The 105640-nt window shown below is 39.8% G+C and overlaps 6 protein-coding genes across 13 annotated transcripts; 3 read left to right on the top strand and 3 right to left on the bottom strand.

Annotated features, from left to right (window-relative positions):
- Window positions 1-10121: 10121 nt before the first annotated feature.
- LOC308400875 (sodium- and chloride-dependent GABA transporter 2-like) lies at window positions 10122-22020 on the bottom strand. The gene is made up of 14 exons (XM_080888902.1): window positions 21586-22020; window positions 19392-19526; window positions 17825-17965; window positions 17637-17724; window positions 17332-17464; window positions 15382-15516; window positions 15207-15310; window positions 14965-15089; window positions 13354-13466; window positions 13140-13277; window positions 11323-11431; window positions 10976-11070; window positions 10729-10899; window positions 10122-10560 (listed from the first exon to the last, which is right to left on the bottom strand). Exons 1-14 carry the CDS (start codon window positions 21743-21745, stop codon window positions 10468-10470), a joined length of 1740 nt encoding a protein of 579 aa, XP_080745028.1. The 5' UTR covers window positions 21746-22020; the 3' UTR covers window positions 10122-10467.
- A 12420-nt stretch (window positions 22021-34440) lies between these two features.
- On the bottom strand, window positions 34441-51428 carry vwa7 (von Willebrand factor A domain containing 7). Of its 5 annotated transcripts, XM_080888108.1 has the most exons (18): window positions 51145-51428; window positions 50201-50460; window positions 49775-50008; window positions 49559-49655; window positions 45838-45972; window positions 45508-45703; window positions 42595-42764; window positions 42050-42162; window positions 41731-41847; window positions 39809-39857; window positions 39642-39721; window positions 38978-39110; window positions 38465-38617; window positions 38232-38324; window positions 37868-38148; window positions 36567-36703; window positions 35260-35419; window positions 34441-35172 (listed from the first exon to the last, which is right to left on the bottom strand). In XM_080888108.1, the coding sequence occupies exons 2-18, from the start codon at window positions 50432-50434 to the stop codon at window positions 34609-34611; spliced, it is 2946 nt and encodes a 981-aa protein (XP_080744234.1). In that variant the 5' UTR covers window positions 50435-50460; window positions 51145-51428; the 3' UTR covers window positions 34441-34608. The 5 variants fall into 5 exon arrangements, with proteins under 5 accessions (XP_080744234.1, XP_080744233.1, XP_080744236.1 ...); XM_080888107.1 differs by having other exon boundaries at window positions 39642-39857; XM_080888110.1 differs by lacking the exons at window positions 49559-49655; window positions 51145-51428 and having other exon boundaries at window positions 39642-39857; window positions 49926-50008; window positions 50201-50342.
- Window positions 42798-44882, bottom strand: LOC308400997 (uncharacterized protein; the record flags this gene model as incomplete). Its single annotated transcript, XM_080889064.1, has 4 exons — window positions 44638-44882; window positions 44257-44539; window positions 43744-44124; window positions 42798-42806 (listed from the first exon to the last, which is right to left on the bottom strand). The coding sequence occupies exons 1-4, from the start codon at window positions 44817-44819 to the stop codon at window positions 42798-42800; spliced, it is 855 nt and encodes a 284-aa protein (XP_080745190.1). The 5' UTR covers window positions 44820-44882.
- Window positions 51429-56847: 5419 nt separating the features above from the next.
- Window positions 56848-73833, top strand: LOC308400839 (von Willebrand factor A domain-containing protein 5A-like). Of its 4 annotated transcripts, none has more exons than XM_080888841.1 (19): window positions 56848-56967; window positions 60329-60376; window positions 60533-60735; window positions 62033-62255; window positions 63845-64029; window positions 64113-64227; window positions 64354-64461; window positions 64555-64675; window positions 64761-64837; window positions 65140-65207; window positions 66896-66975; window positions 67060-67174; window positions 67317-67475; window positions 67546-67649; window positions 68489-68709; window positions 70567-70710; window positions 71010-71155; window positions 72877-73000; window positions 73106-73833. In XM_080888841.1, the coding sequence occupies exons 2-19, from the start codon at window positions 60334-60336 to the stop codon at window positions 73183-73185; spliced, it is 2316 nt and encodes a 771-aa protein (XP_080744967.1). In that variant the 5' UTR covers window positions 56848-56967; window positions 60329-60333; the 3' UTR covers window positions 73186-73833. The 4 variants fall into 4 exon arrangements, with proteins under 4 accessions (XP_080744967.1, XP_080744968.1, XP_080744966.1 ...); XM_080888842.1 differs by having other exon boundaries at window positions 64354-64493; window positions 64587-64675; window positions 70570-70710; XM_080888840.1 differs by having other exon boundaries at window positions 64354-64493; window positions 64587-64675.
- A 531-nt stretch (window positions 73834-74364) lies between these two features.
- LOC308401578 (von Willebrand factor A domain-containing protein 5A-like) lies at window positions 74365-92219 on the top strand. The gene is made up of 23 exons (XM_080889852.1): window positions 74365-74454; window positions 76490-76537; window positions 76634-76836; window positions 76932-77154; window positions 77465-77625; window positions 77700-77814; window positions 77957-78105; window positions 78196-78284; window positions 78370-78514; window positions 79845-79924; window positions 80014-80128; window positions 80271-80429; window positions 80515-80618; window positions 81911-82125; window positions 84549-84590; window positions 84806-84865; window positions 85215-85256; window positions 86986-87036; window positions 87399-87440; window positions 88447-88578; window positions 88880-89025; window positions 91351-91474; window positions 91561-92219. The coding sequence occupies exons 2-23, from the start codon at window positions 76495-76497 to the stop codon at window positions 91638-91640; spliced, it is 2520 nt and encodes an 839-aa protein (XP_080745978.1). The 5' UTR covers window positions 74365-74454; window positions 76490-76494; the 3' UTR covers window positions 91641-92219.
- A 2479-nt stretch (window positions 92220-94698) lies between these two features.
- Window positions 94699-105282, top strand: LOC308401577 (von Willebrand factor A domain-containing protein 5A-like; the record flags this gene model as incomplete). The annotated part of the gene is made up of 13 exons (XM_080889851.1): window positions 94699-94741; window positions 96369-96535; window positions 96619-96733; window positions 96828-96968; window positions 97045-97141; window positions 97238-97382; window positions 99000-99079; window positions 99170-99284; window positions 99424-99573; window positions 99659-99762; window positions 102490-102695; window positions 104636-104838; window positions 105235-105282. 13 exons carry the CDS (start codon window positions 94699-94701, stop codon window positions 105280-105282), a joined length of 1614 nt encoding a protein of 537 aa, XP_080745977.1.
- Window positions 105283-105640: the final 358 nt, after the last annotated feature.

Genomic DNA, 105640 nt, shown 5'->3' with positions numbered 1-105640 from the left:
AACAGAAAAAAAAAAACAAAAAAACCCCACCTCTGCACATAGGACATGAAAAAACTCTTAATACACCAAAGAAACACATGACAAGCAACAGGGGTGGGTAAAGGGTGCAGCATCAGAAGGGAATAAGTGTAGAAAGGGGTTTGGAAAGGGAGGGGGGGATGAGTGTGTGCGTGTCCAGAGTTCAGCTGAGACAGTGTCCTTCGCCCTGCTAGGCTAAGTAAACAGTCTTCCAGCCAACCCAGGTGGCCTTGCATGGAATGGGAAGGAACAGACTAAACACAGTCGTTATCAGGGTGTTGTTGTTCAGCTCCAGCCTTGAGACCGCAGCTGGCGCCAAAGGGGCTATCCGCATGAAGTGATGGTGCTTTTTACTTTAGTGCGAACAGCTCATATGAATTTCAAAGCAGTGGCTTTTTTCAGTGTTTTATGTGTTATTAACCATGTTATTAAATTAATGCAAGTAAGGTGAACTAGCAAACACCGTCGTAGTTACATGCGGCTGCCTTCTTGTTTGATGGCAGATACTCCCTTCACCCTGGCCAAAAAGGCTAAAATGACCAAAGAAAAAGTGGAAAACAGCTAAACATGAGAGGTTTTTGGACAAAGTTGGTGTTTTTTTTTCCATTGATTAAGCACTGCTTCCAGCCAAGAGTGATGCCATGCCCTATAGCTGCAGAAAAGGCTAACATTGTTATCTTTTTACAAAAAACAGCTGAACATGAGAGGTTTTTGGACAAAGTTTGTGTTCTTGATTCTTTAAGCACCGGTTTGAGCACCGTTTAAGCACCGGCACCGTTTCAAAAGTACCGGTTTGGTACTGGTATCGGATAAAACCTAAACGATACCCATCCCTAGTGATAAGTCACCCTCTGTTTTACATTCATCAACCCTTGGATCAGATACACAATTAAAGTCACTTCCCAATACCATATATGGAGAGGCTATGGCTGAAACAAGGGTTAAGAGATTTTTTTTGGGGGGGGGAAGAGATATCTTCTGAATTTGGACCATAAATGCATCCTATAGAAATAGATTCTCCAAATAGATATCCAGAGAAAAGAATGTAGCATCCTTCATTTTCTTTTACAACTTTTTCTATAGTTAAAGGCAGATTACGATGGATGGGGATGGCCATCCTCTACTTTTTGTATTATAAGATGAGTAAAGAACTTAGCCAACCCAACTTCTCTTTAATTTTGAGTGTTCCAAATCATTTAGATTGGTTTCTGATAGTAAAGCAATTTAGGTTTTTTCCTCTTTCCGGATTGAAAGAGGGTTTTTAGTTTGTTTTTTTGTTTTTTTGCCTTTTTACAACATTATTCATGTTGTGATATTTTGATACCACGGTAGCATTTACAGGATATTGCTTTGTAGTGAAAACTGTTACTCAATAAGGCCCATTTACTAGTTGTTTTTCTCTTTCTCTCTGACCCAAGAATTGATGTGTAAGACTCACAGGCTGGTACCCCAAGGTCGAAAACACCACAGAGACGAGACCACTTCCTTACTCCCATCCTCCCTTTTTCTTTATCTCTTAGAAAAAGGCTCGTTAAAGGCCAGGTGGTTTGTTTCAGAATTCACTAATGAAAGAACTCTGTATTCTATGTCTAGGAGTGTATTTTGCTGGGATGATCATAAATTGTAACTGAAGAGATAAACTACACACAGGATACTTCTTTGCTCACAAGGCAGGAAGACGTTTCCTTATTTGGTCTGTACCGGAACCTGCTGACACACGAACCTTTTTTTCCTCTATATAAGCTGTTATGTACTAAATAAACCTTTGAGTCGATTGGGAAGGCAACCTAAAGCAGTCTCTGTTTTCTTGTTCTCCCAAGCTGCTCCCGAGCTCGTACTAACACGCTGAATGGCATACCTGAGTGTTACTTTAAATAATTAGGAATCTTAGAAGGAAAGGACAGAACTCTGCTTATCGCTCGTGCCTTGGAGGGAAAACCGGGATGGACATTTTTTTCCTTCAATTTGGTGTCAGAAGTGGGATTGACTGACAGAAGGTAAATATGCGTCTTTCATATTTATATAAAGACCGTATTATACCTCTCTCAGTGATCGATCCATAAAAAAACGGGATATGCTGACGAAGTTTCACTTAGTGATCCAGAGAGATACACTGACGACTTCCTCAGTCCCCAAATAAAGTAAATTAACCCTTGTGTGGTGTTGGTGGACCCGCTAGAGTTGTGGCTTTCCAAATTAACACTATCAAACAATTTTATGTTAAATTACTATGAATTAATGTGCTTCTCGTTTTTCTTTTATATAAAATGTTATAAATAAATCAGTTATAATCAAGTGGAGTGAGTGGAAAGACACAACACATTTATACGTAAAAAAAAAAAAATAATAATAATTAATTGTTTAATTTTTCTTTTGAAAAAAAAACAAACAAAAAAAAAACACGGGTCTCAAGGGTTAAAAGCAGTAAATTAAAAGCAGAAAGACACAGGAAGTTGCCTGTTGTTTTGCGAGAAGTTGCTCGTTAAGCGAGAAGTTGCTCGTTAAGTGAGAGTTGCTCACCCAAACAAAAATTGCTAGCAATAAATTTAAAGTGACCTCAGCTGTGCCGCAGCGAAAATACTAACCTAAATCCTCCTAGCGTGTAAACCCCTCTGGAAATCACTGAACATGGGTCAGAATTATTCAAAGACCACAGACAGGTCCGATAAAAAATCTAAAGTACCTGTAAAACCAAAAATTAATAAAATACAAAATAAAGTCTCAAATAACGGCTCAGTACGACTCCCATTTCCGGTTACGTGTAACCTACGTCCGCGAATCGGCGAAGACTTCCATGATTACGTATCCAGAACATGCGGAAGTGCTTATGTGACTGACTTTGTTTACAACTTACGGACTGTAAGTTCAATGCATTCTAATTTATTTCCGGAGCCCTATCCCGAACGATTATCGCCAGAAAACAGGTCAGTAAAACTGAAGGCCAGTGCAGATACTACCACGAAAGCTAAAAGTGTTAAGATAAAGTTGAATTTTGATGTAGAAGGCTCAGAGGAAAGTGAGAAACTAATGTATGCAGGATTACCCGCTCCAGCACAGCAAGGAAGTTTCAGAGGACGGAAGGATAAAAGTAGAGATATGTGTTTTTATTGTGGCTCAGTTTTCCAGCAGCCGCAGACACCCAGAGCAAAAATGAATTTGTGTATTTCATTTAACATAAAGGGTGAAATGTTTGCTGACACTGATAACAGCTTATGTTTTCTCTGCCCTATGTACCGACATGATGGAGAAGGAACATCCTCTGTGTCAGCTGGACCCTCAGCAGAGAATGAACTCAACATCCTTTTTGTCCGGTACTCTATGTCACACACTGTGCCAAAAAAACGTGTACAGACGCCACTACCAGGTAATCCCATGACTGGGAGCCACACTTTTGTTTCTCTAAGGTCAAACAGTGATTTTGTTACATAACTCAGACATAGGTTACGAAATATGTCGACACATAGATGTAACCTACCTTATATTGACTTTATACCTTAAATACAACAAGCCAGTATATGTCAAGCAGTGTCCCATTTCCACGGAAAAAGCTGCAGCTCTAGATGTCATGATAGGAGATTTATTGACTACAGGAGTAATAAAGCCCACACTCCTGTCAATCCTGTGCCAAAGCCTAACAAACCTGGCGTATGGCGTTTCATACAAGACTTAAGGCAAATTAATGCAGTCAACATTCCTCTGCCACCTCTCGTTTCAGATGTTCACAGCATATTGACATGCATTGCATACACATTTTACCGTGGTGGATTTATGCTCCGCTCCTTTTTCTCAGTACCTGTGCATGAAGACACACAGCCGTTATTTGCATTCACACATAGAAATAAGCAGTACACTTGGACTCGTTTGCCCCAAGGCATGGTAGACAGCCCTGCTGCTTTCTCAATGGTGGTCCGTGCTACCCTGGACAGCTTCACTCCTCCAGGGCTGTACTGGATGACCTCCTCCTCTGTGCTGAAAGTGAAAAACTATGTCAAACTGCTACACACATGCTTCTCCAGCACCTCCAAAAGACTGGCCACAAAGCATCAGCAAAGAAAATGCAGTACTGTCAGACTTCTGTTCAATATTTGGGATTCACACTGTCTCACGGAAAACGTTCCATGACTGCAGACAGGGTCAAAGCTGTGACCTCCGTCCCTCGTCCCACTACACAGAAGGAAATGTTGTCCTTCCTGGGCATGGTGAACTATTGCAGACAGTGGATACCAGACTGTTCTTTTCATGACCACATTCTGCGTGACTGTTGTAAAAAAGAGAAGCCTCCTCGAATACTGTGATCCACAGAAATGACTGCCTCTTTCAATGCATTAAAGGGAGTGCTGACCTCCGCCACTCAAAGGTGCTGCCTGAATTGTTCAGGGAATGCCGGCCTGCCTGAGGGCAGTAGCAGCTTGCTCTATCATGATAAGGGACTGCGAGAAGCTTACACTCTCACATGACACTATTCTACACACCAATCACCAGGTCACGACCATTCTAGCAAACATAACTACACAACATATGCAAATCTCACTATAAAAGCGAGCAGCACACCCAATTCGCCAGCACATTTATTGATCCTATGCTGTGTTCTTCTGACCGACAGGATGGCTCAGACAGGCTTGACGATCATGACTGCATGACACGTATACAGGAATCCACAGCATCACGTCCAGATTTAGAGCAAACACCTATCCCAGACTCAGCCACGGTTTATGTGGACGGGTCCTGTTCAAGGCCGAGTGACAACTCATTTCTTTGTGGCTATTCAGTGGTGACATTGCCTGACATCATACTAGAGGCTCACTCATTACCATTTCACTCAGCACAAAAAGCAGAGCTCATGGCTTTAATACGCACCTGTGAGCTCCATTTGGATAAGCGTGTGACAATTTACGCAGACAGCCGCTATGCATTTGGCGTTGTGCATGACTTTGGCACATTGTGGAGACAAAGAGGATTTAGATCTGCTGATGGAAAACCGATTGCTAATTCTGATCTTGTGCAAAGACTTTTGCAGGCTATACAGCTGCCATCGGCCGTTGCAGTTGTAAAAACGAAAGGACACAGTACAGCTGACACAGACGAAGCAACAGGTAATGCCTTAGCAGACGTGACAGCCAAGGCTGCAGCTCCCACCTCCGCAGGAAGTATTATCTGTGCCCCTACAGCTGCCACTTGTTACACTCCCAGACTATTTAGAAACAAATGTTGATTTAAAATTCATACAAGAGCAAGCCTCTGCATGTGATTACACCTATTGGGAGAATAATGACTGTACCTTAGATGACAGAGATGGCTTATACAAAATCTTAAGGGTTTGATTGCCCTCCCATATTCCCTGATGCCAGTCCTTGCCCGACATTTTCACTGTGTGAGTCATGTCAGACAAAGAGGGGTAATAGGGGCAATAAAATCAAGATTTGTAATTGAGAAAACATCACATGCAGTAAAAAGCATATTAGCAACCTGTCTAACATGTGCGCGAACTAATGTAGGTAGCTCAAAAGCAAAACATCAGCATTTACCACAACCAGATTTTCCATTTCATACATTATGACTCCATCTGCAGTAACCAAATTATTTCCATTTGAAATAAGACTATTTCCAACACCATGGTCAGCTTCCAGAGGGGCACCGCTAGTAGAAGGTGATGTATATTGCATTGTCCACTGATGTTCACAACCTGGTAGAAAAACTGAATAATAACTATCAGAAAGTTTGTCTCTCTCAGCCTTTCCCCTCCACAGTTCCACCAGTGGAGACAAGGAGATGCGTGTTGGTGAAGTCGCTAAAACCAAGGACACTTTGGGAGGCCGCGCGTGTTCCAGCCCCAGACTGTACTGGCAGTGACGAAGAACCAGCATCCTCACAGACGGACAACCTCAGTGGATTCATGCCAGCAGGGTTAAGACCAGCCCAATCGGACCATCTCAGGCGTCGATCAAGCAGATGACATCTCCGGCGGGCCAGCGCCAGGATCCAATTCAATCCACATACACACACAATCACTGATTAACACACAACGCCTGAAAGAGCCAAGACTCAGAGAGCTCTTTGATGCTTCACCTGAACAACAACAAGGTGCACGCTGTAATGAGACATGGCTAGCTGTCTCTGTGGCTGAAGTTGTATCATATCTGGAGGAACACACACACAGTTCAAGTTCGAGCGGAGAATCGATCATTGTTCCCCCAGAGGGTGTATTAAATGACACTGACTGGGGGGAGTTAGTTAAATCACACATGGTCACGCGCCTAACTAGAGCAATCCCTAACGCTTATTGGATGTGCAATAATACCCTTAGATTAGCTTTACCTGTTAATTGGACCGGTACCTGTGGTCTAGTAACCGTTGATGTATGCTGTACTTTCATTCCCAATAATACCGCTCCTAACGGTTCATTCACACAAGCTATGAATAGACTTGAAGCATTGAAGATAGAACTAATTGCCAATGCAGGTCACGGTCAGTGGCTACATAAGTGGCTACAGGACACGTTTGGAAGATGGAAGGAACTAATTGTAGCCTTTGTAACCGTTGCAGCATGTTTTCGATGATTATTGTCTGTTGTGTGATACCATGTATACGCTCTCGGAATTTTTGATATTAAGCTTGCTCGAAGGACCAGTTACATTTATGATTTGTTTTATGTTTATGATTTGTCTTTATATTATGTTATTACATTCTGTCTTTATACTATGTTATCATTTCATGATAAAAGGAGGGAACTGTTGTGATATTTTGATACCACGGTAGCATTTACAGGATATTGCTTTGTAGTGAAAACTGTTACTCAATAAGGCCCATTTACTAGTTGTTTTTCTCTTTCTCTCTGACCCAAGAATTAATGTGTAAGACTCACAGGCTGGTACCCCAAGGTCGAAAACACCACAGAGACGAGACCACTTCCTTACTCCCATCCTCCCTTTTTCTTTATCTCTTAGAAAAAGGCTCGTTAAAGGCCAGGTGGTTTGTTTCAGAATTCACTAATGAAAGAACTCTGTATTCTATGTCTAGGAGTGTATTTTGCTGGGATGATCATAAATTGTAACTGAAGAGATAAACTACACACAGGATACTTCTTTGCTCACAAGGCAGGAAGACGTTTCCTTATTTGGTCTGTACCGGAACCTGCTGACACACGAACCTTTTTTTCCTCTATATAAGCTGTTATGTACTAAATAAACCTTTGAGTCGATTGGGAAGGCAACCTAAAGCAGTCTCTGTTTTCTTGTTCTCCCAAGCTGCTCCCGAGCTCGTACTAACACGCTGAATGGCATACCTGAGTGTTACTTTAAATAATTAGGAATCTTAGAAGGAAAGGACAGAACTCTGCTTATCGCTCGTGCCTTGGAGGGAAAACCGGGATGGACATTTTTTTCCTTCAATTCAGTCCTTTAACCAGGGGTGATTTTAGCCCATTTCGGAATCAAATGAATGAATCAAAGCACCCCTCAAAGATCTCTTACTTTTTTTTGAGAATATTTGTTGTTTGTGTGACACACTACTAAAAATATAAAAAGCATTCAGTACTTGTTTGGGACTTAACATTTTAACAACAAAAGTATAGATACCCCTCCCCCCAAAATGGTTTGTTCCAGTTCGCCTCTCCCCTGCTCTGGCTCTAGCGCCGTTGCTGCCAGAACAATGGTGGCTGACATGCAGCGGAGAGGATGTGTAAGTGCCTGGCTTAAAACAGGACATATTAGCTGCATTTAACCTTCAGTTACTCTTTATATAGTTAGGTAAGAGTCAGACCATGTTTCTTTTTAACTGAAAAACATTACACCCAGGTAACCGGCTGTGTTGAAAACGTGTTTCTCAACTATGTTTGCTACCCTACAATCCGTCCTGCTCTGTAGTAAAATCAGCGATATTTGATCGTCCTGTTGCTCCCATTGAAATTTATACAGCCTATTTAAAATCTAAAACTTAACATTGTCCGTAGCCTACTGTTGTTACCACTGTCCTGTTTGAAATGTAATGAGAGAAGCTGGTTATTTTGTCATATGTGCATGTGCTGATATTGAACCCAAGGTACTAACTAGCTAACTGACTGGATGCCCATTAACCTTATAACTTCTGTTGTGTGTGTGTGTACAGAGAGACACACACACATCTCATAATGGATATGAGGAAGTTTTTTCAAAAACAAGAGCCACATTCAGGTAAAAGTGTAAAATCAAATGATCCGTCAATAACGAATAATGTTGGATCAGTGTTTCAATATTTATATCTTTTATTAGATGTACATGTGGTTTGGTTATTTGCCTTTTGGTTGAAAGTACACTGAAAGAGGACTTTTTTATTAGTGTTCTTAATAGTATTTTTTTAATCTAATTGAATACAATCTATTTGTGTATGATTGTCAGTCCAAAGATGGAGAGAGGAAAGAGACAGGAAATACTAACAGGCAAAACAGAAACTGGCAAAGAAAAAACAACAACTAATTTTACTCATACAATCTGGAAGTTGTGTCCTCCCTATATTAAAGCTGCTATACAGTGTCAGGGGTTGCTGAGTGGATGTGGAGAAAAGGACTCAAACGCAGGACTCACGGTGAAGATGCAGGGTGTTTATTGTGAGGGACGAATGACGAAAACAGGAGATGGCTGGCTGACTGACTGAATGAACGGCTGACTGATCTGAACTTGGGAGGCAAACATGGGGCATAGACAGCAGTGACAACATTAAGGACGCGACGCTGACCAGGAGAGAACTGAGGACTTAAATACACTGTCTGAACAATGACTGATAGGTGACAGGTGAGTGAGTAGCTGAACACAATTGAACTAATGATGCATGGAATAAGAACTAGAACATAATGCACACAGAGTAACGTAACACAAAACAGGAAGTGGAACGTACAGAGGATAAACAGTGAACATGAACTGAAAATACTGGGTCAATGACCCAGAAACCCTGACATACAGAATCTGCAAAACCAACTGGGTTGTCAGCCCTGGCACTGCATTACCATATTGAACTTCAGTCAGAGGAAGTCACGGTTGCCAAAAACTTTTTGAAGCTCAAGAGTGAGGCTGGTGCCATCCCAGATATGTTAACATTGTACAATCTTCTGGATAATCAGATCTTCCCCACACTGAAAACTGTTATTCAGGTTGCCCTAACAAACCCAGTTACCAGCTGTAGCTGTGAAAGGTCTTTTAGTGTCTTGAGTCAGCTCCATACCTGGCTGAGAAGGACCATGGGTCAAAGCAGACTCCAGCACCTGGCTGTGATGTCAGTTGAGAAAGAGATGCTTGAGAGACTTGACCACCAAAATGTGATAGACGGATTTGCCAACCTCAAGGTGAGGCGACATAGGTTAAAAGAAAAGAAAAAATCTGCAGAGCTATATTAGTATCTGCAGTAAAGATCTTTTCATACATTGTATACATTGTACCATAGGCCAAGGTGTCCATTTTCTAATTTTTTAATAATATTTTGTACATTTCAAGGACTCTTCTATTTTTGGAGTGTATTTTTTATATTATACATACACATTAAAAGTGAATCTCTGTCCAAAATATGCACTCAGTTTACTTCTTACTCACTGTGAGCATCATTCACTTCTCCCACAGTAATTAAGGTTGGGATATGTTTTTTATTTTTATTTTATTCCAATACATTCTTCTTTAGCAGCATTTAAATAACCTTTATCAGATTTGATGGTTTTGTTACAGACTTTTCAAAAAAGTGTTTTGCTTTTCTTTCACAAATGTGGGGATTAAATTGTGTTAAAATGTACAAAACAGTGATGTAATGTTTTGTGATGAGGACCCAGGCACAGAGAGACTTGATGAATTTAAGAATCTTATGATTTAATAAAGAAATTTGCAGACTTGCACAGAGATGGTAAAATTATGATGAGTGATAATGGAGATGAAGACAACAGACGATGAGGACAGGGAGGAACAGGGGTTTAAATGCACCAAGGAGACAGTCAGAGAGAACTCGTGACAACTGGAGACATTTAAGGATGCAGGGACTGACAGAGACGGGGAAGACGTCTCATTATGACGAGTAAAGGCCTGGATGCCTGGATGGGCAGCTCTCTGGCTGCTCAGCACCCCCAAAGCTCTGATCCTAGAATCGCCCCTGCCTTTAACGTTTAAGGACATTTTTTTGAGGTCAGTCATATCAACACAAAAGCATTTTTTCTTTTTGTAACATGTGGTGTAAAACATCATTTTTGGGAGTGCACTACACAAACACAGCAACCATATCTTTCCATTAAAGAAAATGTGTGTGGATTTAGATACATTGATATATTGTATAAACAAAAAAAAGAAAAAAATGACTATGATGCAGCTCAAATGGGTACAGAAGTGGAAAAAAAGAGAATTTTTTTTTTAATGGAAAACAGAGAAAGTGACATCACGTTCAACTCCAAATCGTAGGTGTTACAAAGGGATCAGATGACCTTTTGTATCAGTTGAGTGTGAACTACTGCAGAAGTTCTCTGATGGTCTCTAGCTGAGTTTCCCTCTTTTGGTTCTCTAAATTTTCAAGATTAGGCTGGCACAGATGATGGAAACGCTACAAAATGGAGAAAAATGGAGAAAAACTTAATTTAAAAGTTTTATAATAATTCTAAAAAGGCTATTATTACCATGATTTCTATTACGTTAAAAATCACCCAGTAAACATGAAAGTCTTACATTTTTGTTTAACTATATATTTAAAATAATAACACAGTCATCCCACCTGACTTAGAGTCCCAGTCTCAGTGCCCAGCTTATACAGGGCCCATCCTGGAACAAGCAGGATGGAGGAGAGGGCCAGTATCCACCCCAGCACATATGCCCAGGATGGATAGATGTACCACCGATTAAAGGTCAGAGGCTGGTACTCAATTAAAGAACATATAAAAGAGCCCTGAGAAATCAAAAGGAGATGGTTTAGTTGGTGGAGAATTGAGTGTTGGTATCCTAATACTTAAAGCCCAACTCACCAGTGAGACCAGTGGTGTGAGGTAGAGCCAGCAGAGTTTAAAGAAGTAGTTGGCTCGTGTTCCTGTCATGTCCTTTATTATGTCATATAACTTATCTACCCCTTAATAGAAGAAGAAACAAGATAAACAACGTATAAAGATCACACTTGGTGTCAATGGAATGCCATGGATGTATTTTTTTCACATAAAGGTTAAATGACAGCCAAAGGAGTCATAATCACCCATGTAAAGACTCCATTATAATGTCCTCACAAGTGTCTGCAAGATTTGCCCCTATATATGAGAAAACTTTCCTGATCATGTCATCATTACGACATCATTAGTGTGAGATGTAAAAAGAAGAGCACACCTACCAAATATCCAACCCAGTGCCAGAGTTTCAAACACACATAGAAAGAGGATGCAAGCTCCATTACAAGCATAGTAGTCGAACAACTGAAACACAAACATCCCTCCCTAGAGACAATGACACAGATATTGATTTTGCATGCATTTATTTTCCTCACTAAAATCAGGGGCCCGTTCTTCGTACCTCGCTTACTACATCCTAGATCAAATGACACATCCAAGATCAAATCATCTCGCTAACTTTGAGCTCGCTATTCCGGTTCTTCGAACACACCTGTTGTTGACGATTAGTATAGCTGGATGAAGTAATGTGAGATCACTGGGTGGCTTAACAGGGGCTACGCATCGATAGTAGAAACATTGATCGGCAACCCTTTGATTGGTCGGCGAAATGTCGAAGGAGCGCGCTCAGTATTTTTCGGCAGCAGAGCAAGAACTCTTGATTGAGGGATTTCAGGAGTTTCAGAGTTTAATTAAAACGCAAGGGAACACTGCAAAGGCTGCAAAAGCAAGGAGAGAGGGCTGGCAGGAAGTTGCTGACAAATTAAACTCGTAAGTAATTTAATAATAATAATAATAATGGATTGGATTTATATAGCGCTTTTCAAGGCACCCAAAGCGCTTTACAATGCCACTATTCAGTCACTCTCACATTCACACACTGGTGGAAGCAGCTACAGGTGTAGCCACAGCTGCCCTGGGGCAGACTGACAGAAGCCAGGCTGCCATATCACGCCATCGGCCCCTCTGGCCAATACCAGTAGGCGGTAGGGTAAATTTATTATATTATATTATATTATATTATATTATATTATATTATATTATATTATATTATATTATATTATATTATATTATATTATATTATATTATATCCTCTTTCACATCAGAGCCACAACAGGACCCACGAGAACATGTGAACAAGTAAAAGTGAAATAAGAATATTCTACAGAATGGTAATATTTATCACTTATATTGCTTTTAGTCTCTTGAAAAGAGACCCTGAAATAATCTGTTTGTTTGTTTATAAAGGCAACCAAGAAAAGGGCAGAGCAAAAAAAGACAGGTGGTGGTCCTGCACCCCCTCGTCAACAAGTTGGTTAAGTGAATAATACCCTCACGGGAAAATCGATATCTCTCTATGAGCACACTGTCGCGCTGAGCTAAAGGATCCTGTCTGTCCCGCAATATACGCTGAATTCTGAAAACTCTCCTTATCAATCTTGCACCTGCTGCGACAGGCTTCCCAAATCCACCTTCGCTTTTATAGCCGTGGTCTCTCATCTTGATTACACGAAGTAATTTACAATTACTACTCTAAAATATGAATTACATCTGAAATAATCAAATACATGAAATAGAATGATTAATAGTACATTTCCCTTTTTTTAGGAAATGACCTGTATGTATCTGTATGGAATCAATAAAAGGATCAAGTACTGCATTATCTTTAGTTACATTGATAATATTTATTTATGGAAAAACAGTGGTAAAATATCGCTGTTGCTTTCGTATACATGAAGCGGACATACCTGCGTGGCCGCGATCTAATCTTGTTTACATAAAGTAAACCTGCTTCCGAGCAGGTTTACGCTTACGGATCTGTTGCTATGACAGCAAGTCCCGGATGAGCTTCCGAGAACCGAACGATCCAAGATCACGCGAAATCGTCAACAATCAAATCCAGCTAACTTACTTAGCGAGGTACGAAGAACGGACCCCTGGATTACAATTAGGATATGTAATGTTTATTTTTTTCTTTTAGACCCCTACACACATTTCCAAAACATTTTCTGCCAGTGATACATTACATACAGACCTCAGTAACCATGACAAGCTGAGAGAAGAAGCATATTAAGCAGAAGAGAAGGAGAAAAATCTCCCTTCGGCCAGCTCTGCGCAACACTTTGGGAAACATATCGATGAAGGACGTCATCACTACTTCCATGGCAACAAACTGTGCAGAAAATGGACAAAACACACTGAGTAAATTTCAAAGCATAAATGCAATGTTCCAAAGTTGTGTGTCTTACTTGTGTATCCAGACCCAAGAGAATGAGCATAACAAAGAAACAGATGGACCACAGTTGAGGCAGGGGCATCATGGCTACAGCCTGAGGGTATGCAATGAACGCCAGGCCTGGACCTGAAACACAACAGCATGATGCCAGAACATATCAAACATGCCAGCCAGTGGTAAATGTTTGTGTTTTAGTTTGTACAGTTTTGTGGTGTGTAATGGCATAAATATGACAGCAGAAATGCAGAAAATTGAACAATCACCTGTGCCTGTTCATATTAAGAGGGAAAAATCAAATGACATCAGGTTTTCACCATTACTCACGTGTTTGACTGTGATGGCACAATGGCACTGACTGATTTAGCCCACATAATATAGTCTGACTATTGGAACTCAAAGGATGCTGAGACCTGATTAGTATGGTAGTTAGTTTCCACAGCTGTAAAAATTATTTTTTGCCAGTGAGACCTAAGTCTTAATTTCAAGTTAAGCATCACAAAATGTCAACTTCCTGACACAAACATTTAGCAAAGCATTCGGTTTTCCTATAGAAATGTGAATACCACAGAAAAACCAATCCTTCTGTTCCACATTCCTCCTCTTCCTATAATCAAGATAACAAGGAAACTTTCACACAATGTTTGGATGCCAACATTGTGTGAAAATGTTGCCAATTTTCTTATTAAGTTTTCTTAGATATCGTAAATTTTGAATTTTCAGTGGCAAAAGTACTTCGTTGTTTTTCTTCCAGTGCTGGAAACAAGTTCCCATAGATTAGGTATAAACTCACTACTGAGAAATTAAGCTTTTGTAAACAAAAATATCGAAATCTGTCACGGTTCTGGGTCACTTTGACCCAGTATTTTGAGTTGTTATTTTTTGGTGTGTTTTTGGATTATGGATTGTTTTCTTATTCTCTTGTAGTGATTGTGGTGGTGATGGTGGTGGTGATGATTATTAGAGTTTCATGTTTCTGTTTATCCGTGTTTAAGGATTTGTTGTTTCATGTATTGTTTGAGTTCCATGTGTTATATTCTGTCTGCCTCTCTGTCTGCCTCTTTGTTTAGTGGTTTCTTGTTTCCTGTTTTATTGTGAAGGTCTGTGTCTCATGTGAGTGTGTTCAGTTCTACTGCTCCCCTGTCTCGTTAGTCCAATTTCTCCCAGCTGTGTCTCCCTCCTGTTGCCCATTCCCTGATTACCACCCTGTGTATATTAGCCCTGTGTTTTCCTGTGCTCAGTGTCGCTTCGTACCCCCAGATCCTGCCTGTGTGTTCCAGTTTTATGGTTTGATTTCTGTTTTTGTTTGGTGCCAGCAATAAAGCTGTGTGTGGTCTTCAGTTACATTTCCATCTCAGAGTCCTTCATTTGGATCCACATCTCCACCTGCCTGCACAATGAGCCCTGACAGAAATCATTCCAAAAAATAATATTCCCCCAAATCAAGCTTAACAATTAAAACAGAGCACTGAAAATTTTAAAGTCTTTCTTGTTCTGTTACCAAGTCTGTGACCAGTTGAGACATGCGCCCATAATATTGTTATGTAAGATTGAGTCCATTTATGGATCACTGTTATGTCACATTTATGGGTCCAGGAGAATATGATCGCATGTTTGTGATATATACCTGACTCTGCCACTTCTGCAATGGGAACACCTTGCTCATGAGCCATGAATCCCAGCACCGAGAACACAGCAAAACCAGCTACAACACTGGTACCACTGTTCAGCAAACACAGCATCAGAGAGTCTCTGCAAATCACAAAAACAAAGTGCAAAGTGCAGTCACTGCATGTGACAAAATATGAGGTTGTTAATATTTAAATATCTATTTAAAATTAAGGTAAATAACTACTGATCATCATGTACTTATAGCAGTTGTTGTTGTATTTGTTGTAGCTTCCCAGCACAGTTAGGGAGCCCACACCGATACTGTAGGAGAAGAAGATCTGACTCACAGCCTCCATCCACACCTGTTCCAACAAAGCAACAGTATTACACTTGTCCACCTGTGTCAGACACTGTTAGAGATTTGAGCTCGTACCTGAGGGTCTATCAGTCGTGAGGGTTCAGGCAGAAGATAAAACATGATTCCTTCGAATGCTCCAGGAAGAGAGAGGCCACGAATCAAAAGTATTAACAACATCACGTAGGGGAAGGTAGCTGTGACATATACCACCTGTGGGAAAAAGTAACATTTCAGAGCATTTAAGTGTTTACTCAATATGTACTATGTATACATACTGTATATAGAGCTACAGTGAGGAAAAATAATTATTTGATCTCCAGCTGATTTTGTAAGTTTGATTGCTTATAAAGGAGTGAACAGTCTCTAATGTTTGTGGTAATTTAATTTTAATGGGGGGGGACAAGATATCCCCAAAAAGAACACATTAAATAAAAGTTATAAACTGATTTCCATGTCATTGAATGAAATAAGTATTTGAGCCCTTACAGCCTAGCCAGAACTCTGGTTCTCATAGATTTGCTGTTGTGGCCTATGTGGCACACAGATTGCAATCAATCAATGAATTAATCAGTTACAGATGCTCCTGTCACAGTTCTGGGTCTTAGGGCCAGCTTCTGAGTTTATTGTGGGGTTTTGTTTTGTTTTTTGAGTGTTTTGTGTTATCATTATGACTTAAGTTTCAACAGGCAGTCCTGAATTTATTCTTATTATTGCTTCAGAGTTTTCTTGTGATCTCACTTAATTTCCTTGTTCATTAGGTTTCCTTTGTTCCCCCCTTTGTCCTGTGTCCCTCGCTCCCTTGTTGCATTTGGTTGTGTGTGTGCGTCTCTGCGTCTTGTTTCCCTTTTCTTTTTACATGTTCCCCTCCTTGTTTTTCATTCCATATTTCTCCTGTCTCTCGTGTGCATTCATGTCTGTTCTCCACAGCCCAATTTTCCTCTTGTTTCAACAAAAACAAACAAAAACAAAATGTTTTACGTCTATTTGTCCTGTATGTTGCTCTGCATTTAGTTTCTCACATTTTTGATTAGTTATTGGCTTTTGGTTTTTCTTATTTTTGTACCTTTGTGTTTTTGCGCCTAAATAAAATGCTAGCCTTTTGTTATTGTTGGATTTGTATTTTTGATTATCATTTATGCTTAGAAATATCTACTTACATATGCTTAGAGTTTTATAATTAGTTGTAGACAATAGAGGTTTGATCCTTAGTAGTCTGCAGAGACGTTGTTTTCATTCCAGAGTGCTCTGGCATTCACACCCACATTCTGGGAGCATGGGAGAGGTCGTACCTTGTCTTATTGTTTTATGGTAGGATAAACGTATCTATATCTGTTTTAGGCTAAGTGCCTTCTGTTTAGACCAGCAGGTTTAGGGAAGTCATTTATGGGGTCACACTCTGACCCCACACACGCACACACAACGCACAGGCAAGGTACTCTTTGTTTGTATGTAGACATCATATGTTAATGAACCTATGTATATTCATGTAACCTCAATAAAAGAGCAGTGTTACGGGGGGGGGCGGACGAGAGCAACTGGGGTCGAGCGAAGGAACGGCGTTTGTCCAGTTCTCTCCCGTGCACTAGAAACATAAAGAACTTTGCCTACTCGTGTCTTGCTTTGCTGTGTAATTAAATTATCTTGAACGTTCCAGCAAATAGGTTTAAGTTACAAACCTATCAGCTCTTAAGTTCATTTTTCCTTCTGCCATCTGCGCAGGGGTCCGTTCATTGCCACACACAATCTGCATCCACAGATCGTTGTCAACAATTTTCTATTTTTTTGTCCACAAAATATGGGAAATCTGTGGAGGTAGCTAACACTTGAAGTTAAATACTTATCTCATTCAATGACATAAAAATCAATTAATTCCATAACTTTTATGTCACATTCTGCCTCATTCCATTGAAATTAATCTACCATTTAAATTAGAGAGTCATTAGAGAGTCATGTATTTGGACAAACTTATAATTTCTGCAGGGGATCAAATAATTATTCCCCCACTGTATTTACCAGCAAAACTACCTTTCCTGTAGATCTGACTCCTTTCCAGATACAAAAGTAGCAGACGATCCACATAGCAATGAGGCACAACAGCACCTCCCACTGGATGCTGCCTATTTCCTCAATGCCCCCAGAGATCATCAGCACTCGTCGTCTAGAAGTCAATTAAATGCAGAAGGTAAAAAAAACAATATATAGATTGATAGACAGACAGATCGATAGGTAGAAGGATATAGATATATATAGCTGGAAAAGGTACAAAATGTTTTATTGGGCTTTAAATAACTTGGTATGTAGGCTTTTTCAGTCCATCTACATAGACATACTCCCAAAATTCGGTGGCTGCAGAGGTCGAGTTTGTCTGGTTGGTCCAGTGGACGGTGTTATTTTTTGTTGAAAAGTCTACACAGCCCTCTGAGAAGAGAGTGTGAAAAGTATCAGAACAAAAGTTTAAATACCTAAACATACTTTGACAATTTTTTATTGGAAAATGGAAATAATCTTTGCATTTTACCTGTGTTCCAGTCGTTGTTGCAGGAGGCCCAGGGGAGCTGAGAGCTGAAGGAGAACACGAGGTAGAGCAAAGCCCAGGAAAGAATAATGATGTAGGTCATACAGCTATAGAAAAGGATTAGTTGTCCACCAAAGCCTATCCCTGAAAGGCATTTACAGATAATAATTACAAAAATCTCCATTTATCAATTACTCAGACTTCTTGTTGTTTTAGGGTTACTCAGCAGTTTTGGCTTGAGGTCTGTGACTGTGGTGGCCATTTGAATGAACTCATTGTTATATTCAAGAAACCAGTTTAAGATGATTTTGTGATATAACAGGATAATATGACATTATCCTGCTCAAAGTAGCCATCAGAAGATGGCTACACTCTGGTCATAAAGTGATGGACAAGGTCAGCAGCAATACTATAGGCTTTGGCATTTAAACGATGTGCAGCTGGTACTTAAGGGCACATGGTGTACCAAGAAAATATCCACCACATTATTACATCAGCACGACCACCACCAGCCTGAACCACTGATCCAAGGCAGTGTGGACTCATGCTTCTATGCCAAACCTACCATCAGAAAAAAAGTTTGCTCTCTTCTCTAGTTTTGGTGAGATTCTGTGAATTTCAGTTTCCTGGTCCTTATCTGAGTGGCACTTGATTACAGCTGAAGCCCATCTGCTTCAAGGTTGTTGTGCATTGAGAGATCCTATTTTTCCCAGGATATATTGGATGTGTGTGTGTGTGTGTGTGTGTGTGTTTCATTTTGAATGAGCATATTTGATTTGTGTGCGGGTATTGAAATACATGTGTGCGTATTCAGATTTTTGCTACAATAATATGTCAAGATACTGTAGCAGGTTACATGTGAAAAGGAAGCCTAGTGAAAAGTTGGGTGAGCTGTAATTGTTACTTGCCTGTATTTTCAATGCTTTCAGCAAAATGTTAAGACTTTTCAGGCCAAAATCCTAATAATAATAATACATCGTAATAATGTGCAACTTTAAAGTCAACTTTTATTTCAGGCTGCTTGCATTCTGTTGCTAATTGCTAACTTAAAATATAATGGGTCCAAAAACTTGCAGCTACAGTAGCTTTTATGTGTAGAATTCAGTTGTGGGATAGTCCAGTGCTATTCCTTTAAAAACATAAATAAAGAGTGCCACAAACACTGTTTTATACATTAGCTGGGTAGCAGTCTGCAGTAAACGGGACAAACACATTCCAATATTTAATAAAATTTAGTATTTCTAATTTGAACATCATGGAAAATATTTGAGATAATGTAGAAAAGTGAACCACACACATAATATTAGTCTTAACATATTAAATTTAAATGCATAGAAATTACATCTTGTTCCTTTAGAACTGCCTAGTAGCAAATCACTGAGAATGACTTGCAAAACACAATGTTACCAGTTCTCAGTTAAGGCTTGAACTTATAACTTGAAGATTGTGATAAGTACAGAATTGGCTTAACTTTAAATACTTATTAACTTGTTCACTACATTTTGAGACACAGTTGTGCAAGACTGTGAATAAATGGCCATTGAAGAGAAGGATAACATGAACAGCTTACCTTCTGCTAATGGGCACAGCTTCCTCCAGCAGGTAATGCCACCCTCCTGGGTGAATTGCCCTATAGTTGTCTCCAGCAGGAACACGGGTACACCACAGGTTACCACAAATACCAGATATGGCACCAGGAATGCACCTGAATTAAAAACATACACAGTAAACACACCTGTTGTGCAGCTTCTGAGTAACAAGCTTACTCAATTATGAATTGAAATTTTATTTCAGTCAACAACAACAACAACAGATTATAATTTTACATAAAAGTACTCAAACAGAAACCGAAAAAGGAATAGGCTGAAGCCTTATGGCTTATACTTATCCTATCCCTTACCCCCATAGAAATAATCAAATCCTTAACCAAGAAAATAAATAGCATTGATAAATAAGTTGTATAACAGTTTGAAAAGAAATCAATGATAAATCAAGAAATTAAATCAACACAAAAAATTTTTAACAAACCAAATTTCTATAACCTTGTATAATACTAATTTTTAAAATCTTCCTGAAGAATGACAAAGAAAAACACATCTTCAGTTCATCATTAAGTCCATTCCATAATTTCACTCCCAAAACTGACACACATCTATACTTAACATTGGTTCTCACTTTAGGCATTTCAAACTTATAAGACCCCCTCAAATCATATTTTCCATCTCTTAGTTGAAACATACTTAAAATACAAATTGGAACATTCTTTTTCATCACACGATATATCATTTCTAAAGTTTTAGAATATATAATGCCCATGAATTTTAACATAGATGATCCTACAAAAAACTGGTTGGTGGACTCCCTATATCCAACTTTATTTATTATTCTAATAGCTCTTTTTTGCAATTTAAATATTGAATCCAAATATGTTTTGTATGTGTTCCCCCAAATTTCTGCACAGTAGGTCATATAAGGCAAACAAAGGGAAGTATACAATAAATAAAGGCAGTTCTTATTCAAAAAATCTCTTGTTTTATAAAGAATAGAAATAGACTTGGATAATTTTCGTTTCACATGTTCTATGTGGGGCTTCCAACAAAGTTTATCATCAATAATTACTCCTAAAAATTTTTGTCTCATATACTCTTTCAATTTCAACATTATTTAAATTCAATTTTACTTTAATATTACTTTTACTACCTCCAAATAACATAAATTTTGTTTTACTTTCATTCAATGATAGTTTATTAAATACAAACCATCTATTTAACTTCATGAGTTCTGTTTCCACTGTTTTCAGTAATTTCTTTATGTCTTTTCCAGAGCAAAATAAGTTTGTATCATCAGCAAACATCACATATTTTAAAGTATCACTGGCTGTACAAATATCATTTATATAAAGTAAAAATAACTTAGGTCCCAAAACAGATCCTTGCGGAACTCCACAAGTTACTTTTCTAAGTTTAGATTTCATGTTATTAATACTCACATATTGGAACCTATTATTCAAGTAACTATTTAACCAAAATTGTACAACACCTCTTAAACCATACCTTTCACACTTCCGTAAAAGTAAAGAATGATCTATTGTATCAAAGGCTTTACGTAAATCAATGATATTAAACAAGGACCTGGTATATGCTTTTAAAAACAAAACATATATCAGTTGTTTAAACATACTACCAAAATTAAGATGACATATTGGGAAGTTATTAAAGGAAATTTTTACTAATGAATTGTTTGACTAGTACTTTTACTACTACTGCTGCTACAACTACTTTTTACTAGAACTTTGTTTGTGAAAGTTGAATTCACAAAAAAACTACAAGAGGCAGATTTTTATAAACTAATAATATTGTTTTCTTCTTTTTTAATTATAATGATTCTATTGCAAACAATCAAGCTGCCTGAGGACTGGATGCTATTGGATTCAGTGGAGCAGAGTCTTCACTTTGGATGCTGGCATCAGATTTGATGGAATCAACCTGCTGCCAAATCCAAAATGCTTCAAAAAGATAGAGAGCCCTGCTTGACTTCACCTACAGTTGTCATGTGAGCTACCTCAAGTGATAAAATTAACATTTCCTAGAGTACCAATGGAGTTTGAAGTCACACTTTCAGTCTCATTTCAGTGACTGTGAACTAGTAATAATAGACCTTGAACTAGTACTGTTTTGTAATTTATTTTGCTCATGCTTTGCACAATCAATATAATCCTACAAGATTAATACACCTTTAATGTAGTGAGTTCCTCATTTGCTTACCCCCTCCATTTTTGTAACAGAGGTAGGGAAACCTCCACACGTTCCCCAGGCCGACAACATTTCCCGCCACAGCAAGGAGAAATTCCACCTTATTTCCCCAGTGTCCTCGCTCCTCCACCTCTGGCTGTGTGTCTCTCTGCATAGATTTTCTTTTCATCATTTCTAAAGGTTCAGGGTGCGGACAATGATGGCACTGCGCTTGGTGCTCTAATTGTCACTGCCTTTAAATTCTCTGCCAATTCTGTGTTGAAGAATGAGTTAATAAGTTTTCAGTAGAAAAATTAATTAACTCCAGGAGAGTAACTGGATGAAAAAAAAAGGTTTCAAAGGTTTCACTTTTAACTTGTTGGGGTCTATGTTTTTCAAGATGCATCTCAGATATAGGAGGGGTTAAAATTTAGTTGTGCTGCATCACTATGTCACAACTGCCGATCGTTAAGCTATACTTGCCAGGCTTTTGTGTTGGTCAAAGTAAAAGTTTAAAGGAAACCATTTAAAGCCATGAGAAGATTGCGAGTTAAAAGATGGGAGAGGAAGAGGAGGTGCACTTAAAATTGGGGTCTCCTGTCTCTAATTTAACTGTGAGTTTGTGTTTGTGGTTGCAGTAGCTTCTGATTGGTTCTCTAAGGCTGGCCCAGAAGGTGGGGACAGCCGAATTTCAAATGAATAACTGAGTAACAGGTTTTAGCAAGGTTCGTAGGAAAGTAGTTAAATATTAAATTTTAGTTTAAATATTTAAGCTAAAGTCCTACAGCTGAAGCACAAAGGAAAGTTTCTCAGTACATTTGTGTGGGATGTGGGATTTTTCAGTTAAATATAAACAAGGTGCATGACTCTGCAAAATTCTTTGTTTCCAGCTTTGCCAGATTGTATTTAAGGTCTAAAGACACTAAGAGTTTTCAATACTTTCTTTTTGTAGATAAATGGACGTCAGAGAATAAAAGCGAAGACCCATCAGTCAATTCTTATCATGGGCCACTCTTTAATATTACCCTGACTAGTGGTATACAGATACTGCTTCGTAAATTTGTCAGATGTCTCCATGATATCATCTTAAAACAACTTCTTTTTTTCTTTTTTTTTAAATGTGTTAAGAAATGCATTATTTCATCTTGGCCATTAAGTGATGATGGTCTGTGAAAACAATCCAGTTATTTACCCACTGCTTTATTTGATTTCTACTTTTTTATTCCACATTGGGAAAATCCTGGATCCAAGTTCTAGGATTTTGAGTTTTTCTGTGAGTTATTAGTTCTTCTGGGTTTTTAGAAGTGATTTATGTTTTTGTTTTGTATCATTTCATGGTTTTCTATTGTAGTGTTATTTTGCAATTCCTAGTTCTGAGTTTTGTTATAAAAATTTTATAACATATTACCATATTACCATATGGCCAGAGGGTGCCTCTCAGCAGCTGCAGGACTGTTTTGACAGGACTAACTGGGATATCTTTGAACATCAGGACTTGGAAATGTTCACAGACGGTGTCCTCTGCTATATAAAACACTGCATAGACACTGTTACAGCAGTCAAACGGATCCGGGCTTATCCCAACCAAAAGCCCTGGATGACCCGGGAGGTCAGGCAGCTGCTGAAGGAGAGGAACATTGCGTTCAGGTCTGGCAACAGGGATTACTACACCACAGCCCGATCCAACCTGAAGAGAGGCATCAGAGAGGCAAAGGGGGACTATAGGAGGAGGATCGAGGACCATTTGAAGAGTAATACCAGCCGGCAGGTGTGGCAAGGCATCCAGCACCTAACCAACTATAAGATCAATCTCGGAGCTGCGGACGGTGACCTGGAGCTGGCAGAGGAGCTGAATATCTTCTTTGCCCGCTTTGAGACCAGGGTACCGGAGGTATTGGAGCCACAGCAGCAACACGCCACCCATAGCAGCACCACCCTCACCCTGGAAGAGCACGAGGTGAGGCGCATGCTGCAGGCTGTTAACCCGAGGAAGGCGGCGGGTCCTGATGGTGTGCCAGGTCGAATATTGAGGGATTGTGCAGGACAGCTGGCTGGGATCTTCACCAGGATTTTCAACAAATCCCTCGCACAGGCGACTGTCCCACTCTGCCTGAAGTCCTCCACCATAGTCCCCTTGCCTAAGAAGCCCCACATCACCGGCCTGAATGACTACAGACCGGTGGCACTCACCCCAGTGGTAATGAAATGCTTTGAGAAGCTGGTCCGCAGACACATCACAGCAGCCCTGCCCCGCAGCCTGGATCCACACCAGTTTGCCTACAGAGCAAACCGATCCACGGAAGACGCTGTAGCCACAGCACTCCATGCTGCATTAACTCACCTGGAAGAGCATGGTAGCTATGTGCGGATGCTCTTCGTGGATTACTGCTCAGCTTTTAACACCATCCTTCCACACAAACTGGTGGCCAAGCTACAAGACCTGGGGCTTCCATACAGCACCTGCATGTGGATCAATAGCTTCCTCTCGGGCCGTAGACAGAGAGTCAGAGTTGGCCATCACACATCCTCAGCCCTGAGTCTCAGCACTGGCTCACCCCAGGGCTGTGTGCTCAGTCCACTGCTCTACTCTCTCTACACACACGACTGCACTCCTCGCCACCACAGCAACATCTTTGTGAAATTTGCAGATGACACCACAGTGGTGGGGCTCATTTCCAAGGGAGACGAGTCTACGTACAGAGACGAGGTGGAGCAGCTGACGTCATGGTGTAAGGCCAATAACCTCCTCCTCAACACTTCAAAAACCAAAGAACTCATAATAGACTTCAGAAGGAAAAAGGCAGAGATCCAACCACTATTCATAAATGGGGACTGTGTAGAAAGGGTGGCAAGCTTCCGCTTCCTGGGAGTCAATATAGAGGAGAACCTTTCCTGGAGTGTGAACACCTCCGAGCTGCTGAAAAAGGCCCAACAGAGACTGTACTTCCTGAGAATTCTCAGGAGGAATAACATCACACAGAGACTGCTGGTGTCCTTCTACAGAGCCACCATTGAGAGTGTTCTAACTTACTGCATATGTATTTGGTACACTAGCTGCACAGGGGCTCAGAGGAAAGCACTCCAAGGGATCATTAACACCGCCCAAAAGATCACTGGCTGCCCTCTCCCCACACTGGAAGTTCTACACAACGCCCACTGTTTTAAAAAGGCCCAAAACATCATAAAAGACACCTCACATCCTGGCCACTCCCTGTTCGAACTGTTGCCCTCAGGCAGACGGTACAGGGCAATCAGAGCAAGGACTAATAGACTCAAACACAGCTGTTATCCAACTGCAATAACACATCTGAATACTACAAAAAAATGTCCATCACGCCACTCTTGTGTTAATCTATGCACGGTCTGAAGCATGTGTGTGGGAATGTATGTGAATGTTTTACTGTTATATCTTATTAGTATTTTAAGTATTCTATCTATTTTATTTATTGAATTTTATTGTTTTATTTATATTTTGATATTGCTAGGGATGATGCAATGATCGGGGACCATTCTTAATTTCGTTGTTCTCATGACAATGACAATAAAGTTTCTGATTCTGATTCTGATTTTAATTTTATTTATTTAATGGACAAGTCACAACAACAGTTGCCAGGTAATGTATATTGCAAGGTAAATACACAACAATAATATAAGAAAACAGAGAAAACCCCAACAATCATATGACCCCCTATAAGCAAGTGCTTTGGTGACAGTGGGAAGGAAAAACTCCCGTTTAACAGGAAAAAACCTCCAGCAGAACCTCAGAGAGGGGCAACAATCTGGCACGACCAGTTGGGGGGTGAGGGTAGAAGGACAGGACAAAGACATGCTGTGGAAGAGAACCAGAGATTCAAGGGTGTAGATTTGGTTGTGGCATTGGTGAGGACGGATGATTCAACCATCGAACCCTGCCCTGTTTCTTATTTTTTCTTTTTTGTTTTTGCTTCTTGATAAAAGGATATATATGTACATATATATATACAAAAAACGTGAATCTTACAGTGTTTATTTATCGGATAAAATACCGTTATTATTGTCCGGCCGGAAACAGGCCGGGAGTGTCCAAATTCAGAGGCTGCGTCCACCTGAGGACCCGGGTCCTCCGAAAGCCGGGTAGACCGGAAATGAGCGACTGTGAAATTGGACGGTCTAGCCTTCAGAATTACATCACCTGCCGTCTGCTCCTTGCTGTCTAAAATATAACCGGACGCTGGCGTAGATGGTCGAATAAACTGCTGTATTCACACAGCTGCTTTCACACACTGCTGTGTGACAGCAGTTTATTCAGCTGTGTGAGAACCCGGAGGAATCCTCCCGAGGGATTGATAAAGTTTTATTTAATCTAATTTAATCTAATAACTTTAATCTCAGCCAAACCGATTTACTCACCAACAAATAAAACACAACTAAAGCACTGAAAAAGGCCAAACAATAACATGTTTAAGTTATTTGATGTTTACACAGCTACATTCTCGCCTGAAAATGTGTTAAAAGTTTATTTTGCGACCCAGAAAGAATAATAAGAGTAAAACTAAGTAGCTGCAGTAATAGTAGCCATTGTTGGAAACTGAAATTGGCTGGGCCAGTCTGGGATATGGCTTTTCAGTTTTGTTGTCCGGGTGGAAAATCGGGAGAAATTGGGGAGAATGGTCGCCCCCAGAGATTTTTGGGAGGGGCACTGAAATTCGGGATTCCCCGGAAGAATCGGGAGTGCTGGCATGTATGGCCTAGCATAGCCTGTAACGTTATTGTGACGGACACATTATATGAGTGAACTTGACTTTAAGTGACTTACAGGTTTTGAAGGAAAAAATGTCCATCCCGGTTTTCCCTCCAAGGCACGAGCGATAAGCAGAGTTCTGTCCTTTCCTTCTAAGATTCCTAATTATTTAAAGTAACACTCAGGTATGCCATTCAGCTGGGTTAGTTACGACGTCGGGAGCAGCTTGGGAGAACAAGGAAACACAGACTGCTTCAGGTTGTCTCCCCAAATCGACTCAAAGGTTTATTAAGTATACAACAGCTTATATAGAGAAAAAAAGGTTCGTGTGTCAGCAAGTTCCCAGTTCAAACCAGTACAGACCAAATAAGGAAACGTCTTCCTGCCTTGTGAGCAAAGAAGTATCCTTTGTGTAGTTTATCAGTTCAGCTACAATTTATGATCATCCCAGCAAAATACACTCCTAGACATAGAATACAGAGTTCTTTCATTAGTGAATTCTGAAACAAACCACCTGGCCTTTAATGAGCCTTTTTCTAAGAGATAAAGAAAAAGGGAGGATGGGAGTGAGGAAGTGGTCTCGTCTCTGTGGTGTTTTCGACCTTGGGGTACCAGCCTGTGAGTCTTACACATCAATTCTTGGGTCAGAGAGAAAGAGAAAAACAACTATTAAATGGGCCTTATTGAGTAACTCTTTTCTGTATAATATCACAATAAAACAATATCCTGTAAATGCTACCATGGTATCAAAATATCACAACAGTTCCCTCCTTTTATCATGAAATGATAACATAGTATAAAGACAGAATGTAATAACATAATATAAAGACAAATCATAACTGTAACTGGTCCTTCGAGCAAGCTTAATATCAAAAATTCTGAGAGCGTATACATGGTATCACACAACAGACAATAATCATCGAAAACATGCTGCAACGGTTACAAAGGCTACAATTAGTTTCTACCATTTTCCAAACGTGTCCTGTAGCCACTTGTCTAGCCACTGACCGTGGCCTGTATTGGCAATTAGTTCTATCTGCAATGCTTCAAGTCTATTCATAGCTTGTGTGAATGAACCGTTAGGGGCGGTATTATTGGGAATGAAAGTACAACAAACATCAACGGTTACTAGACCACAGGTACCGGTCCAATTAACAGGTAGAGCTAATCTAAGAGTATTATTGCACATCCAATAAGCATGTGGGATTGCTCTAGTTAGGCGCGTGACCATGTGTGATTTAACTAACTCCCCCCAGTCAGTATCATTTAAGACACCCTCTGGGGGAACAATGATCGATTCTCTGCTCGAACTTGAACTGTGTGTGTGTTCCTCCAGATATGATACAACTTCAGCCACAGAGACAGCTAGCCATGTCTCATTACAGCGTGCACCTGGGGAGTCAGAGAAGAATGTGTAGTTATCCTTTGTATAATCTATGTGTGTGTCTGGGCCAGTTAACTTTAGTCTGCGCAGACATATCATACTAGTATTAAAATGGAGAGGGATCTGTCCTAAGGGCAGTGAGGGCTTTAACCTATTCTTGGGGCGTTTCATTGGGGCGCAGGTCCCTGCGGTGTCATTAGATAACTTCAATAATTCGCCTAATGGAGTCTCAGGGTTAGTTGGTGTGTGTGTGTGTGTCTAAGTAAGCAGTCGAGAGGGCTCAGAGTCAACTGTAAAGCGTCTTTAAAGAGAGCATTATCTCCGCCGATTTTCTCTAGTCCCTCAGTGAGGGGGAAACCGGATATGGGGTATCCTACTATTACCTGTTCTGGATTAGCCTTTGAACAGACATAACAGTTACTGTTTCCTAAATCACGAGCGGCTGTTCTGGCATTTTCGTACCAGGAGTTGACTCCTGCTCTAGAAGGCGCATAAAATGGTTTATTAGTGGCGTCTATGTTGTCATTTACTGATTTTAGGGAGCGTGAGGAGTGCATTAAGTAGGTGTCTTGCAAAATAGAGCATGAGGTATCGTCAGCAAAATATGACCTGCAGAAATGTGAACATGGTTGCAGTTTACAATACAAAATAGCAAAGAAAAATCCTAAGGTTAATGCGATAGATATGATAGATAACCTAAATATATAAGAAAAACAGTTCTTCAGTCGTCTTCTGGCCTGGTCCCAGGTTCGAGAGACACAGAATAAGCGTCGTATGATGACAATGGGCATTTCATTTTCTCCATTATCAGGATGGAATGAGTCTAGCTTTATCAGGTTAGACATCATGTGGTACTTCCGGCTTTCTGTTCCTGCTGGATGTTTGAGTACCTTGTTGTTGTTCTTTCAGGCGTTGTGTGTTAATCAGTGATTGTGTGTGTGTATGTACATTGGATCCTGGCGCTGGCTCGCCGGAGATGTCGTCTACCCGTGTGTTTTATTTGCTCTGGTTCCGGGCGTTGGCCCGCCGGAGATGTCATCTGCTTGATCCGACGCCTGAGATGGTCCGATTGGGCTGGTCTTAACCCTGCTGGCATGATTCCACTGAGGTTGTCCGTCTGTGAGGATGCTGGTTCTTCGTCACTGCCAGTACAGTCTGGGGCTGGAACACGCGCGGCCTCCCAGAGTGTCCTTGGTTTTAGCAACTTCTCCAACACGCATCTCCTTGTCTCCACTGGTGGAACTGTGGAGGGGAAAGGCTGAGAGAGACAAACTTTCTGATAGTTATTATTCAGTTTTTCTACCAGGTTGTGAACATCAGTGGACAATGCAATATACATCACCTTCTACTAGCGGTGCCCCTCTGGAAGCTGACCATGGTGTTGGAAATAGTCTTATTTCAAATGGAAATAATTTGGTTACTGCAGATGGAGTCATAATGTATGAAATGGAAAATCTGGTTGTGGTAAATGCTGATGTTTTGCTTTTGAGCTACCTACATTAGTTCGCGCACATGTTAGACAGGTTGCTAATATGCTTTTTACTGCATGTGATGTTTTCTCAATTACAAATCTTGATTTTATTGCCCCTATTACCCCTCTTTGTCCGACATGACTCACACAGTGAAAATGTCGGGCAAGGACTGGCATCAGGGAATATGGGAGGGCAATCAAACCCTTAAGATTTTGTATAAGCCATCTCTGTCATCTAAGGTACAGTCATTATTCTCCCAATAGGTGTAATCACATGCAGAGGCTTGCTCTTGTATGAATTTTAAATCAACATTTGTGTCTAAATAGTCTGGGAGTGTAACAAGTGGCAGCTGTAGGGGCACAGATAATACTTCCTGCGGAGGTGGGAGCTGTGATGCAGCTGCAGCCTTGGCTGTCACGTCTGCTAAGGCATTACCTGTTGCTTCGTCTGTGTCAGCTGTACTGTGTCCTTTCGTTTTTACAACTGCAACGGCCGATGGTAGCTGTATAGCCTGAAAAAGTCTTTGAACAAAATCAGAATTTAGCAATTTATTTTCCATCAGCAGATCTAAATCCTCTTTGTCTCCACAATGTGCCAAAGTCATGCACAACGCCAAATGCATAGCGGCTGTCTGCGTAAATTGTCACATGCTTATCCAAATGTAGCTCACAGGCGCATATTAAAGCCATGAGCTCTGCTTTTTGTGCTGAGTGAAATGGTAATGAGTGAGCCTCTAGTATGATGTCAGGCACTGTTACCACTGAATAGCCACAAAGAAATGAGTTGTCACTCGGCCTTGAACAGGACCCGTCCACATAAACCGTGGCTGAGTCTGGGATAGGTGTTTGCTCTAAATCTGGACGTGGTGCTGTGGATTCCTGTATACGTGTCATGCAGTCATGATCGTCAAGCCTGTCTGAGCCATCCTGTCGGTCAGAAGAACACAGCATAGGATCAATAAATGTGCTGGCGAATTGGGTGTGCTGCTCGCTTTTATGGTGAGATTTGCATATGTTGTGTAGTTATGTTTGCTAGAATGGTCGTGACCTGGTGATTGGTGTGTAGAATAGTGTCATGTGAGAGTGTGAGCTTCTCGCAGTCCCTTATCATGATAGAGCAAGCTGCTACTGCCCTCAGGCAGGCCGGCATTCCCTGAACAATTCAGGCAGCACCTTTGAGTGGCGGAGGTCAGCACTCCCTTTAATGCATTGAAAGAGGCAGTCATTTCTGTGGACCACAGTATTCGAGGAGGCTTGTCTTTTTTACAACAGTCACGCAGAATGTGGTCATGAAAAGAACAGTCTGGTATCCACTGTCTGCAATAGTTCACCATGCCCAGGAAGGACAACATTTCCTTCTGTGTAGTGGGACGAGGGACGGAGGTCACAGCTTTGACCCTGTCTGCAGTCATGGAACGTTTTCCGTGAGACAGTGTGAATCCCAAATATTGAACAGAAGTCTGACAGTACTGCATTTTCTTTGCTGATGCTTTGTGGCCAGTCTTTTGGAGGTGCTGGAGAAGCATGTGTGTAGCAGTTTGACATAGTTTTTCACTTTCAGCACAGAGGAGGAGGTCATCCACATGTGGATCAGGGTGCAGCCCTGGAGGAGTGAAGCTGTCCAGGGTAGCACAGACCACCACTGAGAAAGCAGCAGGGCTGTCTACCATGCCTTGGGGCAAACGAGTCCAAGTGTACTGCTTATTTCTATGTGTGAATGCAAATAACGGCTGTGTGTCTTCATGCACAGGTACTGAGAAAAAGGAGCGGAGCATAAATCCACCACGGTAAAATGTGTATGCAATGCATGTCAATATGCTGTGAACATCCGAAACGAGAGGTGGCAGAGGAATGTTGACTGCATTAATTTGCCTTAAGTCTTGTATGAAACGCCATACGCCAGGTTTGTTAGGCTTTGGCACAGGATTGACAGGAGTGTGGGCTTTATTACTCCTGTAGTCAATAAATCTCCTATCATGACATCTAGGGCTGCGGCTTTTTCGGCAGAAATGGGATGTTGCTTGACATATACTGGCTTGTTGTGTTTTAATAGGTGTACGTGATAAAGTGTACAGTCAATAAATCCTATATCATTCTCACTTTTAGACCACAATGTCATATTCTGGTATTCAGCTGGCAACGTAAGTGCAGAAATAGTACAGTCGATAGGGTAGGTTAGATCTATGTGACGACATGGTGTAGTTATGTCATAAACTATGTCTGAGTTATGTGACAAAATCACTGTTTGACCATCACTTGTGTGAGCAGTTATCATGTTGTTGAACAGTGTGAGAGAAACAAAAGTGTGGCTTGTTGTATTTGTACACGTTTTTTTGGCACAGTGTGTGACATAGAGTACCGGACAAAAAGGATGTTGAGTTCATTCTCTGCTGAGGGTCCAGCTGACACAGAGGATGTTCCTTCTCCATCATGTCGGTACATAGGGCAGAGAAAACATAAGCTGTTATCAGTGTCAGCAAACATTTCACACTTTGTGTTAAATTAAATACACAAATTCATTTTTGCTTTGGGTGTCTGCGGCTGCTGGAAAACTGAGCTAAATTTGCACCTGTGGGGCCATTATTGCATGCTTCCCTTTGTTGCCAGTTACCTTGTCTGGAAGAGCTCCGCTGACGCCTAGTGGCAGGAACTTGTACTGCGTTCTGTGGTCGAGGCGCGTGTGCCCTGTTGGTGGCTGCAAAGCGACATTCTCTGGACCAGTGTCCTACCATTCCACAGCAAAAACACACATCTCTACTTTTATCCTTCCGTCCTCTGAAACTTCCTTGCTGTGCTGGAGCGGGTAATCCTGCATACATTAGTTTCTCACTTTCCTCTGAGCCTTCTACATCAAAATTCAACTTTATCTTAACACTTTTAGCTTTCGTGGTAGTATCTGCACTGGCCTTCAGTTTTACTGACCTGTTTTCTGGCGATAATCGTTCGGGATAGGGCTCCGGAAATAAATTAGAATGCATTGAACTTACAGTCCGTAAGTTGTAAACAAAGTCAGTCACATAAGCACTTCCGCATGTTCTGGATACGTAATCATGGAAGTCTTCGCCGATTCGCGGACGTAGGTTACACGTAACCGGAAATGGGAGTCGTACTGAGCCGTTATTTGAGACTTTATTTTGTATTTTATTAATTTTTGGTTTTACAGGTACTTTAGATTTTTTATCGGACCTGTCTGTGGTCTTTGAATAATTCTGACCCATGTTCAGTGATTTCCAGAGGGGTTTACACGCTAGGAGGATTTAGGTTAGTATTTTCGCTGCGGCACAGCTGAGGTCACTTTAAATTTATTGCTAGCAATTTTTGTTTGGGTGAGCAACTCTCACTTAACGAGCAACTTCTCGCTTAACAACAGGCAACTTCCTGTGTCACTTTTTGGTGAGCAACTTCTCACTTAACGAGCAACTTCTCGCAAAACAACAGGCAACTTCCTGTGTCTTTCTGCTTTTAATTTACTGCTTTTAACCCTTGAGACCCGTTTTTTTTTTTTTTTTTTTAACAAAATTAAAATATTCAAGACAACAGGCAACTTCCTGTGTCACTTTTTGGTGAGCAACTTCTCACTTAACTCTGAGTGAGCAACTTCTCACTTTTTAACGTACGTTTCAAGACAACAGGCAACTTCCTGTGTCTTTCTGAGCGGGTCCACCAACACCACACAAGGGTTAATTTACTTTATTCGGGGACTGAGGAAGTCGTCAGTGTATCTCTCTGGATCACTAAGTGAAACTTCGTCAGCATATCCCGTTTTTTTTATGGATCGATCACTGAGAGAGGTATAATACGGTCTTTATATAAATATGAAAGACGCATATTTACCTTCTGTCAGTCCATCCCACTTCTGACGCCAAATTGAAGGAAAAAATGTCCATCCCGGTTTTCCCTCCAAGGCACGAGCGATAAGCAGAGTTCTGTCCTTTCCTTCTAAGATTCCTAATTATTTAAAGTAACACTCAGGTATGCCATTCAGCTGGGTTAGTTACGACGTCGGGAGCAGCTTGGGAGAACAAGGAAACACAGACTGCTTCAGGTTGTCTTCCCAAATCGACTCAAAGGTTTATTAAGTATACAACAGCTTATATAGAGAAAAAAAGGTTCGTGTGTCAGCAAGTTCCCAGTTCAAACCAGTACAGACCAAATAAGGAAACGTCTTCCTGCCTTGTGAGCAAAGAAGTATCCTTTGTGTAGTTTATCAGTTCAGCTACAATTTATGATCATCCCAGCAAAATACACTCCTAGACATAGAATACAGAGTTCTTTCATTAGTGAATTCTGAAACAAACCACCTGGCCTTTAACGAGCCTTTTTCTAAGAGATAAAGAAAAAGGGAGGATGGGAGTGAGGAAGTGGTCTCGTCTCTGTGGTGTTTTCGACCTTGGGGTACCAGCCTGTGAGTCTTACACATCAATTCTTGGGTCAGAGAGAAAGAGAAAAACAACTATTAAATGGGCCTTATTGAGTAACTCTTTTCTGTATAATATCACAATAAAACAATATCCTGTAAATGCTACCATGGTATCAAAATATCACAACAGGTTTCTTTGAAAAATACTTTCTTATATCCAGGTTCTTCCTTTTTGCTGCCATCCTCCTCTTCTCCTCGCAGCGCAGGCTACTAGGTTTTCTTTCTATCGGGTTGTTTTTCTTTACTCAAAGGGATCAAATTATTGGTGGGGACAATTCAATAATCGCTGGATATTGGTGGGGACACGTCCCTTCCGTTCATGCCAAATCTACGCCCTTGCAGAGATTAGTAATAACTAATAATGAAATGCATAGAGGTGATGGTTGGTGTGATGCTTGGTTTTGGTTGTTTATGGTTTGTAATTTGTGCCTTTATAGTTTGGTTATAGATAACTTCATGTTCCTTCAGCCTTGTCTCTTTTTTTGGACTTTTTTTTCGCATGTCAAGTTGATCTTGGGTGCACATTCAGTTGTGTCACTCTTCCCGTTTTCTTTTGGCAAGTGTTGTTCCTTCCATCTCATTTGTTTAGTTGTCTCCAGCTTGGTTTCCCACCAGTTCCAACTCCCCTCATTACCTTGTCTTTATATTGTCTGTGCATTCTGTGTTTTTGTGGAGTCCTGTATCCTAACTAATCTCTGATTTTTATGTCTTCTGTTTTTGTAATTATTTTCTTAGATTCTGGACTTTGTTTATGTTTTGATCTATCAGTATTAAAGCTTGCCTTGGTGTTATTGGTGCTGCTCCCCAAGTACAAACTACAAATGAATCGACCTCTCACACAGCCTTAAACGTGACAGGCATACAAATCTAGTTGTAGCAAAAATAAAAGGAAGTGCAATAAAAGATTTTTTATTCTTTGCAAATTTGCATCTTTTGAATATCAATATGAAAAAAAATTATTGGTGCTTCAGATTTTGCCTTTGAAAATACAGTAGAGCAAGCTCTGTATCAAGTCATCAACAGATAATTTTGACCAGCAAAACATTTGTAATCACACGGGGCTAAAGCAGAGGAAAGCACAGCAGGCCTAACAGCAAGAAAAAGAAGCCTGTGGGCATTTTCTGTCCAGTCCCACTGGTTTCTGTACTCTTGTTTTGTAGCTGCCTCTTCTGACCATTTGTTAGATGGCAGCGTTTCATGTTTCCAGCTTTGTCCCAAACCAGCATCTTTGCCTGAGTAGAGCAGCAGCTGGATGTGTAGCTCACAAACAGTGGCTGAGATACATCCAGCGACCATTCTGAAATATTCAAAGGGGGGCCCCCTGTCTCTAATCTGGCCTTGTGGTTGTGTTGCTCTTGGTGGTGGTGGTAGGCTCCATTTGTTGATTTATCCCTCTGTGTCTGTTGCAGCTCAATGCCAGGCTCTCCAAGGCTGTCCTCTGAGGTTGGGTTACTGTGAAACAAAATCAGAATACCTTCACCTTCCTGTAGCTGCAGAGCATCAAGGCCAGAGTGTCCGATATCTGATACAGACAGAGACACACTCCAGCTAGTCACGTTGCAAATTGCAGAACAGTTCGATTGGACTCGTGCTGCAGAGCAGGATGGTGGGGACGTGTCTGAATCCTGTAGGCAAGAGAAAATCATCATATACACAATAAACCAAAAAACAAGTTTTCAGCAGAATATCCTGCAGTTTCTCTTATTGCTCACCTGAGGGACCACAGTCAAGTAGGCCACTGCATAATTTGAGTCAGCAGAATGAAGATCATTTACAGTCAGTGTAAGGGTGACTGTCACCCCTGCCTGCGCTGTGGCTGGAGTCTGGAGGTACACCTGGTCACGAAAAGACCTTTGTTCTGCTACAAGAAAGCTGAAGGGCAAAAACATGAATTGTGAAATCATTTAACTTATACTTACAATACTGTGCCAGAGTTTTGAACTAGCCATCATTTAATTTATATTTTTCTTAAAATGCGAAATAGATGCAAGGTTTTATCTCCTTTCTTTTAGTAGTCTTCAGGAATAGGTCTCCAGGCTTCTTAAAAGACATTCAAAGGTCCTCTTTGAATGCCGGCTGCCTTTTGTTCCACCCTCTGTCAAGATCATCCCACACTGCTTCAATAAAGTTAAGGTCCAGGCTCTGGGGAGGCCAATCCATGAATAATAGTGTTCTACTTTGTGTTTTTCTATCCAGGTATGCTTTTAATGCACTGGCAGTGTGTTTGGGATCATTGTCATGAAAAATTAAGCCACTGCCAATCAGGCCCAAAATGGAATCATACCTTTCTGTGTTCTTAATTGCATCAATTTTAACAAGATTGCCAACACCAATGGGTGAAATGCAGGCCAAACCATGACTGTAGATACTGACTGTTGTCATTCCATAAGACCCGTTACCACAGATTTTCAGTCCATAATTTGGTATATCTAAGCTTTTTCCCGTTTCCCTTCCTTGGGGATGGCTTCATGACGGCCTTTATAGGCATCTTTATCTGCTATGGATAGTTAAGTGGGCATGCCACTTCTTATTTTGTCCGCAACTGGTCTAATTTCCTCACACTTTTTAATGACACACTACTCAGCTAATAGTTCTTTTGAATAATCTTGTTGGTACATTTTGTTACTGTTTCACAGTGTTATCTTTGAAATTTTCATTAAAAAGAAATGGGAACAAATTATGTGTTTTAATAACAAAGTGCATAAAGTTAAAATTTAAAATTGGTTCTTTTCCCCATCTAAAGCACAAGTGCAAACTGCAATAGGTGCACACCCTTAATATATCCACTAGCAAAAAAGAAAATTAGAAAGCCAATCTGATATGAAGAGCAGAATTGAGGGGTGACTCAAGACTTTTGTACATAACTGTATAATTTAAAAAATATTTTGGGTTACTAAGTTTACATAGTTTTCAAAGGTGAGAGAATGCCAGCGAAGGTGACAAAAGAAGCGGGATGGCAGTCTAAGTTCTTTGAAGTTTGCTTTGTACCTGAGCAAGATGTATTTTCATTTTGATCTACCTGTGGGGCTCTGTCATAAGAAGATATCCACAGTCATCATCGGCTGTCCAACTGAAGTTCCGTGCTGCACCGTGGTTTTGGATCTCAAAGTTCACCACAGCACTCTGACCAGGCACGAGGTCAGGAAGAGAAAGCACCTGAATAATGTGTGAAACAGACTGTGTCAAAAGTGCACGGACCACCGGTCAAAGAAAGGTCATCACCTGACACCTCTACATAGATACTGTAGGTAATCAATAACTTATAATTGTGCCATCTGGCCCTGCAGAATTTAAAGAAGCAAGAAAATAGAGTTTTACAGAGAAAACTGTAAATCCAGAAAGTATTCACAGGGCTATACTTGTTCTACAGTTTGCCATGTTGCAGCCTTTTCATCTCAGAATTCGACACAAAATATCCCATATTGACATTTTCGGGTTGTTTTCATTTTTCTCATTCTTCTTTGCAGAACCTCTCAACCTCCATTAGGATCGATGGGAAGCATCAATGCACAGCCATTTTCAAATCTCTCTAGACATGTTCAATCCGGTTCTAATCTGGTCTCTGGCTGGGACACTCCAGGATTTAACAAAGGAGTGGTCTTGGAGAGTCTTTATATGGGTTCATATGGCCCACAGCAAGAAGCTACCACCAGCATGCTTCACTGTAGGGATGGTATCGGTCTGGTAATATGCAGTGATGAGAAAAGTTAGATTCTTTTAACCAGAGGATTTTGTTTCTCATGGTCTAAAATGGTTGCCCTTCTAGAACGTCCTCATCTCTCCACAGAGCAATGCTGAAGCTCTGTCAGAGTAACCGTTGGGTTTTGATCACTCCCCTGACTAAGGCCCTTGTACCCTAATCTCTCTGGTTGGGCAGGCAGACAGCTCTAGGAAGAGGCCTGGTGGTTCAAAACTGGTACCATTTACGGATGATGGAGCACACTGTGCTCACTGGAAACTTCAATGCTGTAGAGGTTTTTCTGTAACTTTTCCCAGATCTGTGCCTCAGAGGTCTTGGACTTCATGGCTTGGTTTGTGCTCTGACATAGAGTCTCAACTACGAGACCATATATATATATATATATATGACAATGTTGTGTAATAAGTGAAGTGATGTGAATACTTTCTTGATACACTGTAAGAGTGCAAGAGTGCTTTACATTTATTGTGCACAGAAATAACCAAACCAAAACAATTTCCATTTAAAATATAAGAAAAATTGAAAAATAGATGTACATAACAGAGTAACGGAGATGAACTATAGTAAACTTGGAGTAGAAAGCAGCCTCTGTCCTCTTCAGCATTATTGCTAACAATTACCTGTATCTGAATGTGAGTGGGCTCCACCATCTCTGTGGAAACCCTCTCCAGTTTGTTTCCTCTGCTGTCCTCGCCTGAAAGTCTAATGCAGAAGGGAACTCTGGGAAAAGGGTCCACCAAGCCCACCAGCTCCTCCAAGGAATAGATAGATGAAGAGGAGGAGTTGAGCTTCACCTGCTGAAGACTTTCTCCTTCAGCCCCCAGCAGTGTTGCATGACTAAAAGATGCCTCTTCATCTGAACCCAGGCCTGTAACAGCCACCACTAGAAAGGCAGGAACACCTGAAAATTAGAAAGATATATTCTTAAACATATTGTTTACTTACAAATCCTCATTATCGTGTAAATTTATCAAAATCCCTCACCTGCTGTAGGATTACCATCAACTCTGGCCAGACCCGGGTGTGTCTCATTGGTTATAATTGCAAAATAATACAGGAAGTCTACACCGCTGTCACCTGGTGGTGTAGATCAAAAGACAAATCAATTTTAAAAAATGTTTTTTAAAAAATCTCATACCACAGTAAAGCTGCATTTGAATTGAAAATGAATATCTGCCAGGTGATCTGCTTGATGTACTCGATATTATTTCTTTTACCTATAACATTGAACGTAAGATGCCCATTGCTCTTGGCTTGCAGTTTCCACTGGCCAGGTTGTAAAGGAGGAAACAGGTTGACACGGTACAGTCCCTGAAATTGCTGTAGCACTGCTAGGGGACCTTCTTCATTCAACAGTGACTGACTCTGGTCTGAGAAGAGAAGCATAAACAGCTGAGCTTATTTTACCCTCAAATTACAAAGAAAAAAAAGTTAAAGAATGATCTTTGCAAGGTAACACTTTAAAGTATGTGTGATAAATCTAGCGCGTAATTCCCCTGTAACTAAACTGAATTTCAGTGTAGTGTAAATACCTTTCAATATTTACATGTAAATATAATTATACTGCTATTTAAAAGAAAATATGCTGAAATTCAATTTAATTACAGGGAAATTGCACCCTGTACATGATATTTCAAGCAAATGCAAAGTACAGTTCAAAGTGCAGTGTCGTGATGGAAAAAAAGCTAACCCTGACTTCAAAGCTGATGTTAATATGATGTGAGAATTACCTGATGGACTGGTAAGGATACACTCCGTCATAGTGCCAGAGACATGTAGGGTGACATTTTTTACCGAGCTGTCAACTCTAAATGTATGAACGGACATCAGGTCTTTGTGACTTTCCACATGGAGGAGGGTCACCTGAGGTAGGAGAAGAAAAATAAGTTGTGATAGGTAATGAAGGTAATGAAGAGTAATTATAAGTGATATCATTATGAAATTAAAGGTCTAAAAGAGAAATTAGTCGGCTTGCTGGAAAAGAAACTAATAAAAAAAAAATTAGAAATATACTTTGTGATATAACTTTTTATAAAATCTGACACATTTCTGCTCAGCAAAAAGTTGCAGCTAAGATAGACTACTTGATTAAAAAAGATTTACATGTGCTAACTGTCATGTAGAAAATGAAATTATATTGTTTTTTCAATGCTTTATAAGCAGCAGTTGCCATGTTTGTCTGAGAAAATTAGAGCATTAGGTCAATGGAAAATTTCATATTTAATTGAAATTTTCTAATATTAAATGGTTGATAAATTATGAAGGTGGGAAATTGAGACTGCTAGAATGAGGGAAGTTAACAGATACTGTGAGCTAGTGTACTACCTCAGTTCCTTAAATAACTTGTTAACTTTGTTTGGAGTGAATTTCCAGTAAAAAATCTTATTTTGGCACCTTGTCAGCTGCTGTGTTGTCCTCCACTATTGTGGAGACCCTGTGTATGTCAGAGTTGGTGGTGAATATTGTTAGTCCTCCTGACAGGGAGGACAGTGAAGAGTAGAGATTAAAACGATCAGGAGATAAAGGTTCTCTACTTCTCCTCTTCCTCCTCATTAACCTGCCTCGGCTCTCTTTGGTGTAGTTGGGATCTTCAGTAAGGAGAAAAGTCACCTGTAGGGAAAATAAGTGCTGTCAGCTGTAAGTACACTGACATACAGTTTGCTTTACTGCAGTCCCCCTGTCCAAAGTAATTTCACAGTGAGCAAGAGAAGGCAAACAAGAGGGGTTCTTTCAGTCTTTCAATCTGGCTGCATGTTATTTTTGCTCCTTATTAGTATAACTGCTGGATGAATTATTTTCTTTGTTACAGTTTTTTCTGATAGCTTAAGCACATTTTTTGTAACTATTGGCTAATTTTGCAAAACTCTTCACACAAATAAGAAAACCTGTCACCCAATCATCAAAACATTGTAGTTCTCTTGCAAAAGCAAACACAGCTAGATTAACTCTTCACACCTTCGTAAAAATGGTGTTTCCGTATCAAACAGTACACACAAGCCATCATCTACTAAGCACACAATGCGCCAACTGCACACTGATGGTATGAATACAAAACACATCTGGCTTTTGCTTTCTCTGTGCACAAGGTAGGCTATGTCAGTTTGGGCTCATACTTCTGTCATAGATCCATAAGCATAGAGGGATCCAAACTTCAAGTACATCAAAACAAACACAAGTGTTTATTTCCAAGTATAGGATTATTTGCAATCGCCATAGTGACTATATGGGTTACTTGGTCTGCAGTGAACATGCTTCCTCTGCCCCCAGCATCTGGTCATCTAGCAATTCTGTAAAGTAACAATTTCAGTATTTTTACATCAATGGTATTGGTGTGTTTCTCATTGGCATATGGCAGTGCTACAAATCTTTGTGCGAAGTGACTGTACTAACCGATTCTCATTTCAAGATGTCCTTATGGTGCTTGCTACAGTGTAGCGGCTCGAGTTAGGCTGGACCCGTTGGCCAGCTTCCCTCAGGGTCATTCCACGGTTGATGACATGGTCCACTATTGTAGCTCTGATGTCATCAGCAATTCTATTTCTTACTCTTCCTACCCTTCCTCTCCCCCTTCCTCGTCTTCCTCTTGCTCCTCCTTGTCCTTGTCGTCCTCTTCATCCTACTTCTTCACCTCCACGTCCTCTTCCTCGGCCTCCTCTACTTCTCACTCTTTCTGCTCCCTGCATTGTACTCCGCACACACAGCTTACCTGTATTATAGTGCTTAGGCTGATTGCAAAGTGAACTGATTATCTAAAAAAGTTTTCACATGTGAAAGTGTGCCAGACAGTTGGCAAATTAGTGTTAATGATAGCCATACATGTGTATACTTTTGCTAGGAGTGTGTTGGAAATTTGGTAATTGAGTGTTGTGCAGTGAATTGTGCCTACAGTTTTGCAAAGTGTGTGTTACAAAATTGCAAACTGAGTGCAAAGCAGTTTTTGTGCTTTTAGTTTTGCAAACTCAGTGAGTGGTTTTGCTATAAGTCTGAATAGTTTTAGAGATTGTGCTACAGGAATCACAGTTAGGGTTTAAGCATTCAGAAAAAACTGTAAAAGGTTTCATGATACAATAGCACCACTGTGTGGCCAGTGACAAAAACTACAATTCCATTAAACTTTTAATTTTCAACTAGTGTAGCTGCTGCCACCTGCCGGCCACATGAGGCAGGTGATCTCCACCAGCTTTCAGCAGGCACAGTTTCTCCAGGAAATTCTTATTTCCTTTAAAACCCATCTAAAAATGTAATTCACGCAGTGCTTTCTTTATAAATATACATACAAACAGAAGCTGTATAACCAGTAGCAATCACATCAGATGAAGGCTTTTATTTTAAAGTTTTGAAAATCTGAGAACAGGTTATTAAACAGCAGCTCCCGGTTGGTGTTTGTCTTCGCTGTCAACCTTAAAGCAGCTCTGATTTTTGTTAAACATAATGCTATGTGACAGATGAAAAAAAAAAGACTTCCCTTCAAAGGTGCATATACCTTGCTCTGTTTCTCGAGGGAGAGGGCCTTCACCACACCGAATAAATGGGCATCTTTAGGGGAAGCGTCAGTGAACACGAAGATCTCAGACAGAGGTGGACTGTGAGTGAGTGCCAGCTAATAACAAGAAGAGAGCAAGTTAGTGGTGACATGTCCAATCTATACAACTGCAGTGTTTGTGTTTTCTAACTCAGGTGTCTTAGCTGAAGAACTACAGGGTGATTTAAAGAAACCCCTTGTCACACACACACATGCACGCACACACACATACACACACAACATCACTTATTCTCTCTGAGTGTTTAGCGTCTAAATGTACCTGAATTGCGGAGAGGCACATCTCTGGTTCATCTCCGCCTCCAAGAGCCATCAGCCCCTCCATGTGCTGCATGAACTGGCCTGGATCATCAGTCTCAAATACCGGTCCTACTCCTGCACAGTACAGTAAATATAAATGCTTACAGACTGTGATAAGGAACAGCTTGTTTGCAGTCTTTATAGACCCTTATTGTCTATTTAAAACATATTTACAGTACCATAAGACTGAATCTTTAAGCTATCAAGAGGCTCTGTCTATAAGTTATTATATTAATATATTATTTCTCATTTCATTGCTTTCATGGAAGTCACAGAAGTTCATTCAGTCATTCTTTGAACTGAGGGAAACAGATGGCACAAATCTAGAGGCTCACTGTTGATAGAACATACAGTAGGCATGAAACATATAATCAGAACTATACCTTCTACAGAAGTATATAAAGGTATGTATATAATGGGAAACACAATCACACATTAACAGGGGGCAAAAGCCTCTACAGGTTTATCTGTTATGACCTGCAGGCACTTTTTACCACCAGCTGTCACCTGGATCGTGGAAGGGGACGAGCACAAAGGTGCCGAGTTGCCCCGGGCTGTTGGCTCTGCTCTGTATGATGGATTGAGCCCGAAGACGAGCAGCGTGGATCTCCTCAAACATGCTGCCTGTGGTGTCCATGACAAAAACCAGTGCAGGAACTTGCTTCACACTAAAGAGTCTTCAAAGAGAGTTCAGCAGCAATTACAGTTTTTTACAGTCGCTAACAAGCGCCTACCCATACTTCAGATACTTTTTCTAAACTCTTAACACAGACCCACACCTACAAAACACAATTGGCCAAATGGATAATATCCTTCCCAAAAATACACTTTGTTAAATATATACTAACTCCTCATTTCAAAATTAGAACACATCTTTCTCTGCACACACTAACTGTACAAAAACACTATAAATCTGACTCAAAATGAAATTAGTCTGTCAAAGAATAACACTTGTTTTCACTTCACAAGGTACATGCAGTCAATCAAAGTACACCAGGTTTCAAAATACTGGCTATTATTGACATTACAAAAACTGCATAGACTTTTATGTTTCAGTTTTACAGGTATTTGCATGCGAAACATGCAATCCACCATATTGACACCAGAAATGTCTTGGTTGGTAACTGTATGTCCACATGTACAGTAATGTTCACATTCAAAAGCATTCCAGTAAAAAGCAAATAAGTTTTTGTTTCTTTACTGTTTACCACAGGAGGTACAGTAGAAACACGGTATGATAGGACAGAGAAAGTTTTACAGTATTGCTTACAGTGAACAAAATATCCATGAAACACACAAGAGCATTCTGAACAAAAAAAACAACAGCAAAAAGCCAAGATAAAAAGGGGGGAGGGGGGCTAAAAAAAGGCAAAAAATTTGCATCTAATCTCTGCGATCTTCAGGGTTAGGCCACATGTTTTCATCAACATCACATCTGATGTTATCCAAGTCGATGCACCTGGGATAAAACCGCATGGTATGTCGGATCCACCCTTGGCAATCGTCAACTGTGATGTCCCTGGAGCCGGCATCCATGGCTTCAAGGAGGGACATCTGGTCATGTGGCTGATGGTCATAAACCTTCCACCTCCATGCAGAAAAGAACTCCTCTATGGGGTTGAGGAAAGGTGAATAGGGTGGAAGGAAGAGACTTACCAGTCTTGGGTGGACTTCAAACCATGTTGTTATTGCTTGCAAGTGATGGAAAGCCACATTGTCCCAGGTAATTACAAAGGTCCTCATGTTTTCACCCTCCTGACCCTGCTCTGGAACCAGGCGCTGGTGGAGATCATTGAGAAAGGCAAGCAAGCGCTCTGTATTATAGGGTCCAACCTGACATCTGTGAAGGAGTAATCCTGCATTTGCAATTGCTGCACACATGGTAATGTTTGCCCCTCTCTGTCCTGGCACATCAACTGTGGCCCTTTTTCCAATTACATTTCGTCCACGTCGACGCCTTTTGGCCAGATTGAATCCTGCCTCATCGATGTATATGAATTCATGAGGGGCCTGGTTGGCCTCCAATTCCATAACTCTCTGAAACAAAGTTTATGTAAGTCATGTTATTACTGTATACCATACTGTACTGTAACCTAGTATTGTGTAGGTTACCTACTTGCAAAGTGCAAAGCTTATAGAACTGGACATTGGATTGAATATACACTATACCTGGACATATTGTCGTCGTAGCTCCTTGACCCTCTCACTGTTCCTCTCAAAGGGAACAGTGTAGAGCTGCTTCATCCACACTCTGTGTTTGGACAATGTCCGCGTAATGGTTGTGAGGCTGATTCTATCGATATTGTCAAATATCTCATGGTCCGCCACAATTCTAGTTTGAATTTCACGCAGTTTTATTGCATTATTTGCAGTAACCATTTCTACAATGGCAAGCTCCTGATCATTACTGAGGAGCTTTCCTCTTCCCCCAGAGGGTGGAAGACGTTGCATTCTTTAGAAAGACAAAAAATTCAACATATGCATTACTGTATGACCATATTGACATGTCAAGTGAGAATAGAAACAATCCATGTAAAATGCAATACTTACCTGTTGGTTTGTTGAAAGATGCGTATAATGGAGGCAACCGTTGACCGCCTCAAATTGGGCTGCACTCTTTCACCAGCCTCTCTTAGTGAAAGACCATGGTTGATTACATGGTCAATGATAGTGGCACGAATTTCATCACTGACTACTGTTCTTGCAGCCCTTGGAATGCCACCACCACGCATTCTTACACCTCTACCTTGCCCTCTCCTTGGGCCTGCTCTTCTCCCTGGGCCCCTTGCTCTTACTCTTCCTCAACCAGACATTACAGTGTTTGTCTTTTTTTTGTTTCCAAAAACATCACTCCTCAAGGTCTTGCCTTATAAACCCCACTGAGTCTAAGCCAGAATGGAAGAAGCTGTGGTTGGCCCAATTTACCCAACATAAATAAGCTGTGTCTCAATTATTCAGTTGTTTGTTTATTATCAGCTGAGATATATTTTTGATATTGATATTGTTTTTGTACTGATATCATTGCAGAAGCAGAGGCTTTTATACTGTATCTAAGGTTTGGAATATTGTTTTTGCTATTGTGGGATGTTGTGTGTTAACATTCGTAGATACTACAAAAACAGTCCATAATTTTGTTGGGAGGTATAGCTTGTCTGTTAAGAAAATGTAAGCATTGTGGAAATGTGTTCACTGACTGCATATTGGGTGAACACGACATGAAATGTGTGAATGGTATGGCCACAACAGACCGATGCTGTGCTAATTGTGTTTAGAGTTTTGCAAATGTGACAACTGTTTGGACAAACGCTTGTTAGCGACTGTAAAAAACTGTAAAGACAGTCATTTCATGCAGCACAGGCATCACCTAAATCTTGTAACAAGTCTACAGTTCAGGGAGCTTTAGCAGTGGTTTAAACTTACTTGAGAAAGTTTCTGTGGCCCACAGAGTCTCTGAGGTCTCTCAGCACAGTCAGGGTGGCCTCAGTAGCCAAAGTGGCAGCTTTGAGATGGAGGTAATGATGAGGGGAGAAGAGAGGTGAGGTGCTGTCCTTGTTGATGCCCCCTTTGGCGCCCGAGAAGCGGCTGCTGTCTAGAATACCTCCATGACTGCATTTGCCTAGCAAAAAAAAACATCTTTACAGCTTTGTAGATGGAAACGTAGTTGAAAAAGTCTTTAAAATATTCTAAAAACCAAATGTGTTTATTTATTGTGTTTTTGTAACACTTTGCCTGCAGGTGGCCGAGGTTTACCCTGAGGTTTTGGAGGAAATGTACTGAAATATCCAGTGGTGAGCAGCTGAGAGTTTCCCTGTGTGGTTTTCAGTCTTGGCAGAAGGTTGTTTCGACAGGTGGTACTGAAGCACTCCATACAGGTAGGTGTGTCTTCTGAAAGCAGAAATGATGAAGGCTTTAGTTTTTACATTTAAACTTTTTTTTGGTAATGTAATAATGAATATATCAGATTGACATATGTACAGCCAGGTTTCCAAAACATTGGGAGTCTGTGTTAAATGCATGACCAATAGAAATGATAGCTGATTTCCACTGAACCATTTAAAGCCACATTTGAAAGAATGTTGAACATTTGGCTGGTCAAGTTAATTAGTAAAGATGGGGAGTGCTTTACTAGACGTGGTGGGTCAATAGTTAAATGACGTGGATAATTATATGTGTATGTGTGTATATACATATACACACTGAGTGACACATTGAGTTTTGAAAAAAACCAACACATTATATAAATATTATATTCTTTTAAATGAAACATTATGCACCCTGCCTTCCTGGGTGCAGCTACTACCTTATTTTTTACATCACTTCCATTTTCCTGCTAAACTAAACACTGACATAATTGCTCTGATCAAATCGTTTTCTTTATTTTGTTGAGTCAGTCAGCCTCTGTTCTGCCTAGTTTAAATCTCAGCACTCAGTCATTTTGCCTTTCAAATTCTCATTCATGAAACCCACTTCCTTTTCATCTCTGCCTCCCTCTTGTCACTAATAGCCCCACCCAGGCCTCCGTCTTCATCTTCACTCTCATTGTCCTAATTTCTATCATTGCTGGGACTCCATTCTGGTACAAGTCTGATTACAAAATAACATATTAATCGAACTGTTAAATAATAACTGAATGATCTCTACTTGATGAAATAAATACTATACAGTAGCATATTACAGTTTTTTCTGATTGCTTAAGCACATTTTTTGTAACTATTGGCTAATTTTGCAAAACTCTTCACACAAATAAGAAAACCTGTCACCCAATAATCAAAACATTGTAGTTCTCTTGCAAAAGCAAACACAGCTAGATTAACTCTTCACACCTTCGTAAAAATGGTGTTTCCGTATCAAACAGTACACACAAGCCATCATCTACTAAGCACACAATGCGCCAACTGCACACTGATGGTATGAATACAAAACACATCTGGCTTTTGCTTTCTCTGTGCACAAGGTAGGCTATGTCAGTTTGGGCTCATACTTCTGTCATAGATCCATAAGCATAGAGGGATCCAAACTTCAAGTACTGGTGTTTATTCAAACACATCAAAACAAACACAAGTGTTTATTTCCAAGTATAGGATTATTTGCAATCGCCATAGTGACTATATGGGTTACTTGGTCTGCAGTGAACATGCTTCCTCTGCCCCCAGCATCTGGTCATCTAGCAATTCTGTAAAGTAACAATTTCAGTATTTTTACATCAATGGTATTGGTGTGTTTCTCATTGGCATATGGCAGTGCTACAAATCTTTGTGCGAAGTGACTGTACTAACCGATTCTCATTTCAAGATGTCCTTATGGTACTTGCTACAGTGTAGCGGCTCGAGTTAGGCTGGACCCGTTGGCCAGCTACCCTCATGGTCATTCCACGGTTGATTACATGGTCCACTATTGTAGCTCTGATGTCATCAGCAATTCTATTTCTTACTCTTCCTACCCTTCCTCTCCCCCCTCCTCATCTTCCTCTCCCTCCTCCTCGTCTTCCTCTTGCTCCTCCTTGTCCTTGTCGTCCTCTTCATCCTACTTCTTCACCTCCACGTCCTCTTCCTCGGCCTCCTCTACTTCTCACTCTTTCTGCTCCCTCCATTGTACTCCGCACACACAGCTTACCTGTATTATAGTGCTTAGGCTGATTGCAAAGTGAACTAATTATCTAAAAAAGTTTTCACATGTGAAAGTGTGCCAGACAGTTGGCAAATTAGTGTTAATGATAGCCATACATGTGTATACTTTTGCTAGGAGTGTGTTGGAAATTTGGTAATTGAGTGTTGTGCAGTGAATTGTGCCTACAGTTGTGCAAAGTGTGTGTTACAAAATTGCAAACTGAGTGCAAAGCAGTTTTTGTGCTTTTAGTTTTGCAAACTCAGTGAGTGGTTTTGCTATAAGTCTGAATAGTTTTAGAGATTGTGCTACAGGAATCACAGTTAGGGTTTAAGCATTCAGAAAAAACTGTAAAACAGATTAGACCACAATAGAATGACATCTGAAGAAGCAGCAAAATCGGTAGTAGGAAAACTGTGGAAGAGCTGTAACTTTACAGTTTTTTCTGAATGCTTAAACCCTAACTGTGATTCCTGTAGCACAATCTCTAAAACTATTCAGACTTATAGCAAAACCACTCACTGAGTTTGCAAAACTAAAAGCACAAAAACTGCTTTGCACTCAGTTTGCAATTTTGTAACACACACTTTGCAAAACTGTAGGCACAATTCACTGCACAACACTCAATTACCAAATTTCCAACACACTCCTAGCAAAAGTATACACATGTATGGCTATCATTAACACTAATTTGCCAACTGTCTGGCACACTTTCACATGTGAAAACTTTTTTAGATAATCAGTTCACTTTGCAATCAGCCTAAGCACTATAATACAGGTAAGCTGTGTGTGCGGAGTACAATGGAGGGAGCAGAAAGAGTGAGAAGTAGAGGAGGCCGAGGAAGAGGACGTGGAGGTGAAGAAGTAGGATGAAGAGGACGACAAGGACAAGGAGGAGCAAGAGGAAGACGAGGAGGGGGGAGAGGAAGGGTAGGAAGAGTAAGAAATAGAATTGCTGATGACATCAGAGCTACAATAGTGGACCATGTCATCAACCGTGGAATGACCCTGAGGGTAGCTGGCCAACGGGTCCAGCCTAACTCGAGCCGCTACACTGTAGCAAGCACCATAAGGACATCTTGAAATGAGAATCGGTTAGTACAGTCACTTCCCACAAAGATTTGTAGCACTGCCATATGCCAATGAGAAACACACCAATACCATTGATGTAAAAATACTGAAATTGTTACTTTACAGAATTGCTAGATGACCAGATGCTGGGGGCAGAGGAAGCATGTTCACTGCAGACCAAGTAACCCATATAGTCATTATGGCGATTGCAAATAATCCTATACTTGGAAATAACCACTTGTGTTTGTTTTGATGTGTTTGAATAAACACCAGTACTTGAAGTTTGGATCCCTCTATGCTTATGGATCTATGACAGAAGTATGAGCTCAAACTGACATAGCCTACCTTGTGCACAGAGAAAGCAAAAGCCAGATGTGTTTTGTATTCATACCATCAGTGTGCAGTTGGCGCATTGTGTGCTTAGTAGATGATGGCTTGTGTGTACTGTTTGATACGGAAATACCATTTTTATGAAGGTGTGAAGAGTTAATCTAGCTGTGTTTGCTTTTGCAAGAGAACTACAATGTTTTGATGATTGGGTGACAGGTTTTCTTATTTGTGTGAAGAGTTTTGCAAAATTAGCCAATAGTTACAAAAAATGTGCTTACGCAATCAGAAAAAACTGTAACACGTGAAGCTATGCAGTATGATAAAATGATGCAAAATGAAAAAATTCTGTAAAGCTGTTACCTCAGTAACTAGTCTTTTCAAGAGGACCTTTACAATAATGTGTAGATACAACTAATTTTGTTTTTTTGTGATTAAATGGGACTATAATGTCACATTCATGAATCACCTTTAGCTACAGGCACGGCAGGCTCCTCTGGCTGAAGCAGATGGAGGTAAATAGAACGCTGGCCCATCTCCACCCAGTTACTGTGGCTGTAGAAGTCCTGACATAGCAGATGTTCAAAACAAAAACATAGCCAAAACATTTCACTTCATGAAATATCTCTAAGGTTAAGCTAACCCTCCCCCTATTATTAAAATTCAGTTCTGTGTGGCAGATTACCTGCAGTGAATGAAATAGCTGACCCAGGCTATGACGGGCACTTTGGTACTCTTTGGCCCGCACTGAGAGCACAGTGTGGGTCCAGAACCGTCGTAGCATGACCGTGGCACTTTCAATATGCTCTGAATCAAAGTGGTAAACTGGGTCAGACCTTGTGGAGCTCCGGAAGTCCATGGCTGCATTGGATTTCACCACATCTCCCACAGCTCTCCAAAATCCACGTCCCAGTCTGATCTGCAATCGTTAGACCAGGACTTTTATCATTATTTGAAAGAAATTCAATACGTCTGTGTTCAAATATCACCATAGGGAGAAAGAGCGATTCAGTTAAATTTGCATACTTACTTAAAGAGGTAATTCAAACACTTTATGAACCACTGATGCTGCATTACTCAGTAAATCTCCTGACTGCAAACATGACCTCACCTCCTCTTTATCATGGTTTCCATGGTGTTTTTTTAGTCCCCTCAGAGTCTCCAGGGTTACGTTTAGAATGGCCCGCTCTGTAATGTACTGGTGAGTGTGTGAGTCCCAGGACAGAGTCAGCACTCTAGACCACAAGTCAGGGAGGAAACCCTCGCACGGTGAAGCCAGGAGAAGAAGGTAAGGGAGGGTAAAAAGGTGCACCTGCCTCCTCCAGATTCCTCTGTGCTGTGACATTGTGCTCTGAGCAGGTCACGTCCTACCTGCATGAAATAAAAACGAAATGTCATTTGCCTGATATCAGTCTTGCTAAGACTCATTATTTTGTCTTTTAATTGAAAGGATTTGAACTGACCTGACTTCTATTGTTCAGTAAAGTTTTGTGCTAATTTGATCAAGCTGTGCCACTCAACCATGCGTACCATTCTGTCATCACCCGGTCCTTACCACCACCCCCGACAGCTCCTCTCAGATTTTTCTCAGCCTTGCCTGTACAGAGCCTCCTATTGTTCTTTTTCATCTTAATTCAGATACATTCTTTGGGATTGTTCTCACAGTCTGTGCTTTCACGAGGAGAGAGTGCAACAAAGCACAAGGCCTATAAAAAACAACCTGTTCCTTTTACTATGTCAGGGTCCCAATAAAAACTCTCCAGGATTGATTCAAAGACAGTCATTCACTTTAACATTTCACAAAGCAAAAACTTTGGTAGTGTTGGTCAGTTTAAGCAATCACTTGCCATTTACCAACACAACTAATCAATTTTTAACACTTTAGCCTAATACGTTAACTGACTCCAGTGCAAAAATGAGCACTAGATGAGCATGAAGTATGAGTTATTTTATGCCATAATGGTTATTTTTATTAGCTTCCAAATTAGCAGACAAATGCAAATATTTCTTTAGAGCTGTAGTCAGACCCAAAGAACTTGATAAAAACAGTCTCACCTCAGTTCATCCTGTATGTCTAGCCCTGTAGATCTGTTTGATCACGTAGCACAGCATCAAGAGTACAGAGTATCAAGAAACGCCACAACACATGCTTGTCAGTGGTTAAGCAAATCACAACATTTCCATCTTTGAAACAAAATAGCAAAGTCTTCACATTTGTGCGTCCTTGAGCTCTTGTCTCTTATTTGCTCCTCATGGATATAGAAACCCTCCCACCCCCCACAAAAAAAACAGGACCTGAATGTTAGAGGCACTTTCTTCAGATGAGAGTTTAGGTGATACTGCACAGTCTTGGGTGTGCCTCTTAGCTTTAGGGGTGCACTGTGGGGCAAAAGATATCTCGTCATAGCTCCCCATTGCCCCTCCTTATCTCCCCATTAAAGCACGGTGCATTGATTCACCACAATAGGGCTGAATATATTACCAGTCAGGGTGTTCAACTAAGGCCTACCCCAACCCCCTCTTTGCAATGTATCACACTCTGTGTTCCTCACAAAACCAAAAAAAGCACTTTGCAAAGGCGTTGAAAAGAGGGGAATCAGTTGCTAGACAACTCCAAAGAGGGTGTTGAGCTTGCAGGACTGAAATGTGGTTAAGGTTATAAAGAATACAGGATGTCTCTGCTTTGTGTTTTTGTTGTTGTTTTCTTATGCTGTTTTGTTTTGCCTTTTTTTTGGCATTTTAATTATTAAAATTAATTATTACAATTGAAAGTGAAACACGAGATGCAACGGTTGTTTTGTTGCTGTGTCTCACTCTCCTGCCCTGACAAACCAAAACACACCCAAGAGGAAATTCTAATGTGTTATAGAAAGTGATCAGTGGGAGACTTTGCTATGGAGCTGCAGTTCTAATGAAGGACAAGTGCATTGCACATGGTTCCATGCAGGCACTCATAGCAAGAAAGAGGCTAAACAAGTCTGCTAACTTTTGCAATTTACCAGAAGAGTGCTGAGGTTGTTGAGGGTAAGGTTACTGTTTCCTGTTTACCTGCAGTAACGTAAGCTAGTTCACCACACTGACATTTCTGTCTGTCACCTCAACCAAGTACTTGTTACAAAAGCTTCTTTCTGTACTGAACAGTACAATTTGTGTCTTATTATTTTTTATAATTCATGTAACTGGAGAGTCCTCTTCACAGACAAAGTTTAATATTGGAGTTCTACAGGGTTCAGTACCAGGACCAGTTCTGTTTACAATATACATGCTTCCTTAGGCAGTATCATCAGAAGGCATAGCATACATTTCCATTGCATTGCCAACTTTATCTATCCATTAAGCCAGATTACACACACCAATTAGTTAAACTGCAGGAATATCTTAAAGACATTTTTCAAATGACCTTGGCCTCCAGTAACACTGTGAGGAATCTTGGAGTCATTCTTCACAATGATATGTCCTTCAATGCACATATTAAACAAATGTCTAGGATTGCTTTCTTCCATTTGCGCATTATATCCCAAATTAGAAACATCTTGTCTCAGAACTAGTTCATGCTAGTTCTAGTTTATGTATTACTTCTAAGCTGGACTACTGTAATTCATTATCGTCAGGATGTCCTAAAAACTCCCTGAAAAGCCTTTGGTTAATCCTGCAGCAAGAGTACTGACAGGGACTAGAAAGAGAGAGCATACTTCTCCTATACTGACTTCCCTTCATTGGCTCCCTGTTAAATGCAGAATTCAAAATCCTGCTCCTCACATACAAGGTCTTGAATAATCAGGTCTCATCTTGTCTTAATGATCTTATAGTACCATATCACCCGATTAGAGCACTTTGCTCTCAGACCGCGGCTTACTTGTAGTTCCCAGAGTATTTAAAAGCAGAATAGGAGGCAGAGGCCATCCGTGCCCTAAACACACACACCCGCCCTCTCACATCATCTATAATTGACTGAGACAGGACTCTCTTCCAGACACTAAACCAAGGAACAATGTACATTTCAATTCCTTTAATTTTAAATATGTTCATATTGTCTCTCTCTCTCTCTCTCTCTCTCTCTCTCTCTCTCTCTCTCTCTCTCTCTCTCTCTCTCTATATATATATATATATATATATATATATATATATATATATATATATATATATATATATATATATAATGTTCTTCCTCTACACCCCCCCCCCCAATTTTTGCACATGTCGAGGAGCGTGTCAGGCTACATTTCACTGTGTGTTATACTTGTATAACTATGCATGTGACAAATAATAAAGAACCTTGAACCTTGAACCTTGGGTCTTCTGTGGAACCAGGTTCCAGTTTGGATTCAGGAGATAGACATTATTTAGTCAAATTTGTGAAAAATCAAAGACTTTCAGAATTTTTCTGAATGCTTCTTTAGCTTAATTCTAATTGTTTTACTTGTATGTATCTTTCTGTTGGCAGCAATTGAAAAATAAACCCAGTGCTTTGGATGAAATGACCTCCATTCCTTTAATTATTGACTTTGCATGTTTTCTGTTCAGTGTTGTGCAAACTATGTAACACATTTATGAACACTCTCTTCTAAATTTAAGAACTGACTACTGTAAAAAAAAAAGAAGTTCATATCTCTAACCTAAAGTTTAACAATTTACTCTTTGCTTAGGTCTTGGTATGCTGATTTCAAGAAAATGAACGATAGCTGTCTACTTTTTTTCAATAATACTTACATATATTACAACAAACTTGCAATGTCAGCATAGATTTAATATCTACAGCATCTACCTATACACTCCACTTCAGTACACTTCAGAACTTCTTTCAGTAACTACGAGCTGTGCTATTGATATGGCTTAAGCCAATCACCTTGGACATGTGAATGGTTGTATTCACAAGATACAAGTGAACAAAACAAAATAAATTCTATCGTAGAAACTGAGATCCCTACCTCTGAGCATAAAAAGAAGGTTTCTGGAGAGCTTAAACCCCTACATCCTGAGAGATTTGCCTGGGGTGCCAAACTACATGTATAACGTTGTGGTCTATGGAGACTCCAAGAAGGCTCATGATCCACACATGTAGGCAGACCTCAAACGCCTCCAGATAAATGCAACAAAAAAAAGTTTGTTCAGCCATCCCAGCATTCCATTTCTGATAGATGTGATTTCCAGAGATGGCCTGTGCTCTAAGTTTTTGCCTGACTATACAACAGTGATGAGGCATTCTGGGAAGTAATACACAGACTGAAATGCAGTGGAATTTGATGGCAGAAGAAAGCTTCAGGGAAACTAAAACCTATCACAAGTATATATATAATATAGAAATAGAACAGATAAAATACAAATAGTACAAATAAATAAATGAAGACAGAAAAGGAGAGAAAATATTGACGTGTGAAACAGAGATGTGTGCAAAAGAGCTATAGCTTAATATGCTGCCTTAATATGCTGGATGACCTGATGTGCAAAAAATTATTATTTCTGTTCAATAATAGGTCAGCTGTTCAAGAGTCTGATGGCAGTGTGGAAGAAGGAGTTGTTGAGTCTGGATGTTCTGGATTTCACACTTCTGAACCTCTGTCCCAAGGGCAGAAGTGTGAACAGTCTGTGTTGTGGGTGTGTGAGTTCTTTGAGGATGGAGGCAGCTCTCCTCTGGACTCTGCGATGGTAGATGCTCTGAAGAGAGGGCAGCGGAGTCCTGATGATCTTCTCCACAGTTGTTATCACTCTCTGCAGGCGTTTGCGGTCCATGACAGTAGTGCTGCCGTACCATGCTGTGATGCAGCTAGTCAGTTCTAGGTTACTGGAAAACCTAGCACTTGTGATTTATGACCCTGGATTCCATACCTTCGTTACCACAGATTTCTGAGACTGAGACACTTTCCTAGCTCAGCTTCACAAAAACAACATTGAATGCAGAGATGGGCAGTAATGCGTTACTTGTAACTTCTTTTTACAGCGAAAAAAAACCCTAAACGTCCAAGCAAGCACCGAGTGCGCTACGACGTAATGAGAAATTCACAGAGAAACTCGCGGATTCTTCCACTGACCGCTGCAGCACACCTGCACCGGGGTAAACCTCCGCCTACCCTACTTCTGCTTTGCAGGTGACAATAGAGCAACAGAACTGCTAGTCTTTGATTTTATTTATTTTCTGCTGTGATTTACTTGCATCTATTTGAAAGAGTGAGTGTAAACACAAAAAAAAATTTTTATTTTATGTGCTGGAATGTGCAGAAAATAGGTTTAAATGTTAAACAAATTTCTTCCAATCAGAGAATGTTGCATATAATTAAATGTTTGATGCATAAAGTTAAAAGATTAAAACTAATAAGACAAGTTTTTAAAACAGACTTTTCCATTTGATTACACATTGTATGATGGATTATGTAGAAAAAGTAGAATTGGGCTGAAAGATCTATTGCTTTATTACCTGTTCAGGTTGTAAATCGTGTTTTTAAAAAGTAACTAAGTAATCAGTAAAGTAACGGGATTACTTTTGGGGGGGAAGTAATCAGTAATTAGTTACTGATTACTTTTTCAAGTAACTTGACCAACACTGATTGAATGTGTAATTGCACTTGTATCCTGCATCCTGTCACCAACTGACAGAAAATTCTCCATAATCGAAAAGTACAGATTGGCTTGTGTCTGGTGCGTGAAGCAGTGGAGAACCTGTGTATGGGGACTCAGATTTACAGAGATAAAGTTCAGGTAGGCAAACACATGGGAAAGGGAGGGCCAAGGTTCTCGACCACCATTTTGGTCCATCAGCAGACAGGGCCCAAGCACATTCATCCTCAGTGACACAAAACACTGGAAGATAGAAAGACTTTCTCCCTGTTCACAGTGGTCTAAAGGGTCACCGCAGAATGACTTTTAAGAGTAAGCAGGCAAGGTTCGCCTAGCAGGTAACAGAAAGAGAGACACCTTCCTGTTTGGTGTAAACATTGTGTAATAAAGTATCCCTCACATGGAGGATTAAAAAAATGTAAATGGTGTAGGTGGATCTCTTCACTTAAAAATGAAAATAAATGAATAAAAAAATGTATCAAGAAAAATAAGGCTAAAGTAAAGTTTTACCTTCAGAACTTCAGCTGACTGCATTATATTTTGTTTTTAAACTTTCTATTATTTCGACATAGGCTTAATAAACCTGAGGTGTATTGCGTGAAAGAGATTTTTATCCAGAGTTTGTTGATTCCAAGTGCTTTGCAGAAACATAGACATGCTATTTGGCTGGTAGATGCTTGTACCATCTACCAGCCAAATAGCATGTCTATGTTTCTTACATGTGTTAGGCTAAACCATTATGTGAGGCAGGCAAGAGTTGGCTTTTGTCGCTGCTGCAGCTTTTTCACAAGCAGAAAATGTCTTGGGTAATGGAGATGTTGGCCACCAGGCGGCAGGCAAAACGTATTTTGGAGAATTCATATTTAATGCGATCTGATAAGGGAGATATATGAGACACACAGAGAATTGGCAGGTATGATTACTCTCTCTCTCTCCCTGTATATATATATATATATGAAAAAAATAGCACTGGGTGTTTACAAACTGCGTTTGAAGATGTATTAAGAACCCTGTATAAAAAACTCTTTAAGAATTTAGTCTTAAATGCAGATGTTTGTATTTCAATACTTGTCTTGTATGATGTTCTTTGGTCTTCAAATACCAGACTATTTTAACAACGGTGATGGGTAAGTTTTGTATAATAATAATAAAAACAAATTTAAGGTCCACCCACTCGACTCTGACGCGATCTCACTGAAGGGTTCCCACGGATACAGGAAAGTGTTTCAGTTCGGTATAGAAAACTGGCGTAGGGGCATTTAAGCCACATTTCACACACTGAAGAACGAAAGTACTTTGAGGAGACAAAAATCTTTCTTTTCAAAGGTAGGCATTTCTCTGAAACCCATTCCCGCACACTTGTTGCGTGTGTTTTGTGGAGAATTCTGTTATTTTTCTTTTCACAAGAAGCGGGCTGTAAAAAACAAAAACAAAAAACAAATACAAACTGAAAAACAGCTTCGATCTGTGATCACCCCGCCTTCACATGACTTATTATTAAATATTCATCCGCTCTGCTGTTTTGATCAGTTTGAGAGTGTGTTTTGATCACGTGGAGAAACTATGTAATGGCATGAAGACATCATCTTGCCCAAATGATGTTTTTCCAACACATTTAAAAAATATATTTTTAAGGTTATCGGTACTGACATCTTAAGGATTTTTAACAGCAGTCTTAGTTCAGGTGTTGTGCCAGCCCGTTTCAAACATGCTGTTGTACAGCTTTAAAAAATCATCTGGATTCCTCTGTCCTCTCAGATTTCTGGCCTATTTCAAAGCTTCCTTTCCTGTCAAATTTTTTTTGAAAAGATTTTATTCGTTCAGCAGCAATCTTTTTTTAAATTGACACGGTGTCCTTGAGAGGTTTCGGTCTGGTTTTAAAGCTCTTGGCAGCGCTGAAACCGCAAAGTTTTTAACGGTCTTTATTTAGCCACTAACTCAGGAGACTCGGCTGTGCCTTTGCTTTTGGATCTGACAGCTGCCTTTAATACTGTTGACCACAGCATCTTGATCTCACATTGGGGCATTGCAGCATCAGATTGGTTCAGTGGCATTAGAGTGGTTCAGGTCTGAGAGGACTTTCTCTGTGAGCTTTGGAGATTTTATCTCTTCCTCAGCTCCCTGTAACCCACACAATTTCCTCAGGGATTAATAAACTATGCTGATTCTCATTCTGATTACTTGTGGTGTTGCCCAGGGATCTATATTGGGGCCAATTTTATTCTCTATTTATATGCTACCTCGAGGTCTATTTTTTTTTTTTTTTTAGAAAATATAACATTTGTTTCCATTCATACACCGATGACACTCAGATCTATCTAGGACTGAAGACGAGCTGCCCTGCCCCACTGCTATGGATAGTTACCCCACCATTACTTCAGTGTCTCGGTGAAATTAAAGCCTGGATGGCCTCTAACTTCTCTTTAATGAGAATAAAACCAAAGTGATAATTTTTGGACCAAGTGGCAATCCCAGCACAGCTGATTTTAACCGGCACAGTCTTACTGCTTATATGTTGGAGTTATCCAGATCTGCCTTGTAAGACTGCAGTTGGTCCAAAATGTCGCAGCTCGTCTTCTGACACGAACCAAAAGACGCGAACATATTTCCCTGGTGCTTGCCTCTCTTCACTGGCTCCCTGTTCACTTTGGAGTTGATTTTAAATTTTTTATTGTTGACTTATAAAGCCCTGAATGGAAAGGCTCCTGGGTATTTGTCTGACCTCCTATGGGCCCTCTAGATCTATTAGATCAAATGATCTTCTGCTTTTATGGATACCAAGGTTGAGGCTGGTTCAAAGAGGCGATCGAGCGTTTGGGGTTGTAGCGCCTTAACTGTGGAATAATCTACCCCTACACATCAGACAGGCTCCTTCTGTGAAACCTTTTAAATCTCATCTTAAAACACATCTGTATTCACTGGCTTTTAATGCAGTATGAAAGTTATTTGTTATTTATTTGTTGTTTGGTACCATCATAAATTATTTGGAATTAGTTGTTTTGTATTTTTGTACAGCACTTTAGTCAACGTTGTTGTTGTAATTAAACGTGCAGTATATATAAATAAACGATAACGAAACTATTATGGTTTGATCGAGGAGGTGATCAGGGTGTCAATGGGACAGTTTGAGCACATGGGCGAGGTTCTCTCTTAAACGCTACACGGGTATTTTTGAAAACGTAGATTTTCCGATTTCCTTTAAAAAAAATCTCGTCCACACAAAATATCTCCGTTGTCATGTAAATGCAAAAAACCGGAGTCAAAAAGTCAAACTAGAACCCCTAACCCACTAAGAAATGTTGGCCAATCAGAAGTCTAGAAACCTGGGAGAGAAAGAGTATACAGGGTTTTGTGTCCTCACAAAACCTTAAGTACTGAAAAGTTTTATTTTTATTTTTGGAAAGGCAACTTATTTTGTGTTACTTTTCAAGTGCGTTCATCATTTTAAATGTTAAGAAATGTTAAGAAAAACATTAGGAATGAACAAAATGTATACAGCATACATAAGTTTAATATATATATATATTTTTTTAATTCAAAACCGACGTCGGGATTTGGGTTATGAGAGCGTCTGTGTTGAAGAAGCCACGTCCGAAGTTCACTCTGACCTCTCTGTCTTTCTAAATGGAGGGCCAGTAACTGCGTGTGTATATGTAAGCGTGTAAAAACTGCAGATAGTAAGATTAAGAGCAACAATATCTTGTCTCTATCCACCATTGTACAAATTCATCTCATGTAAACAATAACGTGGCGCACAGCGTGACGTCAAAAACGGCGCACACCTTTTACATTGGGTGACAAATAAAAACCTAAACGCAGAAACGGAGGTTTTGAAAATCTCCACACTGGTAGGCATTTTTAAAAATCTCAGTTTTCAGTGATGGAAATTTGGACGAAACGCATAGTAAAATGCGTTTGCACCTCCTTGGGCACAACGCCACAGGTGGCCTGTCTTTAGGCGTATTAATTTTTTGTTAAGCTGCTAGAGCAACATAGTGTCACTGAATCTTGTTCTTTTAATTAGTGTCTGAAAAGTGTTTTAATTTCAGGTCTGGTAGTATTCTAAGTCCTGCCACGTAGTTTGCTGTTTTTTCCCCTGCTGCTCCTTATTAGTTTCAGTTATTTTATTAATAAAAATCCTTTAATTAGTTTTTCTACGCCTTTGTCTTGTCAACAACCATATTTCCTGGGGTGTATCTCCACGCCAAGGTAGCGTTGTCAGTTCCATGTTTACAGACAGCTGTCTTTATTAAATTTTATTTCATTTTTGAGATGCTAAATCTATTTTGGCCTAGCTGAAAAAGACTTTATAGCATTCACCTTATCCCTGACTGTGGTTGCTGTCCATGGTGCTGATCAAAAGCTGTAATGATGCTACTGATATTATTATTATTATTATTATTATTATTATTATTATTATTATTAAAAATATACATGTAAAATATATTATTTTTGCACTCAAACACTGTGTGCGTGTGTGTGTGGTGGGGGGACTCATTTCTCTCGAACAAACCATTTTCTGAGCTGCTAGAATAAATGTTTTTGAGTCTGGTGATGTGAAAATTCGCTTTGAGTATGTGCAGAAGAGACAGACTCCAAAAAAAGCTGATAAGTGTAGTATAATATACTATGTAAACTGAAATGTTTTATTGAGGAAAACTGTCTGTGGTGTTTGTCTCTTATACAGGTACAATGATGAGATGCTGTGGTCTGCTAACTGCCCAGAACAAACCAGGTAAAAATCTGATAAACATTAAAATGAATTTTCAATTTGTCATAAAAAAATTAATAGAGTTGCATGGACAGATGGCTCAGCAGAAAATCTAATTTTGACTTTAAAAAATAAATGCTACTATGAAGTGTGACTGTTAGAATTCTGTTTGTCTGTCAGTTCCCCTGAAGAGCATTGAGGTGGAGCTGGAGGTGAGGGACCATGTGGCTACAGTGGTCTCCACTCTGAATTATGAGAACAAGGAGAACAAACCATTAGAGGCTGTTTTTGTCTTCCCTCTGCCTGGAGACGCTGCTGTCTGTCATTTCAGTGCTAAGATCGGACAGACACAGATTGTAGCTGAGGTGATGGAAAAACAGAAGGTGAGCTGGACAGTAAATATAACCTCATTATAAGTAAGATTATCTATTCCATGGACAAAAAGCAATGTGTGGTAGGTTATCCATAGGCTTGAGAAAAGCATTTGACACTATAGATCACAATATATTAACAAGAAAACTGGAACGTTATGGTGTCAAAGCGGTAGTTTTAAATTTGTTTCCTGAGTAATTTAAGTGACAGGAAGCAGTTTGTGAAATGAAATGGTTGTTGCTCCTTATGTATGGACATTGCTTGTGGTCTACCCTAAGGGTCAGTTTGGGGCCCAAAATTCTTCAACTTATACATCAATGACATTTTTAAAGTCTCCAAAGTATTAAAATGGTACTATTTGCTCATGATACAAACATTTTCTGCTCTGGTGCTGATCTGCAGAAATTATTGGATGAGATGACTAATGAAATAAGTAAAGTGAAGTTCTGGCCTGATAAAAACAAATTGTCATTAAATTTGAATAAAACACACAAGACACTTCACCTGCCGCCTACTGGTGTTGGCCAGAGGGGCCGATGGCGCGATATGGCAGCCTCGCTTCTGTCAGTCTGCCCCAGGGCAGCTGTGGCTACACCTGTAGCTGCTTCCACCAGTGTGTGAATGTGAGAGTGACTGAATAGTGGCATTGTAAAGCGCTTTGAGGCCCCGAAAAGTGCTATATAAATGCAATCCATTATTATTATTATTATTATTATTATTATTATTATTATTATTATTATTATTATTATTATTATTATTATTATTACCAGCAAAAGCTTTTGCATTTCTGTCCATGGAGTGAAGCTGTGGAACAGTTTGAATATGGAGTTGCAGCAGTGTCCAAACATAAAGCAGTTCAAAAAGAGTTATAAAGATATAGTTATAATGATTTTCATGAAAGAAAAGGAAAATGTTGAAATTCAGTGAATGTCTCTATTTAGAAAGTGTCATGATGTGATGTATATACAGTATTATATCAGATATCTGTTCGCTATTTTTACTGCAGATTTTATCAGTAAGGAAGCTGACTAAATATTGATAACCTAAGGCAAAGGGATGGGATTAAATAAGTGTGTAGGCTACTACTTCCCACTCCTTTTTGATATGTAACTGAATCGGAACAGTTGAAGCAATATTGAAATGTATTAGCTTTATTTTGTATAGCATTATTTTCTCTTCGTTTCTTTGCTAAATGTACTTGTATATTGTTCACATGATTGAAATAAATTAACAAACAAACAGACAAACAAGATTCAAATTAATAATAAACACAGTGAATGTCACTGACATGTGCCACCTGTCCTTCAGGCTCGTGAGGAGTATGATGATGCTCTGAGCTCGGGTCAGCAGGCCTTCCTATTGGAGGAGAGTGATCAGAGTCCAGATATATTCTCTCTGAGTGTGGGCAGTCTGCCTCCAGGAGAGCACGCCTCCATCAGGTTGGAGTACGTGACTGAGCTGGCTGTGCAGGCTGATGATGGTCTGAGGTTCTGTCTGCCTGCTGTGCTCAACCCTCGATACCAGCCTCAGGGTAGGAAAAAACGTTGACACTAACAGAAAGCCTCAAACTCGCACCTCTGCATAGAAAAAGGTTTCATAACTGCAACTATGGTGGTGGAGGAATTTCCAACCTCTTTCTCTCTCTCCGTCTCTCTTCCTCCATAAATAAAATATTTTTGAATTTGTTATGTAGACATAAAAGATAAACTTGAAAAGAATTAAGCGTAACATGGAAACATAAACATTGAAAGCAACTGTCTTTCTCAACACTTTATTTTCAAGTCCAGAATCTATAACATGATTAGGGGATGGACTTTGGGGTTATGGAGTATCTGTGCTGTGTTAGGCTATGTCATTCTTTCTTTCTCATTCTGCATTTATTCTGTCTTTCAAACATACAAAATTATTTGATTGCCCTTCCACCATTACTATAACTGCAGTTTCTTTGCTCTTTGTGTCATTTCTAGCCACAATTTAAACACAGGGTTTACTGTGGCTCCTCTGAAAGAGAACACCTCAAATCAGAAGTACTTGACTCCCTGGTATAACTCGCAAATGTGCACCTTAAAGCAGATAAAGTAAGCTAGAAACAGTGTCTCACTAATTTAGAAGATCATCATTTAGCTTAAAAATAGTTTTTTGCTTTATAAAAAAGCCTTCAGTAAAGCTAGAAGGTTACTATTCATCACTGATTGAAGGAAATAAGAGCAACCCTAGGTTTCTCTGCAGCATTTTATTCTATTACATTGTCTACAATTGTGTACAGTATCTTATTCTTATCCTTTTCCAGTGTTTTTCTAAATTTTACGATGTAACTTTGCACTGTCCACTTTCTGCTGTAACAAAACAAATTTCCTACAGGTTGGACTAATAAAGGTTATCTTATTGTATCTTATCTTAGCACTGTAGTCAAGCTGACAAAAAGTCAGAGCTCTGCTGAGCCAACCATTCCTTTAACGTTAAATAGTAATGAATTCATGAATGTCTTCACAAATACAATTTTAACTACTAGAGGAAAAACATACTCATAATCATCTCACTGACTTAACAATGTGTAGAGTTACTTTCAGTACCAGTGGTATTTATTTAATCTTTTTCTTCAATTGATCTTTCTGAGTTAACTTCAGTAATTACTTCATTACTTCCTCCAAATGATCAACATGTCTCATAGACCCCATTCCTACAAGACTGTTCAAAGAAACTCTGCCAATAGTTAATATTTCATTCTTAAATATGATCAACCTATTTCTATTAAGCGGCTATGTACCACAGGTCTTCAGACTGGCAGTAGTTCAACTGTTACTTTAAAAGCCACCTCTAGACCCAGCAGTCTTAACTAATTACAGGACAGCCTTCCCCTAATTAGGACTGGATCAGGTGGCCCAGAAACTTCCCTTAGTTACACTGCAATAGGTCAAGGTTCCAATGAAGCATTAAGTGTATTTCTTCACTGAGTGTTTTTTCACTCACTATACGTTTACACATACCTCTGCATTTAATTCAAGTTCTCTTCCATGGCATGTCTTTGTCCTGTTTTCCTCCTCTCACCCTCAACCGGTCTTGGCAAATGGCTGGCCCTCCCTCAACCTGGTTCTGCTGGACGTTTCTTCCTGTAAATAGGGAGCTTTTCCCTCTCATTGTTGCCAAGGAACTTGCTCATAGGGGGTCTTTCGAGTGTGGGGTTAGTGCCCTACAGTCTGTCTTTCTCTGCCCGAGTGTCCTCTCCTCGTCCAATCTCTAAAGTAGAGTCCAACTGTTCCCTGGACCCTCTCCAGGACCTCAACACTGATCAAACCCAGGCCACGGTAGGTAGAGTGCTGCTGTTTCTGCTGTGTGTGGTTGTTACTTATAACTGAGAATTAAATATGAATGTGTTTGTGGTGTGCAGGTTAAGCTGGCTGCAGGACACAAGTTTGACAGAGATGTTGAACTGCTGATTTATTACAAAGATGCTCACCAGCCCACTGCTGTGGTGGAGGCAGGACAGGCCTCTGCTGAGCCGGGTGAGTGGAAATGATAGGAGTAGTTGGTTTGAAAATGTAAAAAAAAAATTGCTTATCTACTGCTGCTTGGAAGTTCAATTTGTTGGCATAAACAAAAAACAATTTCTCCCATTTTTTATTTTTCAGGCTCTCTGATGGGTGATCCAGTGGTGATGGTGAGTCTGTACCCTGAGTTCCCCCAGTCTGCGATGTCTTCATGTGGAGAGTTTGTGTTCTTAATGGATCGATCTGGAAGTATGAGTAATACTCGCATCCGCAGTGCCAAGGTATTCATAATATATTTAGTCATAAACTCATAAAAAGTTTCATGTTGTTCCTCTCACACAGTGGCTTCACCATCTTATCCATGTTCCCTTAAGGATACTCTGCTGCTCCTGTTGAAGAGCTTACCAAAGGGCTGCTGTTTCAACATTTACAGTTTTGGGTCCAGATATGAACACATCTTCCCGTGAGTCTCTCCCAGCCCAACAAAGGTCCTTTTGTCCTTGACATGAAATACATGCATGTTTGTATTGGTGTCTGTGTGATGGCAGTAAGAGTGTGGAGTACAGCCAGCAGACCATGGAGGAGGCTCTAAATACAGTTGAGCAGATGGAGGCTAATCTTGGAGTGTGGAATACACCAGGCACAGACACACGCACACACAGGTAGGTACAGCCAACTTCCACATTTATTCAAGTGTTGTTGTTTTGACAGCTGACTCAGTCACACAGTCTGACAGCTCACGAGCCCAGCTGATCTCTCTCCTGGCCGCTCCTCCTCGTCTCACTATAAACACAGCGGAGGGAGACCATCATCAGTCCATAAACAACATCAGCTGTTCTTACCGGCCTCGCAGCGCCGCCCTGATGAGCCTTCCGCTCCACTCCTCCCCTGCAGCTGCGCCCGGGGCCACGCCTCCGCCACATGGAGAAACAGAGATCCTGGAGCCCCTAAAACATATTTACAACCAGCCCTGCATTCCCAATCAGCCTCGACAGGTAACACACACTCACATGCTCTTCTGGTTTGCTGTCCTCGTGGGGACATCCCAATAACATAATGCTTTCCCTAAACTTAACCATTAACCATAAACCAATTGTAACCCTAAAACACTAAAACCACAATTTAAGTGTGAAAAATGCCTCCAACAACGTGGGGACCTGGATTTTGGTCCCCACCAGTACAGTAAATTTCAGACTTTGGTCCCCACCAAGATAGTAAGAACCCATATGCGCGCGCACACACACACACACACACACACACACACACACACACACACACACACACACACACACACACACACACACACACACACACACACACACACACACACACACAAACTGCTTTGCATTAATCTCTTGGAAATTTCCTTTGAACTTAATTTTACTTTCTGCTTGCCTTGCTTTAGCCTTAGAACAACTTCATCTTAAAATATAATGATTTAGGATATTTTAGCTTTTTTTTATATCACCATGAAGATGCTTTATAGGGATGTATCTACATAGAGCAGATTCAGTTTCATAAAAACATTGGACAAAACTTGGACCACACACGCTCTACAAATGTTTCTCAGCATTGGCATTAGTGTACAATCTAACTTTTAATATATCACATATTTTAACCCTGTGAATATAATCGTTGTTCATGTAACAGCTTTGTTCTTTAGTTTGGAGTTCATACTAACTGTACATTGTTCGTTGCACACTACCAAATCAAATCAAATCAAATCAAATCACTTTTTATTGTCACATCACATGTGCAGGCACACTGGCACAGCACATGCGAGTGAAATTCTTGTGTGCGAGCCCCACAAGCAACAGAGATGTGCAAACACAACAACACAAACGAGCAAAATACAAGAATGGCCAACCTGAAACTAATAAATATATGTACAATATATAATAGTGTATGCATTTCTGGATGTGTATACTAAATATTTTCCTACGTGTGTGTGTGTGTGTGTGTGTGTGTGTGTGTGTGTGTGTGTGTGTGTGTGTGTGTGTGTATACACATTTTTACAAATTAAATAGTAAAAAAATAAAATAAAATAATAATAATAATAATAATAATAAAATATATAAAATATACAGAGTTGAATATGTGCAAAACAAGTGGCATTTATATACAGTGTGGAGTGCATAATGTTGAAGTTCCAGTAGTGAAGCTGAGGTGTCTATGACGTGTTCAGCAGTCTGATGGCCTGATGGAAAAAGCTGTCTCTCAGTCTGCTGGTACGGGACCGGATGCTGCAGAACCTCCTTCCTGATGGAAGCAGTCTGAACAGTTTATGGCTGGGGTGACTGGAGTCCTTGATGATCCTCCCCGCTTTCCTCAGGCACCGCTTCCTGTAGATGTCTTGGAGGGAAGGAAGCTCACCTCCAATTATCCGTTCAGAGCACCGCACTACTCGCTGGAGAGCTTTGCAGTTGTAGGCGGTGCTGTTGCCATACCAGGTGGTGATGCATCCAGTGAGGATGCTCTCAATGGCACAGCGATAGAAGGTCCTGAGGATGCGGGGGCTCATGCCGAATCTTTTCAGTCTCCTGAGAAAGAAGAGGCGCTGCTGCGCCTTCTTCACTGTTTTGTTAAAAACATTTGTGTTTCTGAATCCTAACTCAGCTCTCAGAACAAGCTGTGTGTTTCTGGGTCTGATGTTATGTCCTTATGTGCCAACTCTCCTCTCTAGCTGTTTGTCTTTACTGATGGAGAGGTGAGGAACACCAAAGAAGTGATAGATCTGGTGAAGAAGAACTCAGATTCTCACAGGTGAAACCACAAAAACACAAGTACGTCTACACAATTCCCAAAATGTCCAACATGTCCTCTATGTAGAAAATTGTTGTATTGCAGGTGTTTCTCTTTTGGGATTGGGGAAGGGGCCAGCTCTGCTCTCATCAATGGGATGGCCAAAGAAGGAGGAGGTCACGCTCAGTTCATCACAGGGACTGACAGGATGCAACCAAAAGTAAGACATTAAACACAATTAAAAGTCAAGTTAAACATTGCAGCAGCAGCAGCAGATCCATATTTGTGATCAGACCTGCAATGAGTAAAATGTCTGTTCCAACTGTTTGTGTATATTTGGAGAGTTTTTCATTATTTTTCAGGTGATGCAGTCGCTGCGATTTGCTCTGCAGCCGACTGTGGTCGACATCTCAGTCACATGGGATTTACCAAAGGAAGTGTCTGTCACTGTCCTCTCTCCACCAATCACAGCACTTTTCCAGGGTCAGAGGTCACTGATTTATTCCCAGCTCAGTGGACAGGTAGGAGCAGCAGCCTCTCATGTTGTTGTTTAACTATTTCATGACTTCTGACCCTGTGATTCTGTGTCAGAGTTCAGAGGCAGCAGAGGGCTGTGTGACGGTGAAGTACAGCCTGGCAGGTCATCCCTCTGAGAACCAGCTGCACTTCAGTTTCAGACCTGCAGAGGACACTGGGTAAAACAGAGTTTAAGAAACTCAGTACTTTTCATTGGTTCATGACTTTAGATATATTGGGTTGAAAATAGCAGTAGATTATAATGAATATGGACTGAAATATGTTGTGTTCACATCTGAAATAAAGTATTTAAATAGGTCAACCACTGACATTTACTTCTTATTGCATAATCTTGGTGACTAAGAGTCGACATGAGTAATTAACCCTCTCAAGGCAGGCGTTGCCGATTTGCAACAGTTAAAAACTAACAACCTGATTACCCCACATACATATTTTATGACTTCTTTTTACTCAGAAGTGATTGAATGCAATAGGATATTAACCCTCTCAGGCTCAAATTAAACTTTTTGTTGCTAATGCACAACCAAGTCCTGCAGTGGTACTTCTGAGTCTCTTCATAACTTCTACTCCGCATGCTGAGCTTATCCACAAACCTTTTAAATAAAGTAAAAAAGATAACATTCTCTTGTTTGCTGTAATTACTAACCACTCACACAGGAGGAGACACTTCTTTCTCACTATCAGTGAGAATGAATCAGTGGAATTTGCTCATTGAGATATTAATTATAAATTCTTTTAGTCTTAATCACAAATATTGTAACAATCCAAACTCTAATATCAGCGCTATCAGCAGGTTTAAAACCTGAAGAAAGTGCTCATGTGTCATTTGGATTTTGATTACTTCTAGGTATGAGCATTTGTTTTCAATCATGGTATCTGATGTGATTTTTGGGGAGTTTGACTCCAACTCTATATAACCTTTAAAAAATACAATGGTAAAAAAAACAAAGAAACACTTAAGTCACCCATCTCTTGGTGTGTTCCTTCTTATCTGCAGATTAACAGTCCACAGGTTGGGTGCTCGAACTCTGATTCGCTCCCTGGAGATGGAGGAGAGAGAGCACAGAGGACAGCAAGTTGGAGGTGTGAAGGAGAAGGTGGTGCATCTCAGTGTCCAAACAGGAGTGAGCAGTTCTTTCACTGCCTTCATTGCTGTCAACAAAGACAACAGCGAAGTGATTCAAGGACCTCTTGTGTGCAGAAATGTTCCGACACCCTGTGAGTTTTTGCCAAAAGCAAAGCTAAAAGTCAGCCACAGCTCTGAAGCAAAGATGGTTGAGCATGAATAAAACCAGTAAAATGTTTGGTTTAAGAGAAGGTCAGACCCAAATGAAAAGAATGATTAGCAACAAGATGGTAAAAATAATGTAGGTACTGATCAGACAGCAGTATGAGAGAGAGGGATGCATGTAAAAAAGCATTGGTTACCCAATAAATTTGTTCCCTAATACTTTTAAGTGTTGATGGAGTCTTTACGTCATCTTACAGTAGTTTTGACCCAGAGGATTCTGCAAATCGTTATAATATTGTCAGCCAGCAACTTTTGGTGTGTAGGAGTTATGTAGGAGTTATGTTATGTTATTTTAGTTATAAAATCTATGGCATTATTTTTGTGCCTCTGTTCTGAGTGTATGTATATTATTTTTGTAAGTACAAATGTTGCATTTTCAGGAGAAAATTATTTTGAATGAAGAAAAGCTTAATTTGAGCGAACAAAATTCATTGCTGCTAAATGTATTTCAGTGTTTGCTAATATCTATATACACACACAATAACAGCCCCTCTCGCTCAGTTGTTGGCATTTTCTCCTGCTCAGAAATCTGGTCTGTGTGCTCATAGACATCTACCGTCCTGCTCTCAGTGTGACGATCATGCTTTCAACACCTCTGCTTCCTGCACGCTCAAAAACCAACCAATCACAGTCTTGGATTCAAAAATTCTGGTTGGCTCGCTAGCTACTGTATTCCAAAAAACACTGTCCAAAATGTAGCTAAATCCAGTGGACTGGTTTGGTTTAAACTAGACTAAAACCAACAATGGTCTTAAAAAATAATATTTTTTAAAATAAAATAATTAAACATACTAACTGAAATGGGTTGGGCTACACCTTGGACAGTGTTTCTGGAATGCAGTAGCTAGCAAGCTGATTGGAGATCAATACAGCCAATTGTTTGTGGTGAGTCATGTATGAAGCACAACAGCCAAAAGGTTTGAAAATTCTTTTTACTAACGTGTTTTCACCTTTCTTTCTTTTTTCTTCTTTTTTTGCGTTCTCAGCATTCAAGGGATTAGGTAAGGAAAAATGTTTTCTTTTGTTTGTTTTGTTTTTTTAATATTTTGTGTTTTGTAATTATAAGCATACCCATTTAGCAAAATTGGTATGGCCTGGATCTGGCCCACACAATGTGCTTACACATGGCCCACATACCGCAAAGAATGACGGCCCTTTGGTGGTCCAGATCTGGTTTGCCAGAGATGGCCCACACATGGGCCAGAACAAGGTCAGTTGCAGGCACACTGGTGGTCCTGTGCCTTATGTCAGCCTTATGTGTACTTTAATCAAGCCATGTAATAACAACATGTGCCGGAACATAATAGCGCAAAAGTAACATGACGAAACTCTGTTCAGAGAATGGACTAATTCTTTTATAGCTGCCATGACACCAGTCAGTCAGAAGTGCCGGCTTGATACCAGATCTGGGCCAGACCTGCTTGCTATTTGGGTAGGCTGCTGTCTAAAGCAACAAAAAACATATGAACCAGTTCCTGACATATAGCAGTTGAAGAGTTTTCATTGTCCTACATTTAAGAGAGATGCCATTGCATTTGTTGCACATTTGTTTAGTCAGGGCTTCCACAGCCAGTGGAATTGGAGCAGCTTTACTTTGTTTAGATGACCATCACTGCACTGGATGGATGTGGATTTCTATTTATCAGGAAGGAATGAACTTAATCTCAGTGTTAGTCATATGAAAGTAATGAATTACCAGATCACCCAATTGGACTGTAGTGTGTGTGTGTTTTTTATAATAATGACTTGAGCTTTACTGAGTTGCGGTCTCTCTAATCTCTCAGCAGCTCATTGCTATGAACCAACAAAGTCTCACAGCAAAAAAGGGCTATTTCCTCACATGAAGAAGAAGAAACTACCTGTCTTTTGGAACTCTCATAAGATGCCTGCCAAGCATTATGCTGCTTCACATATGTTTGTTTACGAAGGTAATGTTGGTTAAAAGTAGACACATAAATCTTTTAGTTTCCATCTTTTACAGAATATCAGGGCACCCAATAAATTCTTCATTGTTGTTGCCACATCAGACTCATCTTACCATAACACTGCACTGCAAAACTTTACATGGGAAGAAGTGAGCGCAGTTTGGTACCACAAAAAAAGGAGCAAAAAGTGCCTTACTGTAAATTTACTGTATAATATTTATTTTTTTAATTAGATAGAAAGGCCATGACTGGACACTTGATGTTCAGTTATTATTTCATCTTTGTACTTTTTTTTTTCCCAGCTGCTGTGCATGAGCACCTATCCAGAGACCCTTTGCTACAGTTAGTCTCCCTCCAGGAGGCGTCTGGCTGCTGGCTGCTTGATCCAGCTCTGGCTACTGCACTGGGAAAGACCAGCAAGGAGGTGAAAAAGTCAAAGCCTGAAAAGGTGGGTTTTTGTCAGTTTCAGTCATTACAAAAAGTGATGATATGCATGTTAATCAAATTTTATGGTACAAAATATAGAAAGAAATTACAAATATTAAACATAACATAACCCAAAAGATGAAAATGAAGTCAGCTGTAGTAAAAACTGGCAAAAAGTATTTCCCTCATAAGAGGTGTCCGTGAAGGTATTTGCCTTATGTTACATTAGTTATGTTATCACAATTGTAAAAACTAAGATCAGAACCCTTTTATGTAAAGGTAGTTTGTTGAGATTATGTGTGTAGAAGCATTAATTTGTCTTGGTGTACCTACATTCACATGTAACTGGCTGCCTGTTGCTGTTTTAACTCCACTTACTTTCTGTTGTTGCCCGTTCTCTGTGCCATGTATTGCCTGGTGTTCATATAAGAGCCGGAAAGCCCTGGGTTTCATGGGGGCAGGGTTGGTTGTAATTGAAGGGACCCAGGCTTCTCATTCCAAGTACCACAGGGGTCACTGAATGAAAAATTGCTTCCTTGAAAAAGACTAAAATTACAGTTCAGTGTAGAATATTACCTAAAATAAACTATATACAAAATGCCTTCAAATGACAGAGATGCAGAAATGTGTGGATTTCCTCCAGAGCCATGGCTCAGTGTCTGTGTGTCTAAATTAGTCTCACAGACCTGAATATGACACTGGAAGCCATTTATATTTCTGAACCTGTTTAAACTGCTGCTCACCACTAACAAGCACAAGCATCAATTTTGGACTTTTAAACCTTTTCATAAGTTTTGCATCTTTTCCTTCTGATTTAAAATCTCCCTTATGGTCATTCATACTACACAAAGTAATTAAGCAATAAACAATTAAATGACCGAGAAGTTAATTTTTCACTTTCATCTATAGAAATTTGTTTGGTTTTTTTGTGACTAACAAAAACTGGACAGTCTAGAGAATTTTACACATTTATTTACTATAATTTTAAGTTCAAAGAGTCGTACTGACAGGTTTCCTTCTATGTTACAGCAGGTTTTTCTTCATTATGTAGAAAAACGGTTAAATATGTAACAACTTTAGTTTCAGTGGTCCGACCCACTTAACTCATTCACTGTCATTGACGTCTATAGACGTCAATTACGTTTTTCAATGGGAGGGGCTAGAATACAACCTCGGGCAGCTTGTCAGTGAACATCAGACTGCTTGAAATGTATTTTTCACAAAAAGCTCGTTTTCTCCCTTTTTGTGGTCAAAACAGGCATTTTTGGTGGAACCCACCTCTCTTCTACAGCTGATTACTAAAGAATGGAAAATGATAGAAACAAGCTTTTTTTTTTTTTTTTTGGATGGAAGAAGAGAGTCTGTTCTTCATTTTGGTAGGTTCAGCGTTTATATGATCATAACACACAGTTTTCTGTGGCTCTTCAAAAATGAGTAAAAATGCTCAAAAACCCTGGCAGTGAATTTAAGATCAAAGTGGGCTGAACGTGGCCTACGATGTAAAATTAGACACATCTGGTCTAAACAGAGTATTGCAGGAGATGATGCTCTATCAAATACCTTCAGAAATACCCCAGGATAACAGCAATAACACTGCAGGAGAGAGAAGCCTCTGGCAAAACACACAAAATAAGTGTGCATGGCTTGTTTATTGTACTGAATAAAGTCAATTGCTCTCAGGCTCGGTGTGTGTGTGTGTGTGTTTGTGCTCCCTGTTTTATTTGTCTTTTATTGGGGAATTAGGGCAACAATGAAGTGTGGGCCACCATTCTGGCTCTGATCTGGCTTCATGCTTTCAAGATGGATGCAAAGGACGAGTGGGAGCTTCTGGCTATGAAGGCTGCCTCATGGCTCCGTGCTCAGAATGGTAGTAACACGATAATAACAGAAAATGCTGCATATCCATGACACAAAGTTAAAGTGAGCTATTCTTGCAAATTCATTCTTTAATCCTTGTGTTTTGTGTTCTTAGCACCATGTGAGTCAGAGTGTGTGGACGCTGGAAATATCCTGTTGGGTTCCAGCGTGAAGAAAGAAGCTCTGGGACTCTGAGAGTTTTCTCAAAGAGCTAGTTATGCCAAATGCCTTTTGATTCAGTGTTGTGTCTTCTTCATTCACGTTTTTCACTGACTGTGTGTTTATACATAATTCTGCATTTAATCATCAGTTATTATTAATCTCTGGCTCTCTTCCATAGCGTGTCTTTTGTCCTGCTCCCTCCACTCAGAAATAAGAGAGAAAGCACACTAATGTGCACACTAATGTACACGCTTAATGTGCCCTACACGCTTGTGCCTTGGGAAACGTTCGTCTTTGTGATTAAGATGTGTATATTAGCAAGCAATTTATGTTTAATTTTCTGTACATTTCAGTTAGAAAAACGAGGAGAAGCCTTAAGAAAGGAAAGGGTTTAAAAAGCTCTTCAAAGTCAAGAAAAGCAAGCCTTGTGGAGATCTCTTCTGTTGTGTTTGCTGGCTGTCAAGCTTCACATTGTTACGTGGTGTGAGGGCAGCACGAGGCAACTACTGTTGTGATTTGGAGCTATATAAACAAAACTGAATTAAATTGTACTGAATGATGTCTCCGCTGTTATATTTATTGTTCATGTTTCATTTTTATTTTGTTGCAATTGTTCTAAATGCTTTTTGAACTTAATCAAACTATTTTATTTGTATTTCCATTTGTGCCTTGAACTGAAAATTAAAAATTAAAATTGGTGCTTGGAAGATTAAGAATTTGTTCTTTGGTTTAACTCAGTCCTTCTGAGTAAAGATCTATAGCTTCAGTTCAAGAAAATGAATAATGGTATACAGGAGTACAGTATCAAATTACACTGATAACTGAAGAACTACCATGCGGCTTATTCCTTCATTCTTTATTAACAGGACAAGTCACATTAAAGCTTTACAATAAAAAAGACATGTAACAAACACAAAACATCAGAGAATAATAAGTTTATCAAAACACAAGTTCTAATAAGTAAACGTGAGCAAAGGCTGTAAATGTAAAAGCTACACTTTAGCATAAAATATAATGCGTAAACATACCATTACAGACATATCTGAAACCGAACTGGAACTCTTAAACTCACTACTATCGTTAAAGCTTTTAATGTGTAAAGATAAAGTTGATAAGTTAATTTCCTGTTAGGGCATCTGTGAAGCCTCGCTCACTAAATGATCTCATTGGAGGGATGCAGCAGAAAGCCTCTGACGTCACCGGAGTAGAACTGCGTGCGCGTATTGTAGACGCATAAGCTTGAACTTCACACACATACTACAGATCGGTGCTTATCGGACACACAAATCCCTCTATTCAAAGGTATGCTTTTCTCCAATTCATTGTAACTTTTCTTTAGACGTTGTAACCTGACGCACTTCATAAAAAACGCCGTAAGAAGTGTGCTGACAGGAGCTGTATACAGATGCAGTCTGTATTTTCCTTTTTATTTACTGGCAGAATAATATCAAAACTTGTTCTGAGTCCAAAAAAAAATCTCAACCAGGGCTGCTGCAGTAGGCGGTGAAACGTAACGAGTTTGGGTACCTCATATTTCAGTGGCGAGAAACACAATTTGTTGTCTTTTCAAGCTAAATCGCGATGCTGTGGCCCAGTTAAACACGTTAATGCAGGGGTTTAAGACCCAAATAAACCCGGCGTGGTTTGCAGCGCCGCTGCAGGGGAGACGGACGCACCTGAGCTGCAACCAATCACGCCTCGCCGCCTTAACGTCTGTGCTATCTATGCTGTTGTGTTGGTATGTGTCGGGCTGTGAGCTGAAAAGCTACAGCCGGCTGTGCGTGAAAAGTGGTCAATAAAGAGATGCTGAAAAGCATGTTCATGCAAACATCATCGGGTCTGCCTGATATGTTTACAATGGGACTTCTACTCCTGAACCTCTGCGCATATCCCATATGCGCACAGCGTCTGCAAATCGGGGCTGTATGAAGTCACTTTAATCTTTACCAGGACTGTAAGCTGTCATCTGTGAGGCATGAGCGGTGTTTGTTTGTAACATAGTTACAGAGATATGCAAGCAGTTTCTTGAGCGTTTCTGTAAAAATAACAATCAATAAATTTGCATCATTTGCAAAAATCTTCTCACCTGTACTTAACCTTTTGTTTTTTTCTAACTCATCAGCCTGTCAATTAGACATCATCCCTGCTATATTTGTTGTTGGGGGGGGGAGTCAGAGATGATATAAATAATTAAGTAAAAAAAATAAGCTAGATTAGACATCTACATTATTGTAAATTATCCATCTTGATTTTTAGCACTTCTGATGATACGCTGTAACAGAAGTAAATCCTCTCCGGTGTCCCAGAACTTCCATTTGTCCAGCATATAAGATGACACAAAGCTGCTGCCATAAACACACACATTACTGGGAATATAGTTACTCAAAGATGACAAACTAGGGAAAAAAGAGATGGAAGCCCTGACTAAAACAAACAAAGAGGAAGAAGACCATGAATCAACCACACAATGTGCCATTGGATCCAGGCTTCTGTTCTGTAAAACTAGACTAACAGAAACCAAAACCAGGAGTAACGGTAACTCTCAACTCAACCTATACTTGATAAATAAAACTATTAAAGGAACAGAAAGATGAAACCGATGCTGATGGATTTTAGGTAGATGGAGAGGACCGAAACACCAGTTGGCGACCCCCATGTTGTGCTGTCTTCATGAGCGCCCACATTCAGCACTAAGAATAAATCACAGATGTGAGAGAGCAGGTTAATGAAGGTGACAATATAAACACAACAAGACGATGACCGGACCGATGCTCTCATGCCGCACATAGCAGCGCCCCAAACTTAATGCATGACCTGATGTGTATGATCGTGAAACATTAGGTCTGCTCCTAAACAGGGAGTCATTTCTAGCTTTGGACTTTATTTGGATTTAAGCTACAAATTAAGGTCATACAATCATCCTTATTTTTAATAAGAATTGTGGGAAAAGTAAAAAAAAAAAAAGGTTTAAATTACAAGTGAAAGACATGAACATGCCTTCATTTTATCTACTCCAATTCTGTCTGCTAAAGTTACAGCCAAAAGTTCATCCCCTACTTCCAGTTTATTTAAAGTTCAGCTGCCAGATGTTGAAAAAATTTATAGAGAAAAGGCTCTTGGATGCTTAATTGTTTTCTTTAAAACTTTGCAAAGCTTTTAAATCCTTATATTACGTAACTATTCCCTAGTTCTAGATTTAGATCTTAACTGTTTCTCAGTCAGATCCTCCTAACTATCATTGTCATCTGTTAGTTATTTGGCTTCTGGAGCCAAAATGAAAGCAACACTAAATTCTTTTATTTGGAGTAAATCTCTGTGGTGGTTGTCTCTTGCACAGGAACAATGGTGAGAGCCTGTGGTCTGCTAACTGCCCAAAAGGAACCAGGTAAAAAGTTGATGAAAATCCAAAATGGGCAGGAGACTAAACAAATTTTGAAGTTAATCAAAAACAGTTGTTTGGATGTTTATGTTTTTCTTTTAGTTCCTCTGAAGAGCATTGAGGTGGAGCTGGAGGTGAGGGACCATGTGGCTACAGTGGTCTCCACCCTGAACTACGAGAATAAGGAGGACAAACCATTAGAGGCTGTTGTTGTCTTCCCTCTGCCTGGAGACGCTGCTGTCTGTCATTTCAGTGCTAAGATCGGACAGACACAGATTGTAGCTGAGGTGAAGGAGAAACAGAAGGTGAGCTGGACAGTAAATATAACCTGATTATAAGTAAGATTCAAAATAACAATAAACACAGTGAATGTCACTGACATGTGTCACCTGTCCTTCAGGCTCATGAGGAGTATGATGATGCTCTGAGCTCTGGTCAGCAGGCCTTCCTATTGGAGGAGAGCGATCAGAGTCCAGATATATTCTCTCTGAGTGTGGGCAGTCTGCCTCCAGGAGAGAGCGCCTCCATCAGGTTGGAGTACGTGACTGAGCTGGCTGTGCAGGCTGATGATGGTCTGAGGTTCTGTCTGCCTGCTGTGCTCAACCCTCGATACCAGCCTCGGGGTAGGAACACTTCAAAATACTTGGACCAGAAATGGTTAAACCATATTAGGTCTTGAACCAACCTCACAACAGTGACAGAACACAATATATGGCAGAAAAAGCATCAAAGTTCAACTTTATTTTCTCGAAGAAAAGATACCACATAACACTGTGACTGTCAAACATATTTATCAGATTAGAAAAAATGTAAGACTTGTGCCAGCCTTGTACCTAATTTCCCTGAAACCTTTAATTGGACCAGATGTTTTTAGAAGCTTTAATATTTAATGCCTTATTGTTCACAGCATTTCTAACCTGATGTTGTGTACAGGTAGTGAAGGTGTTCAGGTGACTTCTGTTCCAGCCTCTCTGGTGCCCTACAGTCTGTCTTTCTCTGCCCGAGTGTCCTCTCCTCGTCCAATCTCTAAAGTAGAGTCCAACTGTTCCCTGGACCCTCTCCAGGACCTCAACACTGATCAAACCCAGGCCACGGTAGGTAGAGTGCTGCTGTGTCTGCTCTGTACTTATAACTGAGAACTAAATATGAATGTGTTTGTGGTGTGCAGGTCAAGCTGGCTGCAGGACACAAGTTTGACAGAGATGTTGAACTGCTGATTTATTACAAAGACGTCCACCAGCCCACTGCTGTGGTGGAGGCAGGACAGGCCTCTGCTGAGCCGGGTGAGTGGAAATGATAGGAGTAGTTGGTTTTCAAAGACAGATTTTTAATATCCCCATTCTTTCACTCAAAAGTTTGAATATGTATGAAAAAACCACTGAAAAGCAAATTTATATAAACTTTTTTCTGTCTGTTATTTTTCAGGCTCTCTGATGGCTGATCCAGTGGTGATGGTGAGTCTGTACCCTGAGTTTCCCCAGTCTGTGACGTCTTCAGTGGCTTCATGTGGAGAGTTTGTGTTGTTAATGGATCGATCTGGAAGTATGAGTAATTCTCGCATCAGCAGTGCCAGGGTATCCATAATATACTTACTCATAAACTCTTTAGTTTCAAATTGTTCCTCTCACACAGTGGCCTCACTATATTTTCAATGTTCTCTTAAGGATACTCTGCTGCTCCTGTTGAAGAGCTTACCAATGGGCTGCTATTTCAATATTTACAGTTTTGGGTCCAGATATGAACACATCTTCCCGTGAGTCTCTCCCAGCCCAACAAAGGTCCTTTTGTCCTTGACATGAAATACGTGCATGTTTGTATTGGTATTTGTGTGATGGCAGTAAGAGTGTGGAGTACAGCCAGCAGACCATGGAGGAGGCTCTAAATACAGTTGTGCAGATGGAAGCTAATCTCAGAGGAACAGAGATGCTGCAGCCCCTCAAACATATTTACAGCCAGCCCTGCATTCCCAATCAGCCTCGACAGGTAACACACCAGGTTAGGTTCAAACTTTCAGAGGGAGCTCAGCTCCCAAACATAATTTCATCCATACAGTTTCTTGTGATTAATATTAATGAAATATGCTTTTGCAAATGTCATCAACTGTTACCTTCTAAAGCAGCCTAACTGGTACGATGATCTATTCAGAGTGAATAATCAGAGATTTCTATCTAATCCACCCGTTGAAGCAAACTGGTAATAGCGTTGTTTTATATTAATTCATACAAACCCTCCCTTTATGATGCAGACTCAGCATTATATACCCCAATTTCACGAGTGGATAATAGATTTGTATTCCCTCACATGAATGTAATGACAGCCATCCTGTTCACCATGTTTAGATTGGTATGAATCCTGTAAAATGGACCCTTGTGCACCTCTTCCACCTCTGGCTGGAGCAGCTTCCCCACGTGGCTCCTCCACTGCTCTCGGCTGAGAAGTTTGAGGACACAGTAGTTGCTCTGTGGCTCTCCTCCGCGGGGCCGATATGAGCGCAGACACCGCGCCGGGCACTAGCCGCTCCCGCCCGAGGAGCAGGGATGGGTGTGGCAGCAGGCTGCATCTTGGTTGTTCGCACCCTGCTGCATGCCTGCCGCTGGGGAACCTGGTGGGGGTGTTGGTGGTGTCGGTCAGAACTGGATTAGAGCTGCCAGATTCGCAATCCTTTGTGTGCTGCAGTCAATCCAGTACCGGAGTTCTTTCTGCTTACGCTTCCTGGTTTCTGCACCACTGTGGCAAGAATGAGGCATGATGCGACCACGATTCTGCATTCTGAAACATCTTACTTTATTAAACGGTTGCTTTTTGTACAACTCGGCTCAGCTTCCCAGCTGCCAGCCACACGTACACAACAACAATACAACAGGACTTCACACCGCGCTTAAGCTGGGCAGGCGTGATTGCGATGCCACGCAGATGTGTCCACCTTCGCTGCTGTGGCACCGCCAGCCACGCCCTGCCAGAGTGCTCTGATGGAAATTTCCTTGAGCGCCCCCCAAAAGAGTCCAAACTCAACTATCTAACACACACACACAGTATGTTTGACTTCAGAAGACATTTCACTGACTTGAAAAAACTGAATAATAGCTGAATAATATAAACATGTTGTACATATGTCTCTTACCTCTGTGACATTATCATACTACCCTTCTTCCATCTTCTTAAGTACCATATTTTGAGTTCATATTAACCGTACATTGTTCTTTGCACATTACCATTAAAACATTTGTGTTTCTGAACCTAACTCAGCTCTCAGAACAAGCTGTGTGTTTCTGGGTCTGATGTTCTGCCCTTATGTGCCAACTCTCCTGTCTAGCTGTTTGTCTTTACTGATGGAGAGGTGTGGGACACCAAAGAAGTGATAGATCTGGTGAAGAGGAACTCAGATTCTCACAGGTGAAACCACAAAAACACAAGTACGTCTACACAATTACAGAATGTCCAACATGTCCTCTATGTACTTAAAGAAAACTGTTGTATTGCAGGTGTTTCTCTTTTGGGATTGGGGAAGGGGCCAGCTCTGCTCTCATCAATGGGATGGCCAAAGAAGGAGGAGGTCACGCTCAGTTCATCACAGACACTGACAGGATGCAAGCAAAAGTAAGATATTTAACACAATTAGAAGTCAAGCTAAACATCGCAGCAGCAGCAGCAGATCCATATTTGAGATCAGACCTGCAGTGAGTAAAATGTCTGTTCCAGCTGTTTGTGTATATTTGGAGAGTTTTTCTTTATTTTTCAGGTGATGCAGTCGCTGCGATTTGCTCTGCAGCCGGCTGTGGTCAACATCTCAGTCATATGGGATTTACCAAAGGAAGTGTCTGTCACTGTCCTCTCTCCACCAATCACTGCACTTTTTCCAGGTCAAAGGTCACTGATTTATGCCCAGCTCAGTGGACAGGTAGGAGCAGCAGCCTCTCATGTTGTTGTTTAGATATTTGATGACAGTAATTAACGTGACTTCTGACCCTGTGGTTTTGTGTCAGAGCTCAGAGGCAGCAGAGGGCTGTGTGACGGTGAAGTACAGCCTGGCAGGTCATCCCTCTGAGAACCAGCTGCACTTCAGTCTCAGCCCTGCAGAGGACACTGGGTAAAACAGAGTTTTGATATAAACAGCACTGTTCTGTGGATCATGACTTTAGACTTAAAGTTGCTAAGTGTGAAACATATGACACTATCCAGTTAATCCCTCCCATGTTCTATTTCTAACCTCTTTTACTTGACCTTGACGATCACGTCAATGAGGTCATAAATAACTTATAAATTCAAATTTTATTTGTTCCATACACAGTACAACATGTAGTGAAATACTTGTGTTTGAGCTGCGGACAGGCTGCAGACGTAGCCGCTCCATCCCCGGGCTTTGTTTTAACATGGGGGTCTAGCCAGGACCCTTACTGGATACCGGATACTGGAGTCTATTTTCAGGAGGGAAGATGTTATCAGAACTAGTGTGTAATCGGGACTTTGCATAGATGCTTAAAGCTCTTATTGCAGTGCCAAAACTTTGTCTCTGTCCTAAAACTCCTCCCTCTGTCCTCACGCTGACTGTTTAGAGGTGAACCCCACTTATTGTTCCACTTATTGCTGTGCCATTAGCAAATGTTAGTGCGCAGCTGTGTTTATTATGTTTATTTTCATGAATGGTCGGATGGTCCTCACAGTGAATTATGGGAGAGCATTTTCTCCTCCCTTTCTGTAAAGGATGGTCCAGTGTATCCTCTGCTCAAGGAAGCAATAAAAGAAGCATTGAAGCGCCATTCCTTAGTACTTACAGAATTGAGCAGCTCTTATTATGGTCGCTTTGCCGATATTTCAGTCATGTCTCTCAGTTAAGAACCCTCCAAAGCAAAATTAACTTTTGGAACGTATCTATTGCCTCAGTCTATTTTTGTCCTTTGTCAGAACATCAGCTCACTTTCCCTTCCTGTCTCTTAGCTCCAGTGCTTCTTACTGTAAGTATTAGTTCCCAGTTTAGGTTTCGGTAGTTTATAGCTTTCCGTTTCCTTTTGAACTTTATGTTCCACATTTCATCAGTTTCACCTTCAGTTTAATAAAAGGCTCGCATGTTGAATTTAGGTCATAATAGAGGCCTCCTGTCCATATACTGCACAGTGCAACGAGTGGAAAATAATTATATCGTTTTATCTGTTTTCACTTGAAATGCCACCATGAGCTTCTGTTCTGTGGACTGAGATTTCCACTAGGAGATTTTCTCTTGGTGTGAGCATTTGTCACCATTCATGTTATCACTGTGATTCTTATATAAAGCAGTGGGTTTATCTCCATCTATGTTTGACCTTAGAAAGCATACAATATAATAAAAACAGAGAAGTCACTGGTAAACAGCTGTAGTAAAAATATGTCCGTACTTCTTTACAGATTAACAGTCCACAAGTTGGGTGCTCGGACTCTGATTCGTTCCCTGGAGGAGGGAGAACACAGAGGATGGCAAGACACAAAAGTGAAGGAGAAGGTGGTGCAGCTCAGTGTCCAATCGGGAATAAGCAGTTCACTGACTGCCTTCATTGCTGTCTTCAATAACAATGGCGAGGCGATTCAAGGACCTCTTCTGCACAAAAATATTTTAAAACACGGTGAGTTTTTAAAAGCAAGAACTAAAACTTTCACCCACAAGTCTGAAGATCAAAATTACGGTGCACGAATAAAGGGAGTGCAGTGATTAAAAATAGTTTTATAAGATGACTTGAAAACAAGCTCATTAAACTAAAAACCAAAATATTAAGGGGGGAAAAACCCATTGGTCAACACTGACAGTGTACCAAATAAAGGATGGCCAGCTAGAGGTCTATATACTGTGGGGCCCATTCAGGAGGCAGCTGAATGGGTTTGCAGAGAGGGCAGACTGAACAAGGGACTAAATAGATGAATGAAAAACATATAAAACAGCAATGACATCCAAATGTCATTCCGACTGGTGACGTGTAGTCGGATGGTAACAAAGACAGAGAGGGTAGTCAGAACGGACACGATTGAACTGCCAGAAACTACTTTGGAATCTCACAGGCAAATGGGAACCATCAAGAGGCCTCTAGAAGACACCGAGGGTAAGGCAAGTCCTGAGGAGTATGCTAAATGAGAAGAACAAGATCTGGGAATCAACACCTGCAAGAAAGCTCCTTATCATGCATGGGGTTTCAGCCCAAGTCCAGCATCCTGAAACTTTTCGCTAAGCGAAAGGAAGCGGGCCAAGGACTGGTGAGTGTCAGAACCACTATCCAGGATGAAAAAAAGAAAAAGGAGCCATGAGTATATCAGGAAGATGACCACAACTGATCACGTACATAGGGAATACTCCAGGCAGCAGAAACCTGAGAAAGAAAAGGAGGAAAAAGAGGAACCATCATGGAAGTATAGGTCCATGCAGGGCAAGTAGCACTGACAGATAGAAGAAGTGACTGATATCGAGAAATCCGAACAGTGGCTGGACAAAACTGAACTGAAAGACTAATCATGGCAACACAAGATTCATAAGGGCTGGAGTCTACCACACCAGGCAAGACCCCAGGTGTAGGTTATGCAAAGTTTTCCCTGAGACCTTCCAGCACGTAATTGCAGGGTTTAAGATGCTAGCAGGCGGGGCTTACAAGGAAGACCATAACCAAGTTGCCGGCATAGTATAGAGGAATATCTGCGCCGAGTATGGCCTGGAAGTTGAGTTCAAAATGGGTGGTTGAGAGAGACCAGACTAAGATCCTGTGGGACCAGATACAGATGGACAAACTCACTTGGTGATGGCTAACCAATCAGACCTAGTAGTGCTAGAAAAGAAGAGGAAAACCAGCCATAGTGATAGATGTAGCTATACCAATCAATAGCAAAATCAGGCAGAAGGAAACTCAAGAAAGTCGAGAAATACAAATGGCTGAGAGAGGAGCTTTAGAAGATTTGGAGGTTGAAGACAACAGTGGTCCCAGTGGTAACTGGAGCATTTGGAAGTGACTTCCAAACTGGTTGACTTGCTCCAGGAGATCCCAGGATTGACATCTGAGATCTTAACAGATATCTACTCACACATTTTTTGGGGGGTCAGAAATATAAATTAACACAATACTGTCCGTGCTATGGAAAAAGAATTTGTCACAATATAAACAGGCAATAGAGCAACAATCCTCACAATCTCTGTGATCCAGGACCTTCTAATTACTCAAATTATAAAATGTTGAAAAACATCAGTTGTTTGATGCTAAATGTTTTACTGCCATAATTTTAGTTAATGTATTTTATTTTGCATTACGCATATTTTCTGTCAATAGGACATTTATTTTAGAAATTCTCATGTAGGATCTATGAGATGCACACCCATTTTGAAGCATGAGCATGGCAAGTTGAAGCCGGGAATGTTAAAGGTTTCTTAAAAGTATCTGTACATTGCTCATTTCAGCCTCTAAACATGGGTCAGCCCACGAGGTATGTTTTATGTCATATAGATCATTTTATGTCTCTATTGTACCTGTTTTACTATCTCATTGAATGTTATGGTTTTTTTTAGTTTGATGGTAGCGTAGTTTGTGATCAAGGTGATGCTGTAACAATATCAACCCAAGATTGTACAACTCGCATAAAAGTCAACTTCATGCCATCAGTAAAAAGAACTCTTTACTGACTTTAAGAAGAGGTGGAAGTCATGATATCCAAACATCCATCTAACCATTAAAAAAGATTCAATGGACCTGATCTATGAAAACATTAACCATTAACTAGCCTGTAAACACTGAATAAACCAATAATTCTGTTGCAAAGTTAACATGATTGGAACTGAAATATGAATCTTGTTTTTATACACTGTTTCTATAACTTTTTGTGATATTTTAAATATTGTTAAATGGCACTTATTAAATCACAGTTTGCAAAAAGCCCCACTTTGTTGACATTTTAATCAGCTTCATTTTATTCGTACATTTTACAACCGACTGTTATGATTGATGGTATGATGTTTAACTTAATGTGTTTACCGTCCATCTTTAGGATCTAAAAATGCCTTCTTTTCTTGCTACAGATTACGTTGATTGCACTCTGAGTCCTTACCAGGATTATGAAGGTAAGCAAGTAGCTAAATACAACAGATATTGTTTCTCTAAACTTTTGATATTTTAAATATTACTGAAAAACTTGTACCTTTGGTTATGAATCATTGTGCATAAAAAAAACAGTGATTTATAACACTTTGAACATTTTTATGAATACATTTTAAACTGTTGTCATGATTTTAGTTTTAGATTTCTTTATAATTTCTTTACCTCCCCTCTCTTTTAGATCTCCAAGAGCCTTCCCTTCTTACCATGGGTTACATGTATGCTGATCAGGAATCTTATGGCAAGCTAAGTTTTGTTTGTTTTTTATTTCTCTAAATGCTGGTGAACACTGAACAAACCAACATTTCTGTGGCACAGTTACTGCTGAACCCATTTGCAACATTAATGAAAAGAATTGTTACTATACATTTTTGTGATACTTTAAATCTTACTGAAAGTTGCACTGTTGTAATAAGTTATAAATCACAGTGTGTGAAAAGAAAAACGTTTTTGACATTTTGAACATTTTAACAAGCTTATTATTGTAAATACATTTTAAACTGATTGCTGTGATTCATAGTATGAGGCTTAGCGTAATGTCTTTAACTTCTCGCTTTTGGATCTGAAAATGCCTTTCTTAATTGCAACAGATTACGTTGGTTGCACCCTGAATCCTTATCAGAATTGTGAAGGTAAGTAAACGGCTAATTATAGCACAACATTCATAAATAGATTTCTATAAATGGAATAACTGCCTGTAAACACTGACCGAACCAATATTCCTGTGGGACAGTCGGTATTTAACTGGTTTGCAGCTTTATTGTGAAAAGCTGTTCCTCTAAATTACGGTAATATTACTGAAGAACCTGCAGCCTTGTAATGGCATATGAATCACTGTATAAAAAAAAATAAATAAATAATCACACTATTTTGATATTTTAATAACCTTTTTATTATAAGAACAGGCTAAACTGATCATTGCCATTGGTGGTACAAAATTTAGTTGTAATGTTGTCACTTCTCCCTTCGTTTTGTGCCTGGAAAAACCTTCTTTAGTTACTGCAGATTACAGTCGTTTCATGCTAAAGTGTTCTTGGACTACTTCTACAAGGGAGTCATAGATAGATTGATAGATAACTCATAACATTATTACTCCCTACCTAATATTGTGTTGGTCCCCCATTTCCTATAAAACAGTCCTGACAGTCCAGTTCCCGGATGGTATACTGGGGTATCTGGTCTTACATCCCAGTCTCGGGGAACAGAAGCACAACATAAGGGTTAACCCTCAAGGTGGAGTTTTATTGCTACCAAAACTAACAGTGCTAACTCTGGGGTGAACAAAGGCTAAAATAATAAACAAAACAAGCTATTCCAAAAGAAGCTGCTACCTAAACCCTGCATGAAACAAAAGCCAAATAAAAGACAACCACTACCCTAACTCCCTAATTTAATGAACAAGAGAAAAGGTAAAGAAAACAATTAGGCAGTTCATCCCTTCTGCTTTAGTGCTTATTTAGTGGAAAAGAGTATTTACAACACTGTTTACAAAACTTGACGGTTCTCTGAAGACACGCACAAAAATTTGTCACAGAGGGTTTGGAGGCCAACGACAGGTCTATGTAATTATTTTTGTGCCATTGTTCTGAGCACATGTTAAAAAAAATTTGCAAGTACAAGTGTTGCATTTTGAGGAGAAATTTATTTTGAGCGAAGAAAAACTAAATTTGAGCAAACAAAATTCTTCTTCTTTGCTATTATCCATATACACACACAATAACAGCCCCTCTCGCTCGATTGATAACGACACCACATATTTGCAAAAGTGTTCTAACGTTTTTGGAGATGCCCGTTACCCACCAGCTGACTGCACAGCTGGAGTGGCCATTGGCCGATAGTGATTTTTTGTTTTTATGTTTGTTTGTTTTTGTAACAATATAAACTATGAAGGTGGTGGATTTGCAAAGTGGTCATGATGGACTCTGGACTCAGGGATCCATATCCTGCTGAATGAGACTGTAGTCATTGGAGTTTCTTTTTTTTTTTCTTGCCTTGATTGACCTGATCTATTATTTAAGAATAAAAAAACAAAAAGCTGAATGAGAAAGAACAACACATGATTTTCTATAAAAGAACAACATAACTGCCTGGAAACACATGAAAAAATAAATGCTATTTAACTTGTTTGGGACTTAAAAACAAACAAAACAAACAAAACAAACAAAACGCTGTTCCTCTACATTTTTGTGATATTTTAAATATTACTGAAGAACATACACACTTGGAATGAGTTATGAATCACTGTGTGTAAAAGCCCCACATTTAAAATTTTTATTATAAATACCTTTTAAACTGATTTTTATGATTCATTATGAGATTTTTAGTTATGTCTTCCCCTACCCTCTTTTATATATCTCAAAGAACCTTCCTTTCTTGCCATAGGTTACATGGATGCTGATCAGGAATCTGGTGGTAGGCAAAAGCTAACCTTTTTGTTGGTTTGTTTTGGTTTGTTTTTCTTCTCTAAATGCTGGTAAACACTGAACAAACCAACATTTCTTTGTGATACAAATACTATGCTATTCATTTGCAATTTACATATAAAATGTTGCCCCTATAAATCTTTGCGACACATTAAATCCTGTGGAAAAAAAGTTGCACTGTTGTAAGGAATCACAGTGTGTTAAAATGTTCACTTTTTTTCTTTTTTTTTTTTTTACAATTTTGAACATTTAACAAGCTTATTTATTTTAAGTTTTTAAGTTTTAAATGGATTGTTGCGATTCATGGCATGAAGCTTAGCTTAATCTCTTTACCTTCTTTGTTTTCCACAGATTACATGGATTGCGCACTGCCTCTTGATCAGGATTATGAAAGTGAGCAAAAATTCTAAATAAAACAGAAACACAGATGTGTGTTTATGTTCTGTAATTAGAGTGACTGCCTGTAAACACTGAACAAAACATTTCTGTAGCACAGTTACTGTTTAACTTTTTTGCAACTTTAACATGAAAAGTTAATTCTTTTTTGTGATATTTTAAATCCTGCTAAAGAACTTGTGCCTTTGAAATTAGTCATTAAACAGTGTAAAAAGCCACACATTTAAATATTTTCAGGTATTTCAACAATCTTATATTATTATAGTATAGCATTATAGTTATTAAGTTGAAGTCTTGAAGACACAAACGTTTCAGTTATTCTAAAATTATGTTTAACTTACTTATCTCAATCAGAAGACATGCCCTGTGCTAAAGTTAAATTTAAAAGCTAAATGCTATAGAAAGTGTTTTTTTTTTATTTTTTTATGAATACATGGCTGTAAACACTGAAATAACTACCGCCTTTTTGTGGAACAGTTGACATTTGCCTTTTCCTTTGTAGTCATTAACAATTTGCCCATGTTAAGTAGTACTTAAGGTGAATCATTTTATTACCATAAAAATCCAGTTTTTAGTAGTTTCATTTCTTAATTCTCATGTCAGAAACATTTACTATTTATTTTAAAACCTTGAAGTGAAAAAGTGTTTTTAGTGTTGTGACACATCTTTTAAAAAAGAAAAGAAAAACAGAACAATGAAAAAAATAACCTTTCCAAAGAAATTGTCCTACATTACAAGTTACAAACCATTACACTGGGTGACAGTTTACTTAGGACCCCCACATTACGTGGAATTGGAGGGCTTTTATTTGCCTTGTTTTAGACAGGCATTGTTGCCCATGGTCATGGATGTGGATTTCTGTTTATTGTGGAGGAATGAACTTAATCAAATGTTCATCATTTTAAAGGAAGCTTGTATCAAAACACCAAAATCCGATGTATTATGCATTTAATAACAGTAAATTGATCTATATCAGGGTTTTGTTTATCTGTTCTCTCACCAGCTTCTAGCTACAAACCTAGAAATAAGTCTGACAGCAAGACAGGGGTATTTACTCAGATGAAGAAGATACTAAGTGACTTTTGGAAATCTTGTAAGACGGTGGCTGATGGTGCTCTAAAATCTGTGTCTGAAGGTAATGTTAGATGTAAGTAGATAAATCCAATAAACTATCAGCTTCCATCATTTACAGAATGTCAGACAGTTGTAGTTGGCTCATCACATGTATGTGTAGTGTGTGCTAGTGGATCAGGAAAAAGAAAATAATAATATGAAAATATAGTCAACAAAAACTTGAATGAGGCATTTAAATATATTACAAATGTTTCAAAGTTTATGGTGGTTTATGGATTGCTTTATATTGTAGACTTTTTATGTCTTCACATGTAGAATAATTATAATCAGGTCCAGCTTTTGTTTCATCTTTGGTTTTTCAGCTTCTGTGTCTGAGCAGCAAACCAGAGATCCTTTGCTGCATTTAGTCTCCCTCCAGGAGGCAACTGGCAAGTGGTTGCTTGATCCAGCTCTGCCTACTGCACTGGGAAAGACGAACGAGGAGGTGGAGAAGTCAAAGCCAGTATTGGTGGGTTGCTGTAAATTTAAATCATTATATAAAGTGATAATATAAGATTTCATAGTATGAAACCTAATTAAAAATGTTCATATATAACACAAAGTTTTTGGGTGCCGTCATGGAAGGGACTGTACCTGGAGACATTGTGAAAGGAGTGATTGGGGGGAATGGCCTGTTTGCTCTAAATGAGAATGATGTTTTGTTATTGGACTTCTGTACTAGGTACAGGTTGGCCAACCAAACAATATGTTTTAGTGTAAGGTTGATTGTAAGTGTACTTTGTGCCAGAGCAAAAGGTCAGTGGTTGGTTTTGTTTTTGTATCTGATCAGAGGCAGTATGTCTTGCACACTTTGGTGGAGAGCAATGCTGTCAACTGACTGCCTAATGGTGAGTCGGACTAGATGGCAGGGAGGACTGCTAGACAGTCCTAGAAAACCTAAATGGGTAAAGAGGGAGGTTTTGGACCTCCCACAGGATGCAAGAGTAACGAGAGAGGCTGTAAAGGTTAAGGAGTAGGCTTTCTAGACTGGGTTGGCCCAGGGATACTCCCGAAGCAGGTATTGTGGGGCCAAATGGGGTGGCTTCAATAGTTGAACAGAACTTCAAGCAAAAACCTGGGTGTGGGATGAGTTCAGAGAAGCTATGGAGGAGGACTTTTGGCAGGCATCAAAGAAGGTCTGTCAAGCTATCTCAGTACTCAGGAGGGAAAAGCTGGGTTTGGCCCAAGCCATGTTTAGTTGGGGAGGAGAACTGCTGTCCCGTGGAGGAAAAGGCATGTTGAGGAACTCTAAAACCCAAGCAAAACGTTCCATATGAAGGAAGGAGAGCCTGAACACTTGGGGTAAGTCTCACCGGTTACACTTGCAGACGGTCACCAGGATTGTTGAGAAGCAGGAGGAAGGGTTACCTATATGCGCTTTTAATGTTGGGACAGTGCCTGTGGAGTGGCAGTCCAGGGTGGTGGTTCTCATTTTATTATTATTATAAGAAATTATTGGGGTATTATGCTGCTTAGCCTCCCAGGGAAAACTTAATTCAGGGTATTTTGAAAAGATGTTCCGTCCAATCATTGAACAGGAGGAGGAGCAGGAAGGTTGCCTGTTGTTTTCGATCCTATTCTAAAATTTCAAGAAGGACATCTGCTTTGGGAATCTCAGAATAACATCTGTTTTTTTGCAAATAATATATATATATATATGAGAATGATGTATATATATATATATCATCATCATATATATATATATATATATATATATATATATATATATATATATATATATATATATATATATATATATATATATATATATATATATATATATCTCAACCAACATAATCTGTCGCAATTAAGTGATATATGTGGTTCTGTATGCTTCATTGGAGCGTGACCTTCTGTGTTACATTAGCACACATCTATTCCATTCAACCACTGATACTTTTCACTTCTCATATCCCATGCTTGTTATTTCCTTTTTTTGAATAAAGTAATGATTAGCAACACAATCTGTCTTGTCTTCCCTCTGTCATTTGCCATGGGCCAGCTTGTGACAGTATCCACTGGAGCAATTTGTCACAGTTTGAAATGGTTGGTATGAGAGTCAGCACCTCCAAGTCTGAAGTCATGATTCTTTGTTGGAAAGTGGTGGGATATTTCCTGGATTCTTGTGGTTAAGAGAAATGTGAGCCAAAACGTGAATCTTTCAATTATCCAGTCCATTTACATCCCAGCCCTCACCTATGATCATGAAATATGTGTAATGACCATAGAATAAGGTCATGACTGCACACGCGGCTGAATTAAGTTTGCTCCGTAGGGCTCAGTCTTATAGATGGGGTGAGAAGCTCTGACATGTAGACAAATCTTGAACTAGAACTGCTGTTCCTCCATCTCAGACAGAGTAGGTCGAGGTAATTTAGCCATCTGTAAGGATGCTTCCTGGGCGCCTTCCTTTGTGAATATTTAGAGCATGACCAAAAGGGAAGAGACCCCGGGAATCTGCTGGAGAAATTATATTCCTTGTCTGGTCCTGGAATGCACTTGGATCTCCCAGAAGGAACTGGAAAATATATGGATTAGTCTGCTGCCACTATGACCTACTTCAGATGAGCATAACATAAAGATGGATACAACTATAACATAAACAAATTACATTGAAGGGAGCAAATGGAGCAAAAAATATTTATTATCAGTCAAAGTATTTCAGTGCCTTCTTTCAGATTATTTATGTTTTCAAAGTGGTAGGAAACAAGATCATAATCATTGGGTAGCATTTTCCATGTGAAGGATTGTGTTCTGTCTATATCATTTGATTTTGTTTGATTTGGTGAATTAGGCCAACAAGGAAATTTGGGCTACCATTCTGGCTCTGATCTGGCTTCATGGTTTAAAGATGGATTCAAAGAATGAGTGGGATCTTCTGGCTATGAAGGCTGCCTCATGGCTCCGTGCTCAGAATGGTAGTAACCCTTATGAAAGTGCTAAAGTGCTTTTTAACACTGGTTGATGCCACACTCAGCTGTCTTTCTTTGTTTTGTGTTTTCAGCACCATGGGTGACAGAGTGTGTGGAAGCTGCAAATTTACTGTTGGGTTGCAGCGTGATGAAAGAAGCTCTGGGACTCTGAGGGATTTCTTATGAACCCTTTTCCAATAGTACCTACTTGATTTGGGTCAGCACGGCTCAACTCTGTTTTTAGCCTTTTCCATTAAGTGATAGTATCTGGTAGTGGATAGTTTTTTAGTACCTCCTCAGCCGGGGTTCCAAGCGATCCATGCAAGTAGAAAATGTGACATCAACAGACTGCGTGCCACAAATTGATTAGTCAGAGGTGTCACTCGATGAATCATGAGAGCGTCTATTTAATGACTAACCAACTAAACTGTCATTTTTGAAACCTAACAACAAGGGCAATGGCTACACTAAAGACAACACTGTGATCACTGACTCTGCCAAAAAGCCACAGACTGAGCAACAGGTATAACACTACCTTTCTTGTGGCGTTCGTGTCACATACAAATGATATTACAGTCATGCCTGCTTACCTGATGAATGGTTGTTGTCTGCCACTAATTTTAGTATATCACCTTTGTGATTCATTTTATTACTTTGGTTCAAAAATGTCGTGCAGAGAAAGGGACACTCCAAAACAAACAACAAACACATCTCCTACTACTGTCCAAGTTGCGGCATTTTTTTATTTACTTAGTCAGTTATTAGTTATCGGTGCAAAATCTCCACGTACTGACAAGTACTGTAATTCTATGAATACATCGAGAAGTTAAACAAGAGAAACTGTATGCAGGTGGATTATGGCAGTTCTGTTTTTACAATAATAAAAATCAATAATCAGCAAGTAAAACCTTGATTTGTGACTTTTATTCTATTTCATTATTTATTTTTTAAATCCTGTCTGGCAGCTTTGCAATCAGAATTGTGATCTGAATGCATTTTTGCTTTTTTTTTTAATAACATTAAACTTTTGGATATATGCTACTATAGTAGCATAGGGCCACTGAAGGTATAAAAAAATAAAGGGGAAGGCTGTGCGTGTGTGTCAGTTATTTTTTTGTGCAGTGGTTTTTATGCACTGGTTTATCTGGTAGGTATTAAATATTATAAATATTTAAATACACCAAATATTTAATAATTTAATAAAAAAAAATTCTACCTGTTGTAGCTAAGAAGCCACCCACAGGCCCTTTGCTGACATTAATCTCCCTCCAGCAGGCGTCTGGCTGCTGATTGCTTGATGCGCCTCTGGCTATTGCACTGGGTAAGACCAGCAGTGAGGTGGAGAAATCAGTGCCTGGAAAGGTGACTTGTTCATCTTAATAAATAAAATCAAAAACTGATAATTTGAGATACTGTTATAATAATAATAATGATAATATAGCAAAATTTGAATACAAACACATGATGTATAAAAATGTATGGAACGACCAGACAACATTATGTGTGCGTTATCATTTGTTTTAATTATATAATTAGAATTGTTATATATTTGTATTGTACATTGGTATTTGAAATTTGTGTTTACCGTTGTAAACAAATAAATAGATAAATCAGAATTGTTCTCATAACATTGATAAAGTAAAGACAGCTACTGTAGCAGCTCTTTCAGAAAGACTGTTCCTTACTTTTCTCTCCCCCTTTCTGGTGATGAAATTCATACTTTGTTACTTGTTTAACACATAAAGACTATAAGAACATTTTCCCAGGTTTCCCTCTGTAGCCACCCTACAGTCTTCTGTACCAAGACTTTTAAACGCAGGGTTCAGGTCCTGATGACTGTGTTCTCAGAGCTAAGGCTGCGAAAAAAGCTCCACCCACATCACAACAAGTAAGTGGAGAATATCAGATAGAGGTGACATATCAGTTGAGTCTGTGCTGTGTGAACACTTTGGCCTTTAATATTTACAAACGGGGACGGCAGTAAACCATCTGACATCTGACACACATGTTGGGCTTTAGAGGTAAGCTCCTACCGTGCATTTATTTAAGCAGCCTGATCACTTGCTGTTCAGCAACACATTACTGCACACTGACACGAAAACCTTAAGACTAAGGATAGCAACCTGGATGCTGTCACATTGAAATTCTTTATTAATTTTGTTTATATGTTTTTATCGTGATATAAAGAAATGTGGTTGTGCTGCAACAGACAACCGCATTTACAGAGAGACATCTGTGTGTGTGTGTGTTGGGGGGGTGGTGGTTGGGGTGTTGATCTTTATTTTTAATTCGATGATGCAAACAACAGGAAGAACTAAACCGGAAGGCGCTTCAGGCTAGCTGTTACCTGTCATCAAAACAGTGGTATGCGGTGACGATTCTGCCCACCTCACCCACCACACATACACATAAGAAAAACACATTCCTCCACCATGTAACAATTTCACAACATAAATTGGACCAGTTTAAAGCACTATTTATGCTGCCTGTCTGCTTTCAAACACAGAGATCTTAAGCCTAACTAAATATCTACTATAATACCAAGAGTATTCACTGTTAGCTGACAATGCTGACAAGTGATTTTCAAACCATTCCCTTAGGAAAAGAAACAAGAAAACAAAATGAAAACACCTCACTATAAAAAAAAAAACTGTATGACTGGAAAACTGTGCATAAGTAATCAAATTAATAATGCAATTAAAATTTAACTAACTATTAAGATGTTCCTATTAGCATTAAAATAATGTTCTTGGTTCATAGGTACAAAGATGAACTTCTCCAGTCCGCTAACTCTCCAAAAGGAACGAGGAGCTGATTCAAAGAGACTTCTGTTTTCTCTCTGACCACGTTTGGATTTTGTAATATTTTAATGTAACTGGTTACTGGTTATAATGGCACATAATATCTTGCTTCACATATTGTTTGTGATAGAGATAATATCTAATTAAAAACAGTATTTGAAAAGAGGGACAAATAGCAGAAATACAGTCTGCAATGTCATACATTTCGTGTTTGTCTTTGTGTAGTTCTTTAAAAAAAATGAAAAATTAAAGTATAAAAACTCAGAACTACAAAAATCTAGTCTTTCATGTTAATTCAGTTTGAATAATATTACTATTGAATAGTCAAATGAAAGTCTGTTTAAATTAAATGTAACTTCCAGAATAAACATTAAAGAAAGTGTCTTATATAGTTAACACAGTCAAAGTTATGATTCAACTCAAAAATCCATGAAGGATGAAAGCAGTCTTAACAACAACCTCAAATATCGGGGTACGAAAAACACTTGACACTAGCAGAAACCCTCAAATTCAAACATGTAAAAGGTTTCATAACTACATATGTGGAAATAAGTAAGATATTACATGGAATTATTTACATGTTAACCGAAAAATAACTACTGTAAGTCATTCCATCTCAAATTGGGCAATTTGTAGAATCTTTTCTGCTTGATTGTCACTGATTTGAATAAAATTTTTATGATACAAAATTTGAGCAGCTATAATTATTGCAGTCAAAATTTTGTTTTATAACTAAAATACTTTTCAACATACATATTTTTGAAAAATGACTCGTGCACCTACTTAAATGGTATTTTTTTCATACATTGAAACTGCAGCAATGTTTGAACATGAAGGTTGATTCTGTTCATCTGGTTGTAGCGTTTTCAGCGAGAGAAACGTTTCATCACTCATCAAAGTGACTTCTTCAGTCTCACCTGACTGCAGGTTTCCCCAACCTTATTGACAGTACATTTGCATAATGACTGAAACCAGCACCACTGAAGGAACAATGGGCTGGGAGGTCAGTTCCTGTTAGCAGAGACGGGTCTTCCAGCGGAATCTGCATGAATATTGAAGATACTTATATTGTCTAGACGGAGGAATAATCACACGTGGGGCATCGGCTTTTCACCGGAACAACACTTAGTTTTTATTATTGAACTCTCACGTGCACTCTGCAGCATAACAGGAAGCATCCTTTCAAAATAAAATCACAACAGATGACAACGAGGGCATACCTATTAACTAGCTCAACAGTTCCTTCATCATGATTATGCAAATTCTCATGACCACTGATCAACAGCTGAAGTCTGAAGAAGTCACTTTGATGAGTGACGAAACGTTTCTCCCACTGAAAACGCTACGTCCAGATGAACAGAATCAACCTTTGGAGATTTACTTACCTGGATGACTGAGAATGCATCAAGATCTCTGAACATAAATATCTAAAAGATGTTTAAAAATAAAAGCCAGTATATGTGTATACTGGTCTTTCTTACTATCAAAACAAATCAGAATCTATACTCTTGGACAAATATAAACATGTACTGGCTAAAAGAAAAAATTCTGTCAAAACAGATTTAGCTGAAATGTTTATGATATAAAGTTGGAATATATATAATGAATCTTATAAAATTATTGTAAATTGTTTAAATGTATGAAATGCTCTGTCAACCCACTTCCAGGCACATGTTTTTTGGGGGGTTTTTTTGCCTTTCAGGTGAAAAGTTTAAACATGAATACCTCAATGAAGGAGTTTCTACATAAATTTTGGTTACAGATGAGCATATTTTTCATTTTCTCGACCTGGATCACTTTTCTATTCTGTTATACATATTCTGCTTATAACTGAGAATATATCTTAGTGTTAACCTGAATTAACTCTCTTCGGAATCACATGACTGCCAATCTTTTGTTTGAAATATGGAATTTATAAAGTGATTGGAGGATGGACATGCCATTCTGTACTGGTGCTGTCCTTTAAGAATATTGAAAGAAAACATTTGACTGACCCTCATCATACCTGCAGTTCTCTTTCTGCTGAAGTTACAGCTGTAAAAAAAAAAAAAAAAAAAAAAAAAAAAGGTTTACTTCTAATCAGTCACATTTGTTTACAGGTAAGAAATGTAAATCTTTCGAGGTGGTTTATGTTCCAGCCTCTTGGGTGCCCTACACTCTGCCTTTCTCTGCCCGAGTGTCCTCTCCTCGTCCAATCTCTAAAGTAGAGTCCAACTGTTCCCTGGACCCTCTCCAGGACCTCAACACTGATCAAACCCAGGCCACGGTAGGTAGAGTGCTAATATTTCTGCTGTGTGTGGTTGTTACTTATAACTGAGAACTAAATATGAATGTGTTTGTGGTGTGCAGGTCAAACTGGCTGCAGGACACAAGTTTGACAGAGATGTTGAACTGCTGATTTATTACAAAGATGCTCACCAGCCCACTGCTGTGGTGGAGGCAGGACAGGCCTCTGCTGAGCCGGGTGAGTGAAAATGAGTGAAGTTGTTTGCTGCAATTTGTTGGAATAAACAGTAAAAACTGCTTTGCGTCATTTTTCTGTCCCTTTCATTTTTCAGGCACTCTGATGGGTGATCCAGTGGTGATGGTGAGTTTGTACCCTGAGTTCCCCCAGTCTGTGATGTCTTCAGGGACTTCTTGTGGAGAGTTTGTGTTCTTAATGGATCGATCTGGAAGTATGGACTATGCTATCAGTAAGAGTGAGCAGGAGGAAACTCATATGAGCTCTGCCTGGGTATCCTTAATACGTTATTACAGTCATAACATCTTTAATAGTGTCCCTCTCCGCTCTGCTGCTCCTGTTAAAGAACTTACCAATGGGCTGCTATTTCAACATTTACAGTTTTGGGTCCAGTTATGAACACATCTTCCCGTGAGTCTCTCCCTCGTATCAGTCAGCCCAACAAAAGACTTTCTGTTTTTGGTATGAAGTGCATGTAATTGTGTACTGATATTTATGTGAGGGCAGTAAGAGTGTGGAGTATAGCCAAGAGACCATGCAGGAGGCGCTGAAGAATGTTGATCACATGGAGGCTGATTTGGGAGGATCAGGGATGCTGGAGCCCCTCAAACATATTTACAACCAGCCTTGCATTCCCAGTCACCCTAGACAGGTAACATGCACAGTGGCTCTAATTAATTTTCTGGGGACTTCTTGTAATCATAACCTTACTGCTTGCCTAACTCTTACCTTAACCTCCTAAGACCCGAGCTCTTTCATGGCATGCATTTTTAATTTCTCTTTATTATTTGGGCTGATTGGATGTAAAAACTGATGAATTTAAAAACAAAGAAATATCTTTTTACCTGATTTTGCTCTACAAGAGCCTGATAGTCACATACAAGGACATTCGTTTTGGCAGTTTTGGCAGTATGGCCTCGTAAGTGGTATCAGGCCCTTGTAGAGCAAAATTGTGTATTGTGGTCTATCCATCCATCCATCCATCCATCTTCAACCGCTTATCCGAGGCCGGGTCACGGGGGCAGCAGCCTAAGCAAAGAGGCCCAGACCTCCCTCTCCCCAGCCACCTCCTCCAGCTTATCCGGGGGAATACCAAGGCGTTCCCAGGCCAGCCGAGAGATATAATCTCTCCAGCGTGTCCTGGGTCTTCCCCGGGGCCTCCTCCCGGTGGGACATGCCTGGAACACCTCACCCAGGAGGCGCCCAGGGGGCATCCTTGTCAGATGCCCGAACCACCTCAGCTGACTCCTTTCGATGTGGAGCAGCAGCGGCTCTACTCTGAGCCCCTCCCGGATGGCCGAATACCTCCTCCTTGAATCGCTACCTTATCGTGGTGGAGGGGTTTGTGTGTCCCAGGGATCCCGGGGGCTATGTTGTCTGGGGGCTTTTGCCCCCTGGTAGGGTCTCCCATGGCAAATTGGTCCTGGGTGAGGGACCAGACAAAAAGTGATTCAGAAGACCCTTATGAAAAGGACATCGAGGGAACAGTTTACCCTGCCCGGGATAGGGTTACCGGGCCCCGCCCTGGAGCCAGGCCCGGGGAGGGTGCTCGAGGGCGAGCGCCTGGTGGCCGGGCCTTAGTCCATGGGGCCCGGCCGGGCACAGCCCGAAGAGGAGACATGGGCCCATCCTCCCGCAGGCCCACCACCCGCAGGAGGCGCCATAGGGGTCGGGTGCATTGTGTGTCGGGTGGCGGCCAGGAGTGGTCTAGACAACCCAAAATGTCATGTCCACATATGTGGATGCCAAGTCCTAGGAAGTTAAAACAACCATTTGCCTTGGAATGTAATTACTTATGTCATTGCACATGTCTTTCTTTACATCTCCATAACAGGACTGTATAAACAGACATAATTTCTACAACATGAGTAAAACTTACATCAAACACAAATGTTCCAAGAACGAGTTGATGGTGGATTTTGCAATTTGTACCATAGTTGCATCTACTAAACATATCAGACACGTTTGAATCTCAGTGACCTCAACTTCAAGATGGAGGTCAGAGGTCAGGTTTTAAGAAAAATACTTAAGATTTGCACATCTTTATGGCCTATTTCACCTATCATGTAGTACAGGCACTATCTACTAGGAGGCTAAGAGGACTGGCAACTGCCTGTATTTTGTTGTTTCGTTTTTGTTGCAGGTACTAACTGTGCATTGTTCTTTGCACATTACAATACAAACATTTGTGCTTCTGAAACCTAACTCAGCTCTTAGAACAAGCTGTGTGTTTCTGGATGTAATGTTATGTGCCAACTCTCCTGTCTAGCTGTTTGTCTTTACTGATGGAGAGGTGTGGGACACCAAAGAAGTGATAGATCTGGTAAAGAAGAACTCAGATTCTCACAGGTGAAACCACAAAAACACAACTATATCTACACAATTCCCAGAATGTCCAAAATGTCCTCTATGTACTCAAAGAAAACTGTTGTATTGCAGGTGTTTCTCTTTTGGGATTGGGGAAGGGGCCAGCTCTGCTCTCATCAATGGGATGGCCAACGAAGGAGGAGGTCACGCTCAGTTCATCACAGGGACTGACAGGATGCAAGCAAAAGTAAGACATGAAACACAATTAAAAGTCACATTAAACATTGCAGCAGCAGCAGATCCATATTTGTGATCAGACCTGCAGTGAGTAAAATGTGCGTTCCAGCTGTTTGTGTATATTTGGAGAGATTTTCATTATTTTTCAGGTGATGCAGTCGCTGCGATTTGCTCTGCACCCTATTGTCACAGTCATATGGGATTTACCAAAGGAAGGGTCTGTCACTGTCCTCTCTCCACCAATCACAATACTTTTCAAGGGTCAGAGGTCACTGATTTATGCCCAGCTCACTGGACAGGTAAGAGCAGCACCTTCTCGTTTTGTTGTTTAGGTATTTGATGACAGTAATTAACGTGACTTCTGACCCTGTGATTCTGTGTCAGAGCTCAGAGGCAGCAGAGGGCTGTGTGACGGTGAAGTACAGCATGGCAGGTCATCCCTCTGAGAACCAGCTGCACTTCAGTCTCAGACCTGCAGAGGACACTGGGTAAAACAGTCTAATAATGACAGCACTGTGAGAAAGGCTACACTATTTAGTAAAATTTAGTTTGCCAATTACAAAATACCAATGTGTGCTAGTACTGATTATAAATAAGATATAAACAAAAGACAGAAGAATCTCACTTCCAGCACAGGTGCAGTCATTGTTTGATTCGTCCAGCTTATCTTGGTTCTCTTTCCTTTCAGCAACGCCTGAACTTGCAGCCTGATCTCATCTAACACTTTATGATAAAATGAAACTGACATCATGCACTTTATTTTTCTGCAGATATTTCTTTCACACTAAACAAGTGACTCATTTCTCACAATAAACATTAGACTGAAACATTCACACACATGTGGTCAGGCTCCTGAGTGAAGTGAAGTCACAGGTGTTTTGACTGTTTGTGGTTTGCTGACTGAGTGACTGCAGTTTAGGTAATTTTATTTAAGATGCACAAAGTGCACATATCGCTGACGTCTTTTAAAAGCTGGCTTAACCAAGTACTCATTTTACTCTTTACCTCGTTTTTATGGTTTTTACATTTTACATTCTGATGACAGCATTTACTGATTTAATATTCCAGCTTTAGCCACCATCAACCAACTGGTTCATGTTTCCCTTAGCTCAAACTTCATGATTCACAAAACACAGGAATAATTAAATTATTTTAATTAAAAAATTAAAAGAAAAAGAAAAAAATAGTTTGCAGTCTGCTATCTGTGACATCCTGCAGCTATAAGAGGCATTTCTGAAGGAACTGACAGAATCTTCCATTTATCCTACAGTATATTTATCATTGTAAAGTATTTTACGCCGTAATGCTGTAAAAATTATATTTATCTCTGCTGATGAGTAAGAAAACACAGCAGTTACACTCCTGTGTTTAAAGATCAACCCTAATCATTGACAGTCAGAATTCTCTGCAAAGGTAAACTCTGCAGCTTGTTGTTTCAAACTGTTGACTTGCAGTTATGCATGGGGGTGCTGTCTGTGATATCCTGCAGCTATGAAGGCCATCGCTGAAGAAATGTTATGTCTGTGGTTTGTTGGTTTTGAAAGTGCTGCGGCATCAGTTGTAATAGGTTGATAGAGAGGAGCAGTTACACTCCTGTGTTTAAAGATCAACCCTAATCTGACCATTATTCACTGTAACATTGACAGTTAGAAACTGTCTGCAATGCTGTAAAACACATTAAAGTGTCATTTAATGTCATTTTATTGAGTCGTAAACACAGAATGTCTGCTGCTGATCTCAGTAAATGTAACAGGGAACCTCGATCTCTCTGTGCAAATATATAGGTGTGGGTAAACGGGGGAGGTTTGCTATAGATTTGCTGTAGATGACACTCTGTTTGAAAGTACAATAAAACTGTCATCAAAGCAGATTCTTTTTTAGGACCCTGTTTTAGTAGAATATTTACTACTTCTTTCTTTCTGTAAATGGAAGAGGAATGTAACGCTCTTAAACCGTTTGTATTGTTGTGTTTGATTATGAGTGCCTAAAGAGGAAATCATCAGGTAGGAATGTAGCTCATATTAATTTTATTAAAAAAATACCAATGTGCACAATGTGTTTAAAACTTTAAGACCTGAAGTTGAATAATTAAAGTTCATAAACACATCCATATATTGTACTGTATGTCTGTATCCATATATAGATTGGGTTGGACTATTATTTTGAAAGAAATAGGAATTTATATTTCTGTTCCATCTATTCTTCCATTTATTTTCTTCCACCACCAGTTGGTGAGTTGGATAGTGAGCTGTCAGTTCAGATCATCTCTTTACGCAAGTGTCCAGAATATATGGCTGCAGATCCGATGATGAGATTACAAAATTGATCATCAACTGAAAACCTAGGATGTCCGGGTGACACATGCACTTATTGCCATTCTCATGTTAAAACATGGTGGTCATTATGGACAAAGTCTGATAACAAAACACTACTCAGGTTCAGATAAGGCAGGCTGGTCCTCCCAATCACAATGCTTCAGGTCTCTCTGTCATTGCCCACGTGAGTGTTATGGTCAAGTCTTCCTGTAAAAAAACACCAGGGCCTCCGCCCCGATAACAGCCCTAACTTTGATTACAAAATTAATGGCAAGTTAATCCCCAGAGTTTGAGTCTGTTCATCTGGACGTAACGTTTTCAGTGAGAGAAACGTTTTGTCACTCATCAAAGGGACTTCTTCAGTCTCAGCTGACTGCATGTTTCCCCAACCTTATGAACAGTACATTTTTATAATGACTGAAACTAGCACCAGTGAAGGGCTGGGAGGTCAGTTCCTTGATCATTAATATGCAAATTCTCATGACCATTGATCAACAACCACTGATCAAAGCTTATTGATCAAAGACCGCTGATCAGTCGCCATTAGTACCATTCACAGAGATTTGGGAAATGGCTGCAATCACAGCATTGCAAGATGGCGAAAGATGTACCCTCAGGCCCCCTCCTCGACTCAGATATAGTCTTTCCCTTTTCACGTAAATGGCAAGTTTGAAAGAAATCTACACCAGGTGTTCACTTGTCTGTTGAATTTAGACCCCTTGTAGGTAGCATTTACCTCCAAACGTTTTATTAATGTGATGGTGGATTAGACTCTATTTATGTATGAAACTAAAGAGGATACAATGGTATAAAACAGACACTAATAAATGAATGTAGTAAAATGATAAACATTACAACTGTAGCTGTTTTCCTTCTTGTCTGCCGACTAACAGTCCACAGGTTGGGTGCTCGGACTCTGATTCGCTCCCTGGAGATAGAGGAGAGAGAGCACAAAGAACATGAAGATGGAGGAGTGAAGGAGACGCTGGTGCAGCTCAGTGTCCAGTCAGGAGTGAGCAGCTCTTTCACCGCCTTCATTCCTGTCAACAAAGACAACGGAGACACAATTCAAGGACGTTTTCTGCTGAGAAATATTGCAACACCCTGTGAGTTTACTGGCAGAAACTTTACTGGCAGATATAGCAGACAGTTTGTGAAATGACGTAACAACCAGACTTAACAAACAAATTAGAAGTTTTAAATGGTATTTAAAGTATTTATATATTTTTTTCAAAAATATTGCGAAAAAGTCTTTATTTGTTCTTTTTAACTGCTTTTTGTAAAATTGCTGACTTCACGTTTCTCATCTGGACTTCATGTAGTTGAAATGGAGAGTGATCGTCCATGGCGTGTATGTAAGTAAAAGCTTCATATTTATGCATTTCTAAAAATAAATGTAAACAAAACCATCTAATTTTTGTTTTAACTTATTTGAAACATTAAATGTAAAAAAAAACCCAGACTGTAATAAACATAGACTGTCTCCTAAAGCAGCGATTAAAGAAGTTTAAAGGAGTTTTTTTTATAAATAGTACTATTGGTAGTATTTAGCGAATCACTATAATAACCGCATTTGATATTTCCTGTAATGCCTTAACCTCATACTAACCTATTTCCTCTTTCCTTTTTTCCTGTTATGGTTATCAATACCTACTCTGCAGCAAGACGTGCAAGGAGCTGGAGTAAGTAAAAAGCTGACTGAAAGCTCAAGAAATATTTAGCCTTTTCTATTCAAATGTTTCAAATAGTGCTGTCAGCGTTAATCTCATTAAAATGACATTGACGCCATAACCTCATTAAGGTGGCAAATCTCCGTTAGCGCGGTGGGGCTGCATGGTGCTAACGCGTTGCCTTGGTGGATTTCTGGGCTTCTCTGCTTAGGCTGCTGCCCTCAGGACCCGATAATGGATAAAAGGATACATTTATTTTTAATACAAGTCCTCAAATATTCTTGGTTCACAGGTACGAGGATGAACTACTCTGGTCTGTTAAATCTCCAAAAGGAACCAGGTACTGATACAAAGAGACTTACGTTTTTCTAAATGAACGTTTTTCTAAATGAACGTTTTTCAAAATGAACGTAAGTTCATTAAATAAATGACAATCGGTCATTAAATAAATTACCATTGTCATTTATTTAATCCTTAATTGTAAAGACTCGCTGCTTGGCATGTAATATTTTGCTTCACATACTTTTGTGATAGAGAGGATAATTGTAAATAAATAAATAAATAAATAAAAATAAAAACTGGGGATAATAGTACAAATACGCGTACGAGCAGCCTACATGTGGTTGTTGTGGCTGTTCTTTCAACATCAAATTTATATTAATTTAGATATCATTTTTATACTGCTTCTGTAGGCTCTTTAGTAACATGTTTTCAGAAGGTGGAGGACATATAATGAAATAAATAACCAGTTAAAAAAAATCCCCCCCAAAACCCCACATGTACTGAACAAATACATAGGCTAATAAATTTTGTTTTCTTATGAATAGTTTGTATTCATATGTATCATGTTCATAACAACGAGCTTGATATTTCTAAACAAAAAAATATTACATTTATCAATCATGTAAATTTCCTGCACCTCTCATAGACGTCCATGCGATGTCCAGAAAAATTAGCTAGTCCAAAGTTAAAATGTTGAAAGTCATATTAACGTCTAACTTGGGTCATTGTTGGATATCCAGATTGTGGGCCTAGTTTGGATGTTGCATAGATGTCCAGAATTGGTAATGAACTGACGGACCCAATATAGACATGATCTGCACGTTTATGTTTTGCAAGTACAGTTCCTACAAAAAAACTAAATAATAAGAAAGTTATTTAAAAAATAGACTGGATAAGTTAAATATAAATATTAACAAAATTACACTTTTTCTTCTTTTTTTTGTTTTAAGTTGACACTTTGTTGGACAGAACCATGTTTAAATATCAACTTGGTTAACAAGTTTCTTTTGCTGAAATGTAAAAAGAAGAAACAAACAACCATTTTCAAAACATCTCTGATTTATGGTTTTTTGGTAATTCAGTTTGAATGTCAGTTCCTCTGAAGAGCATTGAGGTGGAGCTGAAGGTGAGGGACCATGTGGCTACAGTGGTCTCCACCCTGAACTACGAGAATAAGGAGGACAAACCATCAGAGGCTGTTTTTGTCTTCCCTCTGCCTGGAGATGCTGCTGTCTGTCATTTCAGTGCTAAGATCGGACAGACACAGATTGTAGCTGAGGTGAAGGAGAAACAGAAGGTGAGCTGGACAGTAAATATAACCTCATTATAAGTAAGATAATAATAATGGATTGGATTTATATAGCACTTTTCAAGGCACCCAAAGCACTTTACAGTGCCACTATTCATTCACTCTCGCATTCACACACTGGTGGAGGCAAGCTACTGTTGTAGCCACAGCTGCCCTGGGGCAGACTGACAGATTAATCTGAAAATATTGTTATAATATCTACATAGCTAAGGAATGCCTGGAATGTACAGCCGCTATAAATTTTATTTCACAGTCCTTAAATGTTTCTGTTTCACAGATACGATGATAAACCGCTGTGGAACCAGGTACTGATGGAAAATAAAGTCTTCTGTTTTCTCTGCATTCTCTGCATATTTACTAATTCCACACTTGTCCTGTGGACAGTCTTTATCCTTCAACCTTGGGTCCTCTACCAGAGGCCTGGGAGCCTGAGGGTCCTGTGCAATGTCTTTGCAGTTCCTAGGACTGCGCTCTTCTGGACAGATGTTGTTTTCTGGGATCTGCTGGAGCCACTCGCCTAGCTTGGGAGTCACCGCACCTAGTGCTCCGATTACCACGGGGACCACCGTTACCTTCACCCTCCACATCCTCTCGAGCTCTTCTCTGAGCCCTTGGTATTTCTCCAGCTTCTCGTGTTCCTTCTTCCTGATATTGCTGTCATTCGGAACCGCTACATCGATCACTACGGCCGTCTTCTTCTGTTTGTCTACCACCACTATGTCCGGTTGGTTAGCCACCACCATTTTGTCCGTCTGTATCTGGAAGTCCCATAGGATCTTAGCTCGGTCAT

Source organism: Rhamphochromis sp. 'chilingali' (genome assembly GCF_963969265.1).
Source record: "Rhamphochromis sp. 'chilingali' genome assembly, chromosome: 8".
NCBI classification, from domain to species: Eukaryota; Metazoa; Chordata; class Actinopteri; order Cichliformes; family Cichlidae; genus Rhamphochromis; species Rhamphochromis sp. 'chilingali'.
This window is presented reverse-complemented; position numbering and strand designations above follow the sequence as displayed.

Bases quoted from the DNA above. Each gene is read 5' to 3' on its own strand.
- LOC308400875 (XM_080888902.1), bottom strand. From the start codon at position 21,745: ATGATGAAAAGAAAATCTATGCAGAGAGACACACAGCCAGAGGTGGAG. The intron at 19,527-21,585 runs GTAAGCAAATGA...TTTTTAATTCAG, and splicing joins CTGTTACAAAAATGGAGGGG to GTGCATTCCTGGTGCCATAT. The intron at 15,090-15,206 runs GTACATGATGAT...TGTGATTTGCAG, and splicing joins TACAACAACAACTGCTATAA to AGACTCTCTGATGCTGTGTT.
- vwa7 (XM_080888107.1), bottom strand. From the start codon at position 50,434: ATGTCACAGCACAGAGGAATCTGGAGGAGGCAGGTGCACCTTTTTACC. The intron at 50,009-50,200 runs GTGAGGTCATGT...TAACGATTGCAG, and splicing joins GAAACCATGATAAAGAGGAG to ATCAGACTGGGACGTGGATT. The intron at 45,704-45,837 runs GTAAACCTCGGC...TTTTTTTGCTAG, and splicing joins ATTTCCTCCAAAACCTCAGG to GCAAATGCAGTCATGGAGGT.
- LOC308400839 (XM_080888841.1), top strand. From the start codon at position 60,334: ATGATGAGATGCTGTGGTCTGCTAACTGCCCAGAACAAACCAG. The intron at 60,736-62,032 runs GTGAGCTGGACA...CCTGTCCTTCAG, and splicing joins AGGTGATGGAAAAACAGAAG to GCTCGTGAGGAGTATGATGA. The intron at 67,175-67,316 runs GTAAGACATTAA...ATTATTTTTCAG, and splicing joins CTGACAGGATGCAACCAAAA to GTGATGCAGTCGCTGCGATT.
- LOC308401578 (XM_080889852.1), top strand. From the start codon at position 76,495: ATGGTGAGAGCCTGTGGTCTGCTAACTGCCCAAAAGGAACCAG. The intron at 80,129-80,270 runs GTAAGATATTTA...TTTATTTTTCAG, and splicing joins CTGACAGGATGCAAGCAAAA to GTGATGCAGTCGCTGCGATT. The intron at 87,441-88,446 runs GTGAGCAAAAAT...TTCTCTCACCAG, and splicing joins TCTTGATCAGGATTATGAAA to CTTCTAGCTACAAACCTAGA.